The sequence below is a fragment of the Bos indicus genome, chromosome 22 (assembly GCF_029378745.1).
Source record: "Bos indicus isolate NIAB-ARS_2022 breed Sahiwal x Tharparkar chromosome 22, NIAB-ARS_B.indTharparkar_mat_pri_1.0, whole genome shotgun sequence".
NCBI lineage: Eukaryota > Metazoa > Chordata > Mammalia > Artiodactyla > Bovidae > Bos > Bos indicus.
In genome coordinates this window covers 29,109,006-29,253,184 of record NC_091781.1, presented here as the reverse complement: position 1 = coordinate 29,253,184, position 144,179 = coordinate 29,109,006, and the positions used below count along the sequence as shown (strand labels likewise).

General features: G+C 44.6%; 1 protein-coding gene across 1 annotated transcript; it reads right to left on the bottom strand.

Moving 5' to 3' along the window:
* Window positions 1–69,323: 69,323 nt before the first annotated feature.
* Window positions 69,324–142,703, bottom strand: RYBP (RING1 and YY1 binding protein). Its single transcript, XM_070776326.1, has 5 exons — window positions 142,558–142,703; window positions 141,677–141,802; window positions 73,988–74,164; window positions 73,795–73,893; window positions 69,324–73,336 (listed from the first exon to the last, which is right to left on the bottom strand). The coding sequence occupies exons 1-5, from the start codon at window positions 142,587–142,589 to the stop codon at window positions 73,084–73,086; spliced, it is 687 nt and encodes a 228-aa protein (XP_070632427.1). The 5' UTR covers window positions 142,590–142,703; the 3' UTR covers window positions 69,324–73,083.
* Between the last annotated feature and the right edge of the window lie 1,476 nt (window positions 142,704–144,179).

Sequence of the window (144,179 nt, the reverse complement as noted above, 5' to 3'; positions counted from 1 at the left end):
TTCTTTAGCATTGCCTTTCTTTGGGATTGGAATGAAAACTGACCTTTTCCAGTCCTGTGGCCACTGCTGAGTTTTCCAAATTTGCTGGCATATTGAGTGCAGCACTTTCACAGCATCATCTTTTAGCATCATCTTCAAGATTACTTTTTAAAAATGTTAAAGATAATGGTGTGTTTTGAATTTCCTGAGATGAAATGGAGTGCCCAATTTTTACTCCTGCCTTCATTCTCACCAGGAGTGCTGGCAGGCCCCCATTACAACACACCAAGCAGGATCAAGGTTGGTGTTAAGAGACTCCTGAACACAGCCTTGAATCTCTTCAGAAGAAAGGCCCACGCCCTGGGTCTCAGGAAAGAAGTCTTGCACCTCCCTGGCCATGAGCCCACCTACTGCCTCTGGTCAGCATGACTAACCATCTAATTCTGGAGAAATGGGAACTCATTGAGTGATCTGGCTTCCTCCAGAGAGCAGCCCATTCGTTTCCTGAAGTGACTGGTCCACTGGGAAGCGGGCCAGGATGACTTTGAAGTACTCAACAGCAAGAGGAGTAGAAGGAAGAGAAAGCTCAATAGAGCAGCCAGGGACTAGGAAAGGGATGAAAGACTTCATGTCCTGGTTAAGAGCAAAGATAGATCAAAGCTAGAGATATATGGCACACATACCACTACCACTCATTTTCCACTCAGGGCAGACACTGCCAATCAATCAGCACTTTGTCCTCATGGAGACAGCTGGAGCTGCACTGAGAAGGATTCCTCAGAATCCTTCTCAGAGCAGCTCCTGGCAACCTCCAGGCAAGTGTCTCTAGAGCTGAATCTCATTTGTGATCCCTGGAGTGCTGGGGCTGGCGATGCTAATCCTCCAGATGAGTCCACAGGGACATCTTGGGTGCAGGGATCATGAGTTTCTCCTGGATCTGGAGTCTGCACTGATTATTGCTGGAAGGTCTGTTGTTGTCAATTCCCTCTAACTCATGGAGACATCATTTTTCTAGCATCAGGGAAACACCCATCTGGGTGTGACTCTACCTTCTGCCAGATGGGACATGAGAGGTCATCTCCCCATCAGCCCCTCTTGAGTCATGGAGCCCTTTCTTTAAATCACAACTTAGAAGGCCAAAGTTCAAAACAAATCGAGGTGGAATTCCTGTGGTTGATGTGGTGGTAACAGTCTCAAGCCAGAGTCAATCAACACCTCCTCAGCTGCTGCATGGCCACAGAAGGACTTCCTGGAATCTTGGGCTTGGAGGGGCAGTGGAATATAACTGATCTTATAAAAGTCCAGTGTTATATAGATGGTGAGTCTGATGCCCAGAGAAGAGAAGTAAACTCACAGGCCAGTAAGCACCAGACAAGAACCCAGGAATCTCCTTGCTCTTAATCCAAACACCCAACCCAGTGTCAAATGTTCAGTCCCTTCTTTTCTCAAACGATACTGTCTCCCTGAGCTACTGCAGCCACTCCCTGGCTTCCAGTCTTGTTTGTCTGCCTGCACCTCCCATGTCTTGCTGTTGTTCAGTTGCTAACTCATGTCCAACTCTTTGCGACCCCATGGACTATACAGCCTGCCAGGCTCCTCTGTCCACGGGATTTCCCAGGCAAGAATACTGGAGTAGGCTGCCATTTTCTTCTCCAGGGGATCTTCTCAACCCAGGGATCGAACTAATGTCTCTTGCATTGGCAGGCAGCTTCTTTACCATCTGAGCAAGTCCTCAGTGGGTGGATGGATGGATGAATGGATGAGAAGCAAGGAGTAAGGGCAAGGGAGAGAAGTAGGGGAGGGGAGGGAACTAGGAAAGACAAGGCTGAATCAGGGAAAGAAGGCCACAACAGTAAAGAAAATGTGCTCAGTACAAGCTGGGCCACTCTCTGGACTGCAGTCCCTGGCACAAGCCTGGCTCAGCCCAGCAGCTGCTGGCCACTGGCTCCCAGCCCGAGTGACACCCCTGCCTGGCAGGGCCCCGTTGTGCTTGGCAGCCCAGCAGCCCAACCCCTCAGTGCTGTGGGGCATATGTGAGCCAGGAACCACCTCAAAGACTTGACTCTCTGCCTTGGGGCCTCCTTTTACCCTGCAAAGCCAGGGGTGGGATCAGCCCTTGACAAGCTGCCAGGTTAGGGGTGTTAGGGAGCGTCTGGTCACCCTGGAGAAGGGCAGCTTCTATCCTCTTGATCTAAAATAACAACTCTTCCCGTTTTTTTGCCTTGTTTTACTTCCCAGCACTCACCATTGCCGCTCTATTGATTAGAGGCAAAACAGCCTGGGTTTAAACCCTAGCGATGCCCCTTCCTGGGCTTCCCTGATAGCTCAGATGGTAAAGAATCCACCTGCCATGCAGGAGACCCGGGTTCAATTTCTGGGTTGGGAAGATTCACTGGAGAAGGGATAGGCTACCCTCTCCAGTATTCTTGGGCTTCCCTCATGGCTCAGTTGGTAAAGAATCTGCCTGCAATGCAGCAGACCTGGGTTCGATCCCTGGGTTGGAAAGATCCCTTGAGAAGGGAACAGCTACCCACTGCAGTAGTCTGGCCTGGAGAATTCCATGGACTGTATAGTCCCTGGGGTCGCAAAGAGTCAGACACGGCTGAGTGACCCTGGCTGACCAACCTTGGGCAAGTTTCGTAACTGCTCTGTGCAGCTCAGTTTTCCCACTTGTGCTGACAGAGCACCTGCCCCACAAAATGACCATGAGGCTCCGAGGAGATGGTGAATGTTGAGAGTGTCCAGCAGCACCTGGCACATAGTAAGTCGACTAACTGGTATTAACTGACATCATTATTAACACCATTTCCCAGCCCAGAAACGTGCTGGGAGAACTGTATGTTCTTTCCCGGCCACTCCCAGAGCCAAAAACAGAGCATGGTGAGTTGCAGGCACTCGGTTTCCTTGAAAAAAGAGTTTGATGGTTGGAAAAAGCCTTAGAGAGGTCTAGCCACTCACACGATGTCACACAGCAAATGGAGGCAGGGTTCCCATCTCCTTTAGTTCTATTGCTTCACACGCCTTTCGGGGAGGTCCACCGAGGAGCAGTTTTAAGTTTTGGAGGCAAAGGCCAGAGCTGCAGGATCCAATTTGGTGACCACAGGCCACTCGTGAACCTTGGCAATATGATACTAGTGTACTGAACTGAATTGTTCCTGTTGTTTAATTTTAATTAATTTAAATTTAAACTGAAAAATAGATACGAGGCAGGAAGTAGATGGGCACCACTGCCCTCCAAACCCACCAAGGTAAAGCAATTGGAGATTCATTGCCTATGGACCAAAACTCCAAGACAGAACAGCAAGACAATTAAGGGAAGACCACATATTTCTTGTTCCCAAAGTCAGGAGACCTCCCTATCCACGCATAGGCAGAAAGGCTCCTTGGAGGTCATTCGGGAGTGATGTTAACTAATGCCAGGCTACCCTTATGCCTTTCCAGTAAAATCCATCTTGGCTAAGAGATGCATGCACACGCATGGGAGGATCCTGAGATATACCGAATAGAAACTCTGAACCAGGCAAATCAAAATGATTGGCCAAAGGAAATCAGGAAGAAATACTCCATATACGTAATTCAAACTGCCATGAAGGTGCAACTCAAGGACTCTCCCTCTGAGTGTGCCTCTGTGTCTAGTCACACATACTGTACTCTTCTCCTCTTAATAATAGTTCACTTGCTTCACTACTTTCTGTCTTTGTGGAAATTCTTTTCTGCATAGTTGAAGGGCCAGGGCCCTTGTCACTGACCTCTGGTCTAGCGGTTAGGATCTAGTACTCTCACGACCAAGGCCCAGCCCAATCTCTGGCTGGGACCCAAGCCTCGCTCCAAGCCATTGCAGGCCGAGGCCGCCCGAGATCAGATACTTGATTCAGTTACTGGAAACCTTTTCTCTGGGTCTGAAACAACTTAGGGAGGTGAACTTCCCTTTTCAACTACACATTTTGTGAAGTCAAAAATACAGATAGAGTATTCTCAGAAAAACTTAGTGTCTGAATTGAGATATGGTGTAAAACATACAACGGACTCTACATTTGCAAGGCTTACTAGGTGTCAAAGAACACAAAATATCTTGCTAATGATTGTGCATATTGATTCTGTGTTGAAAAGATCACATTTGGAATACTCTAGGTTAAAGAGAGTGAGTTATTAAAATTTCATCTGTTTCTACCAGAAAATTGAAAATTATTTTTTTAAGGTTTTTTTTTTTTTGATGTGGGCCATTTTTTAAGGCTTTACTTAATTTGTTACCATATTGCTTCTGTTTTATATTTTGGTTGTTTGGCCATGAGGCATGTGGGATCTTAGCTCTTTAGCCAAGGATCAAACCCGCACCCCCCCTCACCCCAACTCCCAGCACTGGAAGGTGAAGTCTTAAACACTGGACCACCAGGCAAATCCCGGAAAATTATTTAGGTGACTCACATTATATTTCCATCGAAAAGTGCCAGGCTAGAGGGACAAAGATGGGGTAAAGAGGAAGGTGGCTTACTGGCCGCAGGGCTGGCCCCAGGACTCCAGGACAAAGATACGTGAGGAGGGAGTTGGGCTGGGCTACTTGGGAGGCCTCAGGCTGGCTGGCTCCCTGCTCCTCACACACTTTCCTGACATGGCCCAGGAAGCAGTGCTCAGGGATTAACATTAATTCTTTCCCTGGAGGGCAGATGGGGAGAAGGTTAAGTGCCGAGTGACTACAGCTGCCCAATTAAGCCCTGGGAGAGGGATGAGGGCGGAGGAGGAGGCTGGGGAATGTTTTTAGGGATTCCCAGGGAGACAGGAAGCAGTGAGGGCTTGACCTCCTTTATCTCATTTCCCCTTCTGCAGTCAGCCGGCTTCCCCTCCAGGCTCAGCAGGGATGGTTCACTTTCCCAAGACCACACAGCAGGCTCAGGCCTGACCCAGACTCCCTTGTCCCAGTCCCTGAGCTAGCTCTTCAAAGAGCAGCCCCAGGTTCAAAAGCAGTTGCCTCTTTGCTGTTGCTCTGGGAAGGCGCTAGATGCGATGGGACCGGAAAGATGGGAGAGGGATTTGGCAAAGATTGACCGCTGACCCTGACCCACCAGTCATCCTGGGCCACATCGCCCGCAATACCCCACCGAATTCTCATGACTCTCATGTGCTCTCAGTACTGGCACTGTCCCCGTTTACAGATGAGGCTGTGGAGGCTTGGAGAGGTTCAGCAGGTTGCGTAGGGGTGTCCAGGCGGATGGTCAGGAAGCAGGGGATCTCTACACCAGGTGGCCTTGTATGACCTGAGCTTGAGTTTAACCACTGTGTCATGTTACCTCTTCTTCCAGAGGTCTTGCTCCCAAATGTCAGACTTGTCAGCAGGGAGGTCAAAGTGGTGGGACAGGTGCCTGCCTGGAGTCTTCCTCTGGCTATTAGATCCCTGACCTGGAGATGAGGCAGGAAGGAACTCATGATACCCTAGCTACCTCTTACTATCCCAGCTTAGATGCCACCTCCTCCAGGAAGCCCTCACTGACTCCCCACCACTTCCCTTTCAGCCTAGTTACCGGTCCACCCTCCCCACTCCCTCTGCTCTCCGGAGCTCTACATTCATCCACAGAAAAAAAAAAACAACCAACACGAAGTATTTCAATTTACCCTTGTGACAGTTTTCTATGTCAACTTGATGGGAACTAGGGGTGCCCAGGTTAAACATTATTCCTTAATGTCCCTTTGAGGGTGTTTCCAGAAGAGATTAGCATTTAAATCAGTGGACTGTAAAGCAGTCCAATCCCCTGAAGGCTTGAAAAGGACTGCAAGGCAGAGGAAGGGGGAGTTTGCTCTCTGGGCCTAACTGTGGGAACTGAGACCTTGGTCTTCCCTGTCTTAGGCTGAGGCTTACACCAGCAGGCCCCCCAGTTCTTAGAACCACTGGCTTTCCTGGGTCTCCAGAATGCAGCTGGCAAATTGTAGGAGTTCTAAGCCTCCATAATCACAGGAGCCAATTCCTTATAATAAATCATGTATATGTCTATATTCTATTAGCTCTGTCTCTCCAAAGAACCCTGGCTAATCCAACCCTCACAACTATCCAACTAAGAAGGTACTCTTATTACTTTCATTTGACAGTAAAAAAAGAAAAAAAAAAAAAAGAGGCCCAGAAAATAGAAAATTAATTGTTCATGGTCACAGAGCTCATAAGTAGTCACAACCCAGATGTTTTCAGCCAAAGTGCCCACTCCGAAAGCCACACCGTGCTTGCTTCCTACACAACATCCTATCAAATTATCGGTTTTCTTCTCGGTTTCAAAAACTACACTGATGTTCACAGGGGCGTTATTCGTAAGCCAAAATGACACAGTACCTACCAACTGATGAATGGATACATGAAATGGGGTATATCCATACAACAGAACGCTATTTGGCCACCAAAAGGAATAAAGTCCTGGTTCAGATACGTAGCTGAATCTTGAAACAGGATGCTAAGTGAGAGAAGCCAATCACAAAAGCCCACTGTTGTAGGATTCCACTTACAAGAAATACCCAGAGTACGCAAATCTATAGGGACAGAAAGATCAGTGGTTACTGAGGGGCCGGGGAGGAGGCAGGATGGGAATGAGTGGTCGATGGTATGCAGGTATGGTGTGATGGTATTTCATCATCTTTTGGGGATGATGAAAATGTTCTAAAATTAGATTGTGGTGATAGTTACACCACTCTGTGAAGAAAAGGAAAACCCACTGAACTGTACACTTTCTATGGATAAGTTTCATATGTTCATTATATGTCAGTTAAGCTATTGGTTTAAAAAAAAAAAAAAGCAGCAGCAAACAAAAAGAATCCAGAAGGAGTGGAAGATCTGGAGCAGAGTAAGCAAGAAAAGAGAGAACAAGGAGCTGGTCCCTGAGGTCCTTATGGCTTAAAAATGTTGAGTTTTATTTTAACTGTGAATAGAAGCCACTGGGGGTTCTGAGGGAGAATCTGGTCCTATTTACATGTTTTAAAGCTTGTTCCTTTGCAGGCAGCATCAGGGTGAACAGCATGGATCCTGGGGCCTGGATTCAAAAACCAGCTGAGCCCATGTTCCCAGCTAGGTGACTGCAGCAAGCTATGTAATCTTTGGGGACCTCTGTTTCTCAACCGTAAAATGGGATGATAATAGCATCTCCCCCACAGGAGACTTAACTGCTTGAATATTCATGAGGTGCTCAAAATAGTGCCTGGCAGGTGGGCCGGTCCCTGTAAGAATTTGGTGATTTACGTAAATAAGAAGGTCCTCACCAGGTGATTCTCACCCGCCTTGGGAGGGAGCACGGTCAGTTGAGATACGCTCTCAGCTCTGCAAAGCTCTTACCCCTCACCAGGCTCCATCCAAGTAATTGCTCCTGAGGCTTCATTCCAAATGGGCCATAAATCAGAGGCCAGGGGCTCCTGTTACCCGCGGCTGGTGGTGCAGTCCCTCCCCGGGGTAATGGGAAGCAGATGCGCCAAATCAGTCTGGCCTCCAGAGGCCTGTGTACCTGAGCTGCTCACAGCACACCAATACAGGCAAGAATTTCCACCAGCCCTTAAGGTGAGGGTTGTCAGAGAAACAGCCTCCTAGGGCTTCCAGATGTTCAGCGGCTTGTTTCAGGCAGGAGGTGGGCAGCTCATGGGGGTCCCTAAGGGCTCAGGGAGGAAAGTAGGGTCGTGGCTAACACTGGGTTCCTTCCAAAGGGCTGACCAGGAGGCAAGGTGTGGGGCCAGGAGGTGGCAAGCTGTGAAGGGACCAGTGCGAGCTTTGCAGGTGTGAGGACCTGCTGAAAATTCTCCACTTCTCACTGTTTCAGCCTGAGCTCTACAACCACGGGTTGTACCTTTCCAGACCTCTGTTTCCTCACCTGTGAAATGGCTGTGATGTCACCTAACTCCAAGACATCTGAAGGGTGGGAAGTCATTTAAGTGAAATCCCCAGTAGAGTGTCAGACACACAGTGAGACAGGCTGGGGCCTGGGACCCTCTGCTGCAATGCTTGCACCTGGACCCGTCTCTCCTCCAGCAACAAAATACAAAGAAACAGTATGGGACTAAAAATAGCTGCGTGCATGCACCCCTGGGGGCAAATTCTGAACCCTAAAGATACAAAGAGACCAAAAATTCAACTGCCATTTCTGAAGAGCCTGGAGCAAAAGCAGAGTACTGCCGCTGCCCCCTGCACACACCACCACTGGAGGGGTGGGCTCAACCCCTAAGCCAGCCCTCCAGCCCCACCCCTGGATACACTCTAACCCTCATACCTCATGAGGAACAATCTTGATTTCCCCATCTCACCCCCCCCACCCCTCACCCCGCCTCACCCCGCTGCACGAGGAGCCAGTCAGCAGGGAGCCTGTTGTTTGTCCTCACTCTACCCTGCTGCAGCAAGGGCCCCAATAAAGCCTTGCCTGAATTTCTGGTGTGGCCTCTGATCAACTTCTATCAAGAACCCTGACCTGTAACAACAGTAGATGCTCAAAAGAATAAAAACAATTTATTATAAGGGAGCTAAGCCCAGAAGCTTGCTCTCCAATAAACCTTTACTGTCTCAGACACTGAGCACAGTGTCAGGGCCAGAGGAAGCACAGGACACCCTCAGGAGGCTTTCTTTCCAAGCTTCCTAAGGCCAAGACTTTGAGAAGATTCAGAAAATTTCCTGAATGCATAACACGTTCCTTAGGAGTTATGCAGCTGTAGGTCCAAAGATAATTTGGCTTTAGGTAGGGTTGAATCACAGAGAAGGCAATGGCACCCCACTCCAGTACTCTTGCCTGGAAAATCCCATGGACGGAGGAGCCTGTTAGGCTGCAGTCCACGGGGTCGCTAAGAGTCGGACACAACTGAGCGACTTCACTTTCACTTTTCACTTTCATGCATTGGAGAAGGAAACGGCAACCCACTCCAGTGTTCTTGCCTGGAGAATCCCAGGGATCGGGGAGCCTGGTGGGCTGCTGTTTATGGGGTCGAACAGAGTCGGACACGATTGAAGCAACTTAGCAGCAGCAGGGTTGAATCAGGGCTCACGTGGTGTCACCAGGAGCCAGTTCCTCTTTAGTTTCCTCTGATAAATGGCCAGATTTTTAAAAATACAGAATGTCAAGAAGCCCTGGGAAACTTTCAGTGGGAATGTAAATTGCTGCAGCTGCTATGGAAAACAGTATGGAGGTTCCTCAAAAAAAAAAAAAAAAGAAAAGAAAGCAGGGGACTACTCTTGTGGTTCAGTGATAAAGATTCTACTTCCAATGCAGAGACTGAGGGTTTGATCCCCAGTCAGGGAACTAAGATCTCACATGCCACATGCAGCCAAAAAAGCAAAAAATAAAAAGCAGAACTACCACAAGATCCAGCAATCCAGCAATCCCTCTCCTGGATGTGTAGCTGAAAAAAAAATGAATATATTAATCTGAAAAGACACATGCACCCTAATATTTACAGCAGTACTATTTAAAACAACCAAGATGTAGAAACAACCCAAACGCCCATCAACAGACAAAGGGATAAAGAAGATGAGGTGTGTGTGTGCGTATACACACACATACAATATATATATTTAAAAAATGGAATTCTGTCATTTGTAGCACACACGTGTACCTAGAGAACAGTATGCTTAATGAAACGTCAGATGGAAAAAGACAAATACTATATGATATCACTTGGGTTTCCTAGGTGACTTAGTGGTAAAGAACCCACTTACTTGCCAATGCAGGAGATTCAGGAGACACAGGTTCAATCCCTAGGTTGGGAGGATCCCCTGGAGAAGGGCATGGCAACCCACTCCAGTATTCTTGCCTAGGAAATCCCATGGACAGAGGAGCCTGGCGAGCTACAGTCCATGGGGTTGCAAACAGTCAGACACAATTTAGCAACTGAGCGTACGCGCACATACGGTATCAGTTATATGTGGAATATAAAAAATAATACAAGGAAACATATACACAAAATTGACTCACACATATACACATAAGAAAGCAAATTATGGTTAGTAAAGAGGTATGGGAAGGAGAGAGGAACAAATTAGGGGTATGAGATTAACAGGTACCAACTACTACATATAGAATAGATAAGCAACAAAGATATTTTGTATAGTGCAGGGAATTATAGCCATTATCTTATAATAACTTTAATGTTGTACAATCTGTAAAAATACTGAATCATCATCTATATACCTGAAACTACTATAATATTTATTGTAAATCAACTGTATTTCAATTTTAAAAAATACAGACTGCCAGTTTAATTGGGGTTTAAGATAAACAAGAATTATTTTTTTAGTGTAAGTGTGTACTGGTCAGCAGTGGCCTGCCACAGGGGCAGGGGCTCTGGGCGCAGCAGACGAGGGTATAGCATAGGCCCTCTTGGAGGGGGTCGCCAGTAACCCCACCACAGAGCCCCCAGAACTTACATAGGACTGGGGAAACAGATTCTTGGAGGGCACAAACAAGACTTCGCACACACCAGGACCCAGGAGACAGGAGCAGCGACCCCACAAGAGACTGACCCAGACTTGCTCATGAGTGTCCAGGAGTCTCCAGCTGAGGTGTGGGTTGGCCGTGGCTTAGCGCAGGGTCCGGGGCAGTGAGTGCAGCAAGTGCATGCCTTTCCAAGGAGGTCGCCTCTATCTTCATTACTCCACCTTAGTTTGGCCTCAGGTCAAACAACAGGGAGGGAACACAGCCCCACCCATCAACAGAAAATTGGATTAAAGATTTACTGAGCAAGGCACCACCCATCAGAACAAGACCCAGTTTCCCCCTCAGTCAGTCTGTCCTGTCAGGAAGCTTCCATAAGCCTCTTATCCTTCTCCATCAGAAGGCTGACAGAATGAAAACCACAATCACAGTAAACTAATCAAACTGATCACATGGACCACAGTTCAGTTCAGTCGCTCAGTCGTGTCAGACTCTTTGTGACCCCATGAATCGCAGCACGCCAGACCTCCCGGAGTTCACTGAGACTCACGTCCATTGAGTCAGTGATGCCATCCAGCCATCTCATCCTCCGTTGTCCCCTTCTCCTCCTGTCTTCAATATTTCCCAGCATCAGGGTCTTTTCCAATGAGTCAACTCTTCACATGAGGTGGCCAAAGTACTGGACTTTCAGCTTCAGCATCATTCCCTCCAAAGAAATCCCAGGGCTGATCTCCTTCAGAATGGACTGGTTGGATCTCCTTGCAGTCCAGGGGACTCGCAAGAGTCTTCTCCAACACCACAGTTCAAAAGCATCAATTCTTCGGCGCTCAGCCTTCTTCACAGTCCAACTCTCACATCCATACATGACCACAGGAAAAACCATAGCCTTGACTAGACGGACCTTTGTTGGCAAAGTAATGTCTCTGCTTTTCAATATGCTATCTAGGTTGGTCATAACTTTCCTTCCAAGGAGTAAGCGTCTTTTAATTTCATGGCTGCAGTCACTATCCACAGTGATTTAGGAGCCCCACTCTAACACTGTTTCCCCATCTATTTCCCATGAAGTGACGGGACCAGATGCCATGATCTTCGTTTTCTTAATGTTGAACTTTAAGCCAACTTTTTCACTCTCCACTTTCACTTTCATCAAGAGGCTTTTGAGTTCCTCTTCACTTTCTGCCATAAGGGTGGTGTCATCTGCATATCTGAGGTTATTGATATTTCTCCTGGCAATCTTGATTCCAGCTTGTGCTTCTTCCAGCCCAGCGTTTCTCATGATGTACGCTGCATAGAAGTTAAATAAGCAGGGTGATAATATACAGCCTTGATGTACTCCTTTTCCTATTTGGAACCAGTCTGTTGTTCCATGTCCAGTTCTAACTGTTGCTTCCTGACCTGCATACAGATTTCTGAAGAGGCAGGTCAGGTGGTCTGGTATTCCCATCTCTTTCAGAATTTTCCACAGTTTATTGTGATCCACACAGTCAAAGGCTTTGGCATAGTCAATAAAGCAGAAATAGATGTTTTTCTGGAACTCTCTTGCTTTTTCCATGATCCAGCGGATGTTGGCAATTTGATCTCTGGTTACTCTACCTTTTCTAAAACCAGCTTGAACATCAGGAAGTTCACAGTTCACGTATTGCTGAAGCCTGGCTTGGAGAATTTTGAGCATTACTTTACTAGCATGTGAGATGAGTGTAATTGTGCAGTAGTTTGAGCATTCTTTGGCATTGCCTTTCTTTGGGATTGAAATGAAAACTGACCTTTTCCAGTCCTGTGGCCATTGCTGAGTTTTCCAAATTTGCTGGCATAATGAGTGTAGCACTTTCACAGCATCATCTTCCAGGATTTGAAACAGCTCAACTGGAATTCCATCACCTCCACTAGCTTTGTTCGTAGTGATGCTTTCTAAGGCCCACTTGACTTCACATTCCAGGGTGTCTGGCTCTAGGTCAGTGATTACACCATCGTGATTATCTGGGTCATGAAGATCTTTTTTGTACAGTTCTTCTGTGTATTCTTGCCACCTCTTCTTAATATCTTCTGCTTCTGTTAGGTCCATACCATTTCTGTCCTTTATCGAGCCCATCTTTGCATGAAATATTCCCTTGGTATCTCTAATTTTCTTGAAGAGATCTCTAATCTTTCCTATTCTGTTGTTTTCCTCTATTTCTTTGCACTGATCACTGAGGAAGGCTTTCTTATCTCTTCTTGCTATTCTTTGGAACTCTGCATTCAGATGCTTATAACTTTCCTTTTCTCCTTTGCTTTTCACTTCTCTTCTTTTCACAGCTATTTGTAAGGCCTCCTCAGACAGCCATTTTGCTTTTTTGCATTTCTTTTCCATGGGGATGGTCTTGATCCCTGTCTCCTGTACAATGTCACAAACCTCATTCCATAGTTCATCAGGCACTCTATCTATCAGATCTAGGCCCTTAAATCTATTTCTCACTTCTACTGTATAATCATAAGGGATTTGATTTAGGTCATATCTGAATGGTCTAGTGGTTTTCCCTACTTTCTTCAATTTAAGTATGAATTTGGTAATAAGGAGTTCATAATCTGAGCCACAGTCAGCTCCTGGTCTTGTTTTTGCTGACTGTATAGAGCTTCTCCATCTTTGGCTGCAAAGAATATAATCAATCTGATTTTGGTGTTGAACATCTGGTGATGTCCATGTGTAGAGTCTTCTCTTGTGTTGTTGGAATAGGGTGTTTGTTATGACCAGTGCATTTTCTTGGCAAAACTCTATTAGTTTTTGCCCTGCTTCATTCCGTATTCCAAGGCCAAATTTGCCTGTTACTCCAGGTGTTTCTTGATTTCCTCCTTTTGCATTCCAGTCCCCTATAATGAAAAGGACATCTTTTTTGGGTGTTAGTTTAAAAGATCTTGTAGGTCTTCATAGAACCATTCAACTTCAGCTTCTTCAGCATTAGTGGTTGGGGCACAGGCTTGGATTACTGTGATACTGAACGGTTTGCCTTGGAAACGAACAGAGATCATTCTGTTGTTTTTGAGATTGTATCCAAGTACTGCATTTCGGACTCTTTTGTTGACGATGATGGCTACTCCATTTCACAGCCTTGTCTAAATCAATGAAACTATGATCCAAGCCTGTAGGGCCGCCCAAGACAGACAGGTCATGGTGGAGGGTTCTGAAAAAATGTGGCCCACTGGAGAAGGATGGCACACCACTTCAGCATTCTTGCCTTGAGAACCCCATGAACAGTATGAAAAGGCAAAAAGGACACTGAAAGATGCACTCCCCAGGTCGGTAGGCGCCCAATATGCTACTGGAGATCAGTGGAGAAATAACTCCAGAAAGAATGAAGGGATGGAGCTAAAGCAAAAACAATACCCAGCTGTGGATGTGACTGATGATGGAAGAAAAGTCCAATGCTGTAAACAACAATATTGCATAGGAACCTGGAATGTTAGGTTCATGAATCAAGGTAAATTGCAAGTGGTCAAACAGGAGATGGCAAGAGTGAACATTGACATTTTAGGAATCAGTGAACTAAAATGGACTGGAATGGGTGAATTTTACTCAGATGACCATTATATCTTCTACTGTGAGCAAGAATCTCTTAGAAGAAATGTAGTAAGGGAGTAGATCTGATAGAGAGCCTGAAGAACTAAGGACCTAGGTTCATGACATTGTACAGGAGGCAGGGATAAAGACCATCCCCAAGAAAAAGAAATGCAAAAGGGCAAAATGGTTGTCTGAGGAGACCTTACAAATAGCTGAGAAAAGAAGAGAAGCTAAAGGCAAAGGAGAAAAGAAAAGATATAGCCATGTGAATTCAGAGTTTCAAAGAATAGCAAAGAGAGATAAGAAAGCCTTCCTCAGTGATCAATGCAGAGAAATAGAGGAAAACAAAAGAGTGGGAAAGACTAGAGATATCTTCAAGAAAATTAGAGATACAAAGGGAACATTTCATGCAAAGATGGGCTTGATTAAGGACAGAAATGGTATGGACCTAACAGAAGCAGAAGATATTAAGAAGAGGTGGCAGGAATACATAGAAGAACTGTACAAAAAATATCTTCGTGACCCACATAACCATGAAGGTGTGATCACTCACCTAGAGTCAGACATCCTGGAATGCGAAGTCAAGTGGGCCTTAGAAAGCATCACTACAAACAAAGCTAGTGGAGGTGATGGAATTCCAGTTGAGCTCTTTCAAATCCTGGAAGATGATGCTGTGAAAGTGCTACACTCATTATGCCAGCAAATTTGGAAAACTCAGCAGTGGCCACAGGACTGGAAAAGGTCAGTTTTCATTCCAATTCCAAAGAAAGGCAATGCCAAAGAATGCTCAAACTACTGCACAATTGCACTCATCTCACACGCTAGCAAAGTAATGCTCAAAATCCTCCAAGCCAGGCTTCAACAGTACGTGAACCGTGAACTTCTAGATGTTTAAGCTGGATTTAGAAAAGGCAGAGGAACCAGAGATCAAATTGCCAACATCCACTGGATCATCAAAAAAGCAAGAGAGTTCCAGAAAAACATCTATTTCTGCTTTATTGACTATGCCAAAGTCTTTGAGTATGTGGATCACAACAAACTGGAAAATTCTGAAAGAGATGGGTATAGCAGACCACCTGACCTGCCTCCTGAGAAATCTGTACACAGGTCAAGAAGCAACAGTTAGAACCAGACATGGAACAACAGACTGGTTCTAAATTGGGAAAGGAGTACATCAAGGCTGTATATTGTCACCCTGCTTATTTAATTTATATGTTGAGTACATAATGTGAAATGCCAGGCTGGATGAAGCACAAGCCGGAATCAAGATTACTGGGAGAAATATAAATAACCTCAGATATGCAGATGACACTACCCTTATGGGAGAAAGTGAAGAAGAACTAAAAAGCCTCTTGATGAAAGTAAAAGAGGAGAGTGAAAAAGTTGGCTTAAAACTCAACATTCAGAAAACTAAGATCCTGGCGTCTGGTCCCAACTTCATGGCAAATAGATGGGGAAACAATGGAAATGGTGAGAGACTTAATTTGGGGGGCTCCAAAATTATGGCAGATGGTGACTGCAGCCATGAAATTAAAAGATGCCTGCTCCTTGGAAGCAAAGTTATGAGCAACCTAGATAGCATATTAAAAAGCAGAAACATTACTTTGCCAACAAAGGTTCATCTAGTCAAGGCTATGGTTTTTCTAGTAGTCATGTATGGATGTGAGAGTTGAACTATAAAGAAAGCTGAGTGCTGAAGAATTGACGCTTTTGAACTATGGTGTTGGAGAAGACTTTTGAGAGTCCCTTGGACTGCAAGGAGATCCAACCAGTTGATCCTAAAGGAAATAAGTCCTGAATATTCATTGGAAGGACTGATGCTAAAGCTGAAACTCCAGTTCTTTGGCCACCTGATGCAAAGAACTGACTCATTTGAAAAGACCCTGATGCTGGGAAAGACTGAAAGCGGGAGGAGAAGGGGACAACAGAGGATGAAATGGTTGGATGGCATCACCGACTCAATGGACATGAGTTTGAGTAACCTCCAGGAGTTGGTGATGGACAGGGAAGCCTGGTGTGCTGCAGTCCATGGAAGTCACAAAGCTTCAGACACGACTGAGTGACTGAACTGATCTGAACTGAAACATGTAGCGGGATATACTTATAAAAAAAATTTTTTTAATCACTATTTATCTGAAAATCTAATTTAACTGGACTCCTGTATTTTCTCTGGCAGTCCCTTAGGCTGAGTCCACTGGGATAGCAATTGAGCGGCAAACCTTTCAGAGCTTCTCACTGGCTCAGACTGGCTCAACCCGAAGCAATCAGTGTGGCCCAATGAAATTTTTTCACTGGGTGCTATCACTTATTTGACCTGCCCCATCCTCAGACTCTGTAGTGCATCTCAAGCTTCTACGAGGGTGGTTCCCTGAAAGCAAAGTCCAGGTGTTACAAACACACTGCATTTAGAAGTAGAGATGGGGTGAATGAGAGGCAAGAAAGATATAAGCTGCTGTGAGCAAGTGCAGAGAGAGGAATTCCTGGGCTGGAGGTGGAGAAGTAGGATCTCCCAAGTGGTGGGGTCACCAAAGCAGGTGGGGTCAGGTCAGTTCAGCTGCTCAGTCGTGTCCGACTCTTTGCCAACCCATGGACTTCAGCATGCCAGGCTTCCTTGTCCATCACCAACTCCTGAGGCTTGCTGAAACTCACGTCCATCAAGTTGGTGATGCCATCCAACCATCTCATCCTCTGTCATCCCCTCCTCCTCCTGCCTTCAATCTTTCCCAGCATCATTTCCAGCAGTTGGGGGTGCCGGGAGACAAAAGTAGGTCCCTTAGGGTCAAAAAACCCCATGTTGTGCCTGACTCGGCTGTGGCATCTTCGGGTGAACCTCACCTCTCAGAAGGTTCACCTCACCTTCCCTAATTACTTATCTTCTTCGAGCCTCAGTTTGCTCATCAGCAAAAGGGGGTACCAATTCAGACTCTTTGGGGTTGTTGTGAGGATTACCCGAGGTTCAATCAACCCCTGAATTGGGGCCCAGTTTTTTCTTACATCATGGTCACAAATTCAGTGGGCCACTCTCGAAACTTCATTCCCTAAGGATAGATTTTCACAAAGTAGGCTTCCTGTCTTAGAGATCTGTATCATTCCTATGCTAAGTCACTTCAGTCGTGTCCGACTCTGTGTGACCCCATAGACGGCAGCCCACCAGGCTCCCCCATCCCTGGGATTCTCCAGGCAAGAACACTGGAGTGGGTTGCCATTTCCTTCTCCAATGCATGAAAGTGAAAAGTGAAAGTGAAGTCGCCCAGTCGTGTCCAACTCTTAGCGACCCCATGGACTGCAGCCTACCAGGCTCCTCCGTCCATGGGATTTTCCAGGCAAGAGTACTGGAATGGGGTGCCATTGCCTTCTCCGGTATCATTCCTAGAAAACAGCAGAATGAACTGTTGGATAATTCTTGGCCGTGGGGGCCATTCTGTGCATTGTGTGATGCTTAGCAGCATCCCTGGTTTCTCTACCTACTAGGAGCCAGTAGCAGCTCTTCCACCCAGCTGTGACAACAAAAATATCCCCAGACAAATGTCCCCAGAGGAAAGGGAAGGGTAAAGTCCCTCCCTCCACTGAGAATCACTGTGATAATGGAATAAAATACAAATGTATGCTCATATAAACAACTTTCAAGCTGTTGCATCAAACGTATATTGTAAACCCTATATTATACATGTCCCATCAGGGAGACTTATCTACATGGATTGAGCTCGCTGTAGTCCCTGCAAATCAAGTCCCCATAAATTGAAGTGAAGACACCACTTCCTGAAGTAAGCAAGCCTGAATATTCTTCCTGCCCCCAGGGACTTTCAAACTGCATTGGAAATGAGAATCATCTGTCTAAAAAACGTTGACTTGTCAAGTTAATTGAATGGGGAAGGCCAGGCACGGGGCATGCCCAAGCCTCTCTTTAGCTTCCATTTCAGCACAAGCCAAAGGGCTGCTTGGAACAACATCCGATTTATCTTGCGTCCCTGTCTTACAGTCAGGCTCTGCTTTTCACTGTTCTTTTTAAGTCATGGAAATCAGGGTCACAGCCCAGCTTTCATCAGCCAGGGTGGGTGGGCGGGAGAGAATGCAGGGTGCCTGCAGGTGAAGGACAGGAGACAGCAAAATTCAGCTGAAGGTTATCTGAGGCCTTGCATTGAAACCTGGGCTTCCTTGCACAAGCTGAATGACTGTTCCTAAGCTTTGGCCTCATCTCTCCCATAGGTCCGGCTTCGTGGGCCTGGGTCCTACCCAGTCCATCCTCAGAAGGGCCCCATGCTTGGTTCAATGCTCTGAGATGCAGGAGACATGGGTTTGGTCCGAAATGACAACCCACTCCAGTATTCTTCCTGGCAAATCCCATGGACAGAGGACCCTGGCCAGCTACTGTCCATGGGGTCACAAAGAGTTGGACATGACTAAGCTACTGAGCACACATCACTGTCTTGAATTCCTAGTCATTTTTGAACAAGGGCACTGCATTTTCACGGTGCACTGGGCCCTGTAAATCACATGGCCCCAGCCTGCTCTCTGAACTCAATGTTTGCATCTGTAAAAGGCAGTAACAATGCCCTCCCAGGTTTACACACCAGTCCAGTTGCTGACAACCCAGGACGCCGCCAGCACCTGCCTGGCCATCCCAGGTGCCCAAGGAACAGGGGGTGCAGTCAGTTTCAGGACCTATCTCAGAAGGAAGTCTTTAACTACAGGCCTGAGACCATGACTTGTAGCTTCCGGAATCTCTGAAATTCTCACTGTTTATTATTTTTGAGATCCCATCTGTTTCCTGCAGCAATGAGCTCTTCAAATGAAAAGGCCTGTGGACTAGGGTTGGGGTGGGGAGCAGGACCAGCCAGGGCCGTTGGGGGACTCCACCCCTTGGGCAGCCTGGCTGGGGAGGAGAGGTCCCAGGGGAGAACTGCAGAGGCAGTCTGTGAGAAACACAGACTGCATCCCCTGAGCTTCTGCAAAGGAGGAAGGCAGAGGGACTCCTCTCTTACATTTCACCCCATTAAGGCTTCCCTCATGGCTCAGACATGGAGAAGGGCACGGCAACCCACTCCAGTATTCTTGCCTGGAGAATCCCTTGGACAGAGGAGCCTGGTGGGCAACAGTCCATAGGATTGCAAAGAGTCGGATACGACTGAAGCAACTTAGCAGGCAGGCAGGCATGGCTCAGACAGTAAAGAATACCATTCAGGGAGCGCTGCATTTGTTCCCCGGGTTGGGAAGGTCCCCTGGAGAAGAAAATGACAATCCACTCCAATATTCTTGCCTGGAGAATCCCACAGACTGAGGAGTTAGGCAGGCTACAATCAGACACAACTGAGCGACTAACACTTTCACTTTTTTCAAGCTTCCCAGAGAGGAGCAGAAAAGATGGAGTGACAGTTGGTCCTCAGGGATGTATATGAACCCACAGCCCATCTTATCCCTCCTCCCCATACTGTGATCGAACAAGCTTCCAAGAGCCCCTGGCTGTGCCCTGCCCCACTCAGCAGGAACATCTTGGCAAGTCCAGTTAGGGTGGGGGGCTGGGAGTGATGAGTTCTGTCTGTTCCATCACTCTCACTCCTGCAGGTGCCCAGGGCCTCCCTACCTGTATAGTTTATGCTTCTGCGTGTTGACAGAGCACAGCGACCACAGGAAGAGACTGTGGAGCTCAGAGGTCCTGACTGGGCTCCCTTGGGCATCCCTGGCTAAAGACCTACATGTTCCCTCCCTGGGGTGGGGCGGGGCGGGCAGCATTTGGAAACCGCAGCCCCTCATGCCCATGAGGTGCCCTGTCGGCTGTCCTCTATCATCACATCCCCTCCTTCTCTCTCCCATCCCCCAGCCGGAGGGATCCTTTCCTTCAGCCAGGTTCAGAACTCTTCCCCAGCCCTTCCCTCACATCTATTATTTATGCCTGCCAGTCCCTCCCATCCCCCTGAGGCCTACGCTTTTGAAACTCCAAAGCCAGGAGCTGACACTCTTTGCTCTCAGTTTCTGCTGAGTCATCCCCTCCCCAAGGCAATAAGTACAGAGTGCACCACGGGTGGAATGGAAGAGGAGGTGAGGTGGAAACACCGGGAGCAAAGAACACGTCGCTTCCCACCCCAAACTCTGCAACAGTTCTGTCGAGAAGTAGAAAGACCGTGTTTGCTTACTTGTTTCACACCAAGTACAGCTATGCCTGTGGGTAAGTGTCACCTTAGGAAAACCATCTCCCAGGTGACAAGATGCTGGAGGAGGGAGTGGCAGCCCCCGCAGAGAGAAACCCAAAGCCCAGCACTGCCTGCATTGGTTCCAGTGTCTCTCAGGTTAAGACTAAGTGGGGCTTCTCGGCCCCCTGCCCCTTCCCTTCTCTCCTCTGAGGCCTTCATCCTTAGGAAAGTCACTTGATCTGAGACTGTGGTGGTCACAGAGTTTGTGATGGGGGCCATGGGAACAGGTAGGGCTCCAACGCTCAATCAACAAGGAAGCCCACTTACAGGGAAGTCAGAGGGGCTTCTACTGAGCTTCTGAACAGGAGCATCGCTTCCTCAATGAATCTTAATAACGCCATCAATTACCATACAGACATTTTGGAAAAATCGTCACCCCCTTGGGGAAGACCACCAGCCAGGTGATGAGGGGAACTCTTCTCTTTTCTCCTGGGTAAGTGGGACCAGCCACTGATAGTTCACTGCGGTCTGCAATCTTGGTGACGGCAACTCTGCCATCGGCAGCACCAGGACAGTCCCGAGGAGGAAGAAGCCTGTTCAGGGAATAAGCTCGAGAATTAAGCACCTCATCCTAATTTGGAAGACATTTCCATCCATAACTTCACTAAAAGGCACTTCCTTTAGACGTTCCATGCCAAGTCAACTCCTTTTGAGACAGGCTGGGACCTGGGACGCTCTGCTGCAGTGCTTGCATCTGGACACACCTCTCCTTAAGCAAAGAAATACAAAGAAACTACATGGAACTAAAAATAACTGCATGCACCTGCAGCTGGGGCAAATTCTGGACCCAAAAGATACAAAGAGACCAAAAAAGCCAACTGCCACTTTTGAAGAGCTTGGAGCAAAAACAGAGCTTGGAGAGCAAATGCAGCGTTCTGAGCATGTCCGCTGCACACAACGCCATGAAAGGGGTGGGCAAATACCTAAGCTACCTCTCCAGCCTGACCCCTGGACACACCCCAGCCCTCACCCCCTGTAAGGAACAAGCTCCATTCCCCTCTCCCCGCAACTCCCCCCTGCCCTGCACGGGAGCCAGCAAGGGAACCTGTCGTTTGCTCTTACTCCCCGCTTGCTGCAGCAGGGGCCCCAGTAAAGCCTTGCCTGAATTTCTTGTCTGGCCTCTAGTCAATTTCTATTGCCTGGGGAAGCCCAAGAACCCTGGTCATGTGTAACACCTTCAGCACATGCACATTCAAGTTCAGGGCAGGAACGGCTCTCTTGAGGTCTCTGAGGCCTGAGGATAGGAGGGAACCAGGTGTGGTGAGATGAGCTGCCACCACAGAGCCCACTGGGACCCTTGTGTAATGTTGATCCTCAGTACAAGACCAAGTCACGGAGTTCCTCTGCTGAATTTGTCCCAAAGTTAGTAGCACTTGTTCCTTCTGAGTTCCCACACGGTGCTGGTGGAGAGGCCCACCGCAAACCAGTCAGCTGATCTCGGGTACAGTTTAATAACCCTTCAGAGTCCAGGAAGAAAATCTGCCCATGGAATTCTCCAGGCAAGAATACTGGAGTGGGTTGCCATCCCCTTCTCTTGGGGATCTTCTGGACCCAGGGGTTAAACCTGGGTCTCCTGCATTGCAGGTGGATTCTTAACCATCTGAGCCCCCAGGGAAGCCCTATTACACACTTAACAGATTACAATATAGTGTAAACATCACTTTTTTTTTTGGCCACACTGTGAGGCTTGCAGGACATTAGTTCCCCAACCAGGGATAGAACCCATGCCCACTACAGTAGAAGTACAGAGTCCTAACCACTGGACCATCAGGAAATTCCCAAACATCACTTTGACGTGCACTGGGAAAGAGAAAACTGTGTGTGACTCACTTTCTTGTGATATTCACTGTATTGCAGTGGTTTAGAACTGAACCCACACATCTCCAAGGTCCACTTGGAAATAATCCTAGCTCATTTGCTTTCCTTTCTTTCTCCTCCCCAGTCCTTCCCCGTTAGCTAAAAAAAAAAGTACAGCCTGATACATGGGAGAATGTTCCATAAATGTAAATGTAAATCAATTTTGTCCAGAGCACCTGCAGATCCCTCTCCTCCCCAAGAATCATTGGCCATTAACCTATTCAGGACACAGTTATTACAAGACTTCTCTGTACAGGCTGAGGATAAAATAATGAGCAAAAATAATTATTATCCAGCCCTTATAGTCTAGGAATAGTCAAACCTGCTCAGTATCTCCGTAAGCAAAAGGTATTCTTTATCTTATCCCAAACCCTGCCCGGAGTTTATTCATTCATTCTTCAATATTTACAACTTTTGAACTAAAACTGGATTAGGCTGAAAGCAACATGAAATCCAAATTTCATTGGCTTCTTGAAACTATAAAGTGTTGCTTTTTTTCCCTCTTATATGACATCATGTCTAGTGGCAAATTGTTTTCTAGGTAAATGCTGTCAGACCAGCAAGAAATCTTAATGGTTCTGTTGGTCTTTTCCTCATGGACATAACATGACTGTCACAGCTCCAGCCATTAAAACTATATTCTAAGCAAGAGAACGGAGAAGGCAATGGCACCCCACTCCAGTACTCTTGGCTGGAGAATCCCATGGACGGAGGAGCCTGGTGGCCTGCAGTCCATGGGGTCGCTAAGAGTCAGACACGACTGAGCGACTTCACTTTCACTTTTCACTTTCATGCATTGGAGAAGGAAATGGCAACCCACTCCAGTGTTCTTGCCTGGAGAATCCCAGGGACAGGGGAGCCTGGTGCGCTGCCGTTTATGGGGTCGCACAGAGTCGGACACGACTGAAGCGATTTAGCAGCAGTAGCAAGCAAGAGAAGAGTGGGAAGGTCATAAGCAAAAGAGCTCTTATCAGGTGAGTCTGGCTACCTTTTGTGGGGCTTTTCAGGAAGTTCTCTTTAACCACTTACACTTCTGTAAGTGGCACTGTTCGTGCCTGCCCTTCTCATGTCCCCTGGACACTCGTTAGTTGGGTGCCACAGAAACTACTTCTACAAACATTTTCCTTCGGCCCCAGTAGCTTGTTCAGGTCACCACATAGAGCAAACCTGAAGTCAGAGTTAATGGGACCCAGGAGCAGCCTCAACCAATGACAGGCAGCAGATGGTGGACAAATACTCCAGCTTTCTCACCCTCAGAGGCCCCCAGGATAACAGAGCCCCAGCTGCCCCCTTGCTTACTCACAGGGTCTGCATTTGCCTTCTTCTCCCTGTCTCATTTCTCCACTGCCATACAAATCCTTCCTGGAATCATCTTCCAAATAAATTACTGGCTCTTGAATCTTTGCCTTAAAGAGTCTGCTTCTGAGAATGCAAACTGAGACAGCCTGGCTGGTTCGTAGCCACAGCATCACGTGACCACTCTGGCTGCCAGAGTCTGGAAGGTGTGACCAGTTAGACGGATACAAGAGGCAACATCTTGGGTGAGATTATCTCTAGCAGTCCTTACCACACCTACATCAGGTGACCTCTAGATCAGGTCCAGAATTTTCCAGTTTTCACCAAGAACCCTCCCAGAACCATACCGTGCCAAGCATCCTGCTGCGCACAGCACAGGGTTCTAGTGGAGGCCAAGACAGCCTCATTCCTAAGGGACTTAGAGTCTCAAGGGGGAAGCAGACAGACAAATAGCAACTATAATGCATCCTAAGAGCTTTATATGCTTGATAATCCTCCAGGACTATTTTCACTCTTCATTCTACAGATGAAGAAACTGAGAATCAGGGAGGCCGAATAACTTGCCCAAGAACATGGACTAGAGGGTGTCAGATTTCAAACTCAAAACTCAGCTTGTCTGACTCCTGGAGGAGGTGACAGATCAGCTATGCATGGACAATGTGCAGGGAGACAGGTGGATAAGAGGGTGAGACAGTTCCAGGCAAGAAGAAGAGCACGTGCCAAACCCAGCAGGCTTGAGATGCTCAGGAAGGTTGCCAGGCCTCAACTGACACACCCTCTCTTATACACACACAAACCCTCTATCTTTTGCCCTCCACACACACACACACACACCCTCCTACCTTTTCCCTCCACACACACACACTCCTACCTTTTCCCTCCACACAGCCCTACCATGCTCAGCACCTCATGGGGACCTTCTCCAACATGCCAGCCAGTTGCTTGAAGCCCACTTTACACTGGCTCCCTGTCACCTCTGGCTCAGGTCCACACATGTGTATATAAGCTGCCGAAGCAAGCATGAGAATTCACCCACATGTGAATCAAAGTCTCCAAGTATCATTTTCAAAATTAGAGTCAAGTGTTCAAATCCCAGCTCTGGGTTGGCGATGGGAAAATCACAGAATCTCTGTGAGTCTCAGTTTTCTCCTCTGTAAAACGTGAATTAAAATACCTAACCCCCAGAGCAGTAGTAGTGAAGACCATATGAGATTATATCTGTAAGTTTATAAACAGTGTCTTTACATGTCAGTATTTTTTTGTTATTATCATCATCACCTAGGCTAGTACATGAACGTCCATTCCTGTGTTGGCTATTTCCTAATGCTGCAAAGCACATTCCCACCTGGGTCTCCTTTGCTCCTGCTGTTCCACCCACCTGGAATGCCTTCTTTTGCCCTCTGTCTATTCAGCCATTCCCTCATTAAGGCAGGGGAGTCTTTGCCCTCCAGCTATTTCTGCTCTGGCTCAGTGGGTTTCAACCTTGGCTGCAGATGGGAATCACTGGGGAGCTTTTAAAAATCCCCCTGCGAGACCTGGAGGGTATTATGCTAAGTGAAATAAGTCAGATGGAGACAGACAAATACTGCATGATATCACTCATACATGGAATATAAAAACAGAACAAAATAAACAAACCAAACTCAGCAGGCAGATACAGGGAACACAGTGGTTCCCAGGGGGAAGGGGCAGGGAGGAGGGTGAGATGGGTAAGGGGACCCAACAGTGTGGTGAGACATCGAAACTAAACGTTTGATGGTGGGCATGCTATAGTGCAGACAGAAGTAGAAACAGAAGGTTGTACACATGACACTTTTATAATGTTATAAACCAGTGTTACATTTATAAAAAATAAGTTCAGAAAAATCCCCAAGTCTAGGCCTCCAAGGGACAGATTGCTTCAGAACTGAGCTGACAGGACCCGGGCATCACTAGGTCACCAAGCTCCCCCAGGTGATTTTGATTTGCAGCGGGTATAAGAGAACCAGGACTCTGATCTCTTCCTTCTAGAAAGGTCTGGGACTTCCCTTGGCCATCCAGTTGTTAAGACTCCAGGGGGCCGGGGTTTTATCCCCGGTCTGGAACTAAGATCCTGCATGCCATGCCAAGAAGTATGACCATAAATAAATCATTTTTGTTTTAAAGAAAACAACATCTTTAGAAAGGCCTATGCTTTGACCCAAACTTACCCAGTGACTTGCATTATGTGATATCTGACTTGTGTGTCTTTTTGTCCCATCTGAGCAAAACCAAGTTCTGGCCAGGAAGTACCACGTAGAATCCCTCACGGCTCCCTGCAAGCCAAGTGCTGATTCTCCTTTACACACTCGGTCAAGATGCTCGGCCAGGAGGTCAGTGGACACACAGGGGCTCATTTATCTCCGTCTCTCTCCTCCCCTTGGCCCTTCCTGCTCAGCGGCGGTGTCACTCTGATCCCTCAGGAGCTGGCCTCTGCCTTGTCCACACGTGGCTCTCAGTGGGGGCTCCTCAAAGCGCATCCAGAGGGCCTGCCCTGCCCTCCAGGCAACCTGCCCCTGACACAGGCGGGTCAGGGGGCCTGGGCGCTGGCCTGAGCACAGCCGGCCTATGCCCCACCAGACTGCTCCCAGCCCCTGCGACCGCCCCAGGGACTCTCCCACTGCTAGCCAGTCCTCAGAGGAGGCCTGCAGAGAAGAGAAACAAGCAGACTGCTGCAGAAAAGACTTTCCCAAACGGCCCCGGAAGGAAGCATCTCCCACTATCCAGGTTCTTCTCCCCATGACATCTTGCCCCTCCACCATCCAGGGGGAGTTCACATCCCTCCCCTTGAACCTGGGCAGACTTTCGTTTCTGCCTCCACCAGTAAGTACGGCAGAAGTGACCCCACAGGCTAGATGGTAAAAGTGATCCAGCTTCCTCCTGGTTCCCCATCTTGGGACCCTTCCTCTGAGCATAATTCGCCCCGTGATGAGGAAACAGGGGCCCTGGAGAGGCCACGTGCAGGTGTTCTGGCTGACAGCCCCGGCCGAGACCTCAGCTGACAGCCAGAGACCGCAGACGTGTGGGTAAAAGAACCTCAGGATGACTTCAGCCTTGGCCGCCACCAACTAGACGGCAGGAGAGACCCGAGGGGTGACCGCTGCACTGATCCTGCCAGCCCCAGCGCCGGGAGAGGTAATAACAATGGGATGACTGTTATTTAACGCCATGCGGCTTCTTCTACAGCAATGGAAAACTGATACACTGGTCTGGCAAACGGGCTCTGGGCCTCTGATGTAGGGACTTCTGGGGTTGCCAGGAGTCAGAGGCTGGTCTAGAAGAAGGGGTGTGAGCTCTGGGTGGGCAGACACCTTGGCCCAGCAGACCCTCCTCTTCTTCATGGGCAGGGGGGACAGCGGGAGGTGACCCTCTGAAGTGTGGGACCAGTGGGGCCCTGATCATCTGGATCAAAGGGTACCACTATTCCCAGGTTCCAAGCCCAAAAGTGGACCAGAGGTGACTGTCTGGACTGTGGGCCTTGAGCTGAATTCTCAGTGATGCCCTTCTGCATGGAGGAAGCAGAGGGCCAGGCAAACAAGCTGGGCTCTGCGGAGGGAGCAGAGTGATCGCCTAAAGCCATGTTTGACTTGGCTCCCACCATGTTTTTTTAAGAAAAGGAATGTGTTGCCAACATTTAAAAATTGGAATTCTTCAAATAAAAACCTGTAGATGCATAAATATGTATATTCCTCCTTATTTGAGAAATAAGCATGCCAACATTTTCTCTTGAAAATCAGACAAGCTGGCCCCACTGGGTCCACATTTCCTTGTGGCAACAACTATCTCGAGCTGAGAATTAGACAGGGGTTTCCTCTCCAGTGTGCCCCAGTCCCTGCCACTCCCTACTGCTTCACACTTACCAGGCTTCACTCATTACATTAAACTGCCTATTCCTTGTAGAAACTGGGCTTGAGAATCGCCAAGGTTCATACGCTCCAGCTGGACACCCAGGTTCATCACTTACTAGTTGCGTGACCTTGGGCAAGCTTCTTATTTCCCTCTCTTCTAGCTTGTAAAACTGTCTTGATACACCTGCCTTGAAGAACCAGGGTGAGAACTAAAATTGAAATGCATGAGAAAGACTTATCCCAGCATCAGACACAAAGTAAGAACTTTATAAATAATTGCTGGTCTGATCACTATAGTTATTTTTGTTATTTGAGGCTTGGACCTGATTCCCTGTCTGCCATCTCCCTTGGCTCCTGTTCAGCCCACACAGGCAGTCACCCAGCACCCCACTCTGTAACTCCATCCCCTGGGCCCAGGAGAGCCAAGGGGATGGGAAGCAGCCCTTAGCTGCAGCCTTGCCTTTGAATGTAAATATTAGTGTTGGCCCAGCCTTGAGGTGCTGTATGCAGAAGAGCCCCAGGCAGCACGTCTGCCAGGAGTTGCCAGGCAGAGGGACCCCCGCCACCCAGCCTGGCCCTCCAGCACTCCAGGTTGCTGACAGGAGGTTGGGGCTGGGCAGAACTCCATTGGCAACATCTGCACCCCCACTCAACATCAATCCCCATCAGACCTGGGTTCTCTGACTGCAGGGTGACAAGAGCTGATGCTGGGGTCCAGGACTCTGGCTTTGACATTGATCACCCCAAAGCAGGCAAAGCAAGGGTAAAGGCTTCCCTGGGGAGGGGCAAGACCAAGAAGGAGGCGATTGACTTTCACAACTCAACCTGAGTGATTTGCTTCTGCAGCAGTGATCTGGCTATTTTAGGCAAAAGCTAGCAAACCAAAAGCCATGGACTTTGATCAGACTGCTGACCGAAACCAGAGCTCCACCCTGGCTATATAAAGCTACTGAGTGTGGGTAGGGAGGCTTATTGTCATATGTGGAACTCTATGAGGCTAGGGGATGAAGCCTGTCGTCCCCGATTCTCTTGTCTTCCTGATCTTCTCCTGCAGAGCAGACCATCTAGGGAGGTAGTAGTTATGAGGGTGGGTGGCCTTTGGGGTCAGTCAGGCCTGGCTTTGATCCCAGCTCTGCTATATGCTAGCTGTGTGATCTTGGGCACAATTCTTAACTTCTCTGACCCTCAGTTTATGCATCTGTAAAATGGTGATGATAGTACCTACCTCATAGGGTTGTTTTGAGGATGAATGAGACCATGGAAAAAGCAAGAGAGTTCCAGAAAAACATCTATTTCTGCTTTATTGACTATACCAAAGCCTTTGACTGTGTGGATCACAATAAACTGTGGACAATTCTGAAAGAGATGGGAATACCAGACCACCTGACCTGCCTCTTCAGAAATCTGTATGCAGGTCAGGAAGCAACAGTTAGAACTGGACATGGAACAACAGATTGGTTCCAAATAGGAAAAGGAGTACGTCAAGTCTGTATATTGTCACCCTGCTTATTTAGCTTCTATGCAGAGTACATCATGAGAAATGCTGGACTGGAAGAAACACAAGCTGGAATCAAGATTGCCGGGAGAAATATCAATAACCTCAGATATGCAGATGACACCACCCTTATGGCAGAAAGTGAAGAGGAACTCAAAAGCCTCTTGATGAAAGTGAAAGTGGAGAGTGAAAAAGTTGGCTTAAAGCTCAACATTCAGAAAACGAAGATCATAGCATCTGGTCCCATCACTTCATGGGAAATGGATGGGGAAACAGTGGAAACAATGTCAGACTTTATTTTTTGGGGCTCCAAAATCACTGTGGATGGTGACTGCAGCCATGAAATTAAAAGACGCTTACTCCTTGGAAGGAAAGTTTTGACCAACCTAGATAGCATATTGATAAGCAGAGACATTACTTTGCCAACAAAGGTCCAGCTAGTCAAGGCTATGGTTTTTCCTGTGGTCATGTATGGATGTGAGAGTTGGACTGAGAAGAAGGCTGAGCGTCGAAGAATTGATGCTTTTGAACTGTGGTGTTGGAGAAGACTCTTGAGAGTTCCTTGGGCTGCAAGGAGATCCAACCAGTCCATTCTGAAGGAGATCAGCCCTGGGATTTCTTGAGAAGGAATGATGCTAAAGCTGAAACTCCAATACTTTGCAAAGAGTAGACTCATTGGAAAAGACTCTGATGCTGGGAGGGATTGGGGGCAGGAGGAGAAGGGGACGACAGAGGATGAGATGGCTGGATGGCATCACTGACTCGATGGATGTGAGTCTGGGTGAACTCCGGGAGTTGGTGATGGACAGGAAGGCCTGGCGTGCTGCAATTCATGGGGTCGCAAAGAGTTGGACACGACTGAGCGACTGAACTGAACTGAGACTCCCCACTTCCTCACAGCAAAGGGAAGAGTATATCTGGTCCTGAGGTGAGCCTATGATGCCAGCTGGGCAAGGCTTCGTGCCTGACACCTCATAAGTTGTTGACCAGCCCATGGACAATCTGTCTTGGGTCCACACTGCTTTAATCAGGGGCCACCTCCTCACCATCACAGAGACAGCATCACAGACCTACAAGGAAATAAGAGGCAGCAGCTGGAAACAAGAACAAGGAACAAGACCTTCCTCCACGGCCTGATGAAAGATGAAGCAGCCCCTCTGGATGGGCTAGTGGACAGCCAGGATGGTTGAGGAGTACAGTTTTCTCTGCTCATCTATTCCTTGCCTATTGTGGCAGGCTATGCCAGTGGATGCCCAGATGCCCATAACCTCAGCTGGGCACAGAGACCCTAATGACTCCAACGCCCTACATGAAGCCACTCCCTCCTCCCAGCCTTCAACCTTCCATCCCCAAATCTAACAACAGCATCCATCATAAATAACCATGGACAGGCTAAGTCTCTGCTGGGGAAAAACTCCTCCTTTCCATTCGCTGCCAAGCCAGGCGAGCGCTCCAAGTCAACAAAATTATCAGCACTGAGCTAACAGTGAGAGAGGGACTGAGAAGTGAGTGGGACAGCCCGCAAACAGGTCTATCTCCCAGCTCCAAGATTCTATCTGGGCTTCCCCCCAGCAAAAGACAACTTCTCTGCATAAGTGTCCATGAGACTTTGTGGTCGAGTCCATCTCCTCCCTCTGGGCCTTTGCTGAGCGGCTGAGGGAGGGAGCAGGAGGAGCCCCAGCAACAGACACATGGCTGCAGCACTGAGCATCTTCCTCCGCAAGGAAGCTCTCCTGCAATCCTGTCCAAGAGGCCACTGGAGGACCAGGGGGATACAAAGAGTCTGGAAAACGCAGTTCTTTGGTGAAAAGATTGGCTGTTTGGGGAATGAACGGAAAATAGTCAACTTCAATCCAATGGGAAATTCTTCTTTCCCCAGGCATTCTGTCTGATGAGTTTTCTCAGCCAATCTTGAGCCCCTGGCAGCCCTCTAGGGATCTGAACTGCTTGTGCAGGAGCTTTGGCTCCTGCAGGGAAAAGTCTTCCAGGGCGATAAAACCTCAAGGCTCTCAGTCCATGATCTGACCTCAGATAGGCCAGGGGGTGCCCAAACATGCAAAGCCATGAGGGTTGTTGACCCCTGAGGCTGTCACTCTGAGTAGAGGGGAGCCAGCCCCAGGACCTCCCCAGCCCCCCACGGGCTCCCAGGATGAGTTGCTAAGTGACTTCACAGCTCGATGCCTAGACAGTCCCACCCATCAAATGGGAAACAGGACACCCACTCCTACCAAGTAGGTGTTGGGCTAAGGATCATGCTTCATATGTTTTGGTGTGCAGTGTTTCGGGAAGCTGGATACCTGGAAATAGAAGGCCGGGTCCAAGGGCCTGTCAAGAAACATGTTGATAGATGTTCAAAGCTCTTCCAGTTTTCATTCCTAGGTCAGGCATCCTCTCCTGGGTCACGACCTTGAAATTTCAGCTGCACAAAACAACAAGCATTTATTTTCCAGCTCATTTACCTGCAGCTCAGCAGGGGTTGGGCTGATCTGAACCATGTCTCCTATCTCTTTGGATCAGTAGCTTCCTGGGGAATGTCCCTCATCTGGTGATGGTAGAAGGACAAGAGGGACAGGCAGAAACATTCAAGGCCTTTGAAGGCTTAGGGAAGCCCCGTAGCCAAGCCTGGCATCAATGGAACAGGAAGGCATCTGCCTGTCACAGAGTTTGGAATACGGGAGGAGCAAATACATGCTGAGCAGTGATCGGGACTGCACAACTCTGTTACACAGGCGTGTTGGCTTATGCTCACACTCTTGCACAAACAGGCATGGACAAGAATGTCTGCTACAATACGGGTTGTGCTATTAACAGCTAGAGACACAAAAGTGTCCGTCAACAGGAGTGATTAAATAAACTGTACCTCATGGATATGGTGGAATACCATACAGCAGTTCAAAAGAAACAGGACCTAACTCCACGAACAGAAAGGGCAAGATGCCCTAAGATGTGATAAGTGAGAAAAGAAAGTCACAGAAAAACGAATTTAGCATGACGCCTTTGGGGGGAAAAACACCCACCTGTGTGTCTGTGTGTGTGTGTCTGCATGTCTATTTGTGTGTGTGTCTGTGTGTGTGCATGCTTTTGTGTATCAGTGTCTGTGTCTGTGTGTGTCTGTGTGTGTCTGTATGTCTTTGTGTGTCATGTCTGTGTATGTCTATCTGTCTTTGAGGTTCAATGTCTCTGTGTGTCTCTGCGTGTGCACATGTGCACGTGTGTCTGTGTATGTCTGTATGTCTTTATGTATCAGTTTCTGTCTATGTGTGTGTCTGTGTGTGTGTGTGCTCACAGAGAGGGTGCTGAGGCTAAGGCCACGGGCCATTTTACCTGTAGAGAAAGCCTTCTGAATTATTTTAATCTTTTACACAGGAACTGTGTTCATACGTTATATATGAAGTTCTTTTGTTTTAATTAGAATACCAGAAGAAAAAAATAAGAAAATACCATTGTTAGGGGCTTACAGTTAATTCGATGCAAATGTCTCAGGAACTCGGGAATGCAGCAATCTTGCCAAACCAGAGCCACTGGCTCTCCCCCGCCACACACACTTCAGTCCCACAAAGTTCCTTTGGAAGACAAACTCACATGAGAGATCAGGAAAGAAAGCTAAAAGTGGCTTTTTTTATTATGAGTTGGGCTGGTGCCCGGGTAGGCAGGGAACTGAGCTGCAGCATAAGGCCTGGGCCCATAACCTACACGGGAGCCTCCGCTGAGCCCGGCTTCTCGTCCAGCTGTCTGCTAGGCCAGAGAAGACCCGGACGTCAGAGATGCTCCCGGGAAATGGCAAAGAGGGGACCAGGGTGTGCACATGGGCCCCAAGAAGGAAGTCCAGCCTCTTCTTGGCCATCCAGCCCCAAGAGGAGGGAGCCATGGCAGAGAAGAGCAGACTCCTGTCTTTATACTCATGACAGTTTCTTCCAGATCTCTAGACCTACCCTGGCCACTCAGGCAGCTGCTAACCCCAGGAGGCCACTCACATTTCAATTCAATTAAATGAAGCATCCTGCTGCCCAGCCACACTCAACACACCTCACGTGCTTGGTAGCCACGTGTGGCCTGTGGGTGCTGTGTTGGTGCTGCCATCGACATGGAAAGTCCTAGCAGGCAGTGCTGCTTCCGGCTTTCACAGTAACTCAGTGGGGAGATCGCAGTGTCCACCCCAGGCTGTGTTTGGTATGGAATTTGGACAGGGGAGCCACAAAACTCACTCTTCTGTTGTGAACGTCATTAGCATTTAATTTCCAAATGTCTGAGAATCGCAGTATTCCAGGAGGACTCTGAAGGTGCCCTTCAAGCAGGTGTTGGGGGCACTGGCCTCACACTGGCTTGTTTGTCCTGGCCCTATCCTCTTCTAGGGGCAGCCCCTGTCTGAAGCAAAGAAACCCCCATCTGTGTCTCCCCATGGCTGACCCTTGTATGGAAGGTGGAAACCTTTTAAACAGAAAAGTAAAGTCTGACTTCTGCCCCTACCAATCCACAGACCTGCTCTGTGAGGCTCTGCTGTGATGCCCTGAAGGCCAGGTTTCTAAGATCCTTGGCCCTTACCTGACGGTCAGCACTTCAACCCACTGCCTAGAGCACCCCAGCCTCCTGTGCCTTCAGCCAGACAACACCACCTGAGATTGCATGCCGCAGGGGCTGCCCCCAGCCCTTTCCCTCATTATCTTACTCCAGAGGTTCAGTTGAGTGCCCATGTGCTGAATCCAGCTCACAGCCGTGCACTATTAGATCCATATAGCACTTGTGCAAGGCTTGCATAAACTCTCTCAAAACAAGAGGAAATTTCCCATGAAAATCCAGATTTCTGGCCTCCTTCAACAAACCGGAAGCTCTTACAATCCCAGGCCTGTCTTCACACCTAAAAACAAGCCAGTGAAAACCCAGCGGCTCCCTCTTCTTCCAGCAGGGATACAGGCGCTTCTGTTCGCCACAGGCCCCTCTCCTCCATAACGTGACCCCCTGGCTCCCATGGGCTTCACAGTGGGGGGGGGCCTCTGTCCTCGCTGTTCTTTGTTCTCACTGTCCCACCCTCCTGGGGTTCCCAGGATTCTTCCATGCTGGGCTTTCCACCACATCCCCAGTCTTCATTTCTGTCACCAACCTAGACCTCACCTGGACATCCCAGCAGCATTTCCACCTTGTCTCATACCAATATGGCATCATTCCCTCTGTCCACAGCTGCTCCTGCCACCACGTCTCCTGGTGGGGAGCTCCTCGCATGGGCCAGAACACCAGGCCTCCTGATTCCTTCCTTCCTCCACCAGATTCCACAGATTCCTCATCTCTGTCCTCACTTGGAGTAGCTCAACAGCTTCCTACCTGGTCCCCTTAATAATAACAGTCAACAACCATTCATTTATCACCTACCAAGCATTTATTGATAACACACACACTTCTTGTGTGCCCCACACTCTCCCAGGGGCAGTGATCAAAACAAAGATCTGTGTTTTCGTATGCCCACCTTCTAGTGGGGTTAGATAAAAGAAACAGGTGAATGAGAAAAAATAGACATCGGCATGTTAGGTGGCGACAGGCGCTATGGAGAAGAATGAAAAGGGAGAGGAGGGGAGAGAGTGGGGCTGCCATTTTAAATGGGAGGTGAGGAGTGGTCCCCAAAAGAAGGTGACATTCAAGCCACGGTCTGAAAGAGGCAAGGAAGTGAGCCATGTCAACATCAGCAGGCAAAGCAGTTCAGGCAGAGGGAACAGCAGAAGCCAAGCCCCGAGGTAGGGTGTGCTGGCTTGTTCTAGCAAGGAGCTTGTGTCATTGGAGTGAGCACTTGGGGGCCAGCAGGCGTCTCAGGAGATGAATCAGGGAGGAATGTGATGAAAAGGGAGACTGTGCGGCACACTGCAGGCCATTGAAAGGACCTTGTTTAGGTAGGCATGGACTGAGAGGTATGGGCTGTTCCCTGAAGGCCTGGGGCAGAGGTGAACGATTTGACTTGGATTTTATCAGGATTTCTCTGGCCATTTTGTTGAGAAGAGACTGAAGAGACCAGGATGGGAGGAAGGATGAAGGAGCGACTTTCCGGATCCAAAGACGGTGGTACTAAATGGGTCTGTAGACATGTTAGATGTGTGATGTGGGAGGAAGAAAGCAATGTGAGGATAAAGACAAAGTTTATGTCTGAGGATCTACAAGGAAGAAGTTGATGAATTTAACTAAGACGGTGCATTTACTATGTTCCAAGCACTGAACACAATGCTTTACTCAAATTATTTAACTGACTCCTCTTCCAAGCCTCCAAGGTTGAGACTAGTCCATGCAATGGGTAGAGTAAAGAGGCAAGACCGTGAAGGCAAGTCTGGACTACTTTACAGGGTAAGTTTGTGGTTCCTGAGCCAACTTGCCCAGTTCACATAGTGGCTGGGCCATTCTCTGGCTGTATCATCTAGGACATTTCACCATTGTTCCTGTTACTGCTACATAAAAACCTCTCCAAACTTCACAACAGTCATTTTACTGTTATGACTTGTGATAATGGGGTTGGACTGGGCTCAGCTGGGAGGTTCTCCCTCACAGTCAATTTTGCAGCTACGATCAGGCATGGCCTGGGTATAGTCACCTCCAAGTCTTCCTCACTCACGTGTCTGGTACCAGGGCAAGAAAGATGCAAAACTGCTGAGACTAGAATGACTAGAGCACTTCAGAGCTCTCTCCATATGGATGTGGTCTCCCCACAGGGCTCTCCCCACAGCATGGTGGTTTCAAGGCAGCCTGAGTTCTTTAATGGAGGTTTGAGTCTCCAGAGGTATGTGTCTCAAGAAAGAGCCAGGAGCAAGCTGTACCACCATCCTGATCTAGTTTCAGAAGCCACATAGACCATCTCTACCTCATTCTGCTCTGCATAATCAAGTTACTAATCCCAGTTCAAATTTAAGGGGAAGAGAATTAGACTTCACTTCTTAAAGGGAACATCAGAGAATTTTCAAGACATGTTTTAAAACCTCTATAACAATTTCTGTCCCTCAGTTTCCCCAACTATAAAATGGAGAAGATAATGACAAAAGGGCTATGGCAAGGATGAAATGAGATATTTCAGGTGAAGTATTTATACAATGGCCCATACGTAGCAAGTACTTTTTTATAAAAACCACAAGGCTAATCATTTCATTTAGATCAAAATCAAGTAGCTCTTAAGCCAATAACCTGCATTTTCATAGATTTTCAGACAGCCATCTGGGTTTGGGCTTAGACAGTCTGAATTCTTTTCGGGTGCCTGCCAGCCCTGGAAGGACCTCCCAGCCGAGCAGCACCTGCCTGGGCCTGGGAGCTGGGCCTGCCAGGTTCTGCTGCACACCTGGCAGGTCGGGGTTAATTCACGCCTGGCTTGTTAGTGAATTCAATTGCCAAGCACAGATTCCCGGCTTGCAGCCAAGCTCCCCCACTCTCCCCCAAGGAGCCATGTCAGAAGAGGGAAAATAATTAGTCATTAAAACAAGTGATTCGGGAACACGACAAACGTCAAGACCCAGTCTCACAGCTGGGTGACATCCTGACATTTAAAACAGTTTCACAGCCCCCTTGTGACACTCATGATGCATCATCCACCTGGCTTCCTAAGTCATAGCTGGTGGCCCAGAGAACCCTCCGGCTGCCCCACTGACTGCAGACTCCATGTGCCCAGGGGTTCCATGCATAACTCACTCTTCGTCATCTATCTGGTGGAAGTGGCATCACACAGAGAGTACCTATGCTAACAAGGCCAGAGTCATGGCCCTGTCTCCCACTCCCCTCCTTTTCTAACCATGCACCCACCAACTCACCCACCTACTTCTCCAACTATTTACCCATCCATCCAACTATACACTAACCCACCCATCCATACATCCCCTCATCCACCCACACATCCATCCAGGTACTCACCCACCCACCCATTCCATCTATTTATCCATCTACCAACCTACCTGGGCTTCCCTTGTGGTTCAGCTGGTAAAGAATCACCTGCAATGTGGGAGACCTGGGTTGGGAAGACCCCGGAGAAGGGAAAGGCTTCAGTATACTCCAGTATACTGGCCTGGAAAATTCTATGGACTGTATAGTCCATGAGAGCGCAGAGTCGGGCACAACTGAGCAACTTGCACTTTCACCTTTACTTTCACTTTCACCAACCTACCTAACCGGTTATCCATTCTACCATTCAACCACCCATCCATCCTACGAGTCCAACCCATCCCTGCACCCAGCCAGGCCACAGACACTTAATGAATACCTACTAGTCATTCATGTATTCATTAATACATCCAGCAAGCATTTTCAGTAGCTACCATCAGTTCATTCATTCAACCAACCAACATGTCTAGAGAACTGAATGAATGAATAAGTTCATTCATTTACTCCAGCAATGAGCACCTATTGTTTATGCATTACCTGATGAGTAATCAGGCAGCAGTGATTTATGCATTCACTCAACAAACATCTAACCAACCATTATTCAGTCAGTCAGCCAGCAAATTAGCATTTATTGAGCACTTATTAATGCCAGACCCTGTTCTAGGCACTTGTGATGTTATGAGTTAGGACAAAGTCCACACCTTTAAGCAACAAACAATCTAAATCAGGAGATGGACCCATCAAAGGGTAACTGTTGTACAAGGCTGCTGGTGCATTAATAAAGACACACATGGAGTATAGGGGCACTCCAAGAAGGTATATGAAACCTAGTCCAGAAGATTTAGGGAAGGCTCCCAAGGGACGCAGATGAGCTGTGACTTACCTATGGGCTTAAAATTCAGACTACCTTAAACCCCAGCTGTTTTCTAGCTCTGTGACTTGGGGTTATGACTTGCCATCTGAGTCTTGGTTTTCTTATCACAGGATGGAGATAATGACAGTGGATAGAATGGAAATAAAAGCAATGTTTACCATACAGCATTGTGAAGAGGGAGGACTCTATGGTTCCTGATCAATAAGCAATCATTTTTACTGTAATTCTTACACTTAAAGTGTGAGGTAGCCAGTGAGAAGTGGGAGAAAGGGCAGCCCAGGCAGCAAGATGCAGATTCAGGCCAGAGAGTCTTACTGAGGGTAGGGCCAGGGCACAGAAGTGACATGGGGTTGCTCTAAGATGAGAACAGAGAGGGAAGGGAAGGAGGGATGGGGGGAGGTGGAGGGGATGGGAAATATGGGCCACAGCATCTAGGGCTGTGGTTCTCAAAGTTTGTTCCTTGGAGTACAGCACCAGCGTCTTGTGGGAACTACCTGGAAATGCAAAGTCTTGGTCCCAACCCCACTCCTACAGGATGAGAAACTCTCAGGGCTGTGACCAGCATCAAGGGATTCATGAACCCTCCAGGTGACTGTGAGGCACTCAAGTTTGGGAGTTTCACGACCGGTCTAGGGAACTGGGAGTTATACTGGGGGTAGGCGGGGGAGGGGGGGCAGGGAGAGGAGGAGCCTGGCAAGGTTTCCACGAGGGAATGTTTGTCCACAGATTCACTTCAATGCCAAACAGTAGAAAACCTTTAGTTGCAAGTCATTGACAGGAGAACAAGAGGTAGAAAGTGTAAGGACCAGAAAAAAAAAAAAAAAACCACATCGTTCCTGCTGGCAAAGCAGTTCCCTGACTGCTCCTGGGTAGAAAGATGGGGTCAGAGAATCCAGGCGTGGGGAAGCTCTTGCCTTGGGGTCCCCTTACTCCTGAAGGCAAGGGGCAGCTTCTGGCTCAGACCCCCGGGCGCCAGGCCATGGATCTGCCAGCTGTGGGGGCTCTGCCTCCCCCGCGCCCTCCGCCTGTCACACGCGGGGATGTCACAGGAGACAATGTGCTTTTGCTAGCGCCCTGGCTGCGTTGGCAGAGGCCTGGCGTCAGGCATCACAATGACTCTCATTTCCTAGGAAACAGGGAGTCGCACTTGTACCTTTGCTGAGAGCCTCCGCATTTGGAGCTGTCATGTGACTCAGGGAGCTATTTTTAGCCTCCCCCAGTCCTGTGTTGTAGGAAGAATGATTTGATGAAAATACTAAACTCATTAAAAGCCTGGGGGATGGGGAGTGGAGGAGGGGTTGCTAGAGCAGAAGCTGCAATCTCTAAGATTCTGGCCCGGGGTTGAGCAGCATGAGGGAATGACAGCTGGGACCTGGCATTTCCTTGGCGTCTGTGCCCTGGGGGAGGTGGTGGGGGGAGGGACTATTGACTCCAGTACCTGGTACTGCTGGTATGTACTGTGGGCCAGGCGCTGGGCTCAACAATTTACCTGCATCATATTATTTCCACCTCACACTACTCCTAGAAAAGAAGAACTAACAACATCCCATTTTGCAGATGAGGAAACTGAGGTTCAGAGAGGTTAAAGAAGTCACTCAGGGTCATTACTAGAAAGCTGGGAGCCCTGGGTTCGAACCCAGGCTATTTGGCCCTGGCGCTTTTCCTGTACTCATCCTGCCGCAGAGAACCCCATCTGTACCCACTAGCTGTTGGCAACAGGGGTACAAGGCCAGGGACTTTGTGGGTGTGTGGTCCCTGTGGTCACCCAGGCCCTGCACTAAGAAGGGCCGCACATTCAGTTTCATACCGAACTGTCACCACCTTGAAATTCCCAAATCATTTTGGAACCAGGGGCTCCATATCCGCAGTTGGAAAGTTCTGGGGTTCAACAAATTACTATAGCTGGTCCCACTGAAGAACTCCGGCCCTCTTGGCAAATTCCTCTGATCTGCATGCTAGACTAGTTCATCACTTTGTTTTCCTCCTGTTCAGAATAAAGCGAGACTCTTTTAGCTGTGTTTGTGGAAAACACCCAGATTCTACAGTCAACCCCCAGACATGAGTTCGAGCCCAAACTCTGCCAGGGATTAGCTGTGTGTCCCCCACCGCACCCCCACCCGGGAAATCTGCTTCTCTTTTCTGAGCCTCCATTTGCTCATCTATAAAATGAAGACAAAAGATAGTTTCAACCTCATTCCATTGCTGCTTGGATAAAATAGGATTTTTTTTGAAGAAAGCACTCTGCATGGGGCCGCATATGTAGTAGAGGCTCAGCCAAGACTAGTTTCTGTGAGTAAAGTCAGCAAGCATCGTGTAGCCCTGCCTCCCCTGCACGCACCACAGTCCTTTCTTCCTGGCCCCATTTTCCCTGGGTGTGGTGAGTTTTCCAAGGTGTGTCTCACTCAGTCTTATGAACTCACTGCCTCCAGAGTTTGCCGCAGACACCATCTCCTCTGCAGGCCCTGCTCCATCAATCTTCACTGCCTGGAGTCTTGGGAGGGGGGGTCTTCATTCATGTCCCCAGTGCCAAGGTGGCCCATAGCATATATGCCACTCTGGATCCTCAAAGGCTCAAATTCTCCAAGAACACACCCCTAGAGCTCCGGTTTCAGGCTGCAGTGGGGGCCGCTCTTCATCCCACTTTATCGTTTACCAAGTGCCAGGCTCACATTGGCCCTGTGAGGCAGAGGTGAAGAACTGACCCCATTTTACAGATGCAGAAGAATAAGCTTGGAGAACAAAGTGACATGTCCAAGGTCACCACGAGACAGTGGCTTAGCCAGGAACAGAACCCACGCCCAACACAGAGTGCAGTGTCAATGCCAGGCCCAGCTTGTCCCCTCATCCCACAGAGAAGGGGACCTCAGTTTCTGCTGCAGCCCCTTCCTGCAGGGGACTCGGAGCCAGATGTGGAGCTGCAGGGAGGGGGCGGGGAACACCAACAAGCCAGAGGTTCACGCCCAACCTCCAGACACCCATGCAGGAAAGTTGCCTGCTTCTTCAGCCAAACATGTTTTAAATGTTCTCATGCAGACCAGCTCCTCCCAGACCTATCCACCAATTTCCCAGCCAGCCCCAACTCTTCAGAGTCTCAGGTCAGATGACCTGCTTCAGAGGCAATGGGGAGAAAAAGCCCGAGAAGATGCCAGCAGGAGGAAGGTCCATGCAGACAGACACCCATTGTTCTACGGGAACATTCAGAGTGTAGGGGAGGGCAGAGGGGAGACCACGTACAGAATCATGTGTTGCCTTTGAAGGACATCCAGAAGCAGGGAGCCCTGAGACCCCAAACTGAGTTTCTAGGTACTTCACCTACATCTTTGTTCTCTGACACCCAAAGGTTTCTCAGGCAAACAGCCTGAGACAGCATTCATCTTTGGGAGCCCCTGGCCTCGGGGCTGAGCCTGACTGTGCAGAGTTTGTGCAGTAAACACCCCCAGGAGCAACCTCAAGCAAAACAGTCAGGAGGCAGGGATCAAACACCCAGCTTTCTCGGATCTCAAGCAGGACAATTCTCCCAGGGGACCCAGTGGCACCAAGTCCCAGGTGCCGAAAGCAGTGACCTGTTCATTAATACACACCATCTTGGCTGCTTCCCTGCCCTGTCTCATTTCTCTACACACTTGCCTGTGTTTCCTGGAGTCCTCTCCAATCTTTGCCTCAGAGTCTGCTTCTGAAGGGATGCAGCCTAAGACGGAAAACATTCATTCATTTGGTCGTGTAGGTTACAGGTTCTTTACATTTCTGCCATCGTATGGCCGCAGACAGTGACTTCATGGAATACCTCTGTGGGTCCCACCTCTGATACTAGCTCCATTTTAGGAACACGAGAAGCAATGTTTACGGAAAAAAAAGACGTTTACAGAGAATGTCATCTGCGCTTTGTTCTATGCAAAGATCTGCACGTGCATCCTCACCCACAGTGAGGCATCCATTCTCAGCCTCCTTTTCCAGACAGGGAATTGAATCCCTGGGGAGGTGAAGTGCTTTCCCAAGGGAACACAAGTAAATGGCACCTTCAAGGTGTGGGGGAATATTGAGTCTCTGGAAGCTTGACCTGACCACCACGCTACACCCTTGGAAGCCAGTCACCATGCTGTGAAGAAGACCAAGCAGCTCCAGTGAGAGACTCACAAGAAAAACCAAGGTCCCTGGCTCACAGCCCTGGATGAGTGCCCAGCCCACAGCCAGCATCTACTTGCTGGGCACATGAATGAGTCACCTTAACTCATCCTCCAGCCACAGTCTGAGCTGCTTCAGCTTTTGTCACATAGAACTCAAAAAGAGCTCTCTCCACGGAGCCCTGCCCAAATTGCAGATTTATGAGCAAAATATATGGCAGTTGTTTTAAGCCCCCAAGCTTGGGAGTGCTTTGTCTGCTGCAGTAGATAACTGATTCAGAGAGGTAAAGGGACTTCCCTAAGGTCACACAGCTGGTCAGTGGAACTAAGCCTTGAGCCAAAGTCCCCAGCATCCTGGAACAATGCTTTTCCCTTTTACAAACCTCATATAACAGATGAGAAAAACAGGGCTCAGAGACAGTAAGTGACACATACAAGGTCACACAGTAGGGTTATGGGTTGAACTGTATCTCCCCACCAAAAGATACCTTTAAACCCTAGTACTTCAAAATACAACCTGAATTGGAGAAATGCTTTTTACAAAGGTAAAGCTAAGATGAGGTCATTAGGGCGAGCTCTCACTCAACATGACTGACTGTTGTCCTTATAGAGACAGGACGTTTGGACACAGAGACATCACACAGAGGGAAGACAATGAAGAGGAGCGGGGAGAAGGGCATCTACAAGGAAAGGAACGCCTGAGGCTCCCACGAGCTAGGGGAGAGGCAGGCAACAGATTCACTCTGCGGATGGCCTGATTTTGGACTTCAAGCAGAATTCTGTGACAATAAATTTCAGTTGTTTGAATCACTCAGCTTAGGATGCTTTGTTACAGCAGCCCTGGGCAACGAAGACAGCTCGGGAAGTGAGAGTCTAACCCAACTGTGCCTGAACTCCTAACAGTTACGCTCTACTGACTCTCCTCTGAGCATTACGGAAAGGCTTCCTGGAGGAAGTGATGTCTAAGTCCTGAAGGATGTATAGGAGTTGGCCAAGAGGTAATGGGAGGGAAGAGTGTTCTCTATAGAAGGGGTGGTTTGGGGTGCCAGGAGACTTGTTCCAAAGACATTCTAGTGGCTGAAATAGGCTACAAGTAACAAGGGCACTGTTACTTGAACGTGGTCCCCTGGAGAAGGGAATGGCAAACCACTTCAGTATCCTTGCCTTGAGAACCCCATGAACAGTATGAAAAGGCAAAATGAGAGGATACTGAAAGAGGAACTCCCCAGGTCAGTAGGTGCCCAATACGCTACTGGAGATCAGTAGAGAAATAACTCCAGAAAGAATGAAGGAATGGAGCCAAAGCAAAAACAATACCCAGCTGTGGATGTGACTGGTGATAGAAGCAAGGTCCAATGCTATAAAGAGCAATACTGCATAGGAACCTGGAATGTCAGGTCCATGAATCAAGGCCAATTGGAAGTGGTCAAACAGGAGATGGCAAGAGTGCATGTCGACATTCTAGGAATCTGTGAACTCAAATAGACTGGAATGGGTGAATTTAACTCAGATGACCATTATATCTACTACTGCAGACAGGAATCCCTCAGAAGAAATGGAGTAGCCATCATGGTCAACAAAAGAGTCTGAAATGCAGTACTTGGATGCAATCTCAAAAACGACAGAATGATCTCTGTTCGTTTCCAAGGCAAACCATTCAATATCACAGTAATCCAAGTCTGTGCCCCAACCAGTAATGCTGAAGAAGCTGAAGTTGAACGGTTCTATGAAGACCTACAAGACCTTTTAGAACTAACACCCAAAAAAGATGTCCTTTTCATTATAGGGGACTGGAATGCAAAAGTAGGAAGTCAAGAAACACCTGGAGTAACAGGCAAATTTGGCCTTGGAATACGGAATGAAGCAGGGCAAAGACTAATAGACTTTTGCCAAGAAAATGCACTGGTCATAACAAACACCCTCTTCCAACAACACAAGAGAAGACTCTACACATGGACATCACCAGACAGTCAACACCGAAATCAGATTGATTATATTCTTTGCAGCCAAAGATGGAGAAGTTCTATACAGTCAGCAAAAACAAGACCAGGAGCTGACTGTGACTCAGATCATGAACTCCTTATTACCAAATTCAGACTTAAATTGAAGAAAGTAGGGAAAACCACTAGACCATTCAGGTATGACCTAAGTCAAATCCCTTATGATTATACAGTAGAAGTGAGAAATAGATTTAAGGGCCTAGATCTGATAGATAGAGTGCCTGATGAACTATGGATTGAGGTTCGTGACATTGTACAAGAGACAGGGATCAAGACCTTCCCCATGGAAAAGAAATGTAAAAAAGCAAAATGGCTGTCTGGGGAGGCCTTACAAATAGCTGTGAAAAGAAGAGAAGCAAAAAGCAAAGGAGAAAAGGAAAGATATAAGCATCTGAATGCAGAGTTCCAAAGAATAGCAAGAAGAGATAAGAAAGCCTTCCTCAGTGATCAGTGCAAAGAAATAGAGGAAAACAACAGAATGGGAAAGACTAGAGATCTCTTCAAGAAAATTAGAGATACCAAGGGAATATTTCATGCAAAGATGGGGTCAATAAAGGACAGAAATGGTATGGACCTAACAGAAGCAGAAGATATTAAGAAGAGGTGGCAAGAATACACAGAAGAACTGTACAAAAAAGATCTTCATGACCCAGATAATCACAATGGTATGATCACTGACCTAGAGCCAGACATCCTGGAATGTGAAGTCAAGTGGGCCTTAGAAAGCATCACTACGAACAAAGCTAGTGGAGGTGATGGAATTCCAGTTGAGCTCTTTCAAATCCTGGAAGATGATGCTGTGAAAGTGCTACACTCAATATGCCAGCAAATTTGGAAAACTCAGCAATGGCCACAGGACCGGAAAAGGTCAGTTTTCATTCCTATCCCAAAGAAAGGCAATGCCAAAGAATGCTCAAACTACCGCACAATTGCACTCATCTCACATGCTAGTAAAGTAATGCTCAAAATTCTCCAAGCCAGGTTTCAGCAATACGTGAACTTCCTGATGTTCAAGCTGGTTTTAGAAAAGGTAGAGGAACCAGAGATCAAATTGCCAACATCCGCTGGATCATGGAAAAAGCAAGAGAGTTCCAGAAAAACATCTATTTCTGCTTTATTGACTATACCAAAGCCTTTGACTGTGTGGATCACAATAAACTGTGGAAAATTCTGAAAGAGATGGGAATACCAGACCACCTGACCTGCCTCTTCAGAAATCTGTGCAGGTCAGGAAGCAACGGTTAGAACTGGACATGGAACAACAGACTGGTTCCAAATAGGAAAAGGAGTACATCAAGGCTGTATATTGTCACCCTGCTTATTTAACTTCTATGCAGAGTACATCATGAGAAACGCTGGGCTGGAAGAAACACAAGCTGGAATCAAGATTGCTGGGAGAAATCTCAATAACCTCAGATATGCAGATTACACCACCCTTATGGCAGAAAGTGAAGAGGAACTCAAAAGCCTCTTGATGAAAGTGAAAGAAGAGAGTGAGAAAGTTGGCTTAAAGCTCAACATTCAGAAAATGAAGATCATGGCATCTGGTCCCATCACTTCATGGGAAATAGATGGGGAAACAGAGTGTATTTTTTGGGGCTCCAAAATCACTGCAGATGGTGACTGCGGCCATGAAATTAAAAGACACTTACTCCTTGGGAAGAAAGTTATGACCAACCTAGATAGCATATTGATAAGCAGAGACATTACTTTGCCAAAAAGGTCCATCTAATCAAGGCTATGGTTTTTCCTGTGGTCATGTATGGATTTAAGAGTTCGACTGTGAAGAAGGCTGAGCGTTGAAGAATTGATGCTTTTGAACTGTGGTGTTGGAGAAGACTCTTGAGAGTCAAGGAGTCAAGGAGATCCAACCAGTCCATTCTGAAGGAGATCAGCCCTGGGATTTCTTTGGAAGGAATGATGCTGAAGCTGAAAGTCCAGTACTTTGGCCACCTCATGTGAAGAGTAGACTCATTAGAAAAGACTCTGATGCTGGGAGGGATTGGGGGCAGGATGAGAAGTGGACGACAGAGGATGAGATGGCTGGATGGCATCACTGACTCGATGGACGTGAGTCTGAGTGAACTCCAGGAGTTGGTGATGGACAGGGAGGCCTGGCACGCTGTGATTCATGGGTCGCAAAGAGTCGGACACAACTGAGCCACTGAACTGAACTGAACTGAACAAGGGCACGGGCTGGAGCAGTGCCCAGGGGTAGGATGAGGATGGCCTTTGTGAATCCAGCAGGCAGGCCATTTGGATGTCATCCCAAGGGCAGTGGGGAGCCATCTGCCTTTTTCTTCGGCCTTGTCACCCCAGCAGGACTCCTCTAAGAGCATTTCACACTGTGGCCTGGCCCTCCTACTTGGAACCCGAAGTGAGGAAAATGCTAGGTTTGTGCTCAGCAGGGGAGGAACTGTCATTGTGGGGAGGGACTGTCTTTGCAAAGCCCCCTCAAGTCTCAGAATTAAGGGCTTCTGACACTGCCTTTCACCCTGCAGGCCCCTCAAAAAATATCATCACCACCAAGCATGAATCCAAATAAAGTCCTCCACAAAGCCGCTGGGGATGCAGAAGGGGAGCAGTGTCACTGGGTGGCGACCAGAAGGTCCCTTAGAGAAATCTCTCCTGCAAGGCAGCCGCATCTCAGGAGGCGCTGGGTGGGGTCCTGGGGTTCTTACTGCTAATGGGAAAGTTTAGTTTAAGAGACAACCCTCAATTCCTGCAAAGCGGGGCCAGTAAAGAGTTGCTTTTAAGATTCCTGTTATCTAGACCAAGACTCAAAAGATGTGGAGATACATACACCAGAGGCCTTTCTCCTACCACCTCCCCCATCCCCAAAAGATAGTGTCTAAGTGCCTCCTAGTCTTTGCCTACATTCCTTTCATAGCCCAATTCCTCAGCCAGAGTTTCTGAAGTGTCCCTGGGGCTGCCATGCCCCGCTCCCCAGGCTGCTGAGGGCCTCTGCCTCCACTGATATCCACCCAACTGATCACCAACCTCGGGTCAGCACATGTTAGCAGCAAACAGCCTATCAGGTAATTATGAGATGGAGCAAAAGTTGGAATGGGTGGTGGGGGCGGGGGCGGGGCGGCGATTGTACCTGGGATAAGGAAAACAGGGCACCAACCCCTCTTCAAAGGCCTCAGCACCCTTTCCCAAGATGCTTGAGTTGTCTTTAAACCAAAAGACTGTCCAAGTAGAGGCTGTCAGGAAAGCCTAGAGCAGTGATCCTGCTGGGAACGTGGTTGGACAGGCACTCCCACATGGGCCTGCTGCACATCCACCCCCAGGACACAGGTGTGCAGCCCCCCAGCTGGATACGGGGCAAGGCTTAACAGAGATCAAGGGTGTCCAAAGCAGTGACTTGAGAATACAGATAATTGGGGGGGGGGGCGGGGGCAGGTGGTGGTGATGGGGCGATGTTTAACTGAGCCTTTTGTTGATGTGTGTTTGCTTTGCCTTTGCTGCTGGGGAAGAAGCAGAAAGAAGGAGAGCTGTTTGTGCTGGCTCACAGTGGCTCCAGCAGGGAGCCAGGCCCTTCGGGGTTACTGCAGGGTTTGGAGATAGCCTCTGGCTGTTGTGAAATATAGAAGATTAGTCTAGGCTCCCAGAGGGAAGAGAGGGGAACATTGCCTAGGAAAGGGATAGAACTTTAAAGTGCTCAGGGCACCCTCAGGGCGGTGGGTGGGGCTGGGGAGAGTAGCTGATGGCTCCCCAGTGGGATCCCAAGGAGGCGGATCCCCCATATCTGATCCCAAAGAATGCCAGACCAGAGTGTGGCTTAGAAGGAGCAGCCCTGGGAGACTTCAAAGGATGCGCTGGACTTGGCAATGAGGCAGCAACGAGGGTGGGGAAAGGCTGAAGAGGCCCTAACGTGCAGGCAAACCCTGCAGGAAAGACGCTGGGCAGGCTCCACAGGGACTGAGCCGGATAAGCAGGAACCTGGCCCACCAGCACGTGGGCTGGGCTTGGAGTCTGGGTCGGTCGGCTTACAAAACACTGCAGACACGGGGGCGGCTCCTGCAAACCTGAGTTCAGGAAAGGAGACTTACTAAAGGATGAAGGAAGGAAATAAGGGAAGGTGGGGGCAGGGAGGAAGGCGGGGAGGAGAAGCCGACAGACAGACAGACAGACAAAAAGAGACCTACAGATTGAGGGAGGGGGCGAGAGGGATCTTTAAACTGACAGACCCCTGGGAATGAGATGGAGGGTCTACCAAGAGAGAGAGACCCAAAAGGAGAGGAAGAGATGGGGTGGGAGAAAGGAGGAGGGCTGAGTGTGGAGGAGGGACAGGGGAAGGGGGAGAGGAGGAAGGAGCTGGGAGAGAGGGGAGCAGGCAGTGGAGGAGGAAGGAAAGTGGGGACAGCTGAGAGGTGGGGAGCTGGGAGAGAGGCTGATGGGGGAGGCGGGTGGGGGAAGCTGAGTAAGGATGGTCACAGGCCCCAAGACAGCCGGTCCTGGGCTCCCAGGCCCAGAGCTCCTGCCAAACCCTCCACAGACCACTCATCGCTGACTCTTCCCCTCCCCTCTATGCCTGGGGCAGAGCCCAGGGCTGGGCCTGAGGGCTGAGCCCCCTCATACCCCCACCATGCCAGGACTGGTTTACAGAGTGACTGAAACCCCAGTCCGCACTCTGTCCCCGGCAGTGCGCCCCAACACGGGTCTGCATCCTCCTCGACACACAGCCAGCCACCCTCCCAGCCCTAGGCCACAGGGCCTCATCTACCAGGAGACCACCAGCAGCTTTCTTCAATTCATAGAAAAGCCATCCCGAAGGCAAAGAGTAGCCTGATTTTGCATCCTGTCAGCCCTAACACAGGCATAAACACAGAACAGCAAGGTCAGCTGCAGGAATGTCCTCTTTATCCCAGGGGATCATGCATCCACCTAACATCCACCTAACCTAATTGGAGGTTCAGTTTCTGAAGAAGGAAGAACAAATATTGAAGGACATCAAGCAGAGAGTGGAGTCCCAAACAGTGGGAGCCAGAAGGGGAGGCAGGAAGAAAGGGAAGTGTAAGACCAGGGAGGAAAGACTGAAATGTTGCACATGTGGCTCTCAGACAAGGGCCTTAGCAGTCAGACAGTTCTGGCTCTGCCACTTAGCACCATGACTGTGGGCAAATTACTCCAACTTTTGGAACCTCAATTTCTTCCTCTGTAAAATGGGCACAGCCAAAGCACAGACTTCACGTGATTTCTGTGGGAGTAAAATGTTGACATCCCATCTAGCATCACTGGTGCACAGAAGCCCTTAGTGACTGGAGTTGCTGGCAGGGCTGGGTGTGTGTGGAATCAGGATGAGAAGAGTCATGGGAAGAAGCTTCCATGAGCCCCTTTAGCCTGGACCATCAGTTTGCCTGCTTAGAAAAAATTAGCCCCAAGTCAACAGGGACCTAATCCCTTTCAATGCTTTCTTAACTTCTTCCACACCTTGACCCTAGGAGGTAGGATCTGAGGCTCTGAAAACCAACCACTGTGTCCATCGTTGTCACAAGTGGGCGAGTCCCAGTGCCAGAAGGGGCCCATAGCCCCTCTGCCAGGAGCAGGTCCATTCCAGCCGGAGGCACCCTCAGTGCCTCTGAACAGTCCTCCCGTCAGGCTAAGAAATCCCCGCTGACTCCCCTGCTGGACTGGAGCCTGTTTGCCCCATGATGAGAACTCCTGTGTGGCTCCAGGGAAATCCTGGGGCCACCACAGGAAATCAGGGAGGTGGACACCACCCTCCCAGGCTTTTCCTTGTCATCTGTCTCCTCCAGAGAGTTGGGAGGACAGGGTGTTGTAGCAGGAAGAGCTGCATCTCCTTCTCACGCCCCTTCTCAAGCCAGGAGTGGGTCCCCTAAGGGCATCGCTGGGCAGCGGAATTCATGAGAGCAGAAAGGGGAGACAGGGCACACAGCGGGCCTGAGTGTCACCCTCCCCAGGCTGCTTGGATCAGGATGCTCTGAAATGAGGAGGTAAGTGAAGGAGAGAGGTGTACATGCATATGTGTTGAGGAGATAAACAGCACTATGGGATGCCAAGGACAGGATCTGAATAGACGGGGGAGGTCTGGGTGCGGATCTGGGCAGAGCAGGTGGGAGGTGAGGATGGAAAAGGGAGTGGAGAACAAGAGGTGAGAGGGGGCACGAGGCAAAGGAGGATGCCAGGGGTTTCTGGGGCATCCGGTGCGCTCATTGTCCCCCACATCCTTCCTCTGCCCAGAGCCCTGGGTGGTCCCTGCTCTGAGAACACCCCCAAGAGCATATAGGTGGTGTGGGTAGGAAGCTGTCCTGGGGTCTCCCGCCCTGTTCTGGTGGTCTTCAGCCTCGCTGGCTGACAAGTGAATTCTGCTGGAGTTGTAAATCAGCTTACCCCTCACCCCCCTCTTCCTAACAAATCAGGAGCAAAGCCTGATTTGATGTTTCTGGACACTGCTGAAGGGGGTTGAGGCATGTTTGGGGTTTGATTTAGGATTTCTGTCAGGGATTTGCTAACGATTCATCTGGTTCTGTAAGAAGCCAGCCTGAACCTTGGTGCGCATGAGGTTAGATGAGTGACTGACCAATGGTGGCTGGTTGGCTGTGACTGGGTTGGACCTGGCCTCAGACTGTGGAAGCCTGCAGCTGACCACAGCTGACTGGACTGCCTGAAACTAGGCTGATGGATGGAGCCTGACTGGCCAAGGGACTGGTTGATCAGCACACTAGCTCACGGATTGGGATTGCATGACCAACTGGCTGACTGGTTCATGACAATGGGCTTGTTGGTAGGTAGTTGACTGGCTGTTTGCCTAATTAAAACTGAATGGATACCTAGGAACTTGCTGTGGCTTACTTTTTTGACTGCCTGACTCCTGTGACTAATTCAGTGGGGCCGGTGGCCAATTCAGACTAACTAGGTAACTGGGTAACTATGATTCCCGGTCCAACAGCCTCGAGTGGTGATATTGCCTGAAGGACTAAAGCTGGGGGAGGGGTTGCCTCTTTCAGATTGACTGGATGACCAGATGTCTGACTGCAACCCCAGGGCCTCAGCTGCCCTTGGTGCCTGCGCCTGTGACTCTCTGAGAATGACCGACTGGCTGGCTGGTGTTACCTTGTGGCTGGGACTGACCTGGACACAGGCAGTGGCTGCCTGTGTCTCACTCTGACCAACAGCTCAGTAGAAAGACTGGTCTGACTGAGTGGACTGCCTATCTGCCTCAATCACTGAAAACTGACTGTCCGGCGGCCTTGACTACCACGGGCTGCCTGAGACAGACAGGACTGATGGATGATCACCTGCCTGACTGGCTGACTGGGCCTGTGTACCTGAGTCTGACTGTGAGACAACATTCTGTCAGCTGACTATCTGCAACATGTTGACCGGCTGACTGACTGTGATGGGCTGTTAGATGACAGGACAAGGTGGTTTAGATGACTGGGCGGCTGCTGGAGGTAGGCTGACTGACAGATTGTGACTCACCAGTTGGCAGGAGGCATGTTGACCGTGGCTGTGACCCCCACAGTGAGTGGCCGGGGCTGGCAGTGTAGCCCTGAATGTACCGCTGGGTCTGACTGTGAGACGGTGACTGAGATTGGCTGGATGACCCGGTGACTGTGAGCCCTGGTGTGAACAGCTGTGACTAGGTGTAACCAAGTCCATCTGTGAGTCAGTGGCTAACTGCCCAGCTGCCTGACCCGTTGAGGCTGGCCAAGCGACCGGCTGACCACAGCTGTGACTGGACTTGTGAGGGGCCCTGCCTCACTGTGTGGCCCAGGTTGTCTGTCGGAGCCTGACTGTGAGACAATGACAGACTGACTGACTTTTCCTGGCTGACTGCCTCCTGGGCAGCCTGCAAACAGAGTGGCTACTTGTCCCAGAAGAACCATTAGAGGCCCTGCAGGGAGCCGGCCCAGCCTGAGGGGACAGAGCAGCTTCTGTGGAGCAGCAGGAGGAGGCAAGCAGGAGCTGCCAGAGGGAGAACGGGAACAGCCCTGCCCAGGGCTGGGCCCACATGGAAAGTTCTCCACCTCACCCTCACAGGGGCTGGGTCACTGGCACACATGCTCTGAGCTGTGTTTTTGGCTTGAGTCGTGCGGCTCCTTTATTTGGGGGCAGTGAGGAGAAAGGGGGCTGGGGGGAAACCTATAAAAATATTGAGCCAATAACTCACAGACAGGACTCCAATTATAGGAGCCCGGTGTGGGGGAGGGGAAGGAGGCAAGCCCGGCGGGTGAGGGGCAGGGCCCGTGACTGCCAGTTACGGGGCTTGGCTGCGGGCCAGACGCAGCTCTAGAAAATTCAGGCCTTGTAACTCAGGGCTGAGGAAGCCTTAAGGAAGGAGCCTGTGTCTGTCAGGCACACTTCTGTTACCACTGCCATTTTATAGCTGAGGAAACAGAGGCCCACCACTCTCAGGGCCCCGGGGCATTTCCCAAAACACAGCCCTCCTGGGGCCGCCCCACTGGAGTTCAGGAAAGCCGTGAACTCCAAGCTGCTCCCCACTCTCCCAGGGGTCACTGAGCAGCAGGTTGTCAGGAGTGAAGTTAATGACCTTGGGCAAGGCCCTCCACCTCTCTGAGCCTCAGTTTCCTCAATCTGTTCAACTGGTATTTCTAACCAGAGGCCGTTTAGCAGAACTCCAGTTGGGTTCACAGATATGTGTGCCACTTACCCACCCACCAAGGGAACGGTGTCAGTAATGGCTCTTCCTCTATAAGCTTGTGAGAAAAATATATAATCCAGATAAAGACTGCAGCTCAGTACCTGGCACCTGGTAAAGGAGCAAGTAGTGTGAGCACTCGTGATATTCATATTCGTATCAAAGGAGATGTTGAGATTAATGAAAATCTTTGAAAGGAAGCCAGAAGTTCACTCAGCCTCAGAGTGCTGGGAGCAGCCTCTCAGCCAGGAAGCTGAGCCCCGCCAGGCCCTCCCAGCCACCCTGAGGTGCCCCCGGGCCCCCAAAGGATTCAACAGACTCTCTGCAGACACCGCAGCCACTGGCCTGGCCCCCAGGGGACAGGGAGGCAAAAATCAGAAGGAAAGTCTCAGGGGTTCCCCTGGGAAGAGCCAAGGACCCAGGGTTCTTGAGTAGCCATGGTGGGGCAGGGGCCTCTTCCAGGAACACCCAGTGTTCTCAAGTCTCTCCAGGGCCAGGAGAAAAGGCCAGGCTCCCAGCTGCGCCAGGGCAGGCCAAGGGGTGGAATTTCCCCAGAGGGCTGAGAACCTGGGTGTGGAACCCAGAAAAATCCCTCCCTCCCCACCCCCACCCCCCACCCCCACAGCAACGCTGCTGCCCTATTCTCAAAGGGCTGCTGAGGACAGGATCTCATTAGACTCTCAGAGCCACCTGTAGCAGCAAATTATCGCAAACCAGGTAATGAAGCATCCCCAAGGTCACGGCCAAGAACTGAAGGCCACCTCCTGATTCGTTCCTTCCTCATTCCTGAGGCTTAAGACCTCAGGCTGACCAGCATTGGAATCCCAGCTCAGTTGGTTTCTAGACCTGTGACTCTGGGCCTGTGACTCCTCCCCTGAGTCTTAATTGTCCCATCTACACAATGGTGCTGACTACAGCATCAGTCTCAGAGTCATGGAGAGGGCTGGACAAATGCTCAATCCATGCTTAAAAAATAAAAGGCGCAGGGAGCTGAGAGTCTGTCCCTTCTGTCCCAAACCTGCTTCCTCATTTGCAAAATGGTCTTAACCTTACCCTGGGGCTCATTGCAAGGAGGAAACAAGCAGTCAGCCGAGTGGCTGCCACCTTACACAATTCTACAAGGTGCTCTTCACATTCTACGTGATCAGCCACGGCCTCGGCAGCTCTTCACAGCGACCCTGACTGCACGCAATGAGGACTCATAAACAGGAGCCATTTGTCTTTCCCTGAGAGAGAAAAACAAAGAAGAAAATAAGCCTTTAAATACCAAGGGCGTGCTAAGGGCTAAGGACAGAGGAGGGGATGAGAAAGGACTAGAGGAGTCACAGACATCGAGGGCTAGCCCAAGGCACAGACGGCACCGGCTAGGGCACTCCAGGCAGAAGGGAAGGTCTGTGAGAGACCTGGAGGCGGGAGAGAGGGGAGCGCCCCGGGGCACCCGGACCGGCTAGTGGAGCCAGAGCTGTAGTACCAGGGTGATGGGGCAGGGGAAGCAGCCCTAGGTCTGGGGCTGGGGACGGTCGAGGCAAACGGAAGACCTCCCACTCCGGGCTCCCGGGAACACTTAGGGGAGGGAGGGAGCCCTTCTCTGTGGCTAGGGCAGCAGGCAGTCTCTGAGCAGCTCTCCCAATTCTACAGCCCCTCAGGCAGGAGCTATCCCTGTTCCTTTTACAAAAGAAGAAACGAGCTACTTCCTGGATTTGTTTCCTTTGGCTGTTGTTAGAAATGGCCACAAACATATTCTCTTAACATTTCTGGAGAGCTGAGCTTAAAAGGAAATTGAGGTATCAGGAGAACTGGGCTCCTTCCGACGTCTTCAGCCTAGAAACTTGTTTTTCCTAATTTCTAGAGGCCACTACCTCCCCTGGTTTGCGGCCCTACCTTTGATCACGGGACCTCTTGCTTCCCTTTTCACGTGGTCTTCTAGCCCTCCAATCCCCTGCCTCCCTCTTAATAAAGGCCTTTGTGATTACACTGGATTCACCTGGGTCATCTCCCATCTCAAATTCCTTATGTTAATCACATCTGAAAGTCCCTCTAGCCTTAGGGCCTTTGCACTTGCTTTTTTCATTGCTTGGAATGCCTTTCCCCCAGAAATCCATATGGCTTCTTCCTTCACCCCCTTCAAGTGCTCAAACCCACATCCTGGCACTCCTTATTCTTGTACCCTGCCTCATCTTCTTTCCATTCCACTCATCACCAACTGGTGTATTGGAAATTTATGTATTTGTTTCTTGTCTCCTCCAACTAGGATGTAAACTGCACAGAGCCTGGGTATTTTGTCTGCCTTGCTCACTGCCATGTCCCCAGCACCAACAATAACGAACAAATGGGGCACCTGAAGTGCAGAGCGGTAAAGTCACTTGCCCAAGAGCACCCAGCCACTGAGTGGCAAAGCTAGCCATCTGAACCTAGGCGGGTCTGACTCTCATATGTTCACAGTTTCGCTCAAGGATGCCGGTCAGCCTCTCAAAATGTACTTATGTGGACACCAGGCCATCAGGTCCTGGCCTCTGCCTGCTCCTGGCTGATGATGGGGTAACGGCGGTGCTGCCGGGTGACTCACCCTAGGAAATAACGAGAGGAATAAAAATAGTTTCTGTTGGCCCAGGGCATTAGATTTCACAACAGACTGAGTGTGCCGTGAGAGCAGGGAGCATGCCTGTTTCACTTGGCATTGTGTAATCTGGGCCAGCCAATGCCCAGCACATTGTTGATGCTCAAGAAATCTTCGTTGATGAAGGAATGGCTCTCACTTAACTGCGTAGAGAAGACATGCTCTGTATCTTAAGTATGTATGTGCCAGTGTGTGTGTGTGGGTGTCTGTATGTATGTATCTATCTTTGTATCAATTTATCCATCCATCTATCTTCTCTTTCTCTCTCTGGGTTTGGGGATCATCCATTTCTCTGCCCTGAGGTCCTGGGCACATTCTCTGCCTCTCTGTGCATCCCTCTTGCCTCTGCCTCCTTGAGTTTCACGACAGGGTCCCCCCAACGCAGTACCTCAAGAGGAGCTCCGCCCTCCCCTGAAGTACCTGCTCTCTGAGCTCAGTGCCCGTGGTAATGACCCCAACAACAGGGGGAAGCATGGCAGGAAAGGTCCCACATGAGCCTCCTTACCTCTCCTCCCAAGCTGTTCCCCCAGGATCAGCCGGAAGGTGAATGAGCTCAGACTCTCCCCAAAGCTCTTCTGTCTCACCTCCCTCTTCTCCAGCCAGAATACTCAAGAAAAACAGAAAACTTACCTTTCTGCATAGTTTCCTTCCTACCAAGCCAGAAAAAGGAGTCTCCAAATCACCCATGGTGGGAGAGGGAAGAAAAGCCACAGGAAGGTATAAACAAGGATTATGTCATTAAACCCCATCTGCAGCCCAGAGGGGCAGCACAGTGGCAGCTGTGGCTGCAAAGATATCTCCCCAAAGGGGAAAGAGAGTGACAGGAGGAGCAGCTGGGCTGGCCAAGGCAGGAGGTGAGGAGGTGGGGAGGTGAGGCCATAGTGACGAACAGGGAGGAAAATTTGCAGAGTGTCAGCCTGACTGAAGAGGAGGCTCTAATCCATGGCACTGCTGGATTCATGCAATTCCACATGCAAGCATTTCAATCAGCCGCCAAAGCACCGTGAGGACCAGCATGTGTATAAGGCTACTGACCCCACGCTTTCAAGTCTTTACACGTCCAACCACCCTGGTTCAATGAGATAGGAGAGCGGCCACTGGTGTGTGGTCACCACGTGTCCAGCTCCGACCACAAGCTTGGCTTCTATGCTCAGCACTTTCTCTCCATTAATACTCAGAAATATCACAAACGTCTCTTTGAGGTAAGGTGTGCCTACTCTACAGATGAGAACGCTGAGAACTCCAAAGGCTAAGTCACTCACTCAGGGCCACAGTGCTCTTCTCATTTCCAGCTTGGTCCCCCAACAACAGGAGTCCGCAAACCACTGACTGCAGTCCAGTCCAAGTGCTGCCCAATTTTATAAAGTAACACAGCCACACCAGGTTGCTTACGAATTACTTCTGGGTGCTTTTTGTGCTACACAGTAGCAGAGCTGATTAGTCAAGACAGAGATTTGATGGCCCCCAAAGCCCAAAATATTTACTATCTGAACATTTACAAGGAAAGGTTGCCAACCTCTGCCCTGTCTTGTTTTCTGCTCATTCTCCAAAGGGAACCTTCAAAAAGCTAATTCAAGGCATGACACAACTTATTTGAAATCTTTGGAATAAAATCCAAATTTCCTCCTACAGCTGACAGGGCCAGCAGGACTTGGCACCTGCTGACCTCCTTCCCTTTTGCCCCCACAGATTACATTCCAGCCCACTGGACATTTTTCCATTTATCTGATGGCTGGACTCTTTCCAACCTCAGGACCTTTGCACATGCTACCCCTTTGTCTGGAATGGTTTTCCCCAGTTTTAAGTCTCAGCTCAAATTCCATTTCCTCTGCAAGGCCTCCCCTGTGGTTAAGCTCCATCTCCACACAGTCTGTTTCCTTTCTCGCAGCGATAATAGCTTGTCATCATTTTATCTACAGCTTCACTTTTACCCTCTCTTTTGCCCTAGGCTGCCAGCCCTATGAGGGCTGGACTGTCTCTGTGTGGTTCACTGTTCTCTCCACTGCCAACAGGTGACGTATGAATGTTTGAGACAGCAGCACAGACACGCGGGCGCCCAGGCCTGAGGGACCCCTGAGCCACATTCCTCACGCAGGTGCTCCTTTCTTCCTTCCCATAGACATTCAGAAAGTGATGTTTGGGACTTCCCTGGTGGTCCAGTGGCTAAGGCCCCACACTCCCAATGCAAGGGGCCCGAGTTTGATCCCTGATTGGGGAACTAGATCCCGCATGCCACAAATAAAGATCCCACATGCTGCAACTAAGACCTAAGCCAAAGAGAGAACTATTTTTTTTTTTAAAGAAAAGAAAGTGATACTCGTAGAAGTTTGCAGAGGGACACTCCACAGAAGTGGACAAACAGATCCCTTCCCTCAGTGAAGTCCCCAGGGGCCAAATCCTCCCAGTTGAACACCCTTCTTGTTCGGAACTGCTGGCCAGGGAAGGGGGTCCCACGGTGGCTGCCTGCAATTAGTCCTCCCCAGGAGTCTGCCACTCCTCTCTCAGACTCCATCAAATATCCCCAAGGATGTCAACCCTGAGAGGCACTGGGACACAGCTGGACTTCCCTGGAGAAGGTGACACTCAGGACTAGGGTTGGTACTGCACGGGTTCCAGACGCCCAGGTATCATAGGTTGATCTGGGACCACCAAAGAGAGTCCTAACCCCCGGAACCTTGGGGGAGAGGGTCTTTGCAGATATAACCAAGGCACTCAAGATGCTGCTAAGTCGCTTCAGTCATGTCCGACTCTGTGCAACCCCAGAGATGACAGCCCACCAGGCTCCCCCGTCCCTGGGATTCTCCAGGCAAGAACACTGGAGTGGGTTGCCATTTCCTTCTCCAATGCATGAAAGTGAAAAGCGAAAGTGAAGTCGCTCAGTCGTGTCCGCTCTTAGCAATCCCCTGGACTGCAGCCTACCGGGCTCCTCCGTCCATGGGATTTTCCAGGCAAGAGTACTGGGGTGGGGTGCCATTGCCTTCTCCACACTCAAGATGGGCCCACCCTAGATTTCCAGGCTAGGTCCTCAATCCCGTGACCAATATCCCTTCTAAGAGACAGCAGAGAAGACACAGACACAGAGAAGGCCACGTGAAGACAGAGGCAGAGACTGGAATGATGTGGCCACATGGCCCTGCACGCCTGGAGCCCCCAGGAGCTGAGAGAGGTGAGAAAGGACCCTCCCGTGGAGCCTTTCAAGGGAGTGTGCCCCTGCCCACACCTTGATGGCACGTATCAGCCCCCAGAACTGTGAGAGAAGACAGTTCGGTCGCTGTAAGTCAGCCAAGCTGTGGTTAATCTGTTATGACACCCACGGAAACTAATATACCTGGGAAGGGCGTGCTCATTTCTTGCTTCAGCCCACAAAGAATCACAGGCAATTTTGCTGGCAGGGATGCAGGGTCTGAGTCACCTGGCACTGTTTGAGTCCAGGCACCCAGGCTCCACGTGACTGCTGCTTCCACCTCCACACACGCCACCCCTCATCCCTTAGTATTTATCTTCAAACCAACCTAATGTTGTCCTACTCCAGTGGATTTCCAAAGAGAACTTGATCTCTGAGTGGGGAGAAACTGCACCGCTGGCCATACATTTGCTCCAAAATTTTATTTCCTGGTTCAGTGAACCAGACATTGATGAAGCGCTGACTATGTGCCAGGCAGTATTCAAGGCTCTGGAAACGGCGGTAGGGACAAAGCAGACAGGGATTCCTCTCCTGTGGACCCGGCTTTGTCCTGTGGAAGGGACAGGGGGGATCACTGTCCAAATGAATACAAAGCTGCTAAAATTAAAAACACTCCCTGGCATGTGGCCTAAAATCAAGTGACCGCCCGCCACGTGGGCATGTGCTGAGAAAGTCCCACACCTCCCCTCCCAGGGAAGGAGCTGAGGGTGGGGATCAGGGCGAGGCGGAGAGCAGGGTTTGGATTCTGGGTGTGCCACCTCATGGCTCTAGCAGAGCCCCGCCGAGAGCCTCTGTCTTCCTTCCACCAAAGCAGGAGGAGCTCCCAGGGTCCCTGGTTCCCGTCTCCAAGAGCCTGTGATCTGGAAAGGGAGGAGGCTCCCCCCAGGCGCAGAGCCAGGCTGGTCTGTGGGACTGGGACAGCACTATTTCCAGGGTGCTGAGCCCTCTGGGCTGGGAGGACGGGCAGGAGGGAGGTTCTGGAAGAGACGGTGCAGGCCTGCCAGAGCTCAGAGCCCGTGCCAACCCCATCCTCCTGCGGGCGACAGGAAGGGCTGTCGTGTGACTTGTGGGATCTGCGGACAAACAAACTGTGAGGCTGGATCCTGGCCCAGGGAGGACAGGAAGCCCGCTTCTGAATCCTCTGGTTATAGTAAACATTGACCATGCTCTGAGTACCTACAACTTGCCACATCCCAGAAAACCTGTTTTATATAGTTTAGCAGCACAACAGCCATCGGAGAGAGTACTACTGTTCCCATTTTACAGATGAGGAGGCTGAGGCTCAACCAGGGCATACAGCTCTCGGGAGCCGGGCTAGGATCTGGGCCCAAGGCTGGTCTTAGCTATCTCTTTCTACTACCTTCAGCTCTGGTTCTGAACTAGTTAAGGAGTTTTCAGTGGCAAGATCCAATTCAAACTGGCTTAAGCCCATTTCCATTCCTCCAAAGACTTTGCTGTAGAGTTTCAGGGCCTTCAGCTACAGCTGGATCCAGATGCTCAAACAATGTTCTCACAATTCTTTCTCATCCTTTGGCCTTGTTTTCCTCAGTATTAGCTTCACCTTATGGTCCCAGAGGTACAAAGATGGACGACTACCCGAGCCTTCAGGCTTCTACTCTGCTTCACAAAATTTCTAGATATGTGACACTCTGCTTGTAGTTTTAGCACAAGAAAGAGAAACCCATTTCTGGCCTATGGGAATACTGTATCCCCTTAACCAGACAACTGGTTCTGGTCTGGTGATGTGATCCAAGCTGGGCCTACTCAGGCCTTGTACAGGTTTTCTCTTTTTGTTTTGTTTTTTCCTTTAGCTCCTTGAAATCACAAGTCAACTTACTTATTTTAATCATTCATCAGATAAAAATAAAACAAAAATGTGAGAACAGCAGTTGCAGCATTTCCTGCAAATTTGGTCCATGAGAAAGAGCCACGGCAGGAAGAAAATTCACAATTACATTAAGTGCACACACACTGAACTCTCAGGCTTCCTTTCCATTAGAAATTTACTGTGAGGTGGGATTTTCATGCCAATGGACAAACCGGGCTTGATCGGGTCTTCTTTAGGCTCTGCCTTTGGGGGCCTCCTGTACCCAGCCCTGCAGTGTGAGCCTTAGAATGAAATAACGTTTCTTGTGAAGTGATGGCATTAATAGCTGCTGCTGCTGCTGCTAAGTTGCTTCAGTCGTGTCTGACTCTGTGCAACCCCATAGACAGCAGCCCACCAGGCTCCCCCGTCCCTGGGATTCTCCAGGCAAGAACACTGGAGTGGGTTACCATTTCCTTCTCCAATGCATGAAAGTGAAAAGTGAAAGTGAAGTCGCTCAGTCATGTCCGATTCTTAGTGACCCCATGGACTGTGGCCCACCAGGCTTCTCCATCCATGGGATTTTCCAGGCAAGAGTGCTGGAGTGGGGTGCCATTAGCTGAGCAGTGGGGTGCCAATAGCTGAGCAGTAGCTAATTCAGGGCTTGCCAGGCAACAGGTGCAGAGTTGCAGACTCCGTGTGAGGTCTCACTCTGATCTCACTGCATCCTGCCGGGGCTGCTGCACATTTTATCCCAGGTAAGGAAACTGAGGCTTGGGACTTCAACTGACGCGCCTACATCCCACAGTCAGTTGGGCACAGCTCCAGTTTTAGAACTTAGCTCTGATTCCAAAGCTTGTGCCCCTGGTCTCTACTTAGGCTGCACTTCATGGTCCTGGGTACACGGCCCTGGTCCACTTCAGGGAGAGATGGATCCAAGGCTGTAGCTCCTCCAAGCCCCTGCCTGGCCACATCCAGGAAGGACGTTCTCCGAGGAACGACGTTCTCCGAGCCAGAGCAAAATTCCCATCCCAGGCCTCTGAGGCAGGCTGCCTTTTCCACCACAAAGGGCCCTGAAATAAGAGGCTGCAGGCCTGCCTCCCACTCGGGGTGACCTCTTCACAGCTGTGCTGCTTAGGCACTCACTAATCTTCCCAAGCCTCAGTTTCCCCATTTGTAAAAGTTTTCTCATCCCACACTTGGCTCGGTTGTTTCCAAACAGTTTCAGGCAAGGACAGTGTGAGTAAACAAGCATGCAAACCCCCACATGAAAATCTGCTGAAAGAGCAGCTGTTCCAGAAAACTTGAGACCTGGGTCTTGGCTCTCATAAGTCTTGGGGGAGCTGTGTGCACTTAACTCTACCAGCTCAGCCCTACGGCCCCTCAGAGCTCTACTGGTCTGGGCATCTCAGATCCTGACACATGCCCCGCCCACTTCCATCCCCCTCTCCTTATAGATAAAGAGTTTTCTTCCCAGATGGGTTCAAGACCCTTGGGGTACAAGTGATGAAAAGTCAACTCAAACCAAGTTAGGCCAAAACAGAACCATAGGTACAGGGTCCCCAGAATTCTTCAGCTTTTCTCAAATTTGGCCCTCTCTGGCGTTAAAGGTTTCTTGACTTTGCACAGTCCTAGGGAAATTATGAACGCCTTCCTTTAGCCTGTCTTTCCCCAAGGGGCCTGGTCCCTGGTTCTCACTCCCATCTCATTTGGAGCCTTTTTCTCCCTCCTCTGGGCCTTTGCACATTCTGTATCCATCAAGAACTTCCCCACATTCTTCCTTACATGACTTATTCTCACCATTCAGGCTTTAGCTCAAGTATCACCTCTTCAGAGAGGCCTTTCTTGTCCACTCCAACTTAGGTAGCCCCTAACCTCTCCCCATCACCTGGCCTGGTCTCATCTCCCTATCATAGTTCGGAACGGCCTTACCATCTACGTGCTCCCATGCTTGCTGTCTGTCTCACTAGAATGTACATTGCATAAGGCTCTGCGTCGCTTACTGCGGTGGCCTGGCCTCCAGGCCTGTGCATGCTGTGGGCAAGCACTCCATAAGTAGCGGTGGAATGAACAAGCACACGAGGGACAGCAACTCTTCATACTTTATCAAGTCCAGACTCCTCTGCCTCCAATTCAACATCTCACCACCAGCCAGGCCCTCCTGCTCCTCTGAGGGAAGCCGCACCCCCCAGCAAGCTCCACAAGCATCCATCCTTGCCCCCAGCCACATACCCACTCGCCCATCGCCACTAACCCTCATCTCTCAAAGTCAACCGCCTCTCCCTGTCTCTACCACCGTCCTCCTGGCCCAGGTCCCTTCTCTCTCCTCGGGACACCAGCGGCAGCTTTGCCATGGTCTCTGCCATAATCCCTCTTGCCCAGTCCAACCCGATGCCCTCAGCACAACTTTCATTCTGTCACCCTCTGCTGAAAAACTACCAATGGCATCATCCAGGACACTAAAAGGAAGCTCAGCTGCCTTTCTGTGGACCCTGGGCTCTGCAGAACTGCCTCTAGGAGCTCATCCTTGCCCTCTTGTCCCTATCTTTCTGCTCCAGCCCCAGGTTCCTGGGACCCCCATCTTCACAGCAGTGTTGTTCACACACCTCTGCCTCCTGTGTGTTGATCAGGGCAGATATCTCACCCGGCTCTGCAGGTTCAGCCCAACCTTGGGCTGCTTTAGTGTTGCTTAATAAACGTCAGTAAATGCACGGATGAATCAATGCAGTTGAGTACCTAGTATCTGTCAGACGTGAAGCTAAAACTGTAAATATTTTATTTTCTAACAATCTTTCAAAGCAAGCACTACCATGTTTGATTGACACATGAATGAATGAACAAACGAATGAATGAATGAAAAAACTTCTAAATGAGAGCAGGACCACAATCCAAAAGTGTACAGAAGCCAGGAGGGACTGCGCTTAACGATGTGTGCTAAGTCGCTTCAGTTGTGTCTGACTGCAACACTACAGACTGTAGCCTGCCAGGCTCCTCCGTCCGTGAGATTCTCCAGGCAAGAATAGTGAAGTGGGTTGCCGTGCCCTCTTCCCAACCCAGAGATCAAACCCAAGTCGCTTGCTTGTGTTCCTGCATTGGTAGGCAGGATCCTTATCACTATAACTACCTGAGAAGCCCATACTTAATGATAGGCACCCAGTAAAAGGGACCAGTGGGTAGACAGCACCATGGCAAGTGAAGTGCCATGGCCTCTGTTAGGGGTTGAACTTGTCCCCTCAAAATTCACAAGTTGAAGCCCTAACCCCCAGGAACTCAGAATGCGACCTTATTAGGAAACAGAGTCTTTGAAGATGTAGTTAAAGTGAAGTTAGGGTGGGCCCTAACCCACTATGACTGGTTTCATCATAAAAAGGGGACATTGGGACAGAGACTGACACATATTGAGGGAAGACGATATAGACAGACACGGCAAAGCAAGGAGACGGGCCTGGAACACATCCTTCCCTCACAGCTCTAGAAGAAACCCTGTCCACATCTTGACCTTGGACTTCCAGCCCCAGGAACTGCGAGGTATCTGTTGTTAAGCCACCCAGGCTGGGGCACTTCATCATGGCCAGCTCTAGCAAACTAGTACACGGACAGCCTTCACCCACCACAGTGCTTTTCAGTTCATCTGGGTCACACAAGACTTGTCCAGGGGCTGCATTCTGCCCAGGAGGGCACAGGTGGCAACGCCTGCAGCCTCACAGGTCCCCGGAGCACACCGTCCACAGGGCAGTTGGCTCCAGGGGGAAGCTGGGGTCAAACGGATCTAGTGGGAATTCAATTATGGTTTGGAGACGAGTCTGCGAGGTCGCTAATTAAACAAGGGCAGAGTCTGTAACTGAGGCCCCAGGCTCCAGGAGCTATGTGGCAGCCCCCACACAGAGCCAGGCCAGGCCCAGGAGAAAACGCAAATTCAAGGCAAGAGGTAGATTGGATCAGTTGAGACATGCCTCTCGACTAACACCCCAGCCTACGGTTATCAATACTCTATAAAGCATGTTGGAACTGCTGTTTACAAGTATCTGTTAATTATTAAAATGGAATCTATTTTCCCCCCCTCCATCTAGTTGAGAAATCTCATGTTACACAGAAAGGTTAATTACAAACCGACTTCCAAGAACCCTTTGTTGGAAGCTTCTGTTTCATTTTCTCCAAGATGAATCCTTGAACTCCATATTTGGGAATGCAGACACAGGCTGGCTTAGCAAAATCGTTTCCTCATTCTAGCAGCCCCCAGCTCTAGCCAACCTCTCAGATGGCCTGATGCAGCTAGGATTAACCAGAAACCACTTCAAACCCCTCCCCTCCACACACCATCTAAAATGTGGTTTTGTTGCTTTTTCCGTTGAGACCGAAGACCACCATGTTTGCCACATGTTGTCCTGGTTGCAAAAGTAAGAGGGTCTCAAGTCCTGGGACCACAATGAGAGACATACAATATTCCAGGGGCTGCACCAATTAGGTCCGTTTGCCCCCAGCCTTGGGGAAGGTAAATGGCCTATTACTTGGTGGGTAATGCATACCACATGGCATTCCTCAGCCTCGAGGAAGCCGGAGAGGACTCATTTTCCTAGCAAGCACTGGAGGTGTGCAGTACAGGCTTGGCCCCTTCCCCACCATCACCTGTGCCAGTGAGCTTCCCTGCTCGCCAAAACTCCACTGTGGGCTTCCCAGAATTCAGTTCTTTATAGCCATGCTTGGAAACCTTGTATATCTCTATCTGTAGCTGACTCTTGAACAACACAGCTTGAACTACTCAGATACACTTGAACTACTCAGGTAGTTCACTTACACTCAGATTTTTTTCAAAAAATACTATCAATACAACACTACACGATTTGTAGTTAGTTGAATCTCCGATTGGTTGAATCCGCAGATGCAGAACCACAGATATTAATACACAGGGCTGACTGTGAGTTACACTTGGATTTTTGGAGAAGGGGGCAGCAGAGGATGAGATGATTAGATAGTGTCACCGACTGAATGGACATAAATTTGAGCAAACTCTGGAAGATAGTAGAGGACAGAGGAGCCTGGCATGCTACAGTCCATGGGGTTGCAGAGTCGGACACAACTGAGTGACTGAACAACTAACCCTCCCATGTTGTTTAAGGGTCCCCTGTTAATCTCCTATTGGTTCTTTCCCTCTGGAGAATCCTAATACACAATGGCTTAAATAAAAGAGAAGTTTCTGTCTCACCTGTGATGGCAGGAGCTGCACAGGGCATCCAGACTGCTATCTTTCAACTCTTATTATCCTTACTGTGTAGCTTCCATCCTTAGGGTGATCTGATAGGCAGAGATGACTGAGTTGCAGCCATCACATTCAAGTCCCAAGCTGGAAGCTTGAGGAATCAGGCAGAGCTAAAGGATGTTTGCCTCCCTTCCATCACTCAAGGATGTTAAAGAGTCTCTACTGGGTGACCGGGCGATGTCACTGTTCTTAAATTCACATATGGCCCTTCTGACCAGACAGACCTGGGCTGAGGCTGGCTGTGCCCTTTGTGACACTGGGCGAAGGCTGTCAAGATGTAAGGACAGTTCTGCTTGTGTGCGGTCCACAGCAATGGTTTAGTGGACACCAGATCAGACTGTCATTTCCTGGGTAGACTCCTTTTGGGCAAAGAGTTAAGAGTGGCCAGAAGTGAAGGTACACATGCTGCAGCCAGCCATCCAAACAGAGTCAGGAAATAAAATGTTAAGTCTTTCAACAGGGGCAGAGGCTGGCCACCATCTCGGCTCATCCCACAGGGCCTGATGCTTCTTGGGACGCAAGAAGCAGAGCTAGTGGCCCTGGACTGGGAGAGCCTATTCTCCAAGGGAATTGTAAGTTGAAGCCAGAACCCTCCACGTGGGGAGGAGTGGGTTAAGAGGGGTGAGGATATAGCTAGTCTCTGTCCTGGAACCATGGCCTTTACTATCAAACAGCAGCAGAGTCAGTGCTGGGCTTTGTGAGGGGCATGGCTTCATGGCGGGAGACATGGGCTAAGAACAGAAGCGGGTTATGGGCAGGCCATCACGTGGTTGAGGGGCAGGCTTTCTAGAGGTGCCCAGGGGCATCTGTGAGAGAAGGCCCCTGGCTCTATCTGCCGACCGCCAGAGACGAGCAAACGCCTGCAGTAGGGCCTTGGAGCCCACACCTTGTCAGATACCTGTTTACCATCTCCTCCGTCCTCTCTTCAAACTAGGCTTCGTGCAGTTGAAGGGGAGGAAAATAGCAGGCTTCCTGGAACTTTTCAACAGAAGCACTCATCAAGGCAGCAGAGCACACTGAGAACTGAAATTTCTTTGAGATCCTGTGTTCTATTGTTGAAATTCACGTTGAAGTAGCATTTCATGCCCCCTCTCCATGTTTCCACAATTTTGTCTTGTGTATTTCGCTCCTCAGGCATGCTGAGTGGCCTGCCTCCTCCCCTCGTGCCCTCCAGCCACACCAGCCTTTCCCAGGCAGCAGCCATGGAAGGTCCCTGGCGCAGGCAGAGCGGTTCTCATGCTGGGCTCCCCAGCCAGTCGGGCACACCTCCCTCAAGCGGCAGCCGACTCTATTAAGCAAAATCTTCAGATGTCCGGGTCGCAGGGCGGTGGGGATTTTCACAGGCACTGAAGTGGATGGTCACGTTGAGAGGCTGCCAGCATCTCACCTGCTGTCAGGAAGAAAGGCTTCTGGTGTCCAGGGAGTCAAGAATGACTCACTTAAGCAGGAGTGTCACTAAGATGACAGAGGATTCAAGAGCGCAGCTGACAGCGGAGCACGCTGTTAAATCCTCCCGGAAAGTGACAGAGGACAAACCCACAGGGTGGGGAGCCGGCCCCCTGCCATGACCACGATGCTGGCACGCAGACACTCCGGGAAGATTTTCCAGTTACAGTTACGAGCGCCAGGACTTTCCCTCTTCTGCGGTGGGCCTGCTTTACAGCTTTGGATGGCCCTATCTCTGTGACTAATTGGAACCTGAAAGTGAAAGCAGCAATGCCCTTGCAAAGCTGCTGTGGTTTCAAGTGTGGCCTCCACGGTGGGAAGTGGCAGACAGATTAGATAGATAAGGGAATATTTAAAAACAAGATAAGACAATCACAAAACAAAACAAAATGCTTCTCATTCATTCCCAGTATTAACATCAGCGAAGCAGCAGAATGAACACGCAGGAAATTTTTTGCTCTCCCTTACTAGAAACATGTTAGAATATTAGCAACAAATGGGCCACTTGGGAGCAGGGAACGTGGCAGGAGCAGTTTGCTTCAGAGGTGAGGACAATGAGCTCAGGGAGGCTGACTTGCCCAAGGTCACCCAGTCAGGTGGAGGTGGGAGTCTCACCCAGTTCTGACTCCCAAAGTTTGTCCTGTTCTTTCCAAGCATCACATCCGCTTGGTGTTCTGCCCTGTCATCTGAGTCTCGGAGGTCAGCAGAACCGGTGCAGCAGCCTGGGCAAGTTCTGGTCCGGCCTACATGGCAGCACTGTGGCGTCGGGCATTTAAAGTGACAGTGTCCACCATGGGCCTCCTCCTCTTGTCCTGTGCTGAGCTATTGAGAACTGGTGTGTTGGATATTTCGTTCTCTTCTTCCCTGACTCCTTCAAGCCTCTCAGCTGCCTTCTACTTGGAATTCCTACGGCTCCAGGAAGTGTTCCACAGCAGAAAAGCTGATTAAAAATGGCCTTGTATGGTTCCCCGATTGCCTCAGGTAGGTCTGATCCAGGGCAGGAAGGGCAAAGGCATTTACCTCCCACGGACGTGGGATGCCTGGAGAGCCGTGTTGAGATTTCTGAGTCTGAATTCAGCAGAAGAATACTGTGATCGATTTGTGATGCCTGGCACGAGCGAGGCAGGGAGACCAGGTGCGTGTGCTGCTGCTGCTGCTAAGTCACTTCAGTCGTGTCCGACTCTGTGTGACCCCACAGACGGCAGCCCACCAGGCTCTCCCGTCCCTGGGATTCTCCAGGCAAGAACGCTGGAGTGGGTTGCCATTTCCTTCTCCATAATCTAGATTAAAAACACCTGCAGGAATGGCCACTCAGTCTGTGCCCTTTCTCCACATACCAGCCAGTCCTACTTGGAATTTTTCAGAACCACACCAGGTGCAGAACTAGGCACTGGATGCCCCACAGCAGGCTTCCACCCTAGCCTTGCAGGTAACGCCCGGAGAGAAGGCAGGGTGACCAGGCAGAACACAACAGCTTTCACTCCAGACTTCAGTCCCTTTCTCTCTCCAGACAAGGCCAATGATCTTTCCTAGAAAAATCAGAGCCTTTCCTCACAGTATTCAGTGGTTCATATCTACTCTGTGTAAACAGAGCTCAGGCTGCCAGATGAAGACTGACGTTTCCTGACAAGCACCAATAAGGGTGGCCAGATTAGAACCTGGCTTCTCTTGATGATTAGCAAGCAAGACTTTGATCAAGAATTTTTACACCTAACACACCAGTGGCTCCGAAGCTTTCCTTGCTATGATGTTAAAGTTTCAGAGGAGCTCTACAGAACTGCTGGGAGGTCACGGATGAAAGAGATGCAGGGCCTCACTGACAGCTCTTTCCTTCTCCTCACTGCTCTGGGGAAGGGGCTGGCCAGTTTCCATGTTACCGGACAATGAATGCTGAACTTTTCAGCTGAAGACATCATCCTACCCTCAACCAAGATTAACTCAGCAAGAGCTTCCTGTCATGGTGATGTTAATACATCGGCCATGGTATTCCTCAGTAGGGGTGTCTAGACATGCGTTATCAAGACTGGCGTTTAACTAAAGACACGGGAAAGAAGACTTCACCTTCCTTCTCATCTTCACAACTTGAAGGAATTCACTAAAAGACATCCCTGCACTTCCATGGTAGGGACCAGCCTTCAGCTGTATGCCTTCATCTATTATGGGAGGCAGCCTCTAGCTTCCCCAAAGGGTAGTGCCAGTGTGGGGACCCTCAAAAAGATTCCTCAGGTACCAAGGAAAGCTGAGAGTCAGGGTACAGCCAGCCCATTGCCTGAGGACGCTGGGAAACATGAGAGTCACTAACCCTATTCTTCAATCCGTCCAGATTCTTTCCAAGACTCTTGAAGAGCCAGACTCGGGTTATGTATGACTCAGTACTGGAAGACAAAAAAGGATGAAGTTTGCTTTCTTTTACCAGGACAAATCAATTTTCATATTACGATCCTGCACCATTTACACTCTTCCCATTTGCTAGTTCAAGTGCAGACTAAGAGTAATTGGGTGAATCTTAGAAGTGTCCTAAGTGGTTTCCACATTCTTTGGAAGTGACTACCTCCCTAGCACTGGGCAAGATGCCGGCTTTGTGCAGCTATTAGGTATGACACGATTTCCTTTACCATGAGAGTCACAGTTAACCTACCTGCAGTTGGCCAGAAATGGGTTCTTTCCAGGGTTCTTCAGTCAGGCACTGAATAAACCAGTTACGCATCATCTTCACTTCCTTCATTAAATCACCACTGCCTACCTCAAAGGACTCCTTTAGAGACACTCGTTTGCTTTCTTCCAAAATTCAGGCGTCCTTGTGTCCCATTATATTTTCTGCTGCAGCTCTGAGCCATGTCCTGAAATGCCCAAATCAACTTCAGCATCTGATAAACTCAAGCTCTCCTGAAATACTACCTAAGTGAAAAATCTGAGTACAAAAAGTAACCTACTTGCTAATGTCTACACAGACAAAAATAAAGATTTCAATGTAAATTTTACTATTTTATTTGTGAAAAAACTACAAGCAGAATTCATAAATAGACATTTCTATTTAAAGCAGGAAAACGATAAAGTGGCTTCTAATAACATAGTCGTGCACATGCCAGTAACAGGAATATATTAACATCTTTTATTTGCTAGACAAAGAGCAGTGTCCAATATAAATTTCCCCCAAACATTTAAGACCTGTGAATTTCTGACCAGTTCACAAAACCACCGACACTTTAGCATGAAGAAAAAAACAAACCTAACAGACTGTCAGCTCTAAAGACATTACAGAGCAGAAACTTCCAAAAGCGTTATACAAGCTGTCTTTCTGGGCAAATGAAAAATATAGCTCGTATAATACATTAACAAAAATTCACAAGATAAGATTATGTTTTGACATACTTCACAAGCATTCTCTATTTGTCTCCAACAAACAAAGCTAAGGAAATAATGTAACCATCTTTACACAGTAAATTAAGGTTACAAGTCATACACAAGAACAGAACTGCTTGCGCATTAAAAACTGTTCAGCTCCATTGTCATACTCTAAATGTTGGCTCTTAAACCATTTTCGGTTACATACAAGCAAAGGTTATTATATATCAGCAATTAATAAATTTTCAATAATTTAAGATACGGTAGCTTAAAAAAGTAGACTGAGAATGGTCTTGATAAGGCAGGTGAAACATCTTAGTGGAACTAAACTCACAGAAGCTTCTGCCAATGTTTTCAATGTCCAGATTAAAATTGAAGGATTTTGATTGAAAATATTTTGAGGGTATCAGGATGTCTTTACCTTTTTTTGCCTTTTTTTGAACTGCATGACTCAAGCAGAGCAGGTTGGGTAAGCCCTGTGTGCGCGTGCACACGCTCGAGTGTGAAAGATTGTGTGGTATTAAAACAAATGGAAACTTGCAAGCATTAACACTGTGCTTTTGTTTTGCTTTTATAACCTGCTTACTGTGCCGCCGAATACCAAGTATTTCTGGTCCTCTTTCAATATATATCTTTTATCATCTACACTAGTGTTTTTACACGCTGCCTACTAATTGTAGGGTAAACTGCAAAAGCGGGAAGTTACAGGAATTCCATTTCCAGAATACATGCCTGAGGGATGTCATCCATTTCGGAAATTAAAAGTCTAAAGTACCTATCATCTCACTATCGTAACACAACACACAAGAGCAGCTAAAGGACGGGCCCAAAAACACCTGATTGCTGAGAGTGCTCCCACCGCGAGCTGCTGCAGTTTCTACCAAACTGGCAGTATCATCTCACCTGTTCTAAAGCAGCCCTCCCTTCCTTCACCCCTCCCTATTCTTTATCCTTAAATTTATCACGGAGGCAGAACTGAAAAACCGAGACATTGGCAATGAATTAGCAGCCTCTGAGTAGCTGGTGAATCAGCTTTTTCCACTAGTCTAGGGGTCCAATCACTTTACATGAAACTAATTTTGCAAAAGTACAGTGTTTCTGAACAAAGTGCATACCAACATTACTGGTTCCAAAAGCAGTGCAACCCACATGAGTTTGGTGGCATTTAAATTTTTTTAAAAAGTTAATTAAAAAACTTAGCAATTCCTTACATCTCTGGAAAATAAATATGGCTGACTAATTTACCCTCCCTGAGACCCTTAATAAAAGGAATATTAAAACTTTAGAAGGAATGTCTTTGCAATACCCCACTAATATTAAAATGTGGATTTAAAATTCATAGTCAAATCACTATGTATTCTATATTCTGATGCTTACAGAAAGCATCTGATTTCCTTTGGTTCATTAATAAATACTTTAAAAATGTATTTAAAAAGGTTAAGTATAGCTTGCATCCCAGATACAAGCAGTATTTTTAAAAAGAGGGGGAACATTGTCCGTGCATTTGCGAATAGGCCACAGCAACGAATGGCACTGCTTTATCATCTACACCTTTGAGAACAGAATTTAAATGATGGTACATCAGTGACTACAGAATAGTTTTAATGTAAACGTGAAAGGAGCCTTTCCTGTTGGCTACTCAAATCAAGCTGTTAATTTTTCTTTTAACTCGTTGCCTCCATACACAGAAGTTACTTCTATTCTTAAGCAAACCAGGTTTTTCACACCAAAATGCGGAGTTTCATCACTACTCTGCTGCCCTCCCAGGTCGAATAAAGGAAGGTGACATCAAGTTCCCATGCTTGAAATGACTCTCAAGTCTACCAACTCTGCGAATATGAATGTAAGAGTCAGACAGAAGAGAGATCCTAAATCCAAACAAAGCAAAACAGAACATTTTTTTTTAAATGAGGAGGGGTGGGTTCATATTAGTGGTCTTTTACACGATTTTTATTTTTGCAAGGCATCTAAAAAAAAAAAAAGAGTGAAAAGAATCTTTTTAAAAAAGAGTTTACTCAAGCTGTCTTTGTGTTGAGGAAGTAAAAGCTCACAGGCTCACAGGAAGAAGGAGCTTTCCCTGCAACTCTAGCTGCCAACCCTCCAACCGTTTCTTCAGCACTTGCATTCCTTCCCACAGCAGGGAACTGAGACACATCATGGGACTGAAAGCTTCATGTCGGGACTGGATGTGTTGGTTGATAACCTCTGTTCAGTCAAACAACAACACTAGACTTTAAGAAAGGAAAAGAATTCTCACTGAATGGTAAGGGAAACAAGGGGCTGTGAGGCAAATAAAGTTCGATTAAACGAAACACCGTGTGCAAAGTGGAAACAGGGATTTGCTTCTTGTATGGACCACAAGTACAAGTTAGACAGTTTGAATCCTAAAACTGAGACAATTTATCGATTCACCTCAGACATGAGTAGAGGTCTGGAATATGGATGGAATTCGAGTGACAGAATACCGTATTTTCATGAGTGCTTATGCAAGAAGAGCAAAGTGAACATGTAACCGTAATTTACACGAATACTTGGCATTCTGGAGCTAGTTTAGTTACTTTCGAATGATCAAAGCCCTCCCAACTAAACCACTTGTGATTTGTCAGTCATTCCACCACAAATGCAGGCTATCTGGAGCAGTCTTTAAATTTGAGATCACATTGTTTAAAAAATATATATTTTCGTATCATCCAGTACTCTTTAGACAGATGAGAGAGTCAAGTTCCCACGTGGGTTGGAACATACTTCATGTGAGACTGATTTTAATTTACTTTCAGCACTTTCATAGAAGGGACTGTCCCAGATCTGTAACTGTTCAATGTTGTATTCACTTCACAGTGTATCAAGCACCAGCGTTGCCATGGATTGGTTTCAAATAACCTTTTATATATAATTTTATATTTATATATATATAGTTATATCAAAACTGATAGTACATAGTATAACTGGAAGAAAGAACTAAACGTAAAAGGATATGCTGAAAGGATGGAGTCTGTGAACACAATAAATAAAAGCGCCCTCCCCCTCCCGCCCTGCCCTCCCCCAACAAAACAAAAACAAAAAACCAGTTGTAATGTACGTGGAAAATTGTGCACAGCAGATTTTTTTTTTTTTTTATAAAAAGTAGATTCAGGAGCACATCCAATTATAAATGATTGTTAGGAAAATCATATAAAACAATGGAATACATAAAAGTGTCAAGAGTAATCGTCAGGGTGCGAAATTCCTTGGTGGCCAGATGCCCATGGCAAGCAGAAATTATCCTGGCAGCATCACTAAGAGGTCGATGTCCACAGAAGATTTCCCAGGGGGTGCAAGCAGCATGGGCAGGTGGAGGACGTGAATTTCATACCCTGATTCATAGTTTTCACAATTCCATGTGCAACTTCAGAAAGACTCATCATTTACTGCTGACATGTCGCCCTTTGGCGTGGAGGAGCGGGAGGAACCCTTGTCTGTGCTCTCCGACCCCGAGCTGCTCTGGTTCTGCTGTTCTGACCCTGCACTGGAGGTCACTGTGGATGAGGATGTCGAGGAGGAGCGAGTCTTTTCCTTAAAGTCTGTGATAATGACGGTGACGTTGCCCACAGTCACTGCCAACTGCTGTGCGGTGCTCCTGTCCACGTTTTTCAGCCGGGGCCTGAAAGCAACACGCACAGAAGAGCCTGTTAAATCAGGTATGGGTGCAAAGGACCTCGGTTCCAATGTCACACACTCACACTTCATGGCACTGTGGCAATGAATCTCTCTCTGACACACACACACTTCATGACACTGTGGCAATGAATCTAAACCGCCAGCACACACCAATGCTTACTACCAGATCTGCTGAAAAGCTTAGCAAGAATGGAAACCATGATCAGTGAGCAAAGCTTTGGACCACTGTGAAATTAAAATCAATTTATCTTTCTCCTGTTTTGGTCTCAGTGATTAAAAAAATAGCTCATATATATGTGCATGTATTTTGAAAGTTAACAGTCCCACCCCAACTCTTCATCCCACCCTTAGCCTACAAACCCACAGACACAAAACCACCCCCGACTCGAGTATGAGCAGCTGAATCTGGGCAGTGATGTATTTCAGTCTAGTTTCAAATACCTTGAGGTGTGATTCGTTTCACTGGTCTTTGTTGTAGCATTTGCAGACTGTATACTGTTCACTTCGCTAGGAGGATCTTTCAGAATATCAGACTTTGGTCTAAATGGGGAGATAGAAAAAGAGGCATTTAAAAGATATCTTTGATTTGCCTGCAAAATAACACAGTACTGTACTGAGTTACTCAAGAACTTACTTTGTTTTCTTGTTGGTATTTTTCTTGGTGACACTAGGACTAATTTCTTTATCTTTCTCAGGTTTCTCTTTGTCTTGTTTTTCAACTTTCTCCTTCTTCTCCTTTTTAGGGGGTGGTGGAGTGGCATACTGCTGGGCCACTTGCTGTGCCACCAGCTGGGAATTGATCCGAGGTTTTCTACAACATTCAAGAAAAGATGCCTCATTATTTGCTTTATAAATATTTCTCTGATTTTAAAATTTTGGTCTCATAATGTTTAGGCATTTTATTACCGGCATCTGGCAACTCAAAACTCAATTATATGGTGTTATTTCTACATTATCATTTCTAGGTAGCATGGTTAAGTCCATAGACCTTTTCTTCTTTCAAATCCACTCTCTGTATACCTTTAACAACATAGACACATGTGCTCAAATACACACATCCCTGTGCAGTCAAGACTTTCAGCCAATAAAACACGACTGCTTCTAAGAGTGCTGAGAGCACTACTTCTTTTGAGTTGTCAAGATTATACTGACTGACAGCTTTCAAATACTGCTGCTGCAGAGGGTTAATCTCATTTTATTAAATGGACACTGGTAATCCCTCGAAAAGAGAATGAAATTAGAAGTGTGACATTCACTCCTCAATCTAATTATTCCGACTTGGTCTGGTCCCCTGCAGTTCTGTGATTGGCACCACCAACAACACAGAGCAATAGAAGGTAACTGTGGTTCATGCGAGCTCCCAAGGGGGTGAACACTGAAAATCACTATAAAAAAAAATCTTAGAAAAGTGATACATTCATTGTGCCATCAACCATTATGTGTGCGCCAGTCTCCAACTGACACTGGTTTTTAGCACTATTGTTTACAAAGTCTAAATGGTGCCAAATGTTTCTCACAATGCATGACCATTCAGACCCAAACAGCAAAGGGAGAAAGGAAAGCTTAGCACACAATATTAATTTTCAAAGACATTAGCATCTAGATTGACATTTACAATATAATAAACTCTCCCAAGTATAAGGTGTGAAGGTGAAAGTCAGTCAGTCATGTCCGACTCTTTGTGACCCCATGGACTACACAGTCCATGGAATTCTCCAGGCCAGAATACCGGAGTGGGTAGCCTTTCCCTTCTCCAGGGCATCCTCCCAACCCAGGATAGAACCAGGTCTCCCACTTTGCAGGCGGATTCTTTATACCAGCTGAGCCACAACGGAAGCCTGAGGAAGGATGTGTGTATCTACATTAGGGTCACTAATGAGGTGAAGCAACTGCCGGCCACCATGTAACAACCCCCCTCAGACCCTATATCCTGCTCTGCTCCCCACCATGGAGGCACTGGCCAAAGAAAAGTAACTGGACAGATGAGCCCTGGCTCATCCATGAAAGAGCCAGTGGTAGAGGAACGGAAATGGAAGGAAAAAAATCAAAAACAAACCTAGGAAAAACAAGTTTCTTTTAAAAATAATCATGCCATTTTATTAAAAAAAAAAAAAAAAGCTGCTAGGAACAGGACACACTATCTGAAATACCTCTTGGGAGAGGGTGTGATGTGGCTGAGAAGAAATAGAGGATGGAGAGGGGACTGCTGCCTACCCCACAACTTCATCAAGGCCACCTGCTCGGGGGAGTCCCTGGCTTTTGTCTGAGCGTCTCGGAGCTGGTTCCATAGTTGCGGCTTTGCAGGAAACTGATGAACAAAGGATCAACCCCAGGGCAAGTCTCCTATGGTCTCCAGCAAACACAGGCCTTGGCGATGGACGGCACACAATGAAACCCAGTCACAGGCACAGTCACCTCAGGCTGGCTCACAACCAGCAACAGCCTCACCTGCCACTGAGCAGGGGCTCAAACACAGATGTGCAGTGCGGGGGGCAAAGGGAGGCGGCGCTTCAGTTAAGGCCCTGCCCTTTCCTGCGAAAGGGAACTTTCTTTTTCATAGGTTTGCTTCCTTGGTGGCTCAGACAGTAAAGAATCTGTCTGCAATGCAGGAGACCCGGGTTCGAGCCCTGGTTAGGAAGATCCTCTGGAGAAGGGGATGGCAATCCACTTCACTATTCTTGCCTGGGAAATCCCATGGACAGAGGAGCCTGGCAGGCTACTACAATCCACAGGGTCGCAAAAAGTCAGACACTTAACAAAGGCAGCAGCAGCCTATCCTACTCCTTCAAAGAGGAAGTGTATCTGTTAATACGTAAGAGAGAAGATAATCACCACTACAAGTCATTTCACAAGTATTCACCAGGGACACAAACAGATCAGATCAGCTGTCTACAGGGATTACCAGGCAGCTTAAATCAGAGTAAAAAAACAAAACACAACTGTCTTACACTAACCAATACTCAAGATGAAATAACTTAATCAGAGTTTAACTAAGTATATAACAAAAAGCTACCTTGATGGAGAATTTCAATTAAGCTCGTATGTATACTTCACGACACAGAATGACGAGAGAGGACAGTGGGACAGCAGTCCAAGACCACCTTCAACAGACACTCAATGGCACCCCAAACCCTTGCCCCAAAGAACCCCTAGGCTCGCCCAGCAGGCCTGCCCAATCTGAGTTACGGGGGCCCTGTCTCACTCCAGGCACATCCTATAAAGTTCTACAAGGCTACTTACCACACCATTATGTAACTACCAATCAAATGTACACTCCTGAATGGCACGACTGCATCTTAATCATCTTTGTCACTATGGCATTCAGCACAGTACCAGGTACCCAGTAAAATTACCTCCTGGTTGAATGAAGAATAAACAAACACTGCAGAGAAAGACAAAGTAAGGTAAGGACTGAGAAAAAAGCCCAAGCTCTGGTGATCAGGAGGTCACTGCTGACTTTTAGGAGAGCAAGCCGCATGAGACTGGGGTTACAAAAATGAAGGGGTGACAGGATGTCAGAGGAATAACCTAGAGGTGGCCAGTAAGAGTTTTTTTGGAGAAATGTCGTGGTGAGGTAAAGATGGTCCTGCCACTACAGAGAGGGGTCAGCATGGTCGGAGCAGATTTCCATAGGAAAGGGAGGCTGAAGTCATGTATACTGTAGAGGGAGAAAGGCGGAAGGCAGGCAAGACAGCAATGTCAGCCATGGGCCAAAGGAGAGAAAGCACATAAGCAAGCAAAGCACTGGCAGAGGCACAGTCTTCTGAGACAGGGGAGGGATGCTAGGTACTGGGGAGTTATGGACAGAATATGGAAATGAGAAATCAGAGGAGAGATCCTGAAACCATAGACATCAGAAGTGGTGCCTAGGTTGGTAAGCAGCTGGAACTGCCAGAACAGAGAGCTAGGAATAGGCAGAGATGAAAGGAAGTCACCCTTGTTTCACAAACAGCCCTTTACACAAGTGCCTGGTGCGACTGAGAGCAGCTCGCCAGCATCGGGACGTGCTGCTCCATGATGGAGCCCTGGGGGCCGCTCAGGCGGCTCACCCAGGCCAAAGGCACAGTGTGCACAGGCAGCAGGTCCGGGCCGCCTCGCGCTCCTCCCACGGACGACCACGCTCTAACACCGCGGCAAGCAACCCCTCAGAGTGCTTCAGTGCAGCTGCCACAAGCCGGTACCTAAAGGGCACAACCTACACGCGCACGCACACAAAACCATAGGATGTCCTCACGTGCTCCTAAGGAAATGAACGTCTGACCAGAATGGTGAAATAAATGTTCCTCCCCTCTAATGTGTAACCAAACCGAAACTTCACAAATGAAAAGGACCCAAGGCTAACTTGGAGAAGGCAATGGCACCCTACTCTAGTACTCTTGCCTGGAAAATCCCATGGATGGAGGAGCCTGGTAGGCTGCAGTCCATGGGGTCGCACAGAGTCGGACATGACTGAAGCGACTTAGCAGCAGCAGCAAGGCTAACTGAGATCAGATTACCAAGAAATATAGTGTGTCTGCTAAAGGCGCCTGTGTTGTTTCAGAAGTACATTCTCAATGTCCTCAAGCAACAACCCAGTAACTCTTCCATCACCACTTGCCCCTTGCCCACAAAAAACCCTCACCAACAAGTTGACAATCATTTTAATTATTAGAGCAGTTTTTTCAAACTAGTTCCCCCAACAAATTCCACAGTCTTTCTCGGATCAGGGAACATGGTGAGGTAGGAAAATGCATCTAATTCATTTTGAAATGGTGCAGTGTCACTGAACAAAATGCGTAACTTTTGGAGAAGATGAAGAAACAAGAAAGGGTCATCAGTGGGAGGCCCTCCAAAGGTGCCACCCTGCCAGATCTGCCTTGGCAGTTCCTGCCATCCGTCCCCGCATTTCTAGGCCAGCACGCTCCAATGGCATGAGGGTTGGGAATGTGCCAGCTCCACTAAGAGCCACATGCACCCCATTCCCACCCTGCCGGGCTCTCCCAGTTCAACGCTATAAACTGCCTGTGAAGCGGCAGGAGCAGAGCCACCTCCCAGCCATCCCAGGACAGGCACACCGTGAGACCAGAGTCAGCACAGTGTCCTCTAGATCAGGAAGATCAAGACCCCTGTCTAAGGCTTATAGTAAATGGCTGACCTGGGGGTTTCAACACAGACCCAAATGAACCATCATTCAAAAACTCCTCTTACGAAAGTAACTTCACAATGTCCCTCCCTCCACCACCCATGTGTTGTGTGTGCACATGCGCGTGTGTGGGGTGGGGAGGGGGCACAGGGTGCTAGGAATGAAAGACCCAGGTCAATCCAGGCTACGATTTCGACAGACACCCGCACAAGAATTCCAGCACACTTGCTAACCCCACTGTCCTCACTGGAGCAAGCGGAGACTACTTGGTTATCCTTAAGGGAAAAGGGCAGGGGGAGAGAAGCTGGTGAGAATGTTTTCCGATGTCTACGGAACATTTCCCATAAAGAATGAACCCTTATCACAGTATTTAATACTGTTGATCAGTGAGAAATAGTTACTTCTCACAGATTTACACTGCCCAATGCGGTCTTTTAAATGTTACACAACACACCATAAATAGCTTGTTTAATGCGCATGTTGTAGGGAAGTCAGTTCTTCAATATGGAGCTGAGAGTCTGGATTCTCCAAAATTACCTAAGTTTCCCAAGAAACAAATCTTAAACAAGCAATCAACAGCCTTCACAATATAGGGGAAACCTCAGGTCAATGAACGTGGTTTATTGCTTTTAGTGTCTAAGCCTCAAAGCCCATCAACTAAAAATAATAAAACAAACAATAAAAATGCTACACAGCCCGACCAGAAATGCTAAAATATAACAGGGGGCCTGGTTTCCTTTGTAAAAGTACATTTAGCAACGAAAGCTTTTTCCTATCTTAGTCTTCAACACTATATTCTGTCAATAACAAAATTTTTAGTTTTCTCAAAAATTTTGTTTATTGTTGTTTTTACAATAGTTTACAAAAGAAAATCTGCTGTGAAATTTCAAATAGACATCATCAAGAAATCTTGTCTATTTGAGCCCACACGAACACAAATGAGAGCAAAAACCAAAAAAACCAAGCCATCTTCCTGGACTGCTTAAATGGGTGCACTCATGGCACTTTGGGGAACATGGGCAAACCTTACATTTCCCCCACACAGCCCTTTCCCTTTCCACTGTGTGCTCGGGGATCTGAGGTCACTTCTGTGCTTTTCTGTATCTCAGCTCCCACAACCAGAGAAAAGAGACAACTACTTCTTTAGCTCAGGCAACAAAGAGCAGTAACACATGGTTTCTTTTGTTTCATGATGGCCAGCTCTTCCTAAACCATCACTTGTGTTCTGGCTCACCTACGGGACTCACCTATGGGATTTTCAACTAAAATACCTCAAAAGCTCTGGAATCAGACAATCAACTTATTCACTAAAAAAAAAAAAAAACTACTCTGCAACTTACAAAATGTCTTCTCCAAGTTAACTTACATTGCTCTTAAGTTTTCTGAACATCGCCTTTACGCCCCCAGCCAACCCTTCCTTGCCTTGGCAATCTGTTCGTTGAAGAATTAGCAATTTTAAGATCTAACTACTCTGAAAATGCCTGTCCATTTAGCTAACACTATCAGGAGAGCCGACAATTCTTTATGACAAATCACATCATGACTGTAATTAAAAGGAGACTTCTCCACATGACCCATTTTCCTGTCCCTACACTCAAAAGAGTCTACACGTGTGCACTGGGCTAACTAGGGTGCATTCCTCCCGCTCAACAATGACTGAATTTTTCTATTACTGATGCCCACAATACATACATGAGCGCGCGCGCACACACACACACACACCAGCTGGGAACAAAGCAAAGTACTCTGCATATCTATTTCCGACTACAACATTTTGAAAATGAAATGGGAACAGTAAATGTAACCTCAAGGAACTGGGTGGGCCAAATGCGTTAAAATGCTTTATAAACTTTTTTCCTTTGCGGAGTACCTTGATAAAGCCATAATGAGGTTCAATAAGTCTGGACTTGTGTGCATACAATATGTATTCCAAATTAAAGCAACCAAACAGCAAATGTATTTGTGGGATACAATCCATTTTCACATGGGCTAATGCCTGTATTTACCTTTTAAGGCGATTTAAGATTCATAGTTTGTCTGTCCCAACACTGTCAACCACACACTACACGGCTCCTGGCTTTCACAGCAAAACAGAAAAGAGGTCCTACAAGAACAACTTGTTTTCTGTCCATTTTACCCACCCACTCCTGACCCATTATATTTTAAAGACCAAAGATAAAGCAGAGGAGAAATGCTGTGAGCAGAACACAGAAGTCAGGATTCTGGCTCCAACATCAATGACCACAAAATCTTAAAAGGGGATACAAGACTCCTTTTAAAATCTAACATGCACAGATAAAACAGATTTGAGGTAATCAGACTACTTTAGGCCTCCTTCCCCTTTACCTATCATTCTTAAAAAAAAAAAAAAAAAAAAAAAAAAACCACCAAAATCCAACAACTAACTACTGCTTATCTGCGACAACACTAACAGGTATGTTACACAATCACTAGTATCCAGAGTTAAAAAAAAGAGAAAGAGGACTTACAACCAGATCAAGGACCATTAGTCTGGTAGTCTTTCAGGTATACCAAACTAGGCTGAGAGTTTTTAAATAAAGGGTTTTAATCCCATAAAAATTTCTGTACATTTTTGTATTTGAGGCACTGCTACAGTACAGTTATTACTAAGAATCACCCATGTGAGCCAATCTAGCCCAATGAAGACAGACAGATGAGAAAATATGGCAGATGATCTAGTTCAGTAAATTTCAAAGGAGTTTCTATGTAAGCACGTTCTTTGCCACTATTTTAAAGGATTGATTATCTTGACAGACCAACAGACAAATGAAAACACATCTGTTCAGTTATAGAAAGATGAAACCACACAGTACTCCAACCAAACTCTCCCCTGATGGAAGAAACATCAGACGTTGTTATGCAGTTGTTAGTCCCAGTGACTAGGGTGCCAGTTCAGCTTGCTGGTTTAGGCCCAGGCCATTATGGAGAAGGGAATGGCAATCCACTCCAGCACTCTTGCCTGGAAAATCCCATGGACGGAGGAGCCTGATAGGCTACAGTCCATGGGGTCGCAAGAGTTGGACACGACTGAGCGACTTCACTTCACTTCACCACTACTCAGACCTAGCTGGCTTTGTTTTGGAAAGAGGAATACTCTTGGCCTTCCCTAGAGTTGCTCTCGGCACAGAGGCAGGCTACTCCACAAAGTAGTGCGGAATGTTTGTGACCTTGGGACCTTCACTGCTAGGAGCATACACTGCATGGTGTTATTAAATTCTCTCTGCTCCCCAAATAGTATCTCTTCTTGCTGTTCTTTTCTCTCCTGAAGAGTTCCCCCCCCCCTCAAGTAAATACTCATCTTCATGAAGTTTTTCAAATCCTCTGGCTTATCTTCTAGAATGAGCCATTGGAGGTTTGAGTTCTTAGGGGTTTGAGTTCTTCTCCTTGACTCAGGAGAACCATTCTGCTCTGCATAAGGAAACAAAAATTTCCCCTTCAAACTGGACTCCAACTATCAGGTTAAAAAACAAACAAACAAAAAAAACAAGCCATTCCCTTTATCTCAGCAACTTCTCCATCCTCGCTTTAACAGATGATAGGCAGAGTGCAGACTTTGAGTTAGGACAGGCTCTGGACTTTATCCAGACTCTGCTATTGAGCCTGGGTAAATTCTCTAAGTGGGAATGGGGCCATACCTAACTTAACAGGGCTTAAGATTAAAGGAGGTCAAGTTCACTTAGCTCTTGTCATAGTTCATGTACACAGAACATGTAGACATTCTACAAAATACCGATTGTTGTTCAGTTGCTGGGTTGTGTCCGACTCTTTGTGACCCCATGGACTGAAGCATGCCAGGCTTCCCTGTCCTTCATCATCTCCTCACTTCCCGGAGTTTGCTCAAACTCATGTCCATTTGGTGATGCCATCCAACCATTTCATTCTCTGTTGTTGCCTTCTCTTCCTGCCTTCAATCTTTCCCATCATCTGGGTATTTCCCAATGAGCCGGCTCTTTGCATCAAGTGGCCAAAGTATTGGAGTTTCAGCTTTAGCATCTGTCCTCCCAATGAATATTCAGGGTTGATTTTCTTCAGGATTGACTGGCTTGATCTCCTTGCTGTCCAAGGAACTCTCAAGAGTCTTCTCCAACACCACGGTTCAAAGGCATCAATTCTTTGGCGTTCAGCCTTCTTTACTGTCCAGCTCTCACATCTGTGCATGACTACTGGAGAAAAACCATAGCTTTGACTATACCAACCTTTGTCGGCAAAGTGATATCTCTGCTTTTTAATATGCTGTCTAGGTTGGTCACAGCTTTTCTTCCAAAGAGCAAGCGACTTTTAATTTCATGGCTGCAGTCACCATCTGCAGTGATTTTGGAGCCCAGTCTGTCACTGTTTTCACTTTTCCCCCATCTATTTGCCATGAGGTGATGCGACTGGGTACCATGATCTTCATTTTTTGAATGCTGGGATTTAAGCTAGCTTTTTCACTCTCCTCTTTCACCTTCATCAAGAGGCTCCTTAATTCCTCTTTGCTTTCTGCCATAAGGGTGGTGTCATCTGCATATCTAAAGTTATTGATATTTCTCCTGGCAATCTTGATTCCAGCTTGTGCTTCATCCAGCCTGGCATTTTGCATGATGTTCTCTGCATGTAAGTTAAATAATACACAGCCTTGCTGTGCTCCTTTCCGGATTTGGAACCAGTCCATTGCTCTATGTCTGGTTCTCACTGTCGCTTCTTCACTTGCATACAGGTTTCACAGGAGGCAAATAAGGTGATCTGGTATTCCCATCTCTTTAAGAATTTCCCCCAGTTCGTTGTGATCTACACAGTCAAAGGCTTTAGCGTAGTCAGTGAAGCAGATGTTTTTCTGAAATTCTCTAGTATCCAAAATACTGATAAACCACCTTAAAAGTAACAGATACATTTCAAAGCACTATCTCCCCAGCTGGAGTTGCATCTACCAAAGTTGCTCAGCTTTGAGGCCAAGGGAAAGATATACAAGTGAAAGAAGCTGGTAAGCCTTGTTCCAAGGAAATGGTTCTAGCAACAGATATCCTTCATGTAGCTGACCCTAAGTTAATCACACTGTCTGGCAGCAAGAGCAGAACTGAGGATCCTCATTGAGTTAGCTGTCAGTTTTTCTGCATTATTTCAGACAGAATTTGGGTTTTGCAGATGTGTGTGCATGTGCTTAATCTCTCAGTCGTGTCAGACTCTTGCAACCCCATAGATATAGCCTGCCAGGCTCCTCTGTCCATGGGATTCTCCAGGCAAGAATACTGGAGTGGGTTGCCATTTCCTTCTCCAGGGGATCTCCCCCACCCAGGAATCAAATCCAGGTCTCATGTATTGCAGGCAGACTCTTTACTGACTACAAGGGAAGCCCCCCAATATACATGGTACTGCACAAATTCACCAGATACGACTTGGCTGGAAACTGGCTCCAAAAGAACTAACGTAAGCATCCTTTATAGCAGAATCTTAAATGTTCTACTACAGATTCAAAATTGTCATTGTGAATATTCAAATGTCTCTTACGCTCTGAAAACACACTTGCGGAACAAAAACTGTTCGCATTACTAACTTTTCTGTAACTCAGGAACATATATTCAGAAAGTAGGAGGAGCTACAAGTGGTTACAATTCTTGAGAACAAAATCCCTATTTTATAAACCAAGCTGGCAGCAATGGAGAGAGATTCTGGTCCAGCTGTTCTTAAGCTGTGGTCCAGAGACTCCTGGGGTATTCAAGACCCCTTGCGGAGGGTCTACAACACCCAAACTATTTTCCATAATCATCATCTCCATTTCGTTTTTCAGCTTAAATGGCAAGTGACATCACCACTTTGAGAGCGAATGTGGCAAATTCTTGTGTTCTAAACATTGCTCAGTTTTACCTGATACAGAAAGTAGCTACAGGTATTACCAACAGAACAAAAGGTACTTGGGTCCATAATAATTTTAAACAGTGCAAGAGATCCTCTGATCAAAAAACCCTAAGATCTGCAAATTTTAAACTTATCAAGCACAAGAAAAACTTCCAAGAAGGAGGCTTAAAAGTATTTTAACCACAGACTATAAATCTGGCTTACTTCCATTTCCTCACCCAGGTGGTGCCTGAAACAACTGAATTTCATCATGGTCCTTCAAATACCTAAAGTAAATGTCCCATAAATACGTCCTTTAGATCTCTCACAAAAAGTAAGTCCACTGACAAAGAATGGAATAGTTGAAACGTATGGAGAAATGTTTCCTAAACTGTTTTCAAAATGGACCTTTTCTGAAGATGGCTAACTGCATCTCTTTTTGACACCTGCCATTCCTTATTTCAACACAAATTTTATTCTACCATAAAAGACTTCAGTGTTAAGACTGAGAAGGCTCTTTTGCTGGCTGAGCATTTGGCCTGAGCAGTGTTTCAAGGTGGCTACAACACCTGAGGCAGTGTAGGAATCACAGAAGTTGTTGGTACTGTGATTACAGGAGTGGTGGACACACACCTCCCCTTGCCTGCCTCACTAAGGAAGGAAGTCCATGTAGGTACCAAAGCCTGACTCTCTGGGCAAGCATCTCCGCTTCCTAAAGCCCAACTGGGTAAAGGAGCAGAGAGAAATTTTAACAGTCCCTGTGTTGTCTCTTATCCTGGTTTCATCTTTGGCATTCTGGCTTATGTTTCCAAATTCATTAAACTGATGTCAACTATATGCAGAGGCAGGGCACTATGCATTCCAGGTACAGAAATGTTTATTTTCCAAAGAGTTGGTAAAATATAATGCATTAGATTTCACTGGCCCAGATGTCTGTTGAGGGTCCAGTGTGTTTTCTGGACTGGTCCCTGTCACACAAGTTGCATCCTAGGACTTAGCAGGTGAGATGCCTTGGTTCTCTCCTCTGCTTTCTGCATTTATTTTGGAATCTAACTCCATGACTTTGGATGAATTACACACTCTCTCCAAACTTCAGTTTCCTCACTGATAAGAGAGATTAGAACAGAGTAAGTAAGCAATCTCTATGGCTCAGATACTTGTATTCAGTAGTTAATAAAAACAACTGTTCTTAAGGTACAGGCAAGTCTGCGTGAAGTACACTGTACAAACTATACTGCTGGTTTAGTGACTCTGATAATGACCTCTCCCCACCACCCCCAAAAGATACCCGAAATTACTTTGTAAATCATGTCAATGATTTTCAGAGGGATCACAGACACTACAAATCTCTTAGCAAACTGTATCTTCAGATGCAAGTAAACTTGATGATGAATCAAGTCTTTCTCCAAGCAACTCTATACTAAAGCAATCAATCTGCTCTGCAATTACCTTACAGCTGTCAGAGATCCCATTTAAAACGCGTTTAACCATTTTGAAATTACAGTTCACGCCACAAAACTGGGCACTTATAAAGCACACAGAAATATTAGTAATTCTTCAGAGAGGGGAGAAAAGGCTACTTAGATAATTTAAATAAATCAAGGTCTAACAAACTTGCCCTCTTCGGGTCTTGGTTTCCTCACCTGTGAAATTAGAGGGTTGGACTAAATTAACGTAATCTTAAGAACTTCTTCAAATCTAATCTTAAAACAAAAACATACATACTAGAAAATAACAGTTCTAACAAACAAGCTAGTTCATGGTCAAATTATAATGGGCTTCCTAAATCATTGGTAATCAAAACTTTCTTAAAGCCTATCATCACTTTGTAAGGGTGTCGGCTGCAGGGTTTCCCAGCCACAGCATTGGTGATATGCTAGAGAGCTCCTAACTCTTTGCTGTGGGAGCTGTCCTGATGCATTGTAGATGTTTAGCAGCATCCCTGGCCACTACCCACCACACACCAGTAGCACTTCCACCCTCAAGTTTTGACAGACACTGCCAAATATTTCCTGAGTGGCAAAATCAGTCCCAGGTCAGAATCACTGGTTTATTCAAGAATATAATATAAAGGAATAGAAATATTTACAAACAAAGGGAGGCAGCCCAGCAGAAAAACAGCCCTTGGCCCACCAAAATTTTATCAAAAGATATAATTTTTTGATATTAAATCTGTCAAAAACATAAATATAATTCATCATTCTAATTGCTTGGGATTATAAGAGGGTAGGATTCAGAAAGAAGAATCCTAAGAGCTTTTCATATATCGATACTGTGGGGCTTTTTAAAAATTAAGTTGTAACTATCACTCTTCTCAAATAATTTATGAAAGTTTTATTAGATAAAGTTCTATACTGCATAGCAGCAGCGAAATATACATACCCGTTTTAAGATAGATCAGTTACAATGATTAAACATGATGTCTTTGGTAATTCTAAACAGCTATCACACGTTTGTTCAGGAACATATCAGTTGCTCAAGATTTTAAGTAACATTATTTTAATATGCAGAGGCTTTTCTAGGGGAAAGACACGAAGTAAAATGTAAAGCAACTTCTGAGTATAATACACCACAAGACCAGTCTGTTTAATCACCAAACAGATGCTTGAGGGAAGACCATCTGATGGTTTCTACACAATTCCAACTCTGACAACTAACAACATCTTATACTCTATACTCTGGGCACTTGAGGTTAATCATGGTCTTTATTTTAGGTTTCAACCATTTCAAATGGCTGAAAAATTAGATGTGAATGAAGGTGAAGATTCTGAAACTACCTGCAGTTATTGGTTAGAGACACAAGCACTGGGTTGGAGAAGTCCTTCAACTCAATATACATGATTTTGTTGTGCTAGGACAGTGAACAGGTTAACGATGGGATTTCACATATAATCTTTGAATTAAATGGGGTCATATTTGCTACTCATGGATGAAACATTTCTCAGAATTCTAGGAAATAATTTGGAGGATAAAAACAGAAACTTAAATGTCAATACAGTCATCCCTCAGTATCTGAGGGGGACTGGTTCCAGGAACTCCAGGGACACCAAAACCAATGGCTGGATTTGTTTATCTGCTGAACGAACCTCACACTTCATCTGCAAACGTCATACCTATTTTAAGACCCAACTCATATGCCACTGCTTTCCCAATTTCTCCTGGCAACAACAGTTTGTGGTCACATTTTCAGGGTTCCCAAAACACAATATACCTCTACCACTTAATGTTCTCCTTTATAGTATCTGTATATCTGTACAATATTATCTGTTGCTCTGTACATGTCTGCAGCGGGTTTACATTTTATGCTCTAAGTTCCAAACTTGCTTCAAAGTAATCATTTGTTCCCAACAGCATTCTCTGTACAATGTGGTGTAGGGAGCAGATGCTGCATCAGCATGTAACATAACATTGTATTCTAATGGTGAACTGTCTCTCTGGGCTTCTGAACTGAGAACTTCGTATAACTCATCTTTCATACTGCCAAGACTAAGCAAAAAGCCTAGGACATGACACATTCTCAATGAATAGAACTATCTATCCCAGAGAGAACAGCTCCCAGTTTGTCAGAGGTGAAGGAAGAAAACACATGATGAAATGCTTCCTATGACAAGGCACTGTGTTGAGTTTTTACATATCTAACTCATAACTCTCACAACTTTTTGATGTTTTTGGTGAAACCAAAGCCCAAAGGTCCAACAGCCAATAGGTTGGAGCAGTTTACTCCAAGTTTATTTCTGTTCTTTCCACTAACCTACACGGCCCACCCAAAGAACCTTAAGAAAGGGAACTCAACTGGAGCCAGTAAAACTGAGGAAAACAAAGGAGAATGGTATAACCACTAAAAAGAGCAGGAGAAAGATTTCATGAAGTAGTCAGTAGTACCGAAAACTGCTACAAAAGACTGAAAACAGGTCTCTGATTCGGCCTGAAGGGCACTTCAGGGATGCCCCCTTCCATACGAAGTGATTTGATTCTCTTCTAATTCTTCACTAGATCACATGTGCCCCCTAACCCTTCACCTTTCCTCTTAACCTCAAATATCCCAACTACTTCAACATATCCCACCCTAGAGTCACCACCATACTACAGATATGAAAAAAGCACACTCTGACATTCTGTATTACATTGCCTGTATTTTTAAATATCGAGGGCTAGGGAATTAGGACAAAATTCTTAGGAAGTCAAGTCTAAGTCCTTCAGGAATGCCCTTGGTTTCCTGTTTCTCTATCAAAGTAAAAAAGACGTGTAAGTAGTAACAACTGACTTCTCAAAGCATGGCACATTTAGTAAGTCTGCTTACTTAACCTTAAGAGAAACTACATTATCACCAGAGTGAGTAATGCAGACCCAAGTGGGATTCTCACAGTACCAGCAAGCTCTTCAATTACACAGATTTATCTAAATCCTCAGCTTATAAAAAGGGATACTTAAACTGGGATGATGATATACTGCATACACGCATGTATCTGCATCATTCTGGTACAGGCACTTTTCAAGTTGATATTCCACTCCAAAGCATCTGCCTTTGGCATCAAAGTAAGCCAATTTGCAGGCCGGTAATAAGTTTCCAACAAGGTAAGGATTCTGTGTGTGCCAAAAATAACTTTGAAATGCCTTCATTTGAAAGGGACTTTTTTCTTCTTCAACTAAATTGCTGCAAGTGCACTTTCATCAAACAAAGATTTGCTGAAAATTTGATTAACTCATTTGCAGAGGTACAATGGAGATTTGCAAGGTCTTTTTTGAAGTCTGAAATGAAATTTCAATGTTTCATTTTAATTTTCAGAGTTTCAAAAATGGTACAGAGTTCCCAAATACCCCTCACTCAGCTTCGCCGAATGTTAACATCTTATATAAACACAGTATAATTATTAAAACAAGAAAACTAGTCACTGGTACAATTCTGTTAACTGAACAGGACACTTTTTTTTGAAAAGTTGCACCAGTTTCCCCACAAATATTCTTATCACCAACAAATTCCCATCCAGGCATCCACAGCAGAGTTTGTTTTTCCTCTTGTTTAGCCTCCTCCTATCTCTGTTAGTTCCTCGGTGTCTTTGATGGCCTGGACACTTCTGTGAGTATTAGTCACTTTTTGTGGAGAAATCGCCCTCAATCTGGGTTTATCTCATGATCACGATGACATTATACACTCTGATATAATATCAGAGCAAAGATGTGCATTCTGTTGACTGCATCACAGCAAGGAGTTCCTGAGTTTCCATGTCTTATCCCCACTGATGTTAACCATGATGAAGTGCATAAGGTGATGTCTGTCAGGTTTCTTCACTTTAAAGTTATTACTGATTAAATAAAAGACTTTAAGAGTTATCTTGAAACTATATATGTAACAATATGCCATTTCTCCACAAACTTTCACCCATTAACTTTAGCATTCCAACATGGATTCTGCAAATATTGCTATTGTTTTGTTTTGGCCCCACGGTGATTTGGTCTTCTACATTTATTAACTGGAATTTTTCTGTACGTGAGAGCTGTCTCTTTGAATTCATTTATTTAATTTTTTTATCAGTATGAATTTATGGCTATTTCTCATATCCTATAGGTTAAAACCCAATTCTATCGTTATTTATTTTGTTGTGCAAATTGTCCCAGCTTTGGTCATGAGGAGCTCTTTCTTCAGGCTGAGTTCTTTTGATAGGTTCCCACCCTTTTTTCAAGCCCAAAAGTATAGAAGTTTTTAGAATCAAATGTTCCTTGGACTATATTTCTAAGTGCTATACTCAAAGAAAATCCTTATAGTCCAGTTAGAGAAGGAATAAAACACGTGTCCGACATTCAAAGTGATATATCATTACATCTTATCCCAATCAGGGATATATTCCACACAGCATAACCACTAACAGAAGTTGGGTGATATCTAAGCAAATCAGAGCTCTGGATATCATAAGGAGTACATTTTCTCAGAATGTAATCATTAATCTAATGCTTCTATTAACAGAAAACTTTTGTGTTCTAAAGACATACTTAATCATCAAACATTTTGTAGCCAGTGGTAAAAATTCCAGGTGGAATGATGATACAATTCCAGTTAGTCAGACAAAAGTTTAGTTGCTCAGTCATGTCCGACTCTTTGCAACCCCATGGACTGTAGCCTACCAGGGTCCTCCGTCCATGGGATTTTCCAGGCAAGAGTACTGGAGTGGGTTACCATTGCCTTCTCCAGAGGACCTTCCCGACCGCGGGATTGAACCCGGGTCTCCCACATTGTAGTCAGACAAAAGTGTCCTCTAAAAACACACAATATGTTTTTCTGGCATTCTGCAGAGGGAAAGGGAAAAGATTTCAGACTCTGGAAGAAACTGGAGGTCTTCTGCACAGGAATAAAGGTACAAGACCCAAGGCTGAGTGCATGTTCCAAAGAATAAACAGCCTGTGGTGGAAGAAAGCAACCAAGACACTGTTCCTTCAGACATTACCCCGCCGTCTCCACGGCTCTAAAAGCACTAACGAAAGTGGGGCTTCCCAAATGCCTTTCTGTTTACTTACAGGTGCCTATTCACCTGCCATCCAAACATTCAAAAAAGGGGAGGGTTGGGGGAGCTAGAAAGAGGAACCAGTGCTGAGGTCTGCTGACTTGGACAATCTCTACCTAGAACAAATCTGAAGAAGGAGGTGTAATTTACATACAACAAAACACACGTTGTTTTAAGAGTATAGTTTGTTTCGACAAATGCATACAGCGGTGAAATCACCACTCCTGATCAAGGTTCTTCAGTGTCCTTTCGCAGACAATCTCCACTCCCAGCTCAAGGAGACCACTAAGCTGTTTCCTGACCCAGGAATCGCACGGGGCTCTCTTGCATTACAGGTGCCTTCTTTACCAGCGGAGCTGCGAGGGAGGCCCTCTGTTCCCCTGCACCGTGGATTCAATGAGTCTTTTCTGGAGTTTCACATAAAATGGAACTACAGGGCATACAGCTGCTGTTTTATATGGCTACTTTCAGTGAGGACAGCATTTTCTGAGAGTCATCCCTGTTGCTGTGTGTTTTGTTTACCGTGGCTCCTACTGATGGACAGCTGGGCTATCTGCAGCTTTCAGCTCTCATGAATCAAGCTGCTATGAACATTCATCTACAAGCCTTTGTGTGGACATGTTTTCATTTCTCTTGGCTAAAAAAAAAATCCATGGCAAGTACAATATATATTTAACTTTTAAGAAACTGCCAAACTCTTCTCAAAAGTGACTGCAGGATTTTCCAACTGCTCCCCATCCTCAAGAGCGCTTGCTACCGTCAGTCTCTTTGAGTCATTCTAGTGCACGTATATTAGCTTCGCAATGTGGCTTTAACTTGCAATTCCCCATGACTAATGACGCTGAGCCAACTTTTTGTCCAGGATGCACATCTACACAAATGCAGGTGATGGCTTACCAGAAACAATAACTTTTGCAGTGTTTGTGAAGATCAAGAAGCTTGTCAATATGGTAACTGCAGAAACTGAGTGATGGGCAGGGAGGCTGATGTCATTACAGAATTCTGTGTTTAAGCTGTGTCCACTGAAAAAAGTTATAAATAAACCAGAAGGCTGGTGGGCTGCCTACCTTAATTGAGGTATTGGACTCCGAAAGAAGAAAATAAAAGACAATGACTTGTCTAATTTAGGTGTAGAGTAATGGAATAAAAAGCATTTCGACTCTGAGCCAAGCAGCTTTTCAAGAAACTACTATCAACTAATTCTTAAAAGTTACCCAGTTGACCCAGACGTGTAAAGAGTGTATGTACTATATAAAGGTCTGTAAAATTCAACTGATTAGATGTGGACACAGCAGACAGGTGGCCAGCCTAGAAAGGATAGCTGGAGGGAGATCTACCACTCTGGGTGACAGAATGGAAATCTAAGGGTTTCAGTGAACTGGAATAATGGATGTGGGATCAGACAGTAAGATTTCACAGGATAATAATATTTATACAGGTAATCTGCTTGCTATATTTCTTAATCTGAATGTAACTGGTCTAGTGAAGAGTCATAGATGATAAGAAAATGGCATTTTATCCCCAGTTCTCTTACCAATTCGCAGAACGATCTTTAAGAACCACAGCCTTCAGCCTCAGTTTTCCCAACCACTTAACAGAGAGAAAAATACATTCCTACATCCGTCTCAATACAGATGAGATAAAATGTTAGAACCAGCAAAACCTACATTTGGGTGTAGAACAGCAGAACTATTTTGGTTTTCACTTTCACACACACACTTTTATATGCACAGTCTTAAGCAAATCCAAGTTTAGTAAAAACAGAAAATGCTTTCCTAAGTTTCATACCAATATATGCCTCAGAGGGTTGATACTACATAAATAATCATTCAGTAAGGAAAAAAAGACAAGTCTTAACTGCCATACTACATTTATTGAGCACCACTGGTGAGCTGAGTGAATTAGCCAAATAATTTTCTCTTTTTTAAGGTTTTTAAAAATTGTATTTTGAATTACTAGTATTATTAACATTACATGGAAAACAATTTATCTTCTGGTTACCTTAGGTTGCTATTACACTGAAATTCCTTGGAGAAGTGCACAGAGCTGCTCTGGTCCTATACAGTTCCCATACAGCGTTTACACAGTATATAAATCGATGACCATATCCTGTACTTCTGCCATCTCTGTTGCCCTAACAGCTGTCCACTCTTCCCGTTAAAATAAGAGCACCCACGCCCACGACCAGGCCTCATTCTGAGAAACTGGAATGCTCTTAAAATAACATGCCCAGACTTGAGAACACAATTCTTTTAGAAGCAGATTACAATGCATTCAATTTTTAACCACTAATTCAGGGTCTTGTCCAAATGTCTTTAAAAGGAATTTGTTTTTTTACATGAGTTATTACTGCATCAAATTCATCAATCACAAAAAATTCATTTAAAACTTCCTCCCATACCTAACTGTTCTTAACAAGTAAGCCACAGCCACACAATCTCGCCAAACTCAAAATCTAGTAAGGAAAACTTCAGCAATTTTCAAGTGGCTCAGTCAGTAAAGAATCTGCCTGCAATTCAGGAGACCCAGAAAGGAAAACTTCAGGAAGATACAAACTCATCAATAGTCATATTCACTCTATAAGTAGGAAACATCTCCTGAGAACAACAAACACAATAAATCAAGACCAAACCCTTTCCCTTCGAACAGAAGCTAGGAAATCTATTTTGACTGGCAGGGCTACCTGTAAGGACATCAGGACTAACCATTAATGTCTTCAACAGAGAAGAGGTGTTTCCTACCCAACAAATGACTCCTGAAGAATGAGCAAAAATTCAATTCAGAAGTTTTAGAACTGCATGACTCTTAGATAATATTCATTAACTCCCAATTTATCTTGCTTGGTGTACTTTTAACAGGATCAGCTTCATTTAACCTTTTCCACTACTGAAAAATATGATTAACAATTTGTTGACTATGTTTTGGCAAAACTAAAACTCTCCCATAGAGTTAAGAAAAATATGAACTTGCCTAAAATAGAAGAAACAGTAAGGAGAGCAAGAGGTTCAATCGTGGTGGGGAGGCACAGCACCCAGCAGTGCCTTCCGCTCAGTTTTTCAGCTGTGAGAAGTCCGTTATCCACAGAGAAATATGTCATAATACCCCCTTTTAAGGTTCGCAACAGAGGTTAACCTTAAAGAAAACGTCTACACTGGATCTGCATAGCACTGTTTTTGTCCAATGATCCCACGTTTACTTGACCATAGAAGCTTCTTTGGTTCTCCTACCAAATATTCCTACCAAATATTCATTGAGTCTGTAACTTTCATACGGTGTGTTCTCCTTGTGTTCCATCCATCTCCACTCAAGTCAATTAAAGTATGAGGACGGGTGCTTTTTGCTTCTTTAGGAGAAAGGAGTAGGGGTGGTACTGTTATTCTGAAACAAGTTGTGTTGCACTGTTGTCCTTTTTCTCTAGTGATAGAAATTAACTCTTCAAAGTGCTGTGTCTGTGATAAAAGTCCGAGTTAGTAACCAATATGGTAATGAGTTTATACACTTTACATATTACAATTTGCAGGGTAATCTTACTGTGGGTGCGTGATTATCCAGGAATGCAGACAGAGACAGGGGAACACCTGCAAAGGCGGCTGGTGTACACTGGCTGCTACTCTGCTTAGTTTCAAAGTAATTGCTTTTTAATAATAATGAAAAATTTTCTTTATTTTACAGAGGAGCAGTATGCTTAGAGAAAACTAGTCATTGTCACAAGAACCTGGCTTTCATTTGCCTCTCCACATAGTAAACTACCAGGTAAGTGCCTAACCAAGACTCTTAAAAATTTTTTCAGAGTTTTTAAGAGAAGGGTCAGTGCATAACTAAAACTCTTATTCATCTACTCCAAGCCCCAACTGATGTCATGTTTTCTTACCAGATGTCAAAGGGAAATTTTCACACCTCTACTTGCTAACACCAAGTAAAATGTCAACAATTTTAGTATATGTCACCATGTCAGGAAGTTTAAAATACGGGAACATGGCATATCAGAACAGGCAAAACAGTGTATGATTTGATTTACTCCTTTGGATCACTCAGCACTTGAGTTGCTACCACTGCAATAAAAACACACAGTGCTTAAAAACAAAACTGGATTTTAAAAACGGAATTAATTTTTAAATACCGTTTTAAAAAACGTTTATTTATTTTTGGCTGTGCCGGATCTTTGCTGTCGCGCACACTTTTCTCTAGCTGTGGTGTGCAGGCTTATTGTGGTGGCTTCTCTTGCGTGCGGAGCATGGCTTCTAGAGCACAGGCTCAGCAGTTGTGGCGCACAGGCTTAGTCGCCCTGAGGCACGCGGGACCTTTCCAGATCAGGGATCGAAGCGATGCCCTGCATTGGCAAGCGGATTCTTTACCACTGAGCCACCATGGAAGCCCTATATACACTTACTATTCTCATTTCGAGGTCTGCTTGGATTTCCTCCTCTCTATACCCACTTGACCTGAAACAGTTAACTTTGGTTAATACCTACCCCCTAAAGCTCTAGGGAGTGGTGCCATTTATCTACCTAGGGACTTTAAAAAAAAAAAAATTCTCAAAATGATCCAAGAGAACTGCTCTCCTTAAGATGCTCTGCATTTTATTCTGAAGTTCTGGGGCCCAAGAAGAAAAAGGAAGCAAAACATGTGTTAGTAGAGGGAATTACAGGACATCTACAGCAATAAATTTTCACAGAAAAATACCAGACTCATATCCCTAGGACATACTTAGTCACTGTGCTAAGTGCTGAGGAAACAGAGATAAAGAACACTATGCATGTTGCAAGTAAATTCTTCAGCAGTTCTTAACCTGGGTGGGTGTGGGTCCTTCTTGCAAACTTTTGCAAATATGGTAAATATTAATCTACTCAGAAAAAAGTGCCCACAAGTAAATGTCAGGGTTTAACTTCAAAAGATTTGTAGATCCCATAGTTAAGACAGGTACAACAAACACTAGTTTATATAAAGACAAACAAGAACTACAGGGATGAGATTTCATCTGGGACTTACAAAATCTCAGGATGGTATCATTGAAGCTGTCCCATTTTTCTCTTTATCAATTGTGAAAACCGCAAATACTGAATTTAAGACAGTCCTTGAACAGTATCCAAACACTTAGCTAAAGGAAAATGACTGAACACAGTGCCATCCTACCTTTTTTCTACATAGTCACCAACATTATTCCCATTAGGGTGTGACAGACACCCACATCCCAGAATCTTTCCATCCTTCCCTTTCCACTTTGGTCCCTGCATTACCTTTTATTCGAGAAGAATTAGCACAGAGTTTAAGTTCAAACTTGCTTGTCTATTCTTGAGTTTCTGCTTGTGTATTAATTTCCCTAACTAATAAACTGCAAGTATTTTGTGATGTAAGAATAGTTTTTACTTATTCTCTTTTGAAATCTAAGCCTCTATAAACCCTTAGCTTGAAGACTAACAAAAATCACCAATCGTCTAGTATTACAGGATGTTCTGTTTCTTTTCTCCTGTGACACCATGGGCAAATAGCCCTGAATTCAAAATCTGCATTTTAAAGTTCTCTCAAAATAGAAATGCTTTGGAATATGTTTCGACTTATTTAATCTCTTTCATAACCGAATCCACTAGGCCCAATCTGAAAATGTTAATATAAGAGTTTGGTGATACTTCAAACAGATCCTTGACTAAGGTGATGGAAATAAGTGAAAATGGGTAGCTTGGGTGAGACAAATTCAACAGGCTTGTACAAAGGACATCCATATTAAATACATGTTTTTGCTGTTGTTCAGTTGCTAAGTTGTGTCTGACTCTGTGACCCCAAGGTCTGCAGCACGCCAGGCTTCCCTGTCCTTCACCATCTCCCAGAGTTTGCTCAAACCTATGACTACTGAGTCGGTGAGGACATCCAAGCATCTCATCCTGTCGCCCCCTTCTCCTCTTGCCCTCAATCTTTCTTTCCCAGCATCAGGGTCTTTTCCAATGAGTTGGCTCTTCACATCAGGTGGCTGAAGTATTAGAGCTTCAGCGACATTATCAGTTCTTTCAATCAATGTTCAGGGTTGATTTCCTTAAGGATTCACTGCTTTGATCTCCCTGCTGTCCAAGGGCCTATCAACGTGTGTGTGTGTGTGTGTGTGTGTGTGTGTGTGCGCACGTGCGTTTGTGTGACAAAATATTTCCAGTTCACGGCAAAGGCACCGTCCAAAAGGAGAAATGCCTCTTGGAGGCCTCCAAATGAAATCTCAACCCACCTGAGACAGTGAAGAGTCTACCTTATCCCACCAATCAATCAGTCTTCCTTCCTGATAAAGACAGCATCCCACTGTTACCTTACCTCAATCTCACTTCACATATACCAGCACATACCCCTTCAGACAGACACATTCACGTCCACTCACACCCCTTGAACAATCTCCCAAATCCACTTCATAGAAAACCACACACTCCTCAAAAGCACAGGCTCTTCAAACACATACCATGTCACCAACAAAATCCAGACACAAATATACCAGCCAAACAAACTAGTGCTCCTAATTCCGCCAAAAGATACCTACTGCCATACCTTCCTTCTGTCCCTTCACGTCCTAACAGGCATCTAACGGACAGAATGGGACTCAGGTGCTCTGAGCCGAGAATAGGAGGGGCCTGCAGCATCCTCCCTGCTCTCTTGGGCCACTCGCTGAAAGAAGCCAGCAGTCATGTACTGAGGATGCTTACAAGGCCTTAAGAAGAGGTTCATGTGATGAGCAGCTAAGACCTCCTGCCTTGCCAACCGACAGGTGTTCAGCAAAGCCACACAAGAAGTCATCCAGAAAAGCAGATCCTCTGGCCCCAGTCAAGCGTTCAGATGACTGCAGCCCCATCCAACATCTTGATACAATCTCATTAGGGACCCTGAGCCAGAATCACCCAGCTAAACCACTCTCAGATTCCTAAGCCTTTTTAAAGGTGTGAGAATTGGATAAAGGCGGTAAAAAGGCACAAACTTCCAGTAATAAAGTAAAGTAAGCACTGAGGATGCAGCACACACCACGATGACTGTAGTTAACACTCCTGTGTGGTAATCTGAAAAGCTGAGAGGGAGTCTTCTTAAATTCTCGTAAGGAAAAAATATTTTTTTCCCTTTTTTTGGTATCTGAGATGACGGATGCTAACAAAAATTACTGTAATTATCATTTCACAATATATTTAAGTCAAGTCATGCTATACACCTTAAACTTATATACAGTGCTATTTGTGTGTGTTTATACGGAAGTCAATTGTACCTCAATAAAACTGAAAAAGCTGTGAGATAACATTTAAGTTGCTATTTGGAGGATAACTTGTTATACAGCAATAGATATCAACAGTTCACACATGGACACATACCTCCTACATTTCCCAAATAGACAACAGTTTAAAAGAAAAATGTCTAGGAAAGAGAATGCATGTTCCATGTTAAAATACATCTATTTTCTACAAAACCTTTAAGATTATACAGTCTCATCAGATCTACTCTAGAGGGAATAATGGTTAATTCAAGGAAGCCAGGAGTGAATCTTATTCAATAATTAATGTAAGTAACTCAGCTCTGACCTCGTGTCAACTCTTCAGATCCTCATGACTCATATTTAAAACATATATGAAGAAGCCTAAAATAATCTCATTGTGTCTACATAACTGTTATTAGGTGGTAAGCAGGTGTTCTTATAGTTAAAAGGGGAGTGTTGCAGGACAATGGAAAGAAATTAAGGTTTGAAAAACACAATTTGCTTATGCTCTTTTATTAGGAAAAGTCTCTAAAAAGTCAGTGAAATGTTATCTAAAGGGAATGCCACTCTCATTGCTTAATTTGCCTTAAAAGACAATGTTTTGTCTCTGTCTCTAAAATTAGAGAGCCATTAATTTTCTCATTAGAAATCTTTTCCCCCCAATAAAGGTTTCTTGGTAAATGTCCTCCCTTAAGTGGAAATATCACTGACAGCACTTGAAATCAGTCTGGTGCGCCAATGACCCTGAAAACCCCCACAGGAAAAACAACAGGATCAAGCTACATCTGCCACAAACAGATAGCTGGCTACTCACTGTGAAATTATACATAGTCTTGCATTCCCTTGGTTAACAGTTTTCCTGTTTAGTGGTTGAAAGCTTTTAGGAAAGACTCCATTGTCTATCTCTCATCTGGTGACAGGTAAGGATTCAGTTTCAATCCAAGAATGATATAAATACTGTTTAAAGTCTTTTAATACTTTAGATATACTTAACATAAAGCTGTGTATGTATCTGGAGTCCATACTGAAGTAAAATTCTTAAAAAACTAAAAAATACTAAGTACCTTAGAGAAATTCAATGTTTTAAGAAAACTTAAAAATTTCTTTAAAAATTGAACCTTTATTCTACTTCCATTGTATACCACAAAGAAGGAAGTGGATGATAAATTTTCTTAATCAGAGATTTTATATACACACACACACACACACATGTAAAATATATAATGAAAGGCCAAAGCGGAAAGTTAGGACTAGGAAAAAGAATATACGGCACTGACATTGTCACTCTAATCACCTGAAATTCAAATTTTGGCTGAGTTTCCCATGGCTTCCTCATACTTTTAAAAACCAAAGGCAACAGTCTTCACTTAGGGCCACTGGACCCTTAAGAAGAGAATTTAGGGACAAACAGACTGTTTACATTATTATCAGTAATTTGGGGGAGGGGAGATTTGGGGGGGAAGCTGAACAAAATAAGCTGGAGGAGGAATTTTGTGATGAGGGCCCAGATACGAGCGGCCATATACAGAGGTTAAGTCCTGAAACGTGACAACAACGTAGGCGCTTAGACCAGGTCAACCATTCCCTTGTAGGGTGGGCAAGCAGAGGCATCTATGGGTAAAGTCTCATGTTCTGTTACTTGAAAAGCCCACCTCAGTATGAGTACAAGTTCTAAAGTGACCCCCTAAAGCTCTACCTAAGCCATGGAGGGTGATTTTTGCCTGGAAACTTTTCAGAAGAGCTGGCTACCAAGATCCCAGAAAGGTCTTCATTCTACTGTCCTGAATACTGTGGCTTTGCTAATACTTTCCAGTGAGCTTAAGCCTCAGGCTTCCTGCAAGGTTGGTCATTAGCAAATAACACTGATGAATCACCATGCATTTTATTCCCTGGACAATTAAAAGCAGGAATTAAGGGACGTGCATCTATGATTATCTTTCATTTTGTTTTCATTTAAGCTGTAAGGTAGGGTAAATTCAGACCAAAAAAAAAAAAGAGCTGTAGGTAACAATGTTCTCTCAGTTCTTCCCAGTTAGAAAATATTTAGTTCAATTTCTTCTATTTTACAGATGACAAAAATGAAATGTAGATACTCAGTAATCTACCAAAGGTTTAACTGTTATTTACTGTCTAACTCCTGGGTATAGTGGTCTTGCTCTTTTTATTCCATAACAGTGCCTTCCTTATAAAACTCATGTAAATATTCTGAAATTAACATTCACAGATATGTGAAAATAGATTCCTAAATATTAGACATGTACCCTCAGACTTCTCTGCTATTAATAAACAGGTGGCTTAATAAACAATTGGTTTGCCTGCCAATTCTAAACCCAAGGTGTGAATTATCCCCATTTCCTTAAAAGAAAACAAAAGCACCCAAAAAACTTAATCTGTATCCATAAGATTTGCTACCACTGAATAACAATTCCTCTAGAAATAATCACTGTTTATAAACCACTATTTTTCCATATTGACTCTTGATCATCCATTCTGCAAAGCCCATGGAAGACAAATACCTAGCACAATTTCTCTCCCTTCCAAACCAGAGCAAATGTGCAGAGCTCAAATGGGGATCCAAAATCCTCAAAACAGCACTCCTGAAAGCTTTAAGATAAAACCTATATGCTCCTCAGTATCTCCAGCCTCAGAAGTCTCTGAGTTCCTGTCAGCTGTCCTATTTACTTGGTTCTATAGACACACCCAAGACTACGGAATTTGTGTCCAGTTACACCGCCACTTTAATTCACTCATTCAACGCACGCAGTGTTTCAAGCCGTGTGCTAGATGCTAGACACAACCAAGAGTGGGTAAAAACAGGTTGATCCCTGCTCTTAAACAGCTAGGTCTAAACAGGGAATCAAAGTAGCAAATAACCACACACAAGCATAGAAAATTACAACTGAGAAAGCACAGGAACATGGAGAGCATATTCAAAAAAGTGGCTTTGGGGTAGACTGATGGAGTTAACCAGAGATGGGTGGTGGTGGAGGAGTCAAACAGAGGCAGTCTCAGGTAGGGAAAACAGGAGAAACGGCCCTATAGTCAGAAGGCTAATAGTACGTTGTTAGGACATACTAAAGGAAGACCAAGGTGGCAGATTTGCAGACTGGGCATCAGAAGATGAGACCAGAAGGCCAGGCAGAGAGCCAGATCCCCACTATTATTCAGGGAGCAGGTACTCAACTACTCTAAGTCCTCTGTACTGTCTACTACATACTATTTTATAGAAAAGTAAAATTCACTAGTTTAATGAAAAGTTGAGTTCAACAACAGGAATATGCTGAAATATTAAAAGACACAAACTGCTAAAGGAGGAATAGCTTTGGTAGACAATCCTACCAGATTCATATCACTGACTGCCAACTACTACGTTTACCCTTTAGATCAGAAACTGTCAATACCAACTGCACATTAAAATCAACAAGGCAGCCTAGAAAGCATAATGAGGCTCCAATCCCACCAACAGAGACACCGACTCAATGGGTCTGAGATGGAGCCCATCTAGGCAAAGGAACCATGCTCCCCAGGAGACTCTAATGTGAAGTCTACATGGACAGCCATTTTAGGAATAAACTCTCCTAACAAGCTTCTCAGAAATAGCCCCATGTTTCTCATAGCCCTTCCTTAACTGCTAGACATTGCCCCCTAATTCCTCCTAGATTTAACCCAATTGCTGGGGTCCCAAAACATAGATCTGAGTACCTGAGACCCAGGAACCACACTCATTCCTTTCAGATCCTTTTCAAACAAGCAACCTGGTATAAAAAATGAGGTGGAGATGGAGTGAGGTGCTGAACTAGAGTAATAAGAACCACCCTGAAAGTAAGTTCAGTCTTGAATACGAGTCAAAACTCTTGATTGTGGGAAAGGAGTAAAATCTATAAATGTCAGACAAAACAAGAAGGGTGACTTCTGTTCAAGAGAAAAGCTTCCCCCCAACCTTCATTATCAGCCAAAAAGGAAAAGGAAAAAAAAAAAAAACCAGGGGAAAGGAAAGCACTGGATTTGTGTCTACTTGCCATCTACAGCAAAAAGCTCTGAGAAATCAACAGAGAATATTAGACAGCAGGACACCAAGAATGGGAGGAAAGAAGGGCACTCAAAACTGCTCCTGAAGCTGCAAACATGGAACAGTCTTAGGAACTCAAATACAAAGTAATGTAGGTCAACTCTTAAGCTATTAAAATTGCCTGAGTTTAAGCAGAGAGACTTTAACTATAGCTTATGCTTGTTATATAAGAAAACTGCTAGTCGATATCTGTAATAATAGGATTCTATCCCTCAATCCTGGTTATATACAATGGTAATGTTTTTAATAATTCAAAATCAAATGCAACTTCAGAGTAATTTTAGATTTCTCTGGCAACTGTGGATTCTCTGTGCATCTCTCCAGAGGTGTGAGGCTGACGCACTAAAGCATAAAGATTTCAAGCAGGCAGTTTTACATATGAAAAAAATCAGAATTTGGTGACAATTATCTCAAAAAATGCAATGCAATTTTCACTTTCTCTGTTTTAAAAGTGAAGCCATTCTAAGAACAATTACAGGTGACACAATGAGAAAAATTAGCTCTCTCCAAGAACTTTCCATTCTAAGATGAACCCGGGCCAACTGTAAATGACACCATCTTGGCACCATTATTTGAAGTCATTTTCCATTTAAAGAGTCTCACCTCAATGGCAGAAGTGCCTTTCACTGTCTGTAGCCCTTAATGCCCACAATTTCTCCCAGTTCCACTGATCAGAATACACAGATCGATGGGACAGTGGATTACTGGGATCCTTAATGTCTTTACTTCTCTTAGTGACAGGCTGGACCCTGGGCAGAGTGCCTGAAAGATGGAGCACATGAACTGTCAGCCTAACATCACGTGTCTTGAGGAGTCTTGAAGGAATTAATGAAATAAAAAACAATGTCTGCTCACCAAATGCCTCTCACCTCTAAACTTCTAAGCTGCAAACATACATAAAATGTTTTTTTTTTTCTTTAAATTTATTAACAAGAATATCCCATTCCACATTTTGATGACATAATAAACAACAATTTTCATGCATATTCTTATTTTCTTCCCGAAAATTACACTTTGAAAAAATGAAATGACTTGAAAATGCCATCCAGTAGAAGTCCTTCTTTTAACAACAGCTGCATTCTTGGAAATGTGTTCTATTCCATCATCACCACCATTAAGGCAATAGTATGTCTTTGTGTTTAAAATTTTAACTTAATATAAATCTTAGAACTGGCAGAAAAAAGTCAAAATTATTTTATAACACATTAGGCATCTTTTACAAATACAGTGCTTTTCATGTGGTACTTAAAAGTTGTTTCTATAAACTCAGCAATAGGCAAATTTCCTTTGCCTTTATTATTTCATCCAATTGGTGTAGCTTAAAACACACACAAAACCAGAATGACTAAGTTTGTTCCTTATTACAACTTTTTTTTTTTTTTTAATGAGCCTGCTCACATTGGATTCAATGCCAAACAAGTGGAAGATATTACAGTTCCCTTTTGGAGATTATGGTCTAGATATATAAATAAAAATATTCAGAACATATAAAGTAAAAAAACAAGATAAAATATCTTAAGCAAGCTAAACACTGCATTTTGCTGTTTAGTCGCTAAGTCATATCTGACTCTTAACCCACAAGCCCACCACATCTCCTGCAAGCAGGCAGATCTCATTCAGTAAACTGGTGAATAAACAGGCAAAAGAGTACTAGCAGTATGCTGCAATAAATCATATGACTCCCTATAGAACCGCTGCACCTCAATACAACAGGAATCTACCTGATTCAAATCTCTGGGGTGGCTGAGGGAAGGAAGGTGACCAGCTGACAGAAGCATTTCAGAAAGAAATGCAATTAAAAAGGTGATTTGCATGAAGAAATAGAAAGCTTAAATGAAGTGGATTGCTGCGTATAAACCTCTAAGATCTATGTAAAGTAAAGAAGTGTGAAGACATCAGAGAGGAAAACATCATCTGTTCTAGGTAGGGGCTCTGCAGAATAAAACACACAGTGGACACCATCAAATACTTCAATGACTAAAATTTTACTTTCATTTCTTCTTTGGGTGGTTAATATATACTTAGGTTACTCAAGTGGCAAGTTAGTTACTGGACAGAGCTCTTAGTTTTACTTTCCAATGTATGTATTTGTTATTTTTCCTACCCCAATTCAGGATCTTTACATTACCCCACCATTCATTATCAAATGAACTGGTAGTATGAATTTCCAAAGTGGTTTAAGATCCTTCTTCACAGTAAGACAATGTTGAGTAATAACAACAAACAGGAATTTTCACCCATTCCCACTTTTCCCTGTCATGTAACACCTTCCTCTGCAACTGGAGTTAATACATCATACTGACTCCGTATGTTCCGGATGGGTTATGTCTATCTTCATCTTTAAAATGGCAGTAATACTAGGTATCCCCATGGCTTCTGTGAAGATAAAAAAGTATACGCCTGGGTAGCATATAATGGTCCCTCAATAAATGGTTATTATTCCACCTCCCACTGTGGATCAAAGTACAGCTCACCTAAGCTATTTTTTCTACAAACTTCAGGCCTCTAGTATTGTCCTGTCTTCAGTTTATCACAAGGAGTGTCAAAGTTCATTCGCTGTCACTGATTATACCACTCCCTCCTGCAAAGTAGGAGAGGGCAATGGCACCCCACTCCAGTACTCTTGCCTGGAAAATCCCATGGATGGAGGAGTCTGGTAGGCTGCAGGGCATGGGGTCACGCAGAGATGGATACAACTGAGCGACTTCACTTTCACTTTTCACTTTCATGCATTGGAGAAGGCAATGGCAACCCACTCCAGTGTTCTTGCCTGGACAATCCCAGGGACGGGGGAGCCTGGTGGGCTGCCATCCACGGGGTAGCAGAGAGTCGGACACGACTAAAGCAACTTAGCAGCAGCAGCAGCAGGTCCCTCAAAGTGTCAGCATGAGTTCCCTCATGCCCTAGAAGCCAGATCTAAGTTCTTACCATCACAATTCATTGCCGGATAGCACTGGCACTTCTAGACATTCTCTGGAAGATTCTTTGGCCTGGACCACTCTTTTTGCACTCCAATCCAAGCCACGGTGTCATTTTTGTTCATTATATCCCCAAGCCTCACTTGTTTGCTTGACTCAAGAAATATTTATTGAACATTCACTATATGCAAGGCCTTATGTATTAACCTCTTTGAGAAAAGAGGTGACAATTCTAGAAACTTCTCAACAATTCAAACTTCAGAATCTGTTCCGGTTTCACTAATACTTCACACTTCTATTTTGTTGCTTTCTCACTTTCAACACACTTGCTCATACAGCATCAAACAATTCTCTCAAAACAACAGTTTCACAAATGAGAAAACTATGAGAGGCCCAAGAATGGTACTGACTTTTTAAAGCTGTTCTATATATCTATGTAATATATATAGATATACATAATATCTATATAATATATAATCGCTAAGTAAGGTCCTACTCTTTGCGACCCTGTGGACTGTAGCCCACCAGGCTCCTCTGTCCATGGGATTCTCAAGGCAAGAATACCGGAGTGGGTTGCCATATTCTCCTTCAGGGATCCTCCTAACCCAGGGATTGAACTTGCATCTCCTGCATTGGCAGGCAGATTCTTTACCACTCAGCCACCTGGGAAGGCCTCAAAGTGACAGTATAAGCCATTTCATTTTAGGTTTTCTGGGTATGTACCTCCTTTGAAGCTCTATTTTATTTTTTTAAAGTTCTTTCTGCCTTGTTCTATGCCACTAATAACATACCTGTATTTGACGTATGCAGCCTTTGCATCACTTAAGCTGTTTTCCAATGTCTTTATGCTTTTGTCAGCTGGTAATAGCAGTTATGGGGCTCAGGTGATTGGAGTGTGGTATTAACAAAGCCAAGACTGCGTTTCTATATGCACATGGACCAAAACACTCCGCTGTTTGCTACCCAGATACACTGCTGCAAAACCGTACTATAAATGCCTATCATATCTACACTGAGCAAGAGAGTGTAAATGGATTATTCCATATTCAACCAACACACATCAGGTGTTGACAAGTCTAACAGTCCCTCTGGGGATGGATAAGGATGGGGTTGTGAGATGCTGCTGTAAAATACTATTTTTCAAATGTGAAAGATGGTTACAAGGCCAGGTATTGGGGCACAAAAGAGGGAAAACTAACTCTGTACCAGGAGATGAGTAACAGAAGCTGACTAGGGAGTTTTCAGTCAATGAACCAGTGAACAAAGGGAACATTCCGAGGAGGGGAAACATGCAAGGGGAGAGACAAACAAGTTTTTAAGTGTGGGGAACTCCACAAAATCTGGGCAGCCAAAGCACATGATCACCAGTGATAGAAAGGACTGTAGGTGTTCACTGAGTGTTTGGGTTCCTGGAAAACTAAAAGCATATGCCAGGTGCTGATTTCTTAAGTACACAGAACATCTCTGCTGCAGGCTTTTGTCAAGCATTTGTAAATTCACATGAGAATCGATTACACCACATCAGTGTCCACAGCTTTTCTCAACTTGAACCACAGAGCACACAAAAAATGATTGTATCATCTTCTCAAGTCTCCCAAAGATGCAGATAGGAATACGTGTGCGTGTGTATACATACATAAACTAATATCACTGTGAGTGCATGAAGGAGAAGGTAATTCACTACCTCCAATGCAAGCCTTAGAGCAGTAGAGTTCAATTCTCTTCAGAACCATTAAGAAAGTCAGTTGGGTTTAAGAATTTTGTGCATTTAGTTATCCTAGGACTGTACACAGAATGTGTATCTGTTCAGAACACATACAGAATGTGTATGTATTCTATACAGAGTATATGTATAGAAACTCAACCTGAGGCTTCTGCTCTTATTTAAAAGCTAATAGATGGCAAGAAATTTCCAATGGTGTTATAGTTTTTTCTTAGGGTGGCAGGGGAAGCAGTAAGATATGCTAAATCCACAACTGTACAATATTTGCAAATAATTTAATTGCTGAGCATCTCAGATGATGTTATTTATTTAGAATAAAACTAGGTAAAAAACATTCAGAACCCATGAATTTAAGGATTTGGAACCGCAAAGCACTACTGAGATCGAGTGAGGGTAAGCCTCTTATTTTATAGCTCAGAAACAAAAGCCAGGGCAAGTTGAGAGTCACATCCCATATTTAGGCCTTTGCAGGCACTCTCCATTTCCCTTCACGATTAGTCCTCTTTATAGGTGATACACACCACTTCAAAGAAAAAAAAAGGACTTTATAATGGAGTGATAATTAGCAATAGGAGCGATAGGGAAGAAGAAGCATTACTTCATAACGCTTCCCAAATTCAATGTTTATATCCACTTGAACACACATTGTAAGAACTAAGCTTATCTGTTTACATTTCAATGTCAACTTTTTTAAAGTCTGAAAATACTTTTAGATTTGTTTACTTTTTAGTGACACTGTTGTTCAAGTCAGCGAGAAACTGACTACTATCAGGAGAAATATGCTAAGACCATCGAACCTATAGGTATCTCATTTGTAGTAACTTTTCAAAAAGGTAGAAATAAAATGTGAATTTCATCTTTAATGCTTCTATAAGAAAATACTTTATAAATTCAACTTATTAACATCTCATGTCTCATTTATACTTTTAGAACGAGCTAAGTTTGAACTTACTTGGCTCAAGCCAAAGCCATTTATTTTTGGTGTCACAGGTTTTAATAGTGATTATTACTCAAACTTTTGCCATGATTTAGAGACTTTAAAGTATATATTTTAAGCTACTAATATACACACACTTCAGAACACAAACTTAAATACAACTTATATATGATAAATGAGGAACCAATCAACTTTAGCCCAAGAGACAAACTTAAGACCAACAAATAGCAAAAATTAAGGATGATTCAGCCAATTTGTGAATCCATGATGAGAAGTCACCTCAACATTTATCTCCAGAACCAAATGTAAACAGAGGATGCCCCATGGCCCATAAAACCAGGATGACACACGCACCTTGGCAACTTTAAAGGACAAGATCTCCAGGGAGGCAAAGGGAAGATGGGTCACTTTTATCACTCAAGAGACTCAGAAAGGTCCCAACTGACCCTTATGCAGCTACACGAACGGTACAAATAAAGGACAATAGATCATCTAACACTTTTTCTATATTGTAGCAAATAGGGTTCCATTATTTATTAGCAGATTCACCTTTTAAATGCATGTCCATGCTTAAGTGGAGTAGAGCAGCCTAAAGATACAGCAGTTCAAGTTGCCTGATCAAATCAGAATTCCTTCCCCAAACACTCTCCCTGCATACTCTGGCACTGACACTGACAAACAAGGGTATCAAAAACAGAAAGATAAAAATCACCAGCTGTAAACGCTGTGAAGAAAACCTCATTAAATCATATAGTTAAAACATGGTCAGTGAGAGCAACACCATTACTTTGAGGAAGAAAATTAAAGACAGGAAGTCCACTCACCTGCTTGTTAACTCTCCACATTTTCTCAACAGTCGGCAAAACACGCACCCTGGTTCGTAATTGAGAGAAGGCATCCAAACTAGGTTGGAGGGTCCTCAGCTTACCAGATGTGGTTGGTAATAGGACAGGATGAGACAGCCTATACAACTAAGTGCTGCTTGGCTAACTGCAGCCTAACCCAAAAAGTTTGTGGTTAACTCAGCAGGATCTATCACATTAGAAGGCTTGAAGATGATTACTTACTTGAAATACATTTCTGGCAAAACCTCTAGAGAGTAGATGTTTGAAAGATTATAGCATGCTTATTAAAATACTTTCCCATATTTTTACTTCTGTGCAATCAACCATGCTGGGGAAGACTGCAACAAGTAAATATCTGCACAAACAGGTGTTCCACGTCTGAAAGATCAACCTCCATGGCATGGTGTATAATGCAAAACAAAGACATCTTCCCAAAAGACTCCTGAGAGTCCCTTAGACAGCATGAGATCAAACCAGAGAAACAAACAAAATCAACTCTGAATATTCACTGTAAGGACTGATGCTGATGCTCATACTCTGGCCACCTGATGCAAAGAACTGACGATCTGGAAAAGACCGACGCCGGGAAAGATGAAGGGCAGGAAGAGAATGGGGCAACAGAGGATAAGATGGTTGGATGGCAAGATCAACTCAATGGATACGAGTTTAAGAAAACTCAGGGATAGTAAGGGACAGGGAAACCTGGCATGCTGCAGTCCATGGGGTTGCAAAGAGTCAGACACAACCGAACAATAATTTTCTCTTGGGATTGATCCTGCACGAGACCTTCACATGTTACTCCACCAACACCCTGGATGCTTACACACATTCTCCCGCATACAATTCTTTCAGGTAAGACGCCTTCACTGAAGCCACAACTAAATCCCTGTTAACTTTTCCATATTATCAACTTTAGATATGACATTTTACTTCTTGGCAAGAAAAATTTTACCTATTAGAGGCAAAAATATGCGTAGGAAGTTTACACACAGTTCATACTAAAAAGTGTCCTAGCTGAGAGGTGATCACAGGTGAAGTTTCTGATCTTCATTATCAGAGTCTCTTATATGGTCTGCTATCTATTTACGAATACATACTGACCCAAAGCCAGGACTGTTCTGGAATAGGGAGATTCATAAAAGATGGTTGATGCAAAGCAGTGAAAAAGTACCCAATAATCTTTAACCTGAACCCATCTTGAAATCCACCCAAGAAGTTCACTTTCAATTAAACAGAATCATTCTGCTGCCTTCTGCTTATGAAAATGAGTGGGTAAAAAATTCAACTCCAATGCCATAATAGGTGTAGTTTGCATTCCTTTCCTGATCAAATTAAAAAAACAAACAAACAAACAATTTACTCAAGATCTACCTTGCACTTAATAATTTACTACTAGTAAGCCAATGTCAAACTAAGACAGAAGTGAGATATGAAGAGGAAAAATGATGATAAAAAACTTGATACCTTTCAAGCGAGAATTACATAGTTGTGACTGAGCTCCAGAGTTCAGAGACACTGGTTCCCCACTACCCTGAATTTTGGGGGAGAATTATTTATTACTTTTTCACTATAAAGTAAAATGATGAAAACCTAATTTTTCACACAAGATTCATAATACCTTCAGAAGGCTCTGAGTATGATAAGCTGTTGTTTCACTGTTGGGTAAAAAAAGCTAAAACTAAGAAAACAATCAAGGCTGGAACTCAGTATATTTTAGAAACAGATGAATAAAGGTCACAACCTAAGTATATTTTTTTCACTGGTAAGACTGCCTTCTTAAAAAATGTTTTTCTATTAAGAGGATGAAAATGATAAATTTAAAACTTGTGCCCTTCAAAACATATCAATAAGAAAAAGAAAAGGCACATATATTTGATAAACAACATATATTCAGAACACAGAACTCTTACAACTCTAAAAACACAGACAACTCAATTTTTTAAATGGGAAAAATATCTAAATAGACATTTGATTGGAGAAGATACACAAATGGCTAATAAGCACAAGAAAAGATGCTCTTCCATTAGTCATTTCAGAACTGCAAATTAAAACCACAATGAAGTTTCAACACATTCACTAAAAAGACTACAATAAAAAATACAGTACAACCAAGTGTTGGTGAGGGTGTAGAGAAAATGTAACCCTCATATGTTGTTGGTGGGAATATAAAAAAAGTACAACCCCTTTGGAAAGCTCTTTGACAGTCTTGTAGAAGTTAAATATACAAGTCAGCAATCCACTCCGAAGTTATCTACTCAAGAGAAACAACACACAAATAATAATAATAACCACACAAATGTTTATAGCTGCATCATTCCTAACAGTCGTACTGGAAACAATCCTAACTCATTAACTGGTGAAAATACAGAAAACTTGGGTTTAACCATGCAACCAAATACTACTACAATAATGAAACAAGGTGGACAAACCTCCAAAACACTGTACTAAGTCAAAGAAGCCAGATACAAAAGGCTATATAGTGAATTATTCCACTGCCATGAAATTTATAGAGAGACTAAAAACTTATCAATGGTTGCCTGGACAGTGAGGACTCACTGCAAACAGGTCCGAGGGACCTTTCTAAGCTGCTGTGTTCTAAAACTGGACTTTAGTGGTGGCTGTACAACTGCATCAGTTCACTAAAACTCACTGAATCGTTTCATGGGTGAACTGTATAGTAAATAATGCAATATGCTATTAACTTAAACCCAATCCTCTAAATTATAAAATAAATTCTCAAAAATTTCTCACTTCTTATTCTTTATTTACCAATTAAACAATAGGCTATTTTCAAATATAAATTTTATTAGAATTAAAGGAAATTCAAGATAGTAGCAATTTATCATTTAAGACATGTTGTATAGAAAATTCTACACAGCATACATATTCCAGTCTTAACTGCAGTGTTTAAAAAAAAAAAAAATGCATTGCCACTAATTGTACTCTTGGGCATCTATCCTAGAGAAACAAACTTAGGTTCACATAAAAACCTGGACACAAACATTTGTGTTAGTCACTCAGTCACTTTCGACTCTTTGTGACCCCATGGACTGTGGCCTGCCAGTCTCCTCTCTGTCCATGGAATTCTCCAGCCAAGGATACTGGAGTGGAAAGCCATTCCCTTCTCCCGGGGAAACGAGGGATTGAACCCAGGTCTATTGCATTGCAGGCAGATTCTTTACCATCTGAACCACCAGGGAAGCCACACAAAAATTTTATACCAGTTTTATTTTTTCATACTGTTCATGGGATTCTTAAAGCAGGAATACGGAAGTGGTTTGCCACTCCCTTCTCCAGTGGACCACATTTTGTCAGAACTCTCCACCATGACCCGTCCAGCTTGGACGGTCCCACAGCATGGCTCATAGTTTCACTGAGTTAGACAAGGCGGTGGTCCATGTGATTGATTGGTTAGTTTTCTGTGAGTATGGTTTTCAGTCTGTCAGCCCTCTGATGGAGAAGGATAAGAGGCTTATGAAAGCTTCCTGACAGGATAGACTGAGGGGGGACACTGGGTCTTCTTCTGATGGGCGGGGCCATGTTCCCTCCCTGCTATTTACCTGGGGCCAAACTATGGTGGAGGTAATGAAGATAATGGTGACCTCCCTCAAAAGATCCCAGGCATGTACTGTTACAGTCTGTGCCCCCAACCCTGCAGCAGGCCACCACTAACCCATGCCTTCACCAGAGACTCCCAGACACCCACAGGCAAATCTCCTAACAGACCACCTGACCTGCCTCTTGAGAAACCTGTATGCAGGTCAGGAAGCAAAAGTTAGAACTGGACATGGAACAACAGACTGGTTCCAAATAGGGAAAGGAGTGTCAAGGCTGTATATTGTCACCCTGCTTATTTAACTTCTATGCAGAGTACATCATGAGAAACGCTGGGCTGGATGAAGCACAAGCTGGAAGCAAGATTGCCAGGAGAAATATCAATAACCTCAGATATGCAGATGACACCACCCTTATGGCAGAAAGTGAAGAGGAACTAAAGAGCCTCTTGATGAAAGTGAAAATTCAGTTCAGTCGCCCAGTTGTGTCCGACTCTTCGCGACCCCATGAATTGCAGCACGCCAGGCCTCCCTGTCCATCACCAACTCCTGGAGTTCACTCAGACTCACGTCCATTGAGTTGGTGATGCCATCCAGCCATCTCATCCTCTCTCGTCCCCTTTTCCTACTGCCCTCAATCCCTCCCAGCATCAGTCTTTTCCAATGAGTCAACTCTTTGCATGAGGTGGCCAAAGTACTGGCGTTTCAGCTTTAGCATCATTCTTTCCCTGGTGGCTCAGAGGTTAAAGCATCTGCCTGCAATGCAGGACACCCAGGTTCGATCCCTGGGTTGGGAAGATCCCCTTGGAGAAGGGAATGGCAACCCACTTCAGTATTCTTGCCTGGAGAATCCCATGGAGGGAGGAGCCTGGTAGGCTACAATCCATGGGGTCGCAAAGAGTTGGACACGACTAAGCTACCTCACTTTCACTTTTCCAAAGAACACCCAAAAGCTCAACATTCAGAAAACTAATATCATGGCATCCGGTCCCATCACTTCATGGCAAATAGAGGGGGAAACAGTGGAAACAGTGGCTGACTTTATTTTTTGGGGCTCCCAAATCACTGCAGATGGTGACTGCAGCCATGAAATAAAAAGACACTTACTCCTTGGAAGGAAAGTTATGACCAATCTAGACAGCATGTTAAAAAGCAGAGACATTACTTTGCCAACAAAGGTCCATCTAGTCAAGGCTATGGTTTTTCCAGTAGTCGTGAATGGATGTGAGAGTTGGACTATAAAGAAAGATGAGCACCGAAGAATTAATGCTTTTGAATTGTGGTGTTGGAGAAGACTCTTGAGAGTCCCCTGGACTGCAAGGAGAGCCAACCAGTCCATCCTAAAAGAAATCAGTCCTGAATATTCATTGGAAGGACTGATGTTGAAGTTGAAACCCCAATACTTTGGCCACCTGCTGCGAAGAGCTGACTCATCTGAAAAGACCCTGATGCTGGGAAAGATTGAAGGCGGGAGGCAAAGGGGACGACAGAGGATGAGATGGTGGGATGGCATCACCAACTCAACGGACATGAGTTTACTTGAGCACACTCCATGAGCTGGTGATGGACAGAGAGACCTGCCGTGCTGCAGCCCATGGGTTCGCAAAGAGTCGGACACGACTGAATGACCGAACTAAACTATTTGGTCATAGCCCCACAGTGTAAATAACCCAAATGTCCTTCGATGGGTCTATGTCACAATTATGGTACATTCATATCATGGAATACGACTTAGCAATAAAAAGGAATGAACTATTGATACACACAACCTGAATGGATCTCAAAGGAATTACGATCAGTAAAAAAATCCAATTTCAAAAAATTACATATGTATGACTCCGTTTATGTAACATTCTATAGAGATGGAGAACAGCTGACTAGTTGCGAGAGAGGCTGGGGGTGCGGGTGGTTAATTATGGCTAGTAAAGAGTAGCATGAACGATTCTTGTAATGGGGCTATTCTGTGCCTTGACTGTGATAGTAGTCACACAAACTACATATGTGGTAATATTATAAAAAAGCAAATACACAAAATTCTTTCACACCCACCACCAACAAAGGGGTCTGAGTATAAATATAGGAACCTGAAAAAAGTCTACAGATTGTATCAATGTCAATTTTCTAAAAGTGGTATTAGTCATGCAAAATATTACCACTGGGAAAAACAGGGTAAAGGATATATGAAATTTCTCTGTAGTATTTCTTAAAACTGCAATGAATCTATATGTATTTCTGGATAAAGGTTTTTTAAGTTTAAAAAAAAAAGTCAAGACACTATATATTACTACTGTGCAATACCAATGTATCACATATTCTGAGGAGGCATTATGTTTAAGTCTTGCTATACATTATTCTTTTTTATGGGGCATAAGCCTCCTCACCAGAAGAAAAGTTTTCACCAAAAATCAATCATTAACTTTCAGCAGAAAGAAATTCAGCACTTAAAACTTTTATACCAAGTCACATCAAACAATTTCTGGAGGTAGACTTAAAATTTTCACCGAAAACAAGAACAATCTTATTATCAATCAGAAAGGTATATAAGCCATGCCTTTAAAAAACTGTAAGGCACACAAACAGATCTGTTACAAATTCCAGGTTTACCAAATAAGTTCAAATCACTAACCTGGGTTCTTAGTACCCTGGCATGTGACAAAGTGCATCTGATAAGGATATCTGGGCATTCTGGTTAGTGGAAAGAAGTATCACCATAAACTGCCATTCTGCTTCCAACCTGTCTTTTGCAAACCTGATTTCATCTTCTTTCACCGTTTATTCCCACTACAAGCCTGTGACAAAAGTCAGTATAGTCAAAGCTATGGTTTTTTTGAGTAGTCAGGTACAGATGTGAGAGTTGGACCATAAAGAAGGCTGAGCGCCAAAGAATTGATGCTTTCAAATTGTGGTGCTGGAGAAGACTCTTGAGAGTTCCCTGGACAGCAAGCAGAGCAAACCAGTCAATCCTAAAGGAAATCAACCCTGAATATTCATTGGAAGGACTGACGCTGAAGCTCCAATACTTTGGCCAGCTGGTACAAAGAGCCAACTCACTGGAAAAGACCCTGATGCTGGGAAAGATTGAGAGAAGGGGGCGACAGAGGATGAGACAGTTGGATGGCATCACCAACTCAATGGACAACTCCACCGGCTCAATTCAATGGAGTTGAGCCAATTCTGGGAGATGATGAAAGACAGGGAAGCCGGGCTTGCTACAGTCCAAGGGGTTGCAAAGAGTTGGAGATGACTTAGCAACTGAAGAACAACAACAACAACAAAAGCCTGTGAGACTCAGTCCCTGGAACCTGGTGACCTACTGATGGCACTATGTAGTCTTCAAATGGAATGGACAACTGCCAGGAAAAGGAGGACTGGGTAGAAGTGGGTAAGATTTCCTGTCCATTTCAAAGAAAGGAGCAGCTGTAAAGTAGTCATTTAAAACTATAAACATTACCTGGTAGTTATAAGAATAGAAAGATAACCAAAATGGGCACACACCGTCGTCCTTTGCACCCTGAACTAAACAGATAACTAAAGACAAAAGGATAGAAAATATGAGAAGAGATTCAACAAAAAAAAGGAATGCCAAAGTTCAAAATTATAACTCAGGGAAGTATGTTCAGAAGATTAAGCCCTCTCAACGTTTCAATAGTTAACAAATATAGATGGATTTCAAATAGCCAACAAATGTTTGAAAAGATGTTTAACCTTCTTGACAAAGGAAATGTAAATCAAAACCATGAAAAATCCTTCCCCATCCTATAGATTCCACTCTCCCCTCTCAAATTTAAATCTGATAATCCCACTGCTGGCATTATAGACATACCCTGGAGATATCCTGGGTTTTGTTCCTGAACTTTCTGATTTTCCAGTGCATATAAAAGGTATGTTTATACTATACTGTAGTTTATTAAATGTTATGGGCTTTAAGAAAAAATACACACCTTAATTAGAAAATATTGCTTAAAAATGCTATCATCTAAGTCTTCAGCACATCATAAAATTTTGCAATAGTAAAATCTTTGATTTGTAACATCAAAGATCACAATCATCATTTAACAATGAAAAAGTTTGAAATGCTGCAATAATTACTGACATGTGACAGAGACACAAACTTGAGCAAATGCTTTTAGAAAAATGTCAACTGACTTGTTTGACACAGGATTGTCACAACATTCCATTCGTCAAAAAAGAAAAAAAAAATGCATTACCTGTGAAGCACAATAAAACAAGGTATGCCTTATATATGAAAACTGGAAATCTGTTGCTCGCAAAGAGTCTGGAGGACAATTTAACACACAGTCAGCCCTCTATCTGCAGGCTCCACATTCACGGATTCAACCAACTGCTAACTGCAACTACTTGCAAAAAAGGAAAATATTTCCAAAAAGTTCCAAGACCCAAAACTTCAATTTGCAGTGTGACAGCAACAATTTACACAACATTTACTTTGTATAAGGTATTAAAATTAATCTAGAGATTATTTAAAGTACACAGGAGGATGTATGTAGGGTATATGCAAATACCATGCCAGTTTATTTAAGACACTTGAGTATTCTCAGAGTTTAGTATCATCACAGGTTCCTGGAAACAATCCCCTGGTAATTCCCAGGGATGACTATGATTCTTAATACTGAAGAAACTCGTATCTTACAATCCATCAATTCCACTTAAGATCTCTAAAGAAACTCACATACTATCACAAGAAAAAATTTCAAAGCTGCTTCCAACAGTGCTATCTGTAATAAAGAAAAAGGAGAAGCAACTTATCTAAGAATAGACAAGCTATGTTTTACCCGATAAAATACTACACAGCAATTAAAATTTGCAAGTCAGATCTAGTATCAACATGGATATATCTCAAACAAAACTTGAGTGAAAAAAAAGATGCAAAAGGAGAGGTACTGTACACCATTTAGGCAGATTTTTCAAAGAAAAAAGGATTACACTGATAATGAATTCTTACAAACAAGTACTAGAAATAGGAAAGTATGCACATGAATGATGTACACCAGCTTGAGGAACAGTGGCCTGTGTACTCACCATTTCAACTCCAACTAAATGTTCTCTATTTAAACATTTGGGGCTTCCCTGGTGGCTCAGACAGTAAAGAACCTGCCTGCAATGCAGGAGACCCAGGTTCGATTCCTGGGTCAGGAAGATCCTCTGGAGAAGGGAATGGCTACCCACTCCAGTATTCTTGCCTGGACAATTCCCCTGCCAGAGGAGACTGGCAGGCTACGGTCCACGGGGGTCACAAAGAGTCAGACACAACTTGAGTGATTAACACACACAAAGCAAATGTAGAAAAAAAAAATATTAACATTTATTGACACCGAGTGGTGAGAGTACATGGGTACTTATTACTACTCTTCTGTACTTTTCTATTAACTTACAGGATTATGCTGTTTGTTACGTTTTTGAAAGGGGTTAACATATTTAAGTCAAGGAAAAAAGAATATAAAAAAACTCTATCGGGAATGAAAGAAGAGACATCACTACAACTCTTACAAACTCTTAAAAATCAGAAGTTTATGGGAAAATTGCAAACAATTTTATGCTTACGACTGCTTAGATGAACTATGTGTCAAGGAACTTTTCCAGTCAAAGCTCACTTAAGAAGAGAGAATATAAATAGACCTGTATCTACTAAATTAACTGATTTGTACTTAAACAACCTACAGCAATTAACAAATCCAGAAGAAACCCTCCAGGTCAAGATATTTCATTAGTGTCTCTCCTGGAAAAGAATTCTACAGATCTCCTCCAGAAAAAAACAAAGGCCTGCATTATTTGAATACTAAAACTAGACAAAGGTCTAACACAAGAACACTACAGACCAATCTTTCTCACAAATACGGACCCAAAACTTGTTAACAAATTTCTAGTAAACTGAATCCAGAAATGCATAAAAATAATAAACATGATGACTAAGTGGGTCCTATACTGTGAATGCAAAGTTGTTTCACTATTTGAAAAATTAAAATAATTCACCATGTTCACAGATTAAACAAACTGTATGTTGGGACTTCCCAGGCAGTCCAGTGGTTAGGACTCTGCTTTCACTACAGAAGTCACATTCCATCCCTGGTCCAGAAAACTAAGATCCCACAAGCTGTGCAGCAACCCAGCCCCCACCACAAAGAAAACCCGGTATCTCAATAAATGCAGTAAGAAAGCAACATTCATTCACTGTAGTAATTTTCAAAAAACCAGCAAACTAAGGCTTTTATTCAACACTGTACTGGAGGTACTTACCCATGGAGCAAGCAGACATTCTAAAAAGATCAAAATAAAACTGTCTTTATTCAGAGTTTGCATGACTGTATATGCAGAAAATCCCAAAGAACATACCAAAAAAATTACTAAAATAAGTGAATACAATCATCAATTTTCTCTCTCTACATACGAGCAATTACTCATTAGGAAAGATCCTGATGCTGGGAAACATTGAGGGCAGGAGGAGAAGGGAACGACAGAGAATGAGATGGTTGGATGGCATCACAGACTCAATGGACATGAGTTTGGGCAAGCTCTGAGAGATGTTGAAGGACAGGGAAGCCTGGCGTGCTGCAGTCCATAGGGTCACAAAGAGTCGGACACAACTCAGCGACTGAACAACGATAAGGGTTCAGTGCTATCTACCCACAGTTGCAGGAATCCTTTAGGGGTCTTGGAAAGTATCACCCATGGATAAGGGGGGAACTAGCGTGTATCATGAAGCAGTGGAAACTATAGTCATCATGCTGTGCATTACTTCCCTACTGCTTTTTTATAACTGAAGTTTGTACCTTCTGACCAACTCTTTCAAATTCTCCCTCCTCGATGAAGGATACTATAGGAAAATATAAAGCTACAGACCAGCAAAATTTTTTTTTTACAAAATCTACATCTATGTAATACAGATGTATAATAATATTTTGTGTATTATCAAAATAGCTATCTGATAAAGAACTGTTATCCAGGATATATGAAAAAATTTAGAAACCCGGTAACAAAGAAACAAAACATTTTAAAATGGGCAAAAAACTGAGTTCATTTTATCAAAGATACATGGGTGAGTTACATAAGCAAATGAAAACAGGTTTATCCTTATTCATTAGTGAAATGAAAATAAACATTACGATGCAGTACCACTACAAGCTACTACTCCAAACAGCAACTGGCAATACCAACTACTGAGAAAGACACACCGAAATGGAATTCCTCTACTGCTGATGTGAGTACTAAATGGTACTTTTTTGGGATGATGGAAATAATCTTTCTCTTGATTGTAATTACAAAACCAAGTTCAGACATATACATGAAAAGTTCTGATACTACTATACAAAAATACCACAACAAACCTAACTTTTTAAAAATTCTTATATATTTTCTTAAGTATTTTCTCTAAAACATTTAAATCATTTCAGTTCTCCATTCAGAAACTCCTTTCATCGTGTCCTTGTAGATGGCTTTCTGATGAGGAGTCTCATATAAGCAGCTTTATCAAACATCAACTCTACAAGACAAGGTGAGCTGTCCATATTTCTAGACAGTATGTTTCTAATGCAAAGAAATGTACAATCTGATGACCTCCAAAAAGAGAAGGAAAGCATTCTAGATCTGTAAAAGTATTCCAGCTGTTGCACAACTGCTTATAAATAAAGTCATCAAGGGGACTTCCCCGGTGGTCCAATGGTTAAGACGGTGCTTCCAATGCAGGGGGCCTGGGTTCAATCCCTGGTCAGGGAACTAAACCCCACATGCTACAACTAAAGATCCCACTGCTGCAATAAAGATCAAAGATCCCCTGCGCTACAACTAAGATCCAGAGCAGCCAAATACATAATAAATATTTTTTAAAAGTCATCAAGAAGAATCATCAACATGAAACGATTCAAAAACAAAGGACATCTTACAAAGGGAAAGACACGGAAATCATCTAGATGGTCGCTTTAAAAAAAAAAAAAAAAGGCACACCAATCTCTTCTACATGCTTCCCACTGAGGGAAATCAGATGGGTTCAAGAACAGAAACATGTCAAGAGAAAGCAGGTTACACCCTGAAACCCTCATCTCAAATAAGAAGCAACCGTCAAGCAACCAAAACATAGACTTCCAAAGATAACATCAATAGTGGAAGAGGTGAAGAGAATAATAACACTTAAGTGTAGACACTGTAACTATAAATTATGCTTCTAGAATATGATCTGAGAAAACTATAGTGATAATGTTTGGCAAAGATTTCTTAAATCACACAAAGATTATAAAAGAAAAAAGAAATGAAAACTTCATCAAAATTAGTAAATCTTCTCGTCAACACACTTTCAAAAGATACATCCACATCAAGAATAAAGAACTCACAATTCAGTAAGTCAAGCAACCAAATTTTAAAACAAAGATACAAAAAATAAATTAAGAACTTAAAAGAAATACACAGATGACAACTAAACACATGAGAACATGCTCAACATCTCAACATCATTCGTTATTAGGAAAACAAATTAAAACCACAATGAGATACCATCAGAAGTCCTCTATCAGCCTAAGATTAAAAAGACTGACCACATCAAGGTCGGAAGGATGTAGAGCAACTAAAACTCTCAAACATTGTTTTGGAAATTTAAAATAATATAATTACTTTGAAAAAGATAGTTTGGAAACTTATTAAAAAGTTAACCATACTCACTGATTTTACCCCTAGATATGTACTCAAGAGAAGTGAAAGCATACGTCTACACTAAGACTTGGTCAGAAAATGTAAACTCAAATATCCATCAACAGGTGAAGGAATAACAAACAGCAGAATATGCACGCAATGGAATATTACTCAGCAGTCAAAAGTAATAAACACAGCTAACTCTCAAAATAAGCAAGCTAATTCAAAGAAATCAGACCCAAAGAAGTACATGGTGTATGATAACATTTAGATAAAGTTCAAGAAAATGCAAGCTAATCTACAGTGACACAAAGCAGATTAGCGGTTGCCTGGAGACAGAAAGGAGCAAAGGCAATTATGAAGGGGCAAGAGGAAATTTTTAGGAGTAACAGATGATCATTATCTTCTTTATGGTGGTTTCCCAGTTTATATTCTTAAATGTGGAGTTTTTTATATGCCAAATACACCTTAACAAAACTGAGAAAAAATAAACACAAATGACAAGATGCTGTGCTTTATTTCCTGACTGCAGTATACTTCTTGGTTTCTCTTAAATAATACAAAGGATTACGTATAGCACAGTTTACACAGAAATTATACATTAGTGTACAAAATTTACACAACTTTTACTGTTCATCATCTTTTAAATCAGGAGATAAAAATCTAACTGTTCAGTACTATTTGATGATACATTCTAGAAATGCTACAAATAGATCATCTTCTTGTAGAGCCGAGTTATTTTCTCACTAACTTCTCAAGTATTTTCAAAATACTCTATATTCATTCCTAGTAATTTTAACTGGCAATAGAGCCTGACATTTTAGCTGTAAATTTAGTATCAATATGATCATTACCATTGCATACACACACACAACACACCCTATAAATTGTAACATGCATCTCTTCAGAAACAATCTGCACTGCCAGAGTTTCACCAAGGCATAGAGTGGTTTTCCTGACGACTGGAAGAGACCATAAATCAAGCTTGTTTACAACTTCATGTGATTTGGGGGTCACTATGCTATTTCTCATATTCTCTACATACAGAAATCCTACTCTTTTTCTATGTCCACACCAGTATCTGGTCCAAACCATTTTATGCCCAGCACAAGAAAAGATATGAAAGGAACAATACACAGCCAGGCTGAATTTACCTAAAGGTTAGTTATCTGGTCAGCTATGAGTCTGGAAAACTCAGAGGTAAGCAAGGAAAAGTACTAATTTATCAATTTCTATTTGCCATAAGCCTTTTTGGTCTAATTCCAGGGCTTGGGTTTGTCTGGTGTTTTATTTGCGGGGGTTTTCCGGGCGGGCAGGGGTGTGTGTGACAGCGGTGATAAAAAGGTTGAAACTAAAATGATTAAAATGAACTTGGGAGTTAGATGAGGAAATTCTAAATTATGTAAGACAACTGGAAACTGATGCATTCATCACTCCACATTCACCACTCTTATTTTGCTTCATCTCACAGGGCAGAGGAGGCCAACAATACTGGTTTCTTTGATTTTAAATACAGCCAATGGAATGAGTTACAAATGTCTTCATTCACAGGCCATCAAATGCATTCCACAAATATTTGCTAAACTGAAGGTCAAATTATATACCCAAGAACAGGACTACAGGAGAAGTCTGATTTATCTGCACACTACAAATATTCTATAAAGAACAATTCATTAAGTTCAAAAACCTATTCTTTAAAGGAAAGAAAAAAATAGAAAGGACACCAAAAAACCTATATACTGTATCCTACATTCTACAATCCAGGTAGGTTTACTCAATTACATAAAAGACTTTTAAAATGAAATTCATAGCAGCCACCACCATAAGCCAAGTTAGAAGTTAGCTCTGACCTATATTGAAAATCTCATCCATTAGCACCAGGGTTTGAAAAGTTTAAATGACACAAAAGTATTCAAGATATACTTGTCATTATGTAAGAGTTTGAAAGGTTTTCCACTTCACCATACTGCCTATAACTAAGAAGCTGCTGCTGCTGCTAAGTCGCTTCAGTCGTGTCCAACTCTGTGCGACCCCACAGAGGGCAGCCCACCAGGCTCCCCCATCCCTGGGATTCTCCATGCAAGAACACTGGAGTGGGTTGCCATTTCCTTCTCCAATGCATGAAAGTGAAAAGTGAAAGTGAAGTCGTTCAGTCGTGTCTGACTCTTCTCGACCCCATTGACTGCAGCCTACCAGGCTCCTCCGTCCATGGGATTTTCCAGGCAAGAGTGCTGGAGTGTGGTGCCATCGCCTTCTCCAACTAAGAAGCTAAACTAATGTAAATTTGAATTTTACTTTATAGACATTTGAACAAGAGTTACCAACAAAAATTTCTGAAGTATTATTTCATATAAAACTATATAGACGCTAGATAAAGTAAAGGGAAAAGGGAAAAGATAATCAAGACCTGTTTACTCATAAAATCACTGAACTGGAAACAAACTTTGGTGACAGCAAAACAAAACTAAAAAGGACATTTTAGCATTCTATTAGTCACTGAGAAAAACAAAGCAATATCCTTATGCCAATTTTCTGTGAGCAGGTTACAAACAAAATTAATTCTCAAAAAACACCTTCAAAACCATGGAGGATCACAATGACTTGTTGATTAAGTACTAGGATTAACTCTAATACTAAATTTAGCAAAAGTTTCTACTGATCAGCCCAGTTGCTGTATACTAAAATTATTCAATTTTTATAGGACATTTCCTGCTTGTAAATATCCTCTAAAACTAGGTATTAAGTTCCCATGTTAATATCTGTTTAGAAACTTGAAGTCTCTATTTTCATTGAAAATTTAGTCTCAAAATTCATGCTCCAGTTTTTAACTGTTCATTACTAGCTAAGAGGTTAATTTAAGATGTAACAAATTCATTTTTATGGAAACGTAATTATGCATCAGGAAAAATATCTTCTCACATTATTAAATCAAAGAGTTCTGAAAATACTAATTTAGAGGCTTACCAGCTGAAAAGGGAAAGATCTGGGACATCACTCCTGAAAAACTAACAGGTAGAATTCAAACATGTCTAAATTATTAAGCAATTCAAAAAATTCTCTAGTCCACCTCTTGAAGATCCTTTTGCTAAGAGAAATACAATCTTTCTGAGTCCCATACAGCTGCAAAATTTCTAGGAAAAATAAGACTTTGTGATCTTGTCAATTTTAATCCACCTTTTCCTCCTTCAGCCATACTTTTGAGTCTAGACCCTCTAGTCACTGTTTTACAAAACTTTCAAGAGAACTCTGTTTCTAAAACCTTAAGCCAGCAAGCACAGAACAGAATGGAATTTAAGAGGGAGGCATTCTTTAGTTCTCCTGAGAAGGATCATCTTTTTAAAACAGACACCACTACAGAAGAATTCTATCTTGCAATCAATTGTTGTCTTACTGTGAGCAGAAAAGCACGTATCAACTTGAAAGGGAGAAAATCAAGAGACCTAACTTAACAGTTAACAACAGACTATGCAAAGAATAAATGTAAAATTAGAAACTATAGAGGGGGAAGTAAACTAGAGTTGGCAGTATTTCCTAGTCACTTACCATGATTGTTTTTTTTTTTAATGGACATGTGCAGAGAGGGTAAACCAATACTCTACAATTATTTTAGAAAGGAAACAGGATTTTTTAAAAGGAGATTAGGAGAATGGATTACACCCTAGAGGGTTCAATGAAGAATACAACAGCAACAGCACAGAAGAACCTGCCTCTGAAAATGTAACCATATGCACCTGTGCGTGCTCATGAACGCTTCAAAAGAAAAACTGAGGAACAAACACAAACAAGAGGTTCTGGTAGAAAATGATGCTATGCTAGAGATGCATACAAAGTGCTTCAGTGATCACAAAAGAAAAGAATCAAGGAAGGTTTCCCAAAAGAGTTTCCAGGAGCTGCGTTTAGGCAGCTGTTAAGAGTCATTATACAGCACGATAGCACGAAAGAACACGAAGTTTGACTGGAAGGTGCAGGATAAGATGTGGCATGGATGAGCAGGACAGAGCCAAGCCAAGGCGGGCTTCTGTGTCATGTTTAAGGAAACAAGTCAATACCTCCTTGGGCAACAAGGCAACAACCAAGAATTCTAAGCGGATAAGCTACATCAGCTACATATTTTCTGGACATAATTGGCAGACAAGTCTCAAGGCTAATGCAATGGTCCAGGTGCAGGTCTCAACCACAGGCTTGTGATTAATTAAGTTTATAATTAAATAAAACATGAAATAATCTACACCCACCTACAGGTGGGTGTCTAAATTCATATATTTGGATTGCATGGCAAAATAGATAGCAATGCCATTTTCAGACAAGACTAAATAGAAAACAAAAGGAAATCCTGTGAAGCTGAAGATCCAAGTCAAGTGTAACTGCTATTTGAACTTCCATTAGGAATGTGAACTCTAAGATCCATTATCTGTAAAATGGAAATATAACTATACACATACCATAGCCACGTAAAGATTAACTGAGACAACGACTGAAATGAACACTGTGCCTGCTGTATGTTAAATGCGCATTAAATGGTGCCCTCACCAGCATTACTGGGTTGAGCGCAGAACTGATCAAGTCTTTGAGGAGCTATATCCCACTGTCCTTCCTGTTACCCCTGATGAAGCTCCTTCTGGATCTGTTACATTTACAGTTCCTAGCTCACTCGATAAAGTTGTCCAATAAACGCTAAGCATGAGAAAGTCCAAAAGTACACCTGTTCTATTAGAACCCAGCTTTGCCTTGGGGTATGATGCAAGCATTAACTATTTTATTAATAATACAAACTTAAAAAAAAAAAAAGCATCAGCAACATATTATTCAGGTATAGCTGATTTACAATGTTGTGTTAATTTTTGTTGTACAGCAAAGTGATTCAATTATATGTGTGTGTATACACATTCTTTTTCATTAGTTTATCACAGGGTATTAAATATAATTCCCTGAGCTATACAATAGGACTTTGTTGTTTATCCATTCTATAAACTTGTCCTTTTAATTAAATGCTGTAACAAAAAGAAAGAATACCCCTAGGGCTGCAGTACCCCTGTCTTTAGTTACCAAAAAAAAAATCATCTTCCACACTACGTGTTCTGTCAGGAAGCCCGTATCATCTTAAAGATCCTTAACAGGAGATTAACTGATTCTAGTGTTTTGGTCAGTCTGCAATGAGCTTAATCTATTTGGCAAAATCAGGGACAAGGATTTGTTAACTCATAAATGAAGAATTTCAAAATAAAAAGATTAACTATAACTTAAATAGGAAACTACATAGCCACATATAAACTCGACAATGCCAGAAAGTTTTCACAAATAAAGAACTCCTATTGAAAGACTGTGAAATGTGCATCCAGTGTTATAGCTTGTGAGTGGAGGGTTAAGACATTACAAACACATTATTTTCCATATATTTTAAGACAAGTATTTGGCATCCATAATATTTAACAGTCATTATTAGCTACCAAAACTGACATACATCACAGTATTTCAAAACTGGAGCAAACACAGACATCATTCAGTTCTGTGAATTTCAGGGTATTTCAAGTGTTAACTGCAATCCATAGTTTTACATTCCAACCTTGTACACAAATCTGTACATATATGTTTTATTACAATATATTATTTTTTATTATATAACTGTAATAGCAGACACTGTGTACAGTGAAACTTGTAAGAAATTCTAGACTGCCGCTGACAAAATGGACATGTTTGAAACATGACTATATCAAATTTCATCCCCAAAGTCAATCAGAATGGCTACATCCCACAATTCTCACACCCCTCCAATAAAGGAAAACAAACACTAAGTATTACCAAGATCAGAAATGATGACGTTCTTTGTGAAAGATTTATAGCCCTAAACCTACAGTGAAGATAACACAGACAGGAAGAGAGATATTGTCAGGTAAATCATGCTAAGCCAAAGGAAAACTATCTGAGAAGGCAAAGAGAAAACTAAGGGGCAAAGAACATTTCACCTACCTCCCCCAGTCATCACTCGTGTCCTGGAGCACCAAAACATAATTCCCCTTCTTATAAATATGCTTCAATGATGTACACCAAAGTAGAAGATGACTTGACAGTAACAAATTAGAGGTCCTGTGACTTCAATTTAATTGAAGAAGAAACCAGAAGTTCCACAAGGCACCAAGTGAAAAGAGAATCTACATATTATAACACAGAAACTGAACACCTGATGATACATGTTCCACCTGACTCCACCCAGGAGACGACTGCCTTCTACTGCACCACTGCCTCGAGAGAGTCAATCATTCACAAACTCATTGCCTCTCACCACTGACTTTTAATGGTGGCATGCAATGTTCTTTCAAAGAATTGTGTAATTTTCTGAGTAAGTCAAGCGATGAACAGCACTTCAGACAAACAGCACTTCAAAGAATGTGATTTTAAGGCAGTCAGCATATATAGCATACTCTTAGCCCATTTTTTATGGGTATATTTAGCCAAGAGATAGAATGATAAACCCTCAACTTTATGAGAAACATCACAACGAGCAAAATATATCACCTTGTCTATACAAGCTTATATTAACATTTTTACAACATAGGTGATCTGATTCAGCTAATAATAATGACTGGATAATTCTGAGAGAGGTAGCTATTCAACTCACATTCCATCACCACCCTCTCCTAACTTAAATGGCCCTAGACGAGGATGATGTGTTTCTCCCGAGGTGGAAAATGTGGAAGGGAAAGAATCAAAAGAATATAGTTAGAACACTTTGGTATCATATTTGCCTGTTTAATTACACTCATTTTTCTATTTCTTCTATTCTACTAACTTGGGTATGAAATCAAGTAAGTTATTTCACTTTTCTGAGTCTCAGCTTCTTCAACTGAAAGCTGGAATAACAACTACCTCTCAGGACTGCTCTGAGCACTGCACTGGGAAAACAGACATAAAAGTGGTATGCAAAATGTAAAGTGCTATGCAAATACACTGTATTTGAGGATAGCATCTTAGAACTTACAGTCCAAATGTTTGAGTGCCTCATGCAGTATTCTGCACATAAATGCTCAAATATTTGTCCATTCATTCAGCCATAATTTAAAAGTTAGTGCCCAAAACTTTAATTCTGGAACCAAAGATTATCTCATATACTTCTTACATATTTATTCACTAGTAATAATACTAAGAAATCAGCTGTGCCTTTAGAATGGTTAGTCGTTTAATTCAATACACAATCTATTAACACACCCAAGGTCTCAATATTGCATATGACAGACCTGATGTTACTCAAACTTAGGTCTGACACCAAAGCCCTGACTTTCAACTCCTACTGTTACTACTCTCCAATATGAGAGCCACAAGGGACTTGTGGCTATTGAGCACTTGCAACGCGGCTAGTCTAAATTGACTTGTGCTGTAAAACACACAACAGATTTTGAACACCTAGTATGAAAAAAGAATGTAAAGTATCTCACTGCAATTTTATATTGATTACAAGCTGAAATCACGATTTCGACATAACGGATTAAATAAAATATATTCTAAAACTAATTTCACCTAGTTTTATTTATTGTTGCTACTAGAAAGTTTAAAATTACTTGTGGCTTATAATGCATATACTGGAATACACTGATTTAGAATATCATACAGGATTTTGTGAATCAAAAGAGCACAGTTTTTTAAATGTTTTAATTTTTAAATTAGTTTTATTGGAATATAGTTGCTTTACAATATTGTGTTAGTTACTACTGTACAGCAAAGAAAATCAGCTAACATATACAAACTGGGTTGGCAGAAAAGGTCATTGAAGTCTTTCTGTACCATGCTATGGAAAAATCTAAACCACCTTTTTGGCCAATCCAATGTATTCCCCCATGTATTCTCCCCACCCCCTTTTTGGATTTCCTTCCCAATTAGGCCAACACAGAGCACTGAGTGGAGTTCCCTGTGCTATTCAGTAGGTTCTCATTAGCTATCTATTTTATACACAGCAGTGTGTAGGCATCAGTCCCAATCTCCCAGTTCATCACGCATCTCCTGCCCACCTTGGTATCCCATCTGTTCTACCTGTGTCTCTATTTCTCCTTTGCAAGTAAGTTCATCTGTACTATTTTTCTAGATTCCACATATAAGCAATGTTATACGACGAGCACAAGACAACTTTAAATTTATAAACACAGTATGTTTTAGAGTATACAAGTATTTTCCCATCCTAACAGCTGTTTTAATACTAAGTTAGTTTAACCAGGGCTTCCCTGAAAGCTCAGTAGTAAAGAATCCACCTGTCAATGCAGGACGCGCTGGTTTGATCTCTGATCCAAGAAGCTCCCACATGCGGCGGGGCAGTTAAGCCCATGTGCCAGAACTACTGACCCTGTACTCTATAGAGTCCTGCGACTGCAACTCCTGAGTCCATGTGCTGCAAATACTAAAGCCTGCATGCCCGAGAGCCTGTGCTCCACAATGGGAGAAGCACCTGCAGTGAGAAGCTTGTGGATCGCAACTGGAGAGTAACCCATGCTTCCACAGCTACAGAAAGCCTGCGCAGCAACAAAGACCCAGCACAGACAAAAATCAGTAAACAAAAATAAACATTAAATAAAAACTAAGTGTAATCAATATAAACAGAACTTTAAATTTCCTTAACCTAAAACGTGATTTTGTGTATTTAAATTTCAATTTCTAGAATTAGATAATTATTTTTTAAATTTTCTATCATGAACATTGGTTTTTCCAACTACAAAACTGATACTGGCTCATTAATACTACAGAAACTACAGAAAAGCACACATAGAAAAAAATCCTATCATGCCACCAAACGGAATTAGTATTTGATCAGTCATTACTTCTAGCAGATGAAATCACATGAAATAATATTTAACATGGGATTACACTGTGTATCATTTATACCTTGCTTTCTCTAATAAATTAAGAGCATTTTCTTTTACTACATATTATTCCTAATTTTTTTTTCTTAAATTTTTGTGGTTGTTCAGTCACTAAGTCATGTACAACTCTTTATGATCCCATGGACTGCAGCATGCTAGGCTCCTCTGTCCTTCACTATCTCCTGGAGTTTGCTCAAATTCATGTCCATTGAGTTGATTTTGGAGCCCAAGAAAATAAAATCTGTCACTGCTGCCACTTTTCCCCTTCTATTTGGCATAAAGTGATGGGACTGGATGCCATGATCTTAGTTTTTTTAATGCTGAATTAAATTTTTATTTAGAAATAATTATATATTCATAGGAAGTGGGAAAAATAGTACAAGGTCCTATATAAACCTTAATTTCCTCAAAACTGCATCTTCTTGACTATAGTACAGTATCAAAACCAGGAAATTTACATTGGTATAATACATGTAAACAGTTCTATGTCATCTCATCACACATTTGGATTCATGAAGCCATCACTACCATCAAGATTCAGATCTATTTCATCACAAATATCTCCCTCTTGCTATCCCCTTTACAGTCACATCAATCTCCCTCCTTTCTCCATCATCCCTAATGCCTGACAACCATTAATTCTGTATTTCAAGAATGTTACTAGCATCCTACAATAGGTGACCTCTGGAGACTGGCTTTTTTCTCTCAGCACAAGGGCCCTTTGATATCCATGCCAGTTGTATGCATCAAGAGTTTGCTCCTTTTTAAGAACTGAGTAATAGTCCATGGTACGGATGCACCATTCTGAAAGACACTTTTCTTTCCAGTTTCAGCCTATTACAAGTAAAGCTGCCATGGACACTTGTGAACAGATTTTGTGTGAATACAAGTTTTAATTTCCCTGGGATAAATGTCCAGAAGTCAAATTCCTAGTTTTGTAAAAAAAACTGCCCAAACTTTTTTCAGAGTAATTGTACCATTCTACATTCCCACCACCAGTGTATGAGAGATCTCAAAACATTTTTAAGAGATGCAAAATATTTATAGCTATTTGACGGCTTCTAACAACTCCATGGCGATTCCTACGTAGGTAATTTCATTTTTGTTAAAATGCTGCCGTTAGTGTACATACACAAAAATTTTTGCATACAGGTCACATAAATTCCTATATGATAAATTATTGGGTAACGAGATACAAATGCCATAATGACCTTCAAAAAACTTAAATCAACATACACACCACCCACCAATGGTCTGTGAGAATGTTCACTTCCTAATCTCACTAAAATATCTTTTTCCATCTTTAATTTTTTACTTGCAAAAAACATTATCTTGTTTGGTATATATTTGAATAATGGGAAGGTTGTATACATTTCCCACATTTCCTGACTTAATTTGTAGTAATTTCATAAATTATCTGTTCATATTCTTTGCCAACATTTTACTGGAATGTTGGTGTATCGATTTTAAGACCTGGTTCTGTCTCTCTGACTTATGGTGCAAAGAAAGAGGTGTTTAAATAAATATATGTGAAATTCAACCCAAGTGTTAGTAATGCAAGATAATCACTGATTTTAGGATGCAAAAAATAAACGTTTACTTGATATGGTCCCCCAACTTATCAGTAATCCTATACTCCACACAATGTGGAGGAATCGACACTAATGCCAGCTCTGGATTAAAAATATGCTTCTTAGAATGTTATCACTTATTTAAGTTCACTTTAAATGCCAAGACATAATTTTTCCATAACAAACATCAAAAACAATCTTCATCTTCATGAGGACTGGCTGGTTTCTCTTTAAAGGAGAATGATTGCAGCCATGAAATTAAAAGACACTTACTCCTTGGAAGGAAAGTTATGACCAATCTAGATAGCATATTCAAAAGCAGAGACATTACTTTGCCAACAAAGGTCCGTCTAGTCAAGGCTATGGTTTTTCCAGTAGACATGTATGGATGTGAGAGTTGGGACTGTGAAGAAGGCTGAGCGCCGAAGAATTGATGCTTTTGAACTGTGGTGTTGGAGAAGACTCTTGAGAGTGCCTTGGACAGCAAGGAGAACCAACCAGTCCATTCTAAAGGAGATCAGTCCTGGGTGTCCTTTGCAAGGACTGATGCTAAAGCTGAAACTCCAGGACTTTGGCCACCTCATGCGAAGAGTTGACTCATTGGAAAAGACTCTGATGCTGGGAGGGATTGGGGGCAGGAGGAGAAGGGGACGACAGAGGATGAGATGGCTGGATGGCATCACCGACTCGATGGACATGAGTTTGAGTGAACTCCGGGAGTTGGTGATGGACAGGGAGGCCTGGCGTGCTGCAATTCATGGGGTCGCAAAGAGTCGGACACAACTGAGCGACTGAACTGAACTGAAACCAGTTTTCAAGGTATGCTCCCTAGACCAGCACCATCAACATCACCTTGGAACTTGTAAGAAACGCAATGCTATCCCAGACCTACTTAATCAAAAACTGAGAGCCTACAATATGAAATCATATCTGTTCTTAGAAAGCAGTCACCAGGTTTGTTTTCTCCAACTAACCACCACACATTTGATATTTTAAGACCCAATAAGTTGATGAAACTTGCATCCTACATCACCCTTAATTTCTTGTCCCTTCCGAAGGCTTTTGAAGTTTTCTCTTCAATTGTATTGTTAATGATCTCAAATTATAGAGAAAATGGTATGAATAAGTTCTAAGATGCTTCTTTTCCATCCCTGCTTCCTAGCTTCTTTTCCCAAAGGATAACCTACACAAATTTTCTAAACTGACTGAGGGAAGAAAGGAGAGGAGTGATAAGGATCTAATTATATTTAAAAATAAAAATTTCAGCTGTTTACCCTGTGGTTTCAACTACAGACAGTCAACTTAAGGATGGCTCACAACTTAGGATTTTTTGACTTTACGGCGGGCCCAAGTGGTACACGATCAGTAGAAACCGCACTTCAGATTCTGATCTTTCCTTGGGCCAGAGGCGTGGGGTCCAGTACTCTCTGGTGATGCTGGGCAGAGGGCAGGCCCCGCAGCTCCCTGACAGCCACACAATCGGCAAGACAAACAACTGATGCACTTACAACCATTCTGTGCCCAGCCAACCATTCTGTTGTTCACTTTCAGTACAGTATTCAAACATTACATGAGACATTCAACAGTTCACTGAAGAACTGGCTTTGTGTTAGGTGATTTTGCACAACTGTAGGCCATCATAAGCGTTTTGAGGTGTTTAAGGTAGTCTAAGCCAAGCTGTGATATTCGACAAGTTAGGCGTTTTAAATGCATTTTCACCTTTCAGTATTTTCAACTTATGATGGTTCTGGACATAATCCCATTTTTAAGTCGAAAAAGGTCTGTACTTCTGATTTCTGAGTTACACAGGGGTTTATTTGCAATGCCTTTACTGAGAATTCACCTTTGGCATCCATCTGTGTCAATCACTGCACAGAAGTGAAACTATAGCTAAATAAATGAAGGAGTCAAGACTTCAACTTAACAGCAGTAATTAATTCAAATAACAGTCATGTATACCATGTGCAAGGTGCAACTATCAAGTTATGGGTATGTTAACACAGTGGACAGCATAGCGTAACATTTTCAACAACACTTAAGATGCTCCGTAGCAATTTTTAAACTGCCTTTAGGACCAAGCTCACAAGCACACTCGCCCAGCTCCTCGTTCAGTCGCTAAGTGGCGTCTGTCCCCTGCAATCCCACGGGCTGCTACCTAGTTCCTTAACACACCTCAAAATTGGTTTTACACAACATGATTGATCCTCTGCTTTATTTGCAGACTTTTCCATATGACTTTTGGCAGCTTAAATCACCAAATGCGCAACAAAAAGAGAAGGAGAATGGTCACAGTTATTGTTTAGGTAAGTGTGCTAAAACTCTGAAGCCCAAAACCACTCCAGGAAGTACTTTAAATGCATAGGCCAGGGTCTCCAAGGTTATAATCTGTGTGTAATTTCTAGAACATGTTTAGGAAACAAAACCAGAAAATGAGAATACTACTTAAGGACATACTTTATAAAGACAAATTTCCACTAACTCAATAACTTTACAGACAAAACGCAAGCCCTAATGTGCAAGGGTATGTATCAGAACTCTTTAACTGGAACAGTTTTAAAGGCAACTCTGATTCAAACTTCCAGTCTTCATCTATTCTACATACATTTACTGAACCCCTACTGAGCGCCTGACTCTGTAACACAAAGAAAGATCATGCCCTCAAAAAGGTGAAAACGTAACAGAGGCAATCAAACAAAACTACAGTTCAAATGTAATGAAGAGGCATACATGACTGTAGGGCACTGGAAAAAGACTTCCCAAGATGCCTAGAAGGACAAACAGGAGCAGCCAGGCTAAGGAAGGAGGCACATCTGAGAAGAAATCCAGAGGAAAAGAATGTGTGGAGGTATGGAAATGAGACAGTATGGTCCATACAAGGAAATACCAGGCAGTTTGGTATGAAACACACAAGTGCTGTGTGTACGGGGCAGATGGAGTGGGGGCAGGCTGCATCCAGCAATTCTACAGAAACAGCAAAGGATCAAATCAGAAACCCTTTGTGATGGTTAAGGATTTGGACTTTACCCTAAGAACAATGAGAACCAGGAGATAATCTAAGCTGTCCAAGTGGCAAGGCCCAAGAACCAGTTGGATCTGTTTGTCACGTGTATTCATGCATGGGGGTGGTGACAGGTGGTTAATCAATAGTATCTGGGAATTATCAAGCTGTAAAGACAAGTGGGAAGGTATGGGTGACATCTGAGTGTGAACAGTTAAAAAGGAGAAGGCACAGAACTAACTAACTTGCATCACATTGTATAACAAACCCCATATCAAGAACCAAAAAACTATGGCATAGTTTAAATCTCAGGTTCAGTGAGGAGGTCTTCCCCCAATACCCCTCAAAACAGGGTCTCCACCTCCTGTGAAAAATAACTTGCATTCACAACCACTGGTCATCTTTTTATAGTCTTATCTTTTCAACAAGTTTGTTAGGTTCCTTCAGAGCAGGAATTTTGTGTTTATTTAACCAAAGCCTTGAAATATAAATGATTCATGAATAATATTACTCATGACAGGCAAAAGTTTACTCTATTTATACACTCTAGAAAGTTCCACATACCAGGTTTTCCTCCTTTTACCTAATGATATGTGGATTTATGCTGCTGCTGGAAGGAGATGGCTGAGTTCAAGTATGTAGGTAATGAACAGAAGTCGCAGAGAGATTCTATCTCTAGAACGTGTTAGAGGTCTGCATGCAGAGTTAAACACTTAAGATATTCTTATGATAAAACAGCACTGGTAAAATAAGCAAGAACCACACACAACATGAATATTCACAAATATAAGAATGAGTGTAAGAAGACAGACCCAGAAGTGTACATACTGTAAGTTAAAAGCAAGCAAAGCTCATCTCCAGTGTCAGAAGTAAGGACAGGGCTGGGACGGGGGAAGTGACTGCAAAGGGGCCCCAAGGGCTTTGGGGGTCCTGTTAATATTCTGTTTCCTAATCTGGCTGCTAGTTACACAGGTGTGCTCACTTTGTGAAAGTTATCAGGTCTTACAATTATGGTTTGTGCCCATCTCTGTACGTATGCTACCGTTCACAAAGTACACTTAAAAATAAACAAGCCAACAAGCCAAAAAAAAAAAAAAAACAAACCAGGAGAGCAAATGATAGTAAGTATAGAAGATGTCACAAAGAGAAAAGGCCCTGGCGATGGGGCAAGAGGGCAATTGAGAACCGCAGTGACTGCAAAATATTTTTGTTCAAGTTGAAAAGAGGACATCTGGAGAGCCACTATTTCCTCAAGTACTAAGGAACTGTGTTAGGAGAAGGCAATGGCACCCCACTCCAGTACTCTTGCCTGGAAAATCCCATGGATGGAGGAGCCTGGTAGGCTGCAGTCCATGGGGTCGCTAGGAGTCGGACACGACTGAGCGACTTCACTTTCACGGAACTGTGTTAGTGCTGATAACTATTTTGCTAAACTACATACAATTAGTTGGAATTTGTTCAGCATCTATGAAAGTACACAATAAATATATGATGCATTAAAAAAAACACATAACTGAATCCATTTAACATCTCCTATTGGAGGAACAGTTAACCCTTAAACAACATGGGTTTGAACTACACAAGTCCACTTATACACAGATTTTTTTCAATAAACACGTACTACAGTACTGCACATTCCATGGTTGGTTGAATTCACAGCTGCAAAACTAAAGACAGCCTGCAATCCAGGAGACCTGGGTTCGATTCCTGGGTCAGGATGATCCCCTGGAGAAGGAAATGGCAACCCACTCCAGTACTCTTGCCTGGGAAATCCCATGGGCAGAGGAGCCTGGCAGGATACAGTCCATGGGGTCACAAGAGTCGGACACGACTTTGCAACTAAACCATCACCACCAAGGCATGTCCTAGAACTAATGCCCTTTGGATACCAAGGGACAACTGTTACGTTAATGTCCAGCTACACACAGAGGCGTGGGAATCAGCACCCTTCATCTCCCAGTTGTTCAAGGGTCAACTGCAACAGTATATACTGCATGGCAGCTGGCCAGACTTTCATCTACAAGTTTAACTCAAAGTTTAGCCTGGGCATAAAGGCTCAAACTCTATAAACTGTCCCCAACCAAATGAGCAAACTGGTGCAGGTAAACCTCCAAAAAAAAAAAAGTTATCCCCTAGTTCCAGAAGAAAGCAGCATGTGTTTCCTAAAAAGGCCAGTGTGCATCTCAATACTGTCTGTAAAGCTGTTGCTCCGCCCAGTTCTCACCACTCTAGTTCCCTATCCTGCTCCAATTTCCTTGGAGCACTGATCTCCAGCTGAAACGCTTTTTCTTCTGTTCACTTGTTTATTTTCTTTTCCTCTCCATAGTACTTTAAGCTTCATGAAAACAAAGATCTCATCTGTCTGTACACCATGTACACAGAGCACAGATGACTGTGTATTCAATAAAAGCTTGTCAATCACAACTACCCAGGTAATTTATTGATACTTTAAGTCTCCAAGTATACATAAGATCAAGTCAGTAACAATAAATCAGTTAAGTCCAGTGTAACAGCAAACACAAAATAAATTATCACTTCGTTTCTGGGTTAAGAATAATCTCTAACCTGTACCCGCTTTTGCACCAACTATGAGGCTGAAATGTTTAACAAGGTTTGATGATTTGGAAGATGGATAATTTTCTATGTACTTTATGGAGAAATTTTATGAAAAGGCAAACACTAAAATAAAACCAGTGCAGGGAGTTCCTGGTGGTTCAGTGGTTGAGGATCCGTCCACCTGCCGACACAGGGGACATGGGTCCAATCCCTGGTCTGGGAAGACGCCACATGCCGCAGAGCAACTAAACCCATCCTGCAACCTCCGAAGCCAACGCACCCTAGAGCCTGTGCTCTACAACAAGACAATCTACCGCAATCAAGAGTCGTCCCCCACTCCCCGCAACTAGAGAAAGTTCAAGCATAGCAACAAAGGACCCAGGGCGGCCAAACATTAATAAAAATTGTAAAACTAAAAAAAACAAAACAAAAAAACCCCAATGTGGCCTAAGAAGCAAAACCACGGTGGCAGATGACCCAGAAGTCCCGCTCCACTCTAGGTGAGGGCAGAGTGGAGACTCTCCAGCTTTCTGGGAGTCTTTCTATCTGAAAATGTATCACAGGATGATGCACTTCTGAAGCTTTCAGCAAAGACGAAAACTTTTCATGTTTCACTAAATATGTGCATTTTCCCCCTAAAACTTCTAAAGAACTTCATGACAAGTCAAGAGACTCTGAGCTGTCAGGGTATCTCAACTGACGGGGAGAAAACGTCCAAAGTTACAACTGCCAAGAATCAGGGAGCTCCTGGACAAGGGATTATTTTACACACAGACAACTGAGTCCTACCAATTCCCATTCAATAGCCTGAGTACCAGGCTGTTTTTTCTTTTCTTTAAGGCCACACCATTTTATTACACACCTAACCTCACTTTTACTTGTCTGTAAAAGCTCTAAATAGAGTACATTTTTCAGGGGGATAGTATTCAGTGCAGCACTATTATCAAAGCACCACTAATCAAGAAAAGCTGCAGCAGTATCTCAGTAATTTTTATTTTACAATATTTATTTATAGATAATTACATTCAGAGAATTAACAAGACCAAAAGTAAAATACATTTATCAAGATGTCCAGGAAGTTATTACTCTGTCCAATACTCAAGAACTTCAACTTAGAAGAACAACAGTTAGGTAAATTTGTGAGTTTGTGGTTCTGTTGGGCTTTTTTTCCCTTTTAAAAGCTGATATCCTCTTTCATGAGATTTGCAAAGTGGGCTGGGAAATACTACTTAGGCTATCACCTACGGAAGGGATAGTGTTTCTTCCCACTCACCACCACCTTTCACATACTTGAAAAGTTCTATCTTGAAAAGCTCAGGGTACATCAGCATGGTGGGAAAATGAACATTTCAGCTGCAGGTGCCTCAACCACTGAAGCCCACAAGCCCTAGAGACCGTGCTCCACAAAAGAAGCCAGCACAATGAGAAGCCCAAGCCCCCCAACTAAAGAGTACCCCCACTTGCTACAACTAGAAGACCAGCACAGCCAAAAATAAATCACTCACTAAATAAGTAATTTTTTAAAAGTATATCACAGAACAGGCATAAGGAAGCCATTCACAGCGACAGAAATGTTCTAAAACTGGTTTGTGGTGCTGGCTGTATAGTCAATTTTTAAAATTAGCAAAAATCACTGAATTAAAAACTTATACAACTGGTGAATCTTATAGTATGTCTTAATAAAGCTGTTTAAAAAAAATAAAGAGTGGAATGCAATAGTTGGGAAAGGGAGTGTATTTAAGAACTAAAGAGATGTAAAACAAATCCAAAATAAAGATTTCCACTGCCCTCTGAACCTCCAAGTAGCCAACAAAGTATTTCTTCTCTCTTCCCTTAACAGATTCCTTTGGAGCTTCTGACCTTTCATTCTGCTCTATGCTACTACAAAAAGAAAAGACCTTCTGAATCACTTTCATGACTCTACTGTAGAATTAAATTTATCTGGTACACATGGCAATAATAGTGAAAGATGGCAGGCAATTCTGTAGAAATCAATTCTTCTCCAGAAGAACTGAAGGGAGAGGAATTCTTCTAATTGATGCCCAAGCCAGATTGCTCAGACCTCCTGTAGCATTTTATGCATACCTCTCTTAGAGCCTTTATAACTTAGATTATGATCATTCCTATACATGTCTTACCAACATTCTAAAAAACCCCCTTCCTGTCTTCAATGTCTTGAGCAGGAGTCTTTCACATCCTAGTAATTTAATAAATGTTCTTTGGATGAGTGACAGTATTTTCCAAATCAAACTGAAGAATATCAATTCTATTCTCAAAGAATACAGTCTGGATCCTACTGGACTACCATTAATTCAAAGTTGACTTCCTTACTTGATTGTCAGACAGATGATGGCAACAACAATGACATGAATGATGAACAAACTCCAGGATTACCACTAGCTCCCAACTGTCAAGGCTGTTACAAAACATCAGCTCAGAGCAACAAAACCAAATTACTATACCAGTCAGCAGATTAGAAGTCCTTTCATTACTTAAAAATTATACTAAATATCAAAAAAATTTAGCTTATTACCCAGTATCGAAAACCCAACACGTTTTCTACTGCCGTTAACACTACGTCTGATTAAAACTATACAAGGCATGGGACTTCGCGAGTGATCCAGTGGCTAAGACTTAACATTTCCACTCTAGGGGGTGCAGGTTCGACTCCTGGTCAGGAACTAAGATCCCACATGCTGTCTGGCAAATTTTTTTTTTTTTTAAATAAATAAAACTATAAAAGGCAGCAAATGTCAAATCTTTGCTGAATCAATTAAATTACAAATAAAAAAGGCCCTGGGAAAAGACAAAGCAGTAGTAACTAGTATCACAGAGAAATTAGCCAACAGTTAATACACTGGATAGCACAGATGAAAACCTGTGGAATTCACCCTTCTACATGAAACCCATTCACAGCATAGGAAGGCCAAAATGTTATTTGCCTTCTTATTAATGACTTTTAGAACAGTCTTTTATAAAGACTTTTAGTTCTAACACACCAAAATACTGACAACAACCAATATGAAATTAAGTTATGTAAAAGTATCATGAGTTGGATAAGAATCTAAATCCTCAGATCTCTTAAATCTGTGTTCAAATCCTACACAACCAGAGACCTCAAAAAATCATAGACTCTTAAAGACAATACATGAGTATCATGTTCCTGTATTTTCATTATTAAGAATTTAATATATTTGTTTAAAAAATTTAATTCTAATGTTGTCATCTATGGGTCTGAAGAAATTTTAAACATCTACATTGTTTTTAAAATCAACACCTTCCACGTGCTTGCAAAAGTTGATGAGTCAGTTTTTTTTTTAATACATGTAGAAACTGAAATGCACTTTGTTATGAGATAATTATTCCCAGCAATACACTGGATGTAAACTTCTGAATTTGTTTCTCTTCACCAGTAAAGTTCTCAAGTTCTTAGGAGTTTCCTAGTCATTACTTTAACATCATCTACGGTAACACTCAAAGCAAAACCACAATAAAGAGGTTTGGCCTCTGAGGGATTCTACACGTAAAAAAACATTACTCAAATAAAATACAATCACTATTGCTTTAAATAACAAATACATTTCTAAACTTTCATGTCATTTGATGGAATTCCCTGTTTTAAGTAGCAAAACAAGATCTACTGAGCTCCCAATGGGTGTTCTTAACTAAATCTGCTCTATAATAATACCAAATATTGATATGAATTTACTTTAAAAAGTACCTATGGGGAGATACTTTTAGCCCTGGAGTATTTTTACTTAAAGGTCTCATTACTTACAGTCAGTGAAATTCACAGAAGTGTTCCACCAGTAATTGGACCAATTCATCCCAGTTACATTCTTTAGGTTGCTCAATATGCTATTTAGTCCCAGGTATAAACAAAGCAACCAAACCCTAACAGGACACATTCACTTAGTCAAAGAACAACATCCAGTTAGAACCGTGCAGTACTACTACACGGTTATGTTGGAAGATTACCAATTCAAAAACAAGTACCTGATGAAATGAGACTTTCAGCAATCAACTTTAAAGATGCACAGGAAAATCACTCGTTCCATCTTACTTTCACACACACACTCCCCCAATGTCTGCCCATTAAATGACATAAAGAATAGTTTAACTTCAAACTAAAATCACCGAAACAAATACAAGATAAAAGTTAAAAGATGACCGAAAGACTTAAAAAATCAGCTTTGAGATTTCACTCAAGTATATCTAAATGTTAAATCTGAAGTAGTTCAACTCGTTTTGATACCATACACTTTAGTACCTTCACTAGAATGAAAAGGAATTCCTTCAACATTCTTTTCATTATAATAAAGCTCTAAACACAAACTTCAGTATAATCACACTATTCATTACACATTTTCCAAAAATCCGTCCTCCATCACCATCCCTCATAAGCTAATCAGAAAAAAACAGACACAAACTGGCAGTTCGGTCTTTCAAAAAATGCACTTTATCAAACCCCACCATTTATTGTCAAGTGCAAGGGGGGGTGGGGGTGGGGGCGGGAGACAGCTGCAGTTCAAGACAGGAAAAGCACAACCCCGTTACTGTACAACCACCACCAAATTTCTCAGGAAAGAGAAAAATAAATCAGGATAGGCAAATTAAAAACATTCTGCACATGGCAAAAATAAAAGGTCCAATGTCCTACAATCCATAGCAAAAGTACTGCTTCCTGTCTTTTGGAGCCAATACCAATAAGCCAATGGATACAAGTGTCAAATAAATCCAGCGTCTGTTTGAAATAAGACGAAACCTGGAAAAATTCTCTCCCATAAATCATTCAGTGAACACGAGGCTTTGCACCCAACATGAAATTACACACAATCAAAACCACACATCAATGCCCCCCCCCCCCCAACCCGCAAATGCAGAAAAAAGCCGTAATCAACAAGTTGGAAAGAGGGCAGAAAGTAGACCTCACAACCCGCTCCCCAACCTTGATTTAAAAAAAAAAAAAAAAAAAGTCCTTTAACAAAAGATAACAGAAATCTTCAAGTACCTGGTGGAGGTGCCTTTTCTCACATCGCAGATACTGCATTTAAAGGCTTCGGCGCTGTTTCTGAAGGTGCAGACGCTACAATCCCAAAAGCCTTCGTCTGCGGCAGGTTTTGCTTGTCTTTTTGGCCTTCAGAGGAGTGAGGAGTGGGGGAAAGGGGAGGGAAGAGTCAGGGAGCAGGAAAAAGGGGGAGCGAGAGCAAAAACACAGGCGCTGGTGAGCCGTCGTAATTTCCCAGGAATCCGGCGCTGGAAACTTCGCTAAGACGACCACCCACCCACCCTTTTCAGGGCCGAGAGGAGGGACCGGGGGAGGGGACCGGGCGCCCCCACCGGCACCCTGCAACCTCCGGGCCCGGGCTGTGCTGCCTCGCACAGTAGGCGGCGGCGGCGCCCCGGGAAGGGCCGCGGCGGGCGCAGGAAGCGGGCGGACTTGTGGACTTGAGCGTGGGGCTGGGGGGGGGCCGGGAGGGGAGCCGCGGGCCGGATCTGGAGGGGGCGCGCAGGGGCAGCCCGAGGCCGGCGGCGGGGAGTGGGCTGGCTCCTTCCCTCTCCCCTCCCATGCTCGCGCCCTCCCTCCCTCCCCACCTGGTTAAATCTCCCTTTGTCTGGGAGGAGTGGCGGCGGCGGCGGCGGCGGCGGCGGAGGGCGGCTGAGAAGGAGCCGCCATGGCTGCGGCGCGCACGGCCGCCGGCCCCGAGCGGGAGCGACACCGCCTCCCGCCGCCGCCGCCACCGCCCGCCGCCGCCGCCTCCCCCCGCCCCCGGATCTCCATCTTAGCAGCGCCTCCCCCCGCCCCGGGTGGCTCCGGGGCCTAGTCGTCGCCGGCCCCCGCCCGCCCCCAGCCCTCCCTCCCCTTCCGCCCCCTCGGCTCGGAGCAGGTACCTGGTCGGGCTCTTCTTGTCGCCCATGGTCATGGATGGGCTGTACCCCCGCCCCCCCCAAATCCGACACCCGCGCTGCTCGGAGGAGAAACGCCGTCCGGGGAGTCGTCGCGGACCGGCCCCCCTCCCTCCCCCGCGCCCGCCCGCCCGCCCTCAGCCGCTGGGGCTCGAGCTCCGGCCGCCGCCGACGCCGCCGCTGCCAGTCTCCGGACGAGACTAGTCCCCGCCAGCGCCGCCTCCGCCGAGTGACTGACGAGGGGCGGGGCCGGGCGCCGCGCGTCACTCGCCGGGCGGCCAATGGGAAGGCGGCGGCCGGCGCCGCGAGGGCGGGGGCGGGGCGCGGGGGAGGGCGGGGCGTGGTGGACGTGGGCCGGGCCGTCGGTGTGCGTGCCCCGGAGTGTGTGCGCGCTGGGGGCGCGCGTGCCTGCTGGTGGCCCCGCGGCCCGGCGTGGCGGAGCGTGCGAGCCCGGCAGGGCGCACGTGGCCGCGCCCGGGTACCCACTCTGGGCTTTGGCCCCCCGCGCGGCCGCCCCGTAGGGCTGTCGCAGGGCCCCGGGCCCCGAAGCCGCCCCGGGGAAGTAGTTGGGCGCAGTTTGCGCGAGCCGGTGGGGCTTTCAACCGCCGCGACGCTCGCAACGCCTCGAGGCTTGCAGTGCCCCCGGAGCTGGCAGGGCCTCTTTTGGCCCGGGTTCCCCCGCTCCCTTCTGCTCCTCTGCCACGCGGAGCTTTGTACCTGCCTCTCGTAAATTTCCTGCCTCGAGTAGATAGACCGCCCCGAAGCCCCTTTCCAAGCCCTTGACGCAGGAGGGAACTGTGCAGAAGAGGTGTGGCACAACTACATGTCCCCCAAGGCCCGACAACTCTGCTTCTGCTTGAACGCCCCCCGCCCAGAGCCTAAATGGGGCGTTTCCCTAGGGAAGTTACTGTTCAAATGCCAGCAGCCACATGCCAGCAGTTTAAACCTTGTGCCTCAGTGCCATTCTCCTCCTTAGGTTGTTTGGCAAATTCAGGGACTTAATGTACGAAAAGCAAGCAGGTCAGTACCTGGCACTTAGAAAGGACCAATAGAAAATAGTGGTTGAGAACTATTATAACTGGGCCTGGGTTGTGCACCATTTCCCCTGCTTTAGAAGCTTCTTGGAGGCCAGGAACAAGTAGTACCCTTTACTTTTTAGCCTGTTCCAAGAACGCTTGCCAAATTGACTTGAACGTGACTCAGGCCCCTCTGCCCTCAGGCAATGGGGAATCATGGTTGAGGTAGGACCCAGATGATAAGATAAAAGGCTTGGCTGGGTGGAAGCTCTGGGTGGGGGTAGGGACAGGGTCAGAGGATGATGCTAGAAATTGAGGGGTGGGGATAGGGGTGTGGAGGGAAAATAAGAGGGGCTCTCAGCTTCCACTGAGATAGCTCCCCTCCCCCCAGTTTATATGCAAACGCAGAATGGGCTACTATCAAGGCTGCCCTATAAAACGGAAGCGGTCCAGGGCAGGACACCAGGGAAGCTCACTTCCCTGAGACAAAGTACCCACAGAGCAAGAAGTCCTAGGATCAGTCCAGGGATCAGAAGAGAGAATAAAAGAGGGAGGGAATGTGTCAATGATAACCTTGATCAGCCCACGGTG

Coding starts and splice junctions, on each gene's coding strand:
- RYBP (XM_070776326.1), bottom strand. CDS start 142,589: ATGACCATGGGCGACAAGAAGAGCCCGACCAG. Junction 73,894..73,987: donor AATACCAACAAGAAAACAAA/GTAAGTTCTTGA, acceptor CTCCCCATTTAG/ACCAAAGTCTGATATTCTGA. Junction 73,337..73,794: donor GAAACGAATCACACCTCAAG/GTATTTGAAACT, acceptor TGTTGCTTTCAG/GCCCCGGCTGAAAAACGTGG.